We start from the raw sequence: 144179 nt of genomic DNA, 5'->3' as shown, positions 1-144179 counted from the left end.
GATATATATTTTAACTAACTTAAAATGAGATTCTTTGATTTTGAACTACTAAGGCTATTCAGCCTGCTGTGGGCTTCATTATGATATAGTTAAGTTCTCATTTAGTAGGTTTCAAAACAGGATTCATTTAACAAATCTTTAATGAGCACCTATTATGTGTCAAACACTTCTGTAGGTGCTGAAGGTAGACTGGGATGGTGGAGATTAAGAAAAGAATGAGTGGAGCTTGACAGAGAGTAAACCAATACATGGCAATGTTATTTTCCCCCTTAGCCTTGGAATTAGGGTTTCAGCTCAAAGCTGAGGACCTGAAGAACTAAGTGCACCTCCAAGTTCAAGGTGCTGCTGACCACTGCAACAGCCCTTCTGCAATAAGTCCTGAGAGGCATCAAGTAAGAATGAGCTTGGCCACTAAACCCAGTCAACATAAGAAGATGACTGAAAGGATGGGAGTCAGCATTTTGGGGAGTGCATATTCAGAGCCTGGCTATTCCCTTTTTCCTCGTGTGATGAGAAAAGTCCTTTGCCCTCCTTGGAGCCAAGTGAGTGGGACGTGAACCAATATTGGGGGTGCTGCCAGAATCATAGACTAGCATCTCATTTCCTGGAAGAATCTGTAAACCTTTCTTTGCTGCCACTGGAGTAGAGTGGCAGAGGAGAAGAATTTTGGAGAGTAGTCTTGGAGCCTAGTAGTAAAGCTTGCTGTTCTTTTCCACCCCTGATCCCTCTCTAAAGAGAAGAAAAAGTGGGTATTTGTCACACACTTCTGAAGATTAAGGGGGGGCTATGTCTAAAGATAGACTCTGGAAGTCCACTGGCAGAACCCAGGACAGGGGTGAGTGATGTGCCTGGAAAGATGGAGCAGTGTTTACTCCACCCTCGTTAGTGGTAACCTTCTAGGTGGCAGGGTGGTGGTGGTGTGTGTGCAAGAGGACTGCAGCTGTTAGGGTGGCTCCGCTTATAGTCATCTGGAGAGTAGCCAAATGCAGAAGCTGGACCATGTCTCAGGGCTCTTAACTTGGAGAAAGACAAGGTGTCAGGGCTGCTGTCTTGGAAAGGTAAAGGAGAGGGTGCTTCCCTCAAAAATATCACACCCCTTTTCAGCAGGTTCATAGATTCACCTTAAATAAGAAAAAGACACAAAACTTTTTTACCACCAGTGTGTGTTCAGACACATAAAAATATTTTGTGAAAATAGTGGGGAAAGTTGTGCATGTGTGTGGGCAGGGGCGTATGGGAACTCTCTGTTCTTTCCGCTCAATTTTGCTGTGAACCTAAAACTGCTCTAAGAAATAAAGTCTATTAAAAAATGATAGCTTATCTGACAAGGAGGCTTCCTCTCTCTCGAGGTTGTCTAGAATTGATATGATTTTAATTGTTAAACGAAAGCAGCTATAGCTGTTTCTACTGGAGCAAGGCTAGCTCCTGTATTTTTCAGAATGATAAAGATTTAGCTAAACAGAGATAACAGAGTTCGCTTCTGGCCAACTATCTTGTGGACTGTCTTTGAACAGGATATTGACTGCCAGTGAGTCATACATGACTTGCAAGAGAAAAAATAAGTAAATGTTGCAGATAAAAGAACTCCAAGAAATGCACAAACATGTGCCTCCATAGTGCCTGGCATGTACTGAGCTCCTAGTGCATGGTGGTTCATATGAATGAATGTGCAAATGACGTAGTGAACTAAAAAGGGCAGCTCTTGATCCCTAAACCAGCTCATGATGGAACTAAAACACCACACTTTAGTGGGGAGGAGGATGGAAGAAAAACATGGTCATATCCCAATAGTCAACTGGAATAGAATAAAGGAGAGAGAGAGTCTCTTTATTTGTACAGAAGCTCTTGTTCTGGGTGTAGAGGGTGAGACTGAGGTTCCAGGAGAGTCCAGTGTCTGAGGGGAGAAGGAGGGAAGAAGTGGAGAAATGTGTAAAAAGAATGGATTTCACTCTATTTTCCACTGTAAGACACTATGTCTAGCCTGTGATATGGGGAAGGGGAAGAGAGTGGCTTTGAATTAACTTTGTGGTAGATATTTGAAATGAAGAGATTTGAGTCTTAAATACTGAAATGAGACTGCTGTTAGTCACAAGTGGCTGAAAAGTGGAGTTTGAAAAGTGGCACAAGTGGAGTTTGGCTAAGATGCCATATGGTACCAGTTTCCTCTCAAGAAAGGAAGACTGACATGGTATTGTTAGGGGCAGTGTTTCATGTTTGTGTCCCAATAAGTGGTGATTTCTCCACAAATAGGTTACATAAAAATGAAGTCATAGGGAGAAGTGAAGGAAATGAAATAGAATGGGTAATAGAGTATAATGAGGGAACAATGGATGGAAAGATGGAGCTTTCTAGGGAAAGGTATGGGAGAGATTTCCCTGAGGAAGTAGTCTCTGGGCTGAAATCTTTGTGGAAACAAGGACCCAGCCCTGTGAAGACGCAAGTGGTGAGCTCTATAGACAGAGGCGCCAAGTCCCTTAGGTGGGAACAGGTTCAGCCAAGGGCAGAGAACATAAACAAGATTGGTGTGATGAGGAGGAGGGAAGACATCCCATAGAATGATATGATGGATTGGTTCCTGGGAGGCCTCGAAGGCCATAAGACGAAGTTGGACTTCTTTTCAGTGTGAAGTTAAGTCTTTGGAGGGTTCACTCAGGAGAGGGACATGGTCTGATGTATGTGGTAGATGATTTGAGTGCTGTGTGGAGAACAGAGAGAATGAGGGCAAGAGTAGAAATAGGGAGACTAATTCGACAGCCACTAGCTCTATTTTCTCAATTAAAATAGAGAAAAAAGTATTAAATCTCAATTGCTAGTGTCATCATTAATGATGAATAGAGAAGAGCCCCAGGAAAACAGTGGAAACTCCTGCTGGCTACTGATGGATAGATAATTTTCTCTGTCCCTCTGTTTAACTGTAAAATAACTGCTATTAAAATAATAACGTCTGCCACATTTTGAGTGCTTACTATGTGCCACACCTTGTGCTCGGCATGTTAATTCATCTTACCTTATTGAATCTTCATAAGAATATGCACCAGAAATGCTGTAGAGGAGGTGGCAGCTGTTAATAATCAAATATAAGACTTGACAAGCTATCAATTTAGTCAAGCAAATGATTAACCATGCAGTGATTTGAAACCAATTCCATATTTGACTAAATTCCGTCTTTTCTAAAAATGACTTTATTTACAGGCTTAGCCTTGGAGAAAAGACTTTCATATCAAAAAGAACACTTGAAATATTCTTCTCTAGATGCAGAGATATTTTGAAGTCACAGGCATTGTCAGGAATACATCTCAGAAAAATTACCAAATCATTTTCTAAAATGCCCTTCAGATGTTATGGTTTTTAATATTCTGAAATTTTGTATGTAGAAAACCCACATTGAAACTCACTATTTATAGAGGGTCTCACTTTAATGAACAAACAAGATCTCATGGAGCTGTGCAAACACTGAATGAAGGATGACCATGGATTTAAAATTGGAAATTTTTGTCAGTCAAGGAGATTTTTTTTTTTTTGGTCTGTCTCTATGAATTCAATTTTACAGTTTTTACTTGATGAAATGATCAAAGCCTTTTGCTTCTGAGCTAACATCCCTTTGAAATGTAAAATTAATAGTTTAAAACTTAAAGGAGAAATAATCATCGTTTTAGGTTTCAGAATATAGCCAGTTGTGAATATTTGGAAAAAGCAATTCCTCCTTAAAAACAAGTTTCCAGGTTTAGAAATTAACCTCTTTTCTCTACAGGTGAAAGTCTTCGTGTTTGTTCCTTTTGCATAGATCTGTGTGGTTCAACCGACAGTGTGAAGGTTGTTGGCACTAATTGATAATGAAAACTTAAGAAATACGTTATGCCATAATAAGAAACTATAAATAATGGATGAATAAATAAAATTCATAAACATTTTGATTTCATTCTAAATAAAGAACATCATGATAAAAGCATAGAAAGCCTGTTATGAAGGAAATGGCTTGGAAAGCCAATGCACTACTGAAAACATAAAGAAGTATTCCTTCTGAGTATTAGAGAGAAAACATACCCTTGAAGCAGAGGGGTGCAGTCACGTATAAATGGTAGCACATTCAAGAGCAAGGGACACAGATGCGTTTCTAGAAAGTCAGTGAGTATTTTTATATCTAATATGTTATTACCATAAATTGAGTGCCTACCTTGTGGTGGGCTTTTTTCAAGGTACTGCAAAATATGTTATCATAATATAGATATTATTATCCCCAGTGTATAGATGAAACATTAAGTGGGAGACTTAGGTTTTGAACTCAGGTCACTATACTGCACTGCTTTTTAGGTGCTGTAAAAAGCTATGAAATTTGGGTGGTTGGTGAAATAAAATGTATAGAGAGGTATAATATTCTGCTGTTAAAATCAATGGGATTTTATTAACTAATAAAAAAGATTCTTAGTCACTGATATCTTCTTTCTTTCCTGGTTTACATGCTTCCTTTTAGAAGAAATGATCTTGAAAACCAGGCTCGTTCTGTTCTTAGTTGCCTTTTTGTCAATGACTGAATCTTTTGCTCTCCCTCTATCTCTCTCACTCCACAAAGCCTCTTCATCTCTCTTCTCCTGACAAGGAAGGATGCAGGGAGAAGTCTGAGGAGATTTGGGTTGGATAGCCATGATGGTCATTAGAATTTTAAAAATTTTTGTATTTTATATTAGAAATTGACATTTGCAGTACAAACTTTATTATATACTTGACTATCCATTTTTTAATGAATTAAAGTTTGGACTGATCCCCCAAACATCTAGACAATCCTTATAATATACAGTGGAACCGTATAGTAGTTTGAAGAACTACTACTTCAAAGATTGCTTAAAATTTTGATATTTACCATGCAGTAATCCATACAGCCACAAAAAAATTTGTTGAAAAAAAAGAAATACCATCAAAACAGAGAAAGATAATAAGTGATACTGTTCCAAGAAGATCCAAACATAGTATTATCTATGAATTACTATCATGTTTGGGCTGTGAGCCAGCTAGTTCTTGGACAAAAAAAGTTGGAACTGCTAAGTACAATTTTAATATTGTTGTCACTTATTAAAGGCCTAAAGCATAGGACTTAGGTTCAGATGACATATTGTTTCACCAAAATTCAACTCAATTATAAAGCTGGTATAGAAGGAAACAAGGTATATAAAAACCAGAGAGTTTTATAAAAATTGCCCATATTTTTTTGTTGTATTTTGAAGTGTTCTTTTTAATCTGAATCTAATCTTGTAATGTATTTACAACGTCAAAATGGTCGAATTTGGTTCAACAAACTTAATAAGTAGGAATTAATGTGGCTAAATTCATCTATTTTCTAAAAATGTTTTTGTGTGACTGAGGTCCCTGTGTTATAATACCTGCAAAGTGGTAGGTTTTCTAGTGACATTATGGATGAGTATTGCCTTTTTCATTTATTTAAAAAAAATTTTTTTTTAAGTTTATTTATTTATTTTGAGAGAGAGAGCAAGAGGGAGGGGGGAAGAAAGATAGGGAGAGAAACAATCCTAAGCAGGCTCCATGCTTCAGTATAGAGCCCAGTGCAGGCTCAAACTCATGAACCATGCGATCATGACCTGAGCAGAAACCAAGAGTTGGACTCTTAACTGACTGAACCACCCAGGTGCCCCAATATTGCCTTTCTCTAAGTAAATTCTACTTAGGGATATTTAATTTTGGTGTAATTTCACAGATTTAGAAGATCTACCACTTTGACTTGTTGATTGAACTGGATTGTTAACAATTAGATTGATTCGCTTTTTTCTTTTATACCACCACTATATAGCTATAGTGACTAAATTGACCAATAGTATTTAGTTGACACTCTGGAGGTTTGCCTCACTTTGTTTTCACCTTATTAGTAGAAAAATTGCCAAGGAGAGGAAATAATTTAATAGTTTAGGTCTGAGCTTATTATATTTCTTAGAAGTTCATTTCTGTTAAAAAAAAAAAAAACAAACCAAAAACACCTAAACCTGTCTTTGTAGTACTTCTCTGCTTTCAGGTCCTTGAAGGAAGTAGTTGGTGAGGTGTGGGGCTTTTAGACTGGTGATGAGGGCAGGGTTTTGTTGGAAAACATTCCTGGCCATGGTGCTCTACAGTGTGGAAGCCAAGACTTCAGTCTCTCTGTTTCTCTTAGTCTCTGGCTTTGGCTCTGTCTCTGTCTCTCTTCTTTAAATAATAACTGCTGCATTTGCAATACTTGTGAATGTAAGTGAGGGTAAGTGGCTTTTGCCTATAGCAGCCTTTTGAAAAATATGAAGATATTATTCCTTGTAAGCATTTAGAACTGAAGTTGAAAGACTAGAAAGTGTTGGCAATTGTACATCACACAATTGCTTATCTCTTTTTCGATAATGTACTGTTCAGCACAGCATACATTCCCTTAGGAAGCTCAGTGGAATTGCCCTTTCTTCCACTTAGAAAGGGAGCTTTAATTTCCTTCCTGTATCTCCTCTGAATGGTAATTGGACACTGAGATTCTTGTTTCCTGATTTATAATGATGATTAGGGCAACAGAGGAATAATACAAATTTGGCCACTCTAACATAAAATAAAATGAAACATCCTCTGAATAATTACAAGGCGATAATGATGGTTCTCCTCTCTCTCCCTGCCACCTTCTTGGGAGAGAACCAAAGAAGCAGCACGTTTAGACTAACAAATGGATTGATGTTTTGAGACTGACCAAGGAAATGCTACCATTCATAGTTATTTCAAGAAAAAAAATTCTCAGTATCCATAAATAGTATTACTGTTTCAGCACTAGGATCCTACTTACAATTGTTTTACTCGCACTGTCCCTTATCTGCCAGATTGCCCTGAAAGGAGTGAGATAATCAGAGAGACAGCTCATCAGACTCATCAGGGAGGTGATGCTTGGTAAGGGACTCCCCTCTGGTCTCCCAGGGGAGATTTTTGCAGTGCTGGTTCAAGCAGAGGGAGACAGACAGCTGAGGGGCAGACAGCTGTGAATGTAAGGGTCACAGGAAGATGAGAGCAGGGGGATTCGTCAGGAAGTATCGATACCCTCATCCTTAGCATTCTCTGTTCAGGGCTGTGCCCAGAAATATCCTCCACCCCATGTCTATAGGACAAAGAAAGTGAGTCCTCAAATTTCTTTTCTGTGAACTGTGCTTTACGCTTTATGATTATGTAATACTAGCTTAGCCTTTTGAAAATGGGAACAGTCCTTAAAATTTTTTTTATATAGTCTGCATGATGTTCCAATAATGGCTGCGATTGATTTTTTACCATCCTCTCTATGTTTATAAGCCTTGCTTTGGAATTTAAGTAGAAACCTTCTCTTCATGTTGCACTTAATTAGGTCAGGATCTTTTCTGTAGGAACAGATTTTACTAGCTTTTGCTTCTGTTCCCTTTAATGAAAATTCCTCAAATGCAGTTCACTATAGGATGTGGGCAAAAGAGAAAGGAGGTAATGTTTGTAGAGAGCTTACAGCAGTGAAGGCCTTTGTGTACACTGTGTTTGTTTATAAAGGATCTCGCATAATACACAATGTAGGTATTCAGGAAACTAAAGCTTAGACAGATTGGGTAACTTGCTTTAGGTAATACAATTGGCATGTGATAGAGCAGGATTCAAATCCTAGACTGGACACACTTTACAGTGAATTCTGTGCTATTGTGGACAACACTGTAGAATGTGCCAGTGTAAAGATTCTTGGTCAAGCTGGCTAGAGCTAACTTCACATATGCTTCAAAGTGGGAGTGTCATGACAAATCAATGTGTATAATTAGGAAAAGGAAAATGTTCAAAACCAATCCATGCTTTAATAACTAAAAAAGCACTGGTCTTCTGCCAAATTGACATACATTTTTGGAACCAGAGACTCTAAGATCCTCCTTTATATGCTACTTATGATAAATAATGCCATTTAAATGTCCACCACCTGCTACAGCACATGGCTGAGTTGTCAGAACAACACTTCCATTACTTCCTCAGATGGTCTTGATTAAAGTACAACGATGGAAAAAAAATTTTTTTCAAGAAAATGTTATGATGTGACAACTAGATGTCTTTAAATATACCAGTTTTCTGTGGTTTACAGAAACAACTTCCAGGGGATAATTTTTACAGTTCCAAAGCATTATCCTAAATCATGCAGCACTTATTTCTTTGTATAGCTTGATTATCCCACCTATTTGTGGCAATAACAATATCCATTCTGTAAAAAGGGACTAGAAATGGTCTTATATCCCTATTTCTGTCTATGTCATCTCTACTTTGATCATCCTTGACGTTGATAACTTCCCTCTCCTCCACTCCATTCCTTTACCTATTAGGGATTACATTTGACTGCAAGTAACTGAAACTAGTCTACACTAGCTTAATCGTATGGGATGTAGCTTTCTCTCATAATACAACGCCCACAGGTAGAGGGTCTGGAATGGGTGCAGTGGCTCCAGGATGTCATTGAAGTTCCAGGCACCCTCTAGCTTTTGGTTCTGTCACCCTTAGTATGTGGCTTTCATTCTTATGGTTGCCCTACATTACAAGATGACATGGCTGCTTCACTTCCGGCCTCACAGTGCCAGTCAAGGTAGGGAAGAGAAAACCAGGTGCCCACATGAAGAAGCTGTGCTGCTAATTGGAAACCAAAACTTTCCAGAAAGCCCCAGCAGCATTCTGCTTATGTCAGAATTGTCGTAAAGTTACCCCTAGCTGCAAGGCAGGCTGGCAAAGTTAGTATTTTAGCTGGACTCATTGCTATCCTAAAAAACTTAAGGTTCTATTTAGTAAGGCAGAAGTGGTGAATGGATATTGGGTAAACCATTCATTAGCAGAGTCTCCAACCCCAAATCCCACCCTGAACTGCCTGCTTACACTTGGCTTTGGGATTCGAGTGGAAAGAGCAGGAGAGAAGGAAAGGAGTCTCCTCTCCAGATTGCCAGGGCGTCTTATTGCCCCGCACTGTGTGTCTTATTCTTCTCTTCCTTAGTGTGTGACATCTTCACTCCCTCTGACTTAGGTGATCACTTTTCTTTCTTTTTTTATTACTCATTTGCCAGGTAATGTCATTTTCTCAGGGCAACCTTCCCTAACACTTCATACAACATTACATAGCTCCTTTTTTTTTTGTATTTTCCTAGCATCTGGACCTTGTTTTTTTCTTCTTTTTGGAGCTTTATCACAATTATTTGTATTTGTGGAGTTGGAGGGGGGATGTAGGGAAAGAGAGGGTCATGCTATCTGTCCAATGTCTTGTTTTTCTCTCTACTAGACTGTAAACTCCATGAGGGCACAGGCCAAATTTATTTTGTACCTGGATACCCCCTTCCCCTCCTTCAATGTCTAGCACAGAGTAGATGCTCAATAAATATTCATTACATTAATACAATAAATTAGTAACAAATGAATAGATTTCAAGGCCCTTCTTTGACCTGCTGCTGTTCCTTTTTTTAAATGCATCTTTTTTTTGTCGTCATCCTCCAGTTCTAATTTTAAGGGTACTATAACTACTCTCATTCACATTTACCCATTCATCGATACTTCTTTTTGTCTGTCCTTGCCTCTGTCTCTGGATTCTTCTCCCTCTCTCTCAGGGATGTTCTCTTTACTCACAACTCTGCATGTGTGCCAGTCCTTTTACTCAGATCTCAGTATCCCACATCTAATTGCCTACTACTGTTTAACTGGAATGCCTCTCCGTCACCCCACACTCAACAAATTCCAAATGACACTCATCAGCTCCTCATCTCAATTTTCTACATTTGGAAAGTGATGACCCCTTCATCTAGTTACTGAAGCTTGAAATCTTGGTGTCACTTGTGGCATCATTTATTTATATCATTAAGTTGCTGTTTTCTTTACCTGGGCAAATAGCTCTAGCTGTTCTCTATTCTCATTGCTGCTGCCCTGGTGCACATTGTGTAGGCTTGTGGTTACTGGTACATGTGAGAGGGCATGTCAAAGGTGACAGGAGTCAATTGACCAAATGCTCCCCACCAAGCATGGGGCAGAGTGGAGGCTTTTGCCAGCTCACATTGCAGTGTATGCATTTAAGCACCGTGTTCTGGTGCTCATGCCTCATGGCACAAACAATTTGATAACCTGAGATTACTCTGAAATAAAATTTGAGTGGATTTAGCTACTTAAAATAGGTGGTACATTTTAGGATGATAGGTATAGATAACTTCAGCAGTATTGATGAAAGATCACAAAATGATATTAAAAAGCTGCAGAAGTGTAGTTGTGGTAAAAGGATTTTGTAAAGACAGATTAGATGTTCCCACTCAGTCAATTTCATAATGCAGAAATTAGTGGAAATTTATTGAAATTAATAGGTATGAAATTTAGAAAAGTTAGCACAATTGCTTTACAGATTATCTCATTAATCAAGATGTGCATTTTTCTTTTACAGAAAAGTAGTGAATCATGTGGATGGATTGGATGAATGAATGAATAAGGCAGTGTTTCTATGATGCCAAAATAATTGGTTCAAACGGAAGAATTTTGACAAAATTTTTATTTAGCCTTTGCAGTCTAAAACTGTGACTGTTGTTGGGGAGCAAAAATAGTATATGAAACACCAATGAGAAAACAAAGCCACAGGTTAACATGAAACTTGGGAAAGCATTTTGCTAAACTTTCATGGCTTTAGATTGATTACTCATGCAGTATTTTAGAAATTTAGTGAACACTTTCCACATTACCCTACCAATTTCCTTGAGAATGTAAGTTTCTTTAGGATTTTTTTCCAGTTTGGATTGAGAAAGAGCAATGGTTTATGATATGGTTCATTTTTTAGTTCACTGCATTTGTCAGATTGAAATTCATCTCTGTCACCATGTTGTTCTTTAGGATATGTTCTTTTGATAGATAGAGGTGTAGATATATAGGGCATGGAGGCAAAGAGGCATAGCTGGTATCAATAACAGGCTCACATCACTCTTAATTTCCCTGACTTTATACCTTTTCCCTTGCTTTGCCATTCAAGTATCCATCTGATTATAGGGATTTCATGTAGAGAAATGTATTATACATGGGATCCGTGAAATATTTGTTTTCTTTAAGATTTATTTCAGCTGATTCTGGTTCTTTTCAAGAAACTAGCATTGGAATGTACGAATTAAAACCATGCTCAGATTCCTGCCATAGTCTTACTCCCATCGGAGGAGTAGTACTTGAAAAGGAGACCAGGGACCAAGATTCTATTCCCCTTTATTGGTGAATGTATTTCATTTATTACTTTTAGAGATTTTTGTCCTCTGGACATTTTCATGTTTTTTTTTCCAATAGGATAGAGTAAATATTATTTGGAGTTTCATCCATCATAATAATAGAAAGCTACTGTCATAAGGAGAAGCTTGCTGTTTGAGAACTGGGCAGTGTTAAGTCAAAATCTAAGCTTGTTTGTATGACAAAAAACAGTGAATAAAAGCCTTGTAAGAGGTGCCTAATTTTTTTCTTTGGACCTCACCTTCATGAATGTCTCAAAACAACTGGTTATAATTCAGTCAGTCAATTCAACTACAGTCATGCAAATTGGTTGTCATTATTTGGCAATAAAATTGCTTGAATAAATTCTTCCCTTTTTAGCTTGTTGGGCTGTTTTTTTTCTTTTTTTTTTTATATTCACAGCTAACCTTCTGTACCTTGATATATGTCACCATAGGAAATCTATAAATATTCCCTATGTGAAACAGGAAAATTGGCTCTATCAAAAAAAATACAGTAGCAACCAATACTGAAGCTAGTAAAACATTCTGTTTATAAAGAGTTTTCCCTACTTTTTTTATGGAGGTGGAATATCCAAGGGTAAGAGTAAATAGCAGCCAATATGATCTTTGAAATGTAATATGGTACTTACCAGTACCAGAATTATAAGCAATCGAAATTTAAATCATGTCTATTGCTGAATAACCCATTTCTTATAGTTTGAGGTCAACAGATGAGAGGAAATTGTTTTTGAAACTATAGGGTCCATTTGTAGGTTACCCACCTAGTATCTACCTCCTTTCTTCTCACCCAGATCTCTAATTCCCCAAACATCCCAGCGCCATCCAATCAGCATATCCCAATCCTCTGGCCACAGTAATTGGTGTGAGGATGATCATGTGACTTGATAGGAGACATGATCTCTCCTCTGGTTTCTCTCTCCCTCTCTCTCCCTCTGTCCAGCTCTCCCTCTGTCCAGCTCTCCCTCTCTCCATCCATTTCCATCCTTCCTTTCCATGTTGGATGTATATGAGGTATTTAATAGCTTTCTTATACTGTTCAATGGACTTTGAATCATAAGAAGGCCAGTCATAAGGTGAAGTTGACACTTAAGTGGTCAAAAAAAAAGCATTTAGCTGATTTAAAAATCATCTTATTTAAAAACAGGTGGTAAAACTAATTTAATGGTCTATAATTTCTTTTCTTTTAATATAATTTATTCTCAGGTTAGCTAACATACAGTGTATACAGTGTGCTCTTGGCTTCAGGAATAGATTCCCATGCTTCATTGCTTACATACAATACCCAGTGCTCATCCCAACAAATGCCCTCCTCAATACCCATCACCCATTTTCTCCTTTCCCCTGTCTCCCCCATCAACCCTCAATTTGTTCTCTGTATTTAAGAGTCTCTTACAGTTTGCCTCCCTCTCTGTTTGAAACTATTTTTCCCCCATCACTTCCCCCATGGTCCTCTGTTAAATATCTCAAATTCCACATATGAGTGAAAACATATGGTATCTGTCTTCCTGTGACTGACTTATTTCACTTAGCATAATACCTTCCAGTTGCAAATGGAATGATTTCATTCTTTCTCATTGCCAAGTAGTATTCCATTGTATATATAAATCACATCTTTAGTCATTCATCAGTTGATGGGCATTTGGGTTCTTTCCATAATTTGGCTATTGTTGATAGCACTGCTATAAACATTGGGGTACATGGGCCCCTATTAATCAACACTCCTCTATCCTTTGGATAAATTCCTATTAGTGCTGTTGCTAGGTTGTAGGATAATTCTATTTTTAATTTTTTGAGGAAACTTCACACTATTTTGCAGAGTGGCTACACCAGTTTGCATTCCCACCAATAGTGCAAGAGCATTCCCATTTCTCCACATCCTCACCAACATATGTTGTTTCCTGAGTTGTTGATTTTAGCCACTCTGACCATTGTGAGGTGGCACAGCAAAGGAAACAATCAACAAAACTAAAAGGCAACCAATGAAATGGAAGAAGATATTTGCAAATGACGTATCGGATAAAGGATTAGTATCCAAAATCTATGAAGAACTTACTAAACTCAACACCCCAAAACCAAATAATCCAGTTAAGAAATGAGCAGAAGACATGAATGAACACATTTCCAAAGACATCCATATGGCCAACAGACACATGAAAAGATGCTTAACATCACTCATCATCAGGGAAATATATTTCTTTACTATATATTTAAGAAGACTTTAAAAAAATTTTTTTTAATGTTTATTTCTGAGACAGAGACAGAGCATGAGTGGGGGAGGGGCAGAGAGTGAGGGAGACACAGAATCAGAAGCAGGCTCCAGGCTCTGAGCTGTCAGCACAGAGCCCGATGCTGGGCTCGAACTTTCCGACTGCGAGATCATGACCTGAGCTGAAGTTGGATGCTCAACCAACTGAGCCACCCAGGTGCCCTTAAGACTTTTAATCCAAATTTTGAATGGAAAACTTTTCAAATTAATAATAATAACATCATCAGCTATTGAGTTATAACTACGTGCCAGGCATTGTACTAAATAGTTTATATGTTTTAATTTATTTAATCTGAAAAATCATATTATAAGTTAATATGCAGATGAGGAAACTGAGGCATGACATTTAAATTTTTTTAAAGTTTATTTATTTATTTTGAAAGAAAGAGTACAAGTCAGGGAAGGCCAGAGAGAAGGAGAGACAGAATCCTAAGCAGGCTCCACACCATCAGTGTAGAGCCCAATGCGGGGCTTGAACTTACGAACTGTGAGATCATGACCTGAGCCAAGATCAAGAGTTGGATGCTTAACCAGCTGTGTCACCCAGGCACTCCAAAGACATGAAGCATTTAAATTACTTGTATAAGGCATAGAGCTACCAAGTGTTCAAGTCAGAATTCTGTCCCAGAGGCCATACTTTTAACCTACTAAGTCATACTAGACCTTGAATTTGGGGGATCCTATTCTGAAGACCATTTAGGTCTTTGTCCTGAATATCCTAAAAACAATGCTTAGAGGATAGTTTTGCAGATGCAGCTTTTGAGACATTAGAGGAATTACAACTGTACTAATGGTTGTATAATAAATGGGATGAAAAAGGTAGTGGTGGTGTAGTAAAAAATAATTTGGCCATGTGAGCAAAATTCACTCCACTGTCTTGAGGTCAGTGGTCTCTGTTTGCTGTTCTGTCTTCTAGTATCCCTAGGCATCGTGTCTTTCCATTTTTGACCTTGTCATTATCAATTACCATGTTCTGAGAATCCAGATGTTGCCTTGTCTGATTAGCCTCACTCCACTCTATGAAGAATGATCCTTTACATTTCTGTAGAGGCCTATAACTCACCAAAAGTCTTCTCATCCATGATCTCATTTGGGCCTTTAAACCACTCTATGTGATGGCTACTATACTCATTTTCCTTATGTCTTAGGTACTTAGATGTCAATTTGCTTTAGGTTAATTTGCATTTGTAAGTGTGTTGCCCTAGGAGTGATTTTTGGTTCTATGTTGCAAAGGCTCCTGAACTTACCACACGAGTACAAGCTCCATGAAGAGAAGAGTTGATTATGAATTTTATGTGCTTGACTTTCCTTTAGCAATGTGTCCTATTGGTACAAAAAAGATAACTTTATTAAGTTAATATCTGAAACAAGGAAACATACAGTTACTTTTAGTGATGTGGAACTGGCACTGGCTTTCCAGAGGTTTTTTTTTTTGAATTTTTAGGTTTATTTATTTATTTTGAGAGAGAGAGAGCAAGTGGGAGAGGGGCAGAGAAGGAGGGAGAGAGAGAATCCCAAGCAGACTCCATGATGATTCTGCAGAGCCCAGTGCAGGGCTCGAACCCATGAACTGTGAGATCAGGACCTGAGCTGAAACCAAGAATTGGACACTTAACCAACTGAGCCACCCAGCCACCCCCTGAGTTGATTGTTAAATACTGAGGAATTTTGTTAGCCAGTTGTTAAATTGTTAGTAGTTTGAAATCTATGGTGAGATTATTTATACTATGAAAATTGGCAGACTGGGTATTAAGGCTTCCCTCCATCCACTCTCACCTGCAAGAGAGCCCATTTACCTTGAGACCTCTGTGTACAACCATTCCTTTGGTCCACAGGCAGCTGTCCCAATTTCTGCTTTGTGGATTAAGCTAATGGCCATGGCCCCTGGGGAGAAGGTAGAGGTGAAGTCACATGGAGATTGGTCTCCACGTCTTTGCTTTCCTGAGACTCTGAGCAGAAGATGACAGTTTATGTTCACTGTAGAAAATCAAACTATAGGAAACTGTCAGAGAAAACTTGGTCAGGAAGCTCAGAATAGGCTTCACCAGAGGTCTGTCTCCTTCTCTGCTCCAGCCTGTGACTCTCTCCATTCATCTTTGATTGAACCAGTAAACTGATCTAGCTGTGGTAATAGGGGTCTCAGAGACTGTAACAGAATGCTTTGCATTGTAGGTAAAAGAATTCCTGATTAAAAGTGGTCTAAACCACAGGGATTGTTATTCTTTACTTAGTAGAAAGTCTGGAAATAAGAGGCCCAGCCTTATCAATGGCCTTGATGATCTTGTTTTGTTTTCCTTCTCTGCCACCCTCAGTGTGAGTAATGTTCCCCTTTTGCCTACAAGGAGGCTTTGATAGATCTGAACAATAGGAAACTAATTAACCACCCAAACCTTCAAGAACATCCTGGATTTGTGATAGAAAGCCCCCCTTTCTTCTGCTTTTGCCTTAAATAAAGGGTTTAAGGAATAAGAAGGAAATGGCACATCTTATGGAATATTAAAAAGAGCCTAACAGTAAAAATAATTTTGAGGTATTCATTTCCAATTAGCAAGAAATTCTAGTGATTCTATGTGATGAGAAGTTAATTAAGGAAGCCAGCAACCCAAGACCATCATAGAAGCTGCAGTAAGAACTCAAGGAAATACACTGCAAGAAGAATAAGCAAAAGCTTTCATTATAACATTTGAGACAGTAAAATGCTATTTAAGTGGAATTGATGACTCAAATGGCTGCAATTATGTAATATTGCAAGTTTTTTCACATTAAAAAGGTTTTTACTTTTATGGGAAGCAAAACCAGATGAAGCTGCCACATGGGACAGGATATCTAAAATCATAGGAATTAGTGAGCACCCCTGCCCTAAGGGATTTGTTCTTTTTTGTTTTCCATTGCTAACACAGTGCCTGACATACCATTTGAGTGTTGACTGAGAAGAAAAGACAAGGAAGGATGTAGATAGTAACTATGGTACTAAGTGGGGATTGGCCATGGCAGAAGGAGAGCAGGCACTGATTATCAGAGCTGAGGTAGATAGGCTTCAGATGGAGTTGGGGGGTTGCAGTTGTTTGGACCTGTATTTGCCTCATTTGCTGCAGGAGGAGCAGGATTGGCCCCAGAATCTGGTGAAATAACCATGAAGGCAGAGGATGTCAGGGATGGATCACTATCCCCACTTCCTTTGTAGGGCCAGCTTTCTGGCTTTATCTCTTTGACACCAAATGTTACTTTTCCTCCCTTCTACTGGTGGAAATGAAGTAATGAACCAATTAAAGTTGATTCCCAGGGTCTGGGAAGCCTGGGTGGCTCAGCTGGTTGAGCACCTGGCTCTTGATTTTGGCTCAGGTCATGATCCCAGGGTTGTGGGATCAAGCCCCACATCGGGCTCCATGCTGAGCCTGGAGCCTGCTTACGACCTCCCCCACTTCTCTTTCTCTCTCTCTCTCTCCTCCTCCCTCTGCCCCTCTCCCCTGAATACGCACCCTCTCTCTAAAATAAAAATGAAAATAAAAATAAAAAAAAGAAGTTGATTCCTGGGTGACTGATATTTGTATTTCCTGGCCTGATCAGCTATTTCATAATCCTTTTGCGAAGAGGGAGCAGTCCATACAAGTGGAAGGCTGAGTTAGAGGGCTGCCATAGCGTTTATGCCCACTGTACCATCAGCTTCAAATGCATTGGGGAGGCCTCCCATGCCAAGGTGGTACAGAAAATGCCACTACATAGGATGTAGAGTACAAAGAAAGTCTTGTAATCTTTCTGTAAGATTTTTGGTTTTTTAAATGAAAAATGATATGGGATGTATGAGTACATATGGTACAAAACTTTTTTTGGAAATCAGCCTTCAGTGTATCAGAAATGAAGTGTTGAACATCAAAATCCATTTTCATATCAAGAAATGACCCTTTCGAGAGAGCCAAAGCATAAGAGACTGTTAAAAACTGAGAACAAACTGAGGGTTGATGGGGGGTGGGAGGGAGGGGAGGGTGGGTGATGGGTATTGAGGAGGGCACCTTTTGGGATGAGCACTGGGTGTTGTATGGAAACCAATTTGTCAATAAATTTCATAAAAAAAAAACTAAAAAAAAAAAATGACCCTTTCTTGGAATACAATAGATTTTGTCTTTTTCTGTAGAAGTCCTCCTAGACTTCAGTCATAGAGTAAAGAGGAAGAAGAATATAAATGCAGGTCGTTTACTAAGTATATTACAGTTTCACTACTCTACTCATCCTAAGGGAGATATACACATCTAGTAAAGATAAGAGGCACCATCTATGTGAAGGATTGCAGCTTCCTTCCAACAATTTTAATTTATATAATTAAACTTCAAGTTATGTTTTGTGTGTGGGCTTTTATATTAAATGCAAGTGTTCAAGTTAGTACTGTGGTAGTACTGTGACTTTATTTTACAGATTTGGAATTCTTTCCTTTCTGGAGCAGCATCACCTCTATCACAAAGAATATATGAGAGGCCAAGTCTGCAGAATTTTATAAACATTGCTATGGGTTTAAGGTTGTGCTGTTTTGTATTCCATGAATTTGTTATTGAGTTTCATAGAACCTGACACTCAAAGGAAATGTCTCTTAAATATTACCTCTTACTGAATAATACATTGCCTTTTCCTGAAAAGGCAATATATGAGAAAATGAAACAGTATCTAGGACTGTAAGTAAAACTCAAGGACAATATTAAGTAATAATAACCAGAGGATAATCTCCTTCAGTTCAGAATCTTTGTTTAATAATTATTTCCCTCCCTATCTTTCTCTTCCTCCTCCTATTCGTCTTCCTTTTTCTCCTTCTTCTCTTCCTTTAATTAAATCTTACACAGCAAGTGGCTTTGCATATCATAGCTACTCAAGAAATAGCTTTTGAATAATGAGTGGATACTTAGGTCTTTTTATCCTTTTCCAAATCTGGCTCACCATGGCGGATGTACAGAATGATTGATAAGCATTTGTTGAATGAAGTTTTTGAATTATGGACTTATTTTTCTCTAAGGGATTTAGTCTTATAACTTTCAGGCTTGTATTGTACTGAACAAGTAGCTGTCAAAATATTGTTGAGTTAAGTTTCGATGGAATCACCTCAATAAATAAAGAGGAGTCATTTAGAATTGACACAATGATATGCAAATAAATAGTAGGAAAGGGATTGAAACAAGTTTGTTCACCCAAGTAGATGGTTTTCCTATTATAGTTTTGTATTTAATTTTTTATGTATTGGTTTTATATATATTTACTTCCCAACACCTAGCCATTTTTACCACTGTCATGATTTTTAGACATACTTGCTTACCACCTGTACAGTTATTACTCAATATTTTCTTTAAATTGTTTCACTTTGTATTCTAAATTTACTTAAAGAGAAAACTTTATATTAGTGCTGTGAATAGAAAACCAGCATTCTCTGCTGAAAACAGAAGGCAACTATAAAAATAAATATAATGTGATGAAAATTACATTATTAAATTATGGTCAGCTCCTGTTGCCTGGAGAAAGCGCCTGTTGCTTGGGATAAATTTTCTTAAAAAGAGAGTTGTCAAATGTTAGAGAAGTGTTAGAGACATATAGGCACTGAACTGAGACTTTGTCTGTGGCCATGTTATTTATAAGGATTGAAAAACAATCCAGAGAAGAATAACTTCTCTCTACATTGGGTCAAATATAAACTTCAAGAAATAAAAAAAGTCAGATTTTTCATAATTCCAAATTAGTGGGGCTGTAATTTGTGAAATTTTAGTACAATACAACTTCTGTGATAAAGTTAAAATATTCTCTTCATTTTAAATTTCTTTTAAAACATTTGACTTAATACAAAAAAAATTAAGGGTATAATTTTATAGTGAAGCTTCCATTTTCCTTCCATGATTTTTTTCCTGGTCATATTAGTAATGTTTAGGTTTTCTATGAAGGTACCATGTGCTGAGTTAGGTTTATGCTTCCTGTATCATTGGTATTTCATAGGCAATGCCATTCTAGGTAGTGCCCATGAAATTATGATGTTTGGGAGAGTAAAATTTTATCAATACTTTAGTATCACATGGAACTCGCCCAGCAGAGAATAGGTCTAAATGACCAAAATTCCAAATTAATGCAGTCATCGGTAATGAATTTTAATATATAGGTTTTGAAATACTTTATTCTTTAGTGATTGCTTTGGACTGGTTATCTCAACATTGATAAAGATCATTTTAGGTTGTATCTAAAAAACAATCAGATTGCCCTCTGGATTGAATGAATTGATTTCTTAACAGGTAAAGTAATAGTCTGTCAATTCAGTCAACCCCCTGGTGGTCAGTCACTTTAATCAAAGTCAAAATGATTTTGTGCAGAGATGGAAAAGAAAACTTGTAAGTTCTGTGTTGTTGATCTCTCCTGTCACTTCAAGAAAAGCTATGTGGCTCAAAACTCGGCTTGGAAAATTTAAATAAGGAAGAAGGCAAATGAAAGATGTGATTTAGAAATCTCAGATATGATGGTGACATGTGTTATGTAATGCTTTCTAATGAGAGTTGCATAAATGATTTATCTGATGCATGTAGAAATATGTTTGGAATTCTGAAAAAGTCAAAAGAGTTGATTTTCAATTGCTTTTTTTTGGATGAGCGATAAAATACTCTACCTATGCTACATGAAAGATATCCTACAAATGTATGGGAAATACTCTCATGACCAATGATTGATGCTTTATAGTAACTGGTAACAGAGGCTGTTTTTAAAGTGGTCTTGGAATTTTTAAGTATTATTTTACACTATTAACAGACTGAAAACTAACAAATGAAATTTATATCAAGCACAAATGCTATTATAAGACAAAAACAAGGGTTAGGTAAATGTTTTACTTTTAAGAGTTAATCAGAGCAAACACTGAGAAATTAAATTTCAACATAAAATGTAAATAGTTTTAAATAATTTAGAGAACAGCAGCACATAGTTTTCACAAACAGGGCGCCTGGGTGGCTCAGTCAGCTACACATTTGACTTTAGCTCAGGTCATGATCCCATGGTTTGTGGGTTCGAGCCCTGCATCAGGCTCTGTGCTAACAGCTCAGACCCTGGAGCCTGGGTCAGATTCTGTGTCTCCCTTTCTTTTTCTTTTTCTTTTTTTTTTTTTTTTTTTTTGATGTTTATTCATTTTTGAGACAGAGAGAGACAAAGCATGAACGGGGGAGGGTCAGAGAGAGAGGGAGACACAGAATCCTTAGCAGGCTCCAGGCTCTGAGCTGTCAGCACAGAGCCCGACGCGGGGCTCAAACCCACGGACCACGAGATCATGACCTGAGCCAAAATCGGACGGTTAACCGACTGAGCCACCCAGGCGCCCCCTGTGTCTCCCTTTCTATCTGCCCCTCCTCTGCTCATACTCTGTCTCGCTCTTTCTCAAAAATAAATCAACATTAAAAAATTAAAAAAAATACATCACAATTTAGTACCCAGTTCCTGAGAAATGAGGGAGAATTTTAATAATGCCAAAACTGTAAGCATGAATTTGTTTTAGTATGTAGATAGTTGAAATTTTGGCCCGTTTATCTTCTTCCTTCATATCCTCATGTCCAGTGTTTCTAAGAGTTTCTAGAAGGAAGCTTATTATTTGAATCAGTCAGATGTAACGTGGAGCAAGATGAGGTTTACAGTTAAAATTCTTCTTATCTGTCATTTTAATGTTAACAGGTTATGTTTAACCCTACCTAGATATTTGTGCCTATGTGAGTAGTTCCAGAAAGAAGCCATTTACTCTTTATACCATACAATCAAATGCATCTTTAAAGCCTCTGCCTGAAAGATAAAAATGGAAAACACAGTAGAAACTGTACCTCTTAGTTTGACTTTCTTTGCTTGCTTGTCTTTCTTTGCTTCTTTGTCTTTATATTTCAGATAAAATCCAAAGAAACAATTAATCTTGACAAGCAGTGTGGGTGATCTTCAAAAATTGGGTGCCTACTATAAATTTAAAAGAATTTGGTGAAGTCACTCCTTTAGGTATAAAAACATGTTTTATGGCAACGTAGAAGCCTGGCAATGCTCTGAAAATTCTTTGTTAAATCTGCAGAAGCTACTGGAAGTTAGAAACTTTAACAATATCTCTGTTATAATGAATTCTCTATTGGGACATCTTTGACTTGAGTCCTGTATTCTTTTTGGAGTTGCTTGAGCAATAGCTATGTGTATGGATTTCTGTTAAGGAGATATTTGATAACATATTTTAAGATATAGTTTCATTTGGCATCTTTATAAAAACCATAAGAAAGCTTTTCTGAACTATGATTATAAGAAAATTATCTTGGCCTGGAACTTTCTAAGAATGCAAAAAAAGTTATTCTCCTTTATTAAGATGTTAATCCTTACCATATTACCCTGTGGTTGTCTGAAAGAATTCACTAGTGATAAAACATTGCTAGAAGTCAAAAGTTAATAGTAAAATTAATGAAAAAAGTTATTAATATAAGTAAAGCAGAGTGATGGGAGGAATCATGGATTCTTCCTTAAGGGATAAAATGTTTTCTTGTGGGAGGATTAACATTTTTTTTAAGAAATAAAGCATAAAATAGCACTAGAAACCTTCATATTTTTACCACCCATATTGAGATAAAATCTCTCTTATAGTCATGAGTGATCACTGTATTCTGTGTTTTTTAAAAAGTGTGAGCGATAATTAAAAATGGCAATCCATTCTCTTAAGTGAAAACAATTGCTATATCTACCACATAAACCCATAATTTGTATTAATTTCATATACAAATAGTTTTGAGATCATTTGGGGAAAGTGATAGTCCTTAAAATAAGAGGATAAAGAAAAAAAGAAGATAAAGAATTTACAGCTCTCCATATTTGCTAGAAAAAGGAGTTGGAATTGTTTCTGTCTGAGATAAAATCTTAGGGATCTACCTGATACCAAAGATCCTACTCTACTTGACTTAAGCTGGCCAAACACAATGAAATGGTAGATAGAGAGACATATAGGTAGATAGATTTAATGTAAGGGATTGGCTCACAAAATGATTATGGAAGCTGAGAAGTCCCAAGATTTGCAGTCTGAAGGTCTGCAAGAGAACAGCTGCAGTCTGAGAAGCATGAGAGTCTTATGGTGTAACTTCCAGCTCAAGTATGCCAGGCAGAGAGAAAATTCTCTCTTGCCCAGTCTTTTGATGCTTTCAGGCCTTCAGTGCACTGGATGAGGCTTACCCACATTGGGACGGGCAATCTGTGTTACTCAGTCTATCAATTAAAATGTCAGTTTAATTCAGAAATACCTTCACAGTCACACCCAGAATCATGTTTAACTAAATATTTAGACACCCTGTGACACAGTCAAGTTGACATGTAAATTTAACCATTGGAAATGGTGATAAATATTGGATTTGCAATATTTTGAAGGTAAAACCCATAGGACTTTCTCATAATTCAGATCAGGTTGAAGAAAAGGGATAATTAAAGCTATTTGATAATCAAAATCATAAGTAATCAAAAATTACACTTAAATTTTTGTTCTGAAAAACAGTAAATGGTACTACTTGTAACTGTGATGAGGGTGATTGGGAGACGTTCAAATTTATTGAAGATAGAAATACAGTTTTTCTTTGGCCATTAGTTTAAGAAATCTATTAGACAACTACTAGAAATATTAAATAGCCAGTAGTGGGATATCAAGAGTTATGAGCTTAGGGCACAGATGAGAGCCTGGAAATGGAATACAAAGATTAGAATATGGACTATAAAGACTATATAATATCTATATGGTTTGGGAATAATCAGCATATTGTTAATTATATAATACCATGGAACTAGGTAAGATTATCCAGGAAGAAATAAACATAAAGAAGATAGGGCAGCCAAGGACTGAACTCCAGAGAATGCTAACTTTGGGAGCAGGAGGAGTTAGCAATGGAAACTGAGAAAAAGTGCCAAAGAATTAAGAGGAAAGCCAGTAAAGTGCTCTTCACTCTGAAGTGAAGTAAGTAAAGTAATACTTACAAGTGAAGTATTTCAAGAACAAGGCTATTATTCAGTAAGTTAATACTTTTGAGAGGTTGAGTAATCTGGAGACAGATGGGGCAAGAAGAAGGTTGTGGATGATCATGATTTGAGCAGTTTCATGGGAGTGGTGGAGACAGAGCTTGATTGGAGTAAATTCAGAGTGAACAGGAACAAGTAGAGACATTCTATTCCCAAAGGAGAAGCAGAGAAGTAGGGAGAAGTTGAAGGGACAAATCAAGGAAGTTTGTTTTGTTTGTTTGCTTTTCAAGTTAAGAGACTTTTTAAATAGCATGTTTACATGCTAATGAAAATGATCCAGTTGAGAGGGTAAAACTGAGGAGGGAGTGGAAAAAGAGAAGAATTCCAGGAGCAAAATTCTGAGTGGGTAAGAAGGACAGAATCTGGTGCACTGTGGAGGGTTGGTTTAAATGGGCCAAAGAAAGGTTGGCTGTTGAATCTGGGGCAAAGACAAAGTGGATGGGCCAGATGCAGTTTGGTTAGAAGATTCAGTGATGGGAAAATGAGCACTTTTTTTTCTGATTGTTCTTAGTTTTTAGTAAAATAGAAGTCAAGGTCATCAGCCAAGACTGAGAATCAGAGGGAGGAGGGAGTTTTGAGGGTTTGAGGTGAGAGGAAAATATGTAAGGCAAAATTTTGGCAGAGTGGAAAAATGAATTTACCATGGAAAGATATAAAACTGCTCGGTGGTGATGAGATCTTTCTTGAGATTTGTGATCATAAGTTTACTTTAAGAAAATGAAGAATTTTCTTAAAATACTTCCTTAAAACGTTTACATGAGATTGGGTAACTCAGGTGAGTGTTCTTCTCCAGCCACTTTGGCTGTCAGGGTGAAGCAGGAAGTAGATAGAAACTTGGGTTTTAAACAGTTTGGGTTTTGCTAGGTGAATACAGTGGAGAAAAAGAACAAGGAGTATTTGAGTTGCTAAAAATAGTGCCTGGCGTAGTGGCTGAGAATTTTACAGTGAGCCAGTTGCTAAAATCCTAATGAAATGCAAGGGAGTGATTGAGAAGAGAGTAGATAATTGTAAGAGACTCATTGCAAATACAATTGTACTTGGCAAAGTCACTTAGATCTGCAACTTAGTGGAAATTATGTCTGGTCAAGAGAGTTCACAGCCTGGCCTTAGGGGGTTTAAAGCAATATCATTATAACCATCAATTAGCTTACAGTTTCATTGTTTATTATCAGTACTTACACCGTGCAAAGCCACACATTATCTGGAGGAAAGAGAAAGTACAGTCTATGTCTTTGGGGGATTGACATTCTACTAACAGTGTTCTGGCAGAAAAGATAATTATATGTAGAAAATGATCCACAATTGTTTTGTTGAGTAAAGTATATTTGTTGAGTAGAGTATATTTAAGTGGGAAAGCAACAGGCACACTAAGTTGTTTCCCTGCTCTTGTGGAGCAGGATGTAAATATTTATGGAATACAGACCTTTTTTAATCAGTAGCACAGTTGGGCCTCTGCAAATATGAAGTTCTCTTTCAAATACTTCAAATTAGAGACAAATATCAGGCAAAATCACTGACAGTAAAATTCCCATATATCAGGTATTAGCAAATATACTCAAGAATTCATGTATCTGATTTGTGATCAATACAAATGGATTGTGATTTTTCTCTCTCTTCTTCCTCTTCCTTCTTCTTTTGTAATGATTAGGTCACTAGGAAAATGATAAAATAGTATCTTGGCATATCCATAGTCCCTTTCTCCTTCCCTCTGTCCCTTCCTTTTTTTCTTCGTATCAATGAAGACTGTATTGCTTTTGTGAAAATAAAATGTGAGAAAATGTGTTTACCTTTTTTTATTTCATGTGCCCTTTATTTTCTTAATACAAGAGAAGTTTGTACTATATCCTTGAATACTATTTTGGTGCATTTATTGTGTTATCTACCTTTTCTAAGCCTTCTATTTATGTTACTTCTCTTATAATTGGTTTAGTTTCTGTATTTTTTTCCTCTGCATTCACTGTGATTTTCTCAAATGTTTCCTCTAGTGAGTAATTCAGTTTTCAACTTTGTCTATTCAGCTCTTTGATCTTACTAATTTATTTGTTATTTTGTTAGCCGTGTTCTTTTGACCCTCACTTTGTTTCCTTACTTCTGCAATCTTTTTGTTTCATTTTGTTGTTCCGTCGTTCGGTTCTTGAGCTTGTTTAATTGAATTCATATTAAGATAATTTATTTTATAGAATAAAGTACTCACAGTGAATTTTCTGAAAAATCTTTCTTAAAAATTAAGAGCCACTAATAAAAAGAGGTGCTCATATTGTAATTGCAATTGTTGATTGGATTCACCTAGTTTGAATACCTTTTAAATCCCTAAAAATATTTACTGAGAATGAGGAGTCATACCCTCAAAACAAATTGTTTAAACTCAACTAAATAGTTAATTAACTTTGGCATATATAGAGAGAAAAAGCTATAAATAAACATTATACAGATATAACCACAATGTATTCTGGGATTAACTGTCAATTCCACTCATTAAGGCATTGGTGAAACCCTTAATCAAGAGAAGCTAAGAGGGTATTTCTGGCTGGTTGTGGTTGACCCTCCTGTTAGTCTCCCAGTTCCCTAGCAAAGACTGATCCTTTCTTGCATCTCATGCTGACCCGTACAAACTTATGTTAGATTGGTCATTTTCAAGACCAAAACCAGATATAGTTGTGAAAAATTGTCAGTCTGTCTACCATTGTTGAACGTTTAGACTCTGATATATTACTTCTCCATCAGCTCAATTTCTGTAGTTCAGTTATCTGTTCTATTTGACACTATGCCGTTCCACACATTAGGGATTGCTCCCAAGATTTGCAGTACTCTTTCAATGTACAAGTTGCAAGATTTCTTGCCACAAAATGTCTTCCCTTTCTTTACATTGTGGAAGAGTTTTAAAGACCTTCTTTGCGTGGGTGGGAAGGGACTAATTTTCCATCTGGATGCCACCTGTAAGAGTTTACACCTTTTCTCAGAAGAAATTTAATCTATAACAGCAAACTATTTCATGTTCTTTTAAGCAATCTGAGTCTCCATTCTCCAGGAGTTAAGTGTAAAGATTCTTTATGGGTTGCTTTTCTTGGATGTTAACTGTTTATAGAATCAATGCCACTTATGTTTAAAATGTATTTAACAGAAGCAAGGTCAACAACCAGTTATAAATTGTCCCATACTCAAGAGAGACAGTTTGAAGAACGTATATAGTGACTAAGTTGAATTTGATTATGTATTTTATTATTATCAGCCTGTCTGTCAACCCACTTGAAACTAATTGGAGAACTAAAAAAAAAGTGTCTCTGGCAGAGCAATGAAACAGTGAATCCATTAGAGCAGTATTTCTCAAACCATGTTTGAAAGTTATCTGTACTGGAATCATCAGGAAGGTGTTAAAAGGCATATCCTTAGACTCTAATTCCAAGCCCATCCAGGATTTGGGCTAAGATCATGAAGTGTTTGAGAACCATAGCAAGATCATCCAAGAAAATGGACTTTATTAAGAAATTTAGAAAAGTTTTGGGATGAATTTTTATCTGCACAAAGAACAAAACATAAACCACCACTTTAGTTATGCTTTTCTATGTTTTCAAATCATTTCTGGTTAAAACCCAAGGTTTTGAACAAATTCCTAAGGGACTATCTTGGAGGGGGTTATTAAGAATTAGTACGCTGTCCTGGTTAGGGAAGCAATGCAAGTGACAAAAATACACAAACATCTTATCACCCACAGATGATAATTTATACTAAATAATGTATCTTCTGGAGAGCTGTCCATGGTATCGGCTTTCTGAGTCCTGTTTCAAGGACCACCTGCAAAGAATACCCGTCTTCTTTCAGGAGGAAGATACTGCATAGATATTCTCCTGGCTGTTGGGCTCTTTACCTGGAATACGTACACTGATGGTAGGAAAAAAATGTGAATATTTCCCAGCTGGGCATGAGGAAGAGATTGCCCCTGGTGCTGCCAGTGACTCAGAATTCTGTTTATCCTCACACTGAATTTATACCCACACTTCAGCTTACCTGTGGGTGTGCTTGGCTATGTTGCTTTGACAGTCCATTTTGTCACAGCCTTGGCAAGTACATGCTGTGGGTTTAGCAATGGTTGTAGGTATTTATTTCCACTTTTCAGACTTTTATTGAGGTGTGATTTACAATAAAATGCACCTATTCTAAGTATAGAATTAGATGGGTTTTGACAAGTGAATACATTTATGTAACTACCACCACAATCAAGACATGGAATATTTTCATTACCCAAAAAGGTTCCCTCATGCCACTTTGCAGTCACCCCCCTCTTTTACCAGCCACAGCCTTGGGCAACCACTGATCAGTTTTCTGTCATTATAGATTTTTTTCAGATTTCCATGTAAATGGAACAATACAGTATGCATATATTCTTTTGCTCAGTAAAATGTTTTTGATATTTATCCATTTAATTGCATGTATCAATGGTAAAATGGCCTATTTCTTCTTATTGCTGAGTAGTAGCCCATTGAACGGATATATCACAATTTGGTTATGTATTCCCTTATTGCTGGGTAGTTAGGTTGTTTTCCAGGGTTTTGGGCTATTATGAATAAATCAGCTATAATTATGGGATTTAATTCCTCTTGGGATTGTGGGGTAATATGACAGATACATGTTTAACTTTATAAGAATCTACCAAACTGCCTTAAAAAGCCATTACAACATTTTGCTTTCACACCAGTATGGTGTAAGATTTTCACCTGCTCTAGTATTTTTATTTTTAGTCATTCTAGTGAGTTTGTAATGATATCTTACTGTGATTTAAATTTGCATTTTCCTAAAATTCATATGGAACCACAAAAGGCCCCGAATAGCCAAAGGAATTTTGAAGAAGAAGACCAAAGCAGGAGGCATCACAATCCCAGACTTTAGCCTCTACTACAAAGCTGTAATCATCAAGACAGCATGGTATTGGCACAAAAACAGACACACAGACCAATGGAATAGAATAGAAACCCCAGAACTAGACCCACAAACGTATGGCCAACTCATCTTTGACAAAGCAGGAAAGAACATCCAATGGAAAAAAGACAGCCTCTTTAACAAATGGTGCTGGGAGAACTGGACAGCAACATGCAGAAGGTTGAAACTAGACCACTTTCTCACACCATTTACAAAAATAAACTCAAAATGGATAAAGGACCTAAATGTGAGACAGGAAACCATCAAAACCTTAGAGGAGAAAGCAGGAAAAGACCTCTCTGACCTCAGCCGTAGCAATCTCTTACTCGACACATCCCCAAAGGCAAGGGAATTAAAAGCAAAAGTGAATTCCTGGGACCTTATGAAGATAAAAAGCTTCTGCACAGCAAAGGAAACAACCAACAAAACTAAAAGGCAACCAACGGAATGGGAAAAGATATTTGCAAATGACATATCGGACAAAGGGCTAGTATCTAAAATCTATAAAGAGCTCACCAAACTCCACACCCAAAAAACAAATAACCCAGTGAAGAAATGGGCAGAAAACATGAATAGACACTTCTCTAAAGAAGACATCCAGATGGCCAACAGGCACATGAAAAGATGTTCAGCGTCGCTCCTTATCAGGGAAATACAAATCAAAACCACACTCAGGTATCACCTCACGCCAGTCAGAGTGGCCAAAATGAACAAATCAGGAGACTATAGATGCTGGAGAGGATGTGGAGAAACGGGAACCCTCTTGCACTGTTGGTGGGAATGCAAATTGGTGCAGCCGCTCTGGAAAGCAGTGTGGAGGTTCCTCAGAAAATTAAAAATAGACCTACCCTATGACCCAGCAATAGCACTGCTAGGAATTTATCCAAGGGATACAGGAGTACTGATGCATAGGGGCACTTGTACCCCAATGTTCATAGCAGCACTCTCAACAATAGCCACATTATGGAAAGAGCCTAAATGTCCATCAACTGATGAATGCATAAAGAAATTGTGGTATATATACACAATGGAATACTATGTGGCAATGAGAAAAAATGAAATATGGCCTTTTGTAGCAACGTGGATGGAACTGGAGAGTGTGATGCTAAGTGAAATAAGCCATACAGAGAAAGACAGATACCATATGGTTTCACTCTTATGTGGATCCTGAGAAACTTAACAGGAACCCATGGGGGAGGGGAAGGAAAAAAAAAAAAAAAAGAGGTTAGAGTGGGAGAGAGCCAAAGCATAAGAGACTGTTAAAAACTGAGAACAAACTGAGGGTTGATGGGGGGTGGGAGGGAGGGGAGGGTGGGTGATGGGTATTGAGGAGGGCACCTTTTGGGATGAGCACTGGGTGTTGTATGGAAACCAATTTGTCAATAAATTTCATATATAAAAAGAAAAAAAATTTGCATTTTCCTGTTGACTAGTGTAGTTTTATATTCTTTGTTGTACTTAGTGGCCATTTGTGGATCTTCTTTTACAAAGTGTGTTCAAATCACTTGACAATTTTTATGTTTTTAATTTTAGAAAAATATTTATTTTGAGAGAGAGAAAGAGAGAGAGAGTGTGAGTGAGAGAGAGAGTGCATGAAGAGGGGACAGACAGAGAGTAAGGAGAGAGAGAATCCCAAGCAGTGTCTACAGTTAACACAGAGTCTGATGCGGGGCTCAAACTCACCAACCAAGAAATCATGACCTGAGACAAAATCAAGAATCAGACGCTTAATCGACTTAGCTGCCCAGGTGCCCTTAATTTGACAATTTTTTAAAAAAGTTTATTTATTTACTTTGGGAGAGAGTAAGAGAGTGTGCACGAGTGGTGGAGGGGCAGAGAGAGGGAGAGAGAAATCTCAAGCAGGCTCTGTGTGCTGTCAGTGTGGAGCCCTACGTGGGGCTCCAACACACAAACCATGAGATCATGACCTGAGCTAAAACCAACACTCAGACGCTTAACTGACTGAGTCACCTAGGTGCCCCAACAATTTTTAAAATGAATTTTTGTCTTCTTGTTAGGTTGTAGGTTATTAAATTCTGGATACAAGTTCTTGTATCCCCACATACACATACTCCACACCACTTTATATATGTGTATGTATTCATATGTGTGTACATACGTATATTATATATATAATATGAGCTATAATAAAATAAAAATATGTATTAAATATGGATAAATTATATATGTATATATGTAAATATATAAAAATAGATAAATGTTTAATCCCAGTTCCTCCTGGTTTGTGGCTTATCTTTTCATTTTCTTAATTGTGAAGATCATATTTTAATTTATGTGTAGTTCAACTACTCAATTTTGGAGTTTTGCAAATTATTCTATTTAGGAGACTTACAGTTTTGGTTTTTACAATTTTTACAACCATAGGTCTATGATCCATTTTGAGTTAATTTTGTGTGTGATGTGAGGAAAGATCAAAGTTCATATACAGATGTTTTACACCATTCATTGAAAGATTTCTCTCCCTATTGAATTACCTTGGCACTTTGTTGAAAATTAATTGATAAAATATGACTCTATTTCTGTACACTTTGTTCTCTTCCACTGTTCCTATATCCACTCTTACAGAAATACTACACTGTCTTAACTGTTGGAGCATTATAGTGAATCTTTAGGTCAGGTAATGTAAGCTCTCCAACTTCTTCTTTTCAAAATGATTCTGGCTATTCTAGGTCTTTTTTTTTTTACATTTTTATTTATATTTTACAATCAACTTGTAGATTTCTATGGAAAAGCTTCCTAGAATTCTTTTTGGAAATAGTTTTCTTTATAGTAGTAGATATATATATAACATAAAGTTTGCCATTTTTCCCATTTAAAAAAAAATTAAGTGTTTATTTTTGAGAGAGATAGAGACACAGAGTGTGAGCAGGGGAGGGGCAGAGAGAGAGGGAGACACAGAATCTGAAGCACGCTCCAGGCTCTGAGCTGTCAGCATAGAACCCAACGCGGGGCTCAAACTCACAAACCGCGAGATCATGACCTGAGCCGAAGTCGGACACTTAACTGACTGAACCACCCAGGTGCCCCCATCTTGCCCATTTTTAAGTATTTAATTCGGTGGCATTAGTTATATTTACAGTGTCGTACAGCCACCACCAGTATTTCCAAAAATTTCCGTGACTTCAAACAAAAACTCTGTACCCATTAAGCAGTAATACCCAATACTTCCCAGCTCCTGGTAATCTCTAATCTACTTTCTGTCTCTATGAATTTGCTTACCCTAAATATTTCACATAAATGTAATCATACCATATTTGTCCTTTTGTGTCTGGTTTATTTCACTTAGTTTTCAAGATTCATTCATATTGTAGCATGTGTCAGAATTTCATTCTTTTTATGGCCGAATAGTATTCCATTGTATGTATACAGCATATTTTGTTCATCCATTCATCTGTTGAAGGACACTTAACTTGTTTCTACCTTTTGACTGTTCTTAATAATGTTGCAGTAGACATTGGCATACACATATCTGTCTGAATCCCTGTTTTCAATTATTTTAGGTCTATATCTAGGAGTGGAATTTCTGGGCCATGTGGGCCTGCTGGGATTTTAATTGAAATTATGCTGAATTTGTAGAACAATTTGGAATGAATTGATATCTTAATCTTAACAGCTTTAAGTCTTCTGATCCAGGAACATGGCATATCTCTGTCTTGGCTTGGACTGTCATAACAAAATATCATAGACTAGATGGCTTAAAAAAAGAAATGAATTTTCTTACAGTTCTGGAGGCTGGGGAGTTCAAGGCCAAGGTGCTAGCAGAGTATATTTCATGGTGAGGCTTCTTCTCTCTTGACTTGGAGGCAGCCACCGTCTTACTGTGTGCTCACATGACCTCTTCTTTGTGTATGGAGAGAAACAAGCTCTCTTATGTCCCCTCTTTTAAGGGCACCAATTTCATCAGGAGAGTCCCACATGCATGATTTCATATAACCTAATTGCCTCTCAAAGGTCACATCTTCAAATACCATTACTTTGGGAATTAGGGCTTCAACACATGAATTTTAGTGAGATACAATTCAGTCTTCAGCAATCTCTGCATCTAAATCTTGTTTAATTTTCCTCAGTAATATTTTGTAGTTTTATGTGTACTACCTATGCACACATTTTGTTAAATTTGTTTCTTAGTATGTCATGGTTTTTAGGTGCTGTTTTAAATGTATTTTTTTGTCTTATTTTTGATTGTTGTTTGTATATAAAAATACAAATCAAGTTGTCAGTTGATCTGATATGCTGCAATCTTACTGAATTAACTTACTTGTTCTGGTGGCTTTTTAAAAAATTATTATTCTTAAGATTTTCTATATAGCCAATCAGGTTGTTTGTGAATAAAGATAGCTTTGCTTTTTCCTTTCTTATCTGTTTGCTTTATATTCCTTCCCCACCCCTGTGCTTTATTGCACTGGCTGAGACCTGATGTGAGTAGATAGATATCTTTGTCTTGTCCCCAGTCTTATGGAAAAACCATGCAGTCTTTTACTATTAAGTGTTATATTAGCTGTAGGACATTGATTTGCATTTTTATATTTGTAGCTAATATGATCAGCTTATTGGCTACATAGGCCTTTTCCTTACCCAGATTCTGTAATCAGTGATTATAGTAGCTTCAGGCCCCTTAACTCAGTTTCAGTTAGAGAAATTCTTATTTATGTATTTTATATATTGAGCTGCTGTATAATATTTTATTTTCCAGGTTTCACGGCTAAAAATAATTTTAAAATTACTGGCATAATGTCATGCTATTGACTTTTATTGAAGTTCAAAGCAGCCACTGAACCTCATTGATGAAAATACTGTGTATTATGAAACTCAATTTTCCTTGAAGAAAGGCTCAAAAGATAAATTCCTACTGGAATTTAGTACTAAGACCACACTTAGTATATAAAAATATTACAGATCTGCTTTATAAAGTAATGAAAATTGCTTAATCAATTATATTTTCATTTTGCCTTAGTCTCATGGAAGCTCAGGGATAAATTTTGTGCATAATCACAGTGATTTTTATATTTGCATCATCTCTTCCAGGGCTTTGATATGTTTTGATTTTTTTAACAATCTTAATCTATTTATGTCTTTTGTTGTAGGTCAACCCAAATCCTATTAGAAAGGATTTCGAAGTATAAATAATTATCTCTTTTTGAATTAACGAAAAAGCCATTTCATAAAAGAACCTACCTTTTAAATATTTAATTAGAATAAATACCTACCTTTAAGAGGCTTAATGGAAAGCTATAAATGGAAAGTCTCTAGGCTTGGGAACACAGTCTTTTACTGGCTTGGCAAGATAAGCTTCCAAAGAAACAGTTGGAATGATGATCATGTTGAAGTGAAGCTAAAAATGCTTATGACTAAAACAAAACAAAGCAAACACCAGAGACCTGCTGTTTTCTTCAGTGATCCCAGACACATGGTTGAATGTCCTGAAAATAACCGAATAATGAGACACTAAAGATTCACAATGCCTCAGGTTTCTGGGTGATGTGGTAAGAGAAAGTTATGGGGGAACTGCAGGCCATTTCAATCTATCCTTGTCCTGAGGAAAATAGTTTACTTTTCTGTGACAAAAATTTAAATTATAATTATTATTAGTTGATATTTGTACCACTTACTTTAATCACACATGAGTATTATTTGTGCATTTTAATGCTAATTGTAGATGTCTTGACCTAAGAGATATAACAGAATGAGGATTATAAAGAATTGAATTCTCTGACTCCCTAAATATTTAATTTTTGTATGCAATTATTTGGGAGAAAACAAGCAACTTTTAAAATTTTTTAAAAAGTAATCCTACACCCAGTGTGGGGCTCAAACTCACATCCCTGAGATTGAGAGTTGCACACTCTACCAACTGAGCCAGCCAGGTGCCCCACAACTTTTATTTTAAAAACATTCCTGGGGGCTGATGGGGGGGTGGGAGGGAGGGGAGGGTGGGTGATGGGTATTGAGGAGGGCATCTGTTGGGATGAGCACTGGGTGTTGTATGGAAACCAATTTGACAATAAATTTCATATATTTAAAATAAATAAATAAATAAAAATTCCTGGGTATGTGTATTATAGTATTACAGTGTGCTTTTAATGTTTGAGAGTAAGACTGTGTGCCAAGTGCAATCCAGTTACTTTACATGCATTGTTTCATATTTTTTAAAACCATAATTCACAACAGTTCTGTGGGAGCAATTATACTTATGCCCATTTTACAGATGAGAAACTGAGCTTAGAGATACTTAGAAAATTGACAAAGGTTGTTATTAGAAAAGGGCAGAACGAGGATTTCAACCATTTCAACCACAATTGTAGTTGGAAGGCATTTAACAAAACCTTTTTACCCCCCTCACATCAAGCTATATGAAGGTAGGTGATTGCTTGCATTGGTTTAGTTGCTCAATAATGCTATTATTTATCCTCTGTTGCACTGTCCTTGGTAAGTTGACTTTTCGTGTTCATACTTTTTGCTTCACAAAATGTACCATGCAGTTCCAGGCATCATATGTTCAGGATAGGAAAAAGGGGGACGTGGCAATGCTAGCCACATTGTGTCACATGGACACCCTCGGCTCCAAGAGAGGCAGGAAAAGTAACCTTTAGTATTCCTAACTGCAGAAGAAGGTGGCTGGGGCCTGAGAATGCCTCTTTGGTTGGCCAAACAACAGTGTCTGACACAATGAATATTACATGATGCCAGTGCTGTCAGATTAGCACTAGTGGAATTTGATTATGTATACATTTTAAAGAGATAAAGAGAGTATTTCACTGGAAGTTTTAATTCAATTTTCCAGCAGAGGGCTTTGGGATACTTTTCTCTGCCTCCTGTCCCCCATTTTTACAGTACTATATTATCTCTCCTAAACATGCCCTTCCAGTAGATGTAGAAGTGGGTATCCTGCCAGGGTATGAGAGCAGCAAGAAAGGGGTGGGAACCTGGCCCCTGCTCTGGCTTATAGTTTGTTTGTTTGTTTATTTATTTATTTAAAAATTATATCACATTTTATTTTTACAGATTAGTTGAAACCTATTTAAATATAGTAAGTTCTTTTTTTTTAAAAAGTTTTTATTTTCATTCCAGTTAATTGACATATACGTGTTATATTAGTTTCAGGCATATAATACAGTGATTCAACAATTCCATATATCACCCAGTACTTATCATGACAAGTGCACTCCTTTTTTTTAAAAATTTTTTTTTTTCAACGTTTATTTATTTTTGGGACAGAGAGAGACAGAGCATGAACGGGGGAGGGGCAGAGAGAGAGGGAGACACAGAATCAGAAACAGGCTCCAGGCTCCGAGCCATCAGCCCAGAGCCTGACGCGGGGCTCGAACTCACGGACCGCAAGATCGTGACCTGGCTGAAGTCGGACGCTCAACCGACTGAGCCACCCAGGCGCCCCACAAGTGCACTCCTTAATCCCCATCACCTGTTTCACCCATTCCCCCCTACCAACTCTACTCCGGTAACCATTAGCTTGTTCCCTGTAGTTAAGAGGCTGTTTCTTGGTTTCTCTCTCTCTTTTTCCCTTTGCTCATTGGTTTATTCTTAAATTCCACAAGTGAGTGAAATCAGATGGTATTTGTCTTTCTCTGACTGTCTTATTTAGCTTAGCATTATACTTTCTAGCTGTATCCATCCATTGCAAATGGCAAGATTCTATTCTTTTTTATGGCTGAATAATATACCATTATATGTGTGTGTGTATATATATATATATGTGTGTGTGTGTATATATATATATATATATGTATACACACACACACCCACACACACACACACACACGCACACATATATATAATCTCACATCTTCTTTATCCATTCATCAAGTCAATGGACACTTGGGCTACTTCCATATCTTGGCTATTGTAAATAATGTTGCCATAAACATACTGTTTTCCAATTTGCATTCCCACCAGCAGTGCAAGAGGGTTCCTTTTTCTCTACATCCTTGCCAACACTTGTTGGTTCTTGTGTTTTTGATTTTAGCCATTCTGATGTGTGTGAGGTGGTATCTCATTGTAGTTTTGATTTGCATTTTCCTGACAATAAGTGATGATGGGCATCTTTTCATATGTTTGTTGGCTATCCGTATGTCTTCTTTGAAGAAATGTTCATGTCTTCTATCCATTTTTAAATACAATTATTTGGTTTGGGGGGGTATTGAGTTGTATCAGCTCTTTATATATTTTGGATACTAACCCTTTATTTGATATTTTGTTTAAAAATATCTTCTTCCATTCCGTAGGTTGCCTTTTAGTTTTGTGGACTGTTTCTTTCACTGTGCAGAAGCTTTTAATCTTGATTTAGTCACAATAGTTTATTTTTGCTTTTGTTTCCCTTGCCTCAGGGGATCTATCTAGAAAAAAGTTGCTATAACCGATGACAGAGAAGTTATTGCCTGTACTTTCTTCTTGGATTTTTATGGTTTCAGGTCTCACATTTAGGTCTTTAATACTGGCTTACAATATGGTTGGGAGACGAGGCAGACATGTATTATAGTAGAAAGGATACCATGCAGCATGATTGGAGGTGGAGATCTCATATTTTAATATTATCAAAGGTATAAATAGGGAATAAGCTTGAATAAGCATACATTGTTAATAGAATTTAAGATGGTAGCAAAGAAGCAGAGTTGTAATTTATCATTTTGTTAACCTCTAACTTAATCATCAGAATAGCCTACGGGCACCTGGGTGGCTCAGTTGATTAAGTGTCCAACTTTGGCTCAGGTCATGATTTCACAGTTTGTGAGTTTGAGCCCCATGTCTGGCTCTGTGCCTACAGCTAGCTCAGAGCCTGGAGACTGTCCTCAGATTCTGTGTCTCCCTCTCTCAGTGTCCCTCCCCTGCTCTTTCCCTCTCTCTCTCTCTCTCTCTCTCTCTCTCTCTCTGTCTCCCTCTCCCTCTCTCAAAAACAAATAAAAAAACATAAAAAATTAAAAAAAAATCAGAATAGCCTAAAAGATAACAAAATGTAAAAACAAAAAAACAGAATCAGTCAGAAAAGACAAATACCATATGATTTCACTCCTATGTGGAATTTAAGAAACAAAACCAATGAGCAAAAGAAAAAAAAAAGGGGTGGAGCAGGGAAGAGAGAGAGAGGAGAGAGAGAGAGAGAGAGAGAGAGAGAGAGAGAGAAAGAAACTCTTAACTATAGAGAACAAACCTCTGGTTACCAGAGGGGTGGTGGGTGGTAGGATGGGTGAAATAGGTGATGGGGATTAAAGAGTGTACTTATCATAATGAGCACTGAGTAATGTATAGAATTGTCAAATCACTATATTATATACTTGAAACTAATATAGCACTGTATGTTAACTATACTGGAATTAAAATAAAAACTTCGTAAATAAAAAATTGTTAAAAAAAGAATCAGTCAGGAAAAGTTAAGGCAGTTAAGGAAATCTCACTGAAATTAATAGCTATTAGTAAAGTTATAGCCTCTCTTGGTTAATTGATCTAGTTAGCTTTAAATTTTTTTGCCTTAAGACCCTCAATATAATCCCTTCATTTAAGAAATTCACTTAATATTATAAGGGTAGTAACCAAATGCCTATCTTCATGTCTATACCTCTGGAAATTTTTATAAATGAGATATAAGATATAGTTTTATGTGTTACAGAGAGTTACCTGGGGTCATTCATTCATCAAACAATCATATATTGATGCAAAGTCACTGCAAGGAAATATATCAGCCCCAGAGCTACAGGATTCATGGTTCTTTTATTTAGGAACTTGTAGTTTAGGAAGGAGTTGGTCTTCTAATGACTATGCAGCTTCTCATTTTATGGACCTATGGCCAGCCCTATGCCAAAGTCCATTTGACTATTTCAGTGAATTGATGCTCAAATTAGGCAAAAAATGAAAAATGAACAGTTAATCAGAACATTCATACTGCATGTTTAAAATGACATATACCTATGTATGCTCTTGCTATCCAAGCTAAGATATAGAATTATTTATGTCAACTCTAATTCTGTTCTTCCTTCCCATGCATACATTACTGCCTAATGCTGTTAAACTTGGCAAAAATATCTGGAAATTACTAACTCGATTTAAAAAATTCAGTTTTATTGCCAGAAAAAGGACTCATATAAGTATAATCAATAGAGTACCTAGCTCATAATAGGTAAATAATTAACAATTTTTCAAGTAAATGTTGCTGAATGAAAATACATCATTGTTTCTCTGTAGAACTGTATTTTCCAAGAGTAGTAGGACTTTTCTAAGAAATTCACCCACTTATAAAGAGGTAAACATTTTAGAAAAGTTATAGTTTGTGTTCATTAATAAGGCTAGTTAGGTTCAAATTATTGTACCTTGAGAACTTCTAAGGCAATTTTCCTGGAAACAAAGTGGTATGTGAAATGTTTCTCATGGTGTATCGAAATCCTGTTAAACTGACAAGGTGTTTTGAGGTCCTTTGCACAAAATGACATAACGTCATTCCTCATGGAGAGCAATGTGCTAGCTGGCAATTGTTTTCTTGCTGCCAGGTTTTGATGGAAGTGTTTTGTTATAGTAGCATGGTATATAGTCTTTGCCTTTGAGCTTGACATGCTCAGTGCAGTTGTTCTGGCAGTTGTTCAGATGAGGGACTTTAGTGTCTTTAAGTTTCAAACACCCCAAATTTTGAAAGCTCTATGCCAACATGGGGGTGAACCATCCATTAACTTATTTTTCTGCAGTATCATTCCCTTTAAATCACAAGCCAATTTCAACACACTTGGCTATTTTGAAATTGGAATGTATGCCTACTCCCATGGGTAAAGAGAAGAAATTTATTATAGGTGCCATAACTTGATAAGAAATCAATTTAACTCTTTGTCTGCTGGAGGATTTATAACAATGCTTTATCAGCTCAAGGTACATGTTGGAGCTGCAACTGTGAGCAAGACATATTCCTTGCCCTTAAAGAACTTAATATTTAACATGCAGAAATCATGGTAGGTACAGCCATAGAAGGCTCAAAGCTGGGTGGGTACACAGTAGGAAGGTACCTTCAAGCCAGGGCGTGGGGGATCAAGGAGACCTTTGGTGTTTGCGTGGGAACAGCCACAATATTTCTAGGTTCAAATTCTGACTTTGCCATTTACTAGCTCTAGGGACTTAAGCAAGACACTTAACGTCTCTTATGTTGAATTTCCCCGTTTGTAAAATGGGGATAATGGTATTACTTAATTCACAAGGTGTTTATGAGGATTAAATGAATTAGCATTTATAAAAGACTTAGAACAGTGCCTGGCATAGCAAGTGTTATATGTGTTTGTTAAATAAATACTGTCATACAGATACAGAAGCGTTTAAGCACAATTAAGGCTTTGCCTGTGACCTGTGATAGAACATACGTCTTCTTTGTTCTCCTAAGTCAATGCAATTAATTCTGGTGACCTGAAGCTCCTGTATAATGGTATTGGGAAATGGGTGAAACATTGCTTTGCTCTGATCTAGTATTGTTTAGGAAAATTGTTTATATTAATTTATATTATGTTGTATATACATGTGTGTATATTAATAATTTTGAACATTTTTCAAGGGATCTGAGTAGCAAATATGAAAGTCTATGTAGCTTCTCAGAGACTAGTACATTTATGATGACAGGAACAGTAATTGTTATGCAGAAAAAAGTAAAAAGAAAGGGTTTTAGTAACTTTATTTTTAAAATATGTTTATTTATTTATTTTGAGAGAGACTGCACATGTGGCGGGGAGGGGCAGAGAGAGGGAGAGAGAATCCCAAGCAGGCTCTGTGCTGTCTTGTGGTATATTACATGAGCCTGACACGGCACTTGATCTTGTGAGATCATGACCTGGACTGAAATCAAGAGTCAGATGCTTAACCAACTAAGCCACCCAGGTGCCCAGAGTTTTAGTAACTTTAAGCATCAGTTAGCTAGCATGGTTAACTATAGTATAGTTGTAGGGACATACTATATATAACTGTAAGAATTATTCAACTGCAATAACATATGACAGAAACATAAGATAGAAAGATTAAAAAAAACACTTCCTTTTCCTTGATTGCTAGAGCAGGTTATGATAATAATAAATGAGACTTGACTTTTCTTTTACACATTTAACCCTCATAAAAAAGGAAATAGGTATTTCTGAAAGGTGACTAGAACATTCTAATAAGGAATCTTTCTTTCTACTCAAATCCCAGTTTTGCTGTTTGGAAGTTTAAAATACATAGAAGATAAGTATTTCATTTGAGATTACAATAAAGTAGTGGGTTAAAGACTCAAATGTGAGACCTGAAACCATAAAATTCCTAGAAGAAAACATAGGAGATAAACTCCATTATATTGGTCTTGGCAGTGACTTTTTGGACCTGGCTGCAAAAGCAAAAAGAGCAAAAATAAACAAATGAAACTAACAAGCTTCTGTACAGCAAAGAAAATCATCAACAAAATAAAAAGTCAACCTATTGAATGGGAGAAAATATTTGCAAGTCAAATATCTGAAAAGGGGTTAACATCCAAAATATATAAAGAACTCATATAACTCAATAACAAAAAATCAAAGAATCCAGTTAAAAATGGCAAAGGACCTGAGTAGACCTTTTTCCAAAGTAGACCTATGGATGTCCAATAGGCACATGAAAAGATGCTGAGTATCACTAATTATAGGAAAATGCAAGTCAAAATGCAATAAGATAGCACCTCATGCTTGTTACAATGACTATCATCAAAAAGACAAATAACAGGTATTGGCAAGGATGTGGAGAAAAGGGGACTTCTGTGCACTGCTGGTAGAAATGTAAATTGAAGCAGCTACTATGAAAATGGTATGGAGGTTTCTAAAAAAAATGGAACTACCAGATGATCCAGCAATTCTACTACTAGGTATTTATCTGAAGAAAATGAAAACACTGATTTGCAAAGATATATGTACCCCTATGCTCACTGTAACATTATTTAAAATAGCCAAAATATGAAAACAACCTAAATGTCCATTGATAGATGAATGGATAAGGAAGATGTCATACTTATATACAAGGGAATGCTACTCAGCCATATAAAAGAAGGAAATCTTGCCATTTGCAACAACATGGATGGACCTTGAGGGAATTATGCTAAATGAAATAAGTCAGAGAAAGACAAATGCTGTATGATTTTACTTATATGTGGAATATAAAAAAGAAAACAAATGGACAAACAAAACAAAACAGAACTTATCTCACAGGTACAGAGAACAGAACAGAGGTTGCTAGAGGGAAGAGAGGCTGGGGAATGGTCAGGATGGGTGCAGGGGGTCTAGAGGTAAAAACTTCAAACTATAAAATAAGCAGGTTGTGGGCGTGTAATGCTAAGCACAGTAACTACAGTTAATAATAGTGTACTGCATATTTGAAAGCTGCCAAAAGAATAAATTAAAAAAAATTTTTTTAACGTTTATTCATTTTTGAGAGAGAGAGAGAGAGAGCGAGAGCAAGCAGGGCAGGGACAGAGAGAGGGAGACACAGAATCCAAAGCAGACTCCACGCTCTGAACTGTCAGCACAGAGGCTGACATGGGGCTCAAACCCATGAACTGTGAGATCATGATCTGAGCTGAAGTTGGACGCTTAACCAACTGAGGCACCCAGGTGCCCTGCAAAAGTTCTCACCATAAGAAAAAAAAATTGTAGCTTTGTATGGTGACAGATAGTAAGTAGACTTATTGTGGTGATCATTTCCCAGTGTATATAATTATTGAATCATTATGTTGTACACCTGAAATGAATATAATGTTATATGTCAATTATACCTCTTTATTATAAAGAGTTTGATCTTTCTATTTTATATCATCCTAGCTAGTGGTGAAATTACTAATCACCACTAGATCCTTTGGTTAAAAGCTGAGATGATTTTGGTTTGTGGATGTTGATCCAAAATTTGCCTGCAGAAAGTCATTCAGTGACTTAAGCTTTGAGCTTGGGACCTGATGGAAAAAGACACAGTGTAGACTTTACTTCATGTGGGTGGCAAGGATATGAGAAAGGTATATGAAATTGGCCAAAATAATGCTGAAATAGTTTGCTTGTGCTTCTTAAAATTACCATTTGTTCAGTGAACTCAGTAAATTATCTCTAAAAGCTTCCTCTGCTCCCTGCGTTGTGTGTGTGTGTGTGTGTGTGTGTGTGTGTGTGTGTGTGTGTGTGTGGTGAAAGAAGAGTTTATGGGTACTGCGAGAGGAAAATGATTAGGAAAGTTTTAAGTAGATAAAACAAAGAGACATAGGCAGGAATGTAATATGTCATAGGAGCTGAGTGGTATGTCAGCCTAAAAAACCTAATATCATTTTCAGAGATTAAACAGGTTACAATTCTTACTCCCAAATGAATCTTCAGTTTTAGCCTTATCTTTTCAAAGTAATAAGTTCATGAAAAAGAAACTTGATTCTACAGCCAATAGGGAACCAGTGTGAATTCTTAAGAGAGTTCTTTTTTTTTTTTCAACGTTTTATTTATTTTTGGGACAGAGAGAGACAGAGCATGAACGGGGGAGGGGCAGAGAGAGAGGGAGACACAGAATTGAAAACAGGCTCCAGGCTCTGAGCCATCAGCCCAGAGCCCGATGCGGGGCTGGAACTCACGGACCGCGAGATCGTGACCTGGCTGAAGTCAGATGCTTAACCGACTGCGCCACCCAGGCGCCCCATAGTGTGAATTCTTGACTGGAGTAATTACTGGTCATTATTTTTGTTACTCATATAGTATTTATTTGTCTTTCTTCTATTGAACGCTGAGCCAACCACTTTTCCTAGGCTGGTTGGGGAGGTATAGGAAAAAGAATTCACATGGCATGGGAGATGTGGAAGAAAGAAGTATGGGAGGTACAGATGGCTCCTCCAATGGCAAAGAGGATGAGAAATGCTACGAAAAGACCCTCAGGGCCTCCAGAATGGCATAGGAGAGAAACTGTTGCTTCAGAGAAGGGTTCTGGGCATAACCAATGGTGAAGCTCTCAGACACAGTCCCAATCCCAGCCCTATAATCCAGCACCTCTGACCATGGCAGCTCCAGCCCCAGTATATTTAGCTGCTGGGTCAGTGTCCCTTGAAATGGTGCCATTTTGGAAGTTGCTACTGGAACTTGGGGAAGATGGGGCTGCCAGGCTGCGGAGGCTCTCATTTGTCGTTGTTAGTTCTTTTAGCACCAGGAGTAGGTAGTCTCAGCAACTGGGAGATGATCCCAACCAGGGAGAAGAAGATGAACTTGGCATAGGCATACATTTTCAGAGGTGGGGGCCATGGCAAGAGAGCTGTTATCCAGTGCAGAGAAAACAGAGAGGGGAAATCACAGGCTATTTTATGATTAATCATGATTTAGTGTGAATGATTAATTGCAAGGAAGGGAAATTGAGACATATTTCGGCGAGGCTGTTTTAGTAATTCAGGTATGAGTAATGACAGTTTAGATTGTATGTCCCACTGGAAATAGAAGAGATACATTAGTTCAAGAGACATTCTGAAGATCTAATGACAAGATTTAGGAAGTTGGGAGTGGAGTCTTCCAAGAGGGGATGTGTAGTAGTTTGTTGTACTATTTGGGAATATAGATAGTTAAGAGCAGTCACACCAAAAATGTGATAACTGAAAGTATAAAGCCTGGAGAACCCTTGGTGAGGGAATCAAGGACATGGGCAAGAATTAAGCTGTGGGCAGAAATTCTACAGAAAAAAAGACTAAAACAAACAAACAAACCCACTAGACTTAAGTATATCCTAAAACCATCAGTGTTTGCCATCTGAAGAATGTGAAGAGAAAGGCCAACTGCTGAAGGGATGGGCTCACTTCAATGAAACAAAAGCACCTTGTTACTTTGAGGCTAAAAGAGAGATACACTAGCACTGAAATTCATAACAAATAATCTTTTCTATTTGCTGTTTACTTGTTTATTATTGGTTTTCCCACTAGAACATAAGCTCCATGAGAGCAGTACCATGTCTGTTTGTTCAGGATTATATACCAAGCAGCTAGGAAAGGAATGATAAATATTCGTTGAATGAATAAATGAGTAAACAATTACACACTCAGACCTTTAGCAGAAGATAAAGTCTGCTTAATTTGAAAACCAAGGTTTGCCTAAGAACAAAATGGGATCCTAGAGTAGCGCTGTCCAATACAGCATGATGAAAATGTTCTATACACTAACCACTGGCCACATGTGGCAGTACAATAAGGAGCTGAATTTTAAATTTTATTTAACTTTAACTTAATGTGTTAAGTGAATAGTGGCTATTGTTTTAGATAGTACAGGTGTATAGAAAGCCATATATGAACAGTGACTATTGTTTTGGACAACACAGGTGTATAGAAAGACTTTACCAGCTAGGAAAACCTGCCACCTGCCAGAACAGAGGCTTTGTCAGGGGCTAGAATCAGACTGAGACTTGGAAAAAGAATCAAGAACTAGCTGTTGGGGCTATTTTTATTAATCTGTAGCCCAAGGGACAAGAGGAGTCTTCCAAGCTCATATGAGGTCCAGGCCAGTTCACCAGGGAAGGAGACCAGGTGGGTATTTAGGGCCAAAGCCCTAGTTAATAATAAAGTTGGGTTTACTGTAACGATCTTTATGAATGCATCTGTTAGGGAACATGCTGTGCATGGTAGAGACTTCTGTATATGGCTGAAAAGAATTCAGGATTTAGGGATTTTGGTCATCTTTCTTTGTACCACAGTAAACATTAATGTCATTTGATCATTAAAATATGGGCTAGGTGTATATAATAAACTCAAAGCAAACACTCAGACATTCAAGAACTCACAGTATGGAAAGCAACATTAAAAAAATTATATTCAAGTTAGTTAACATACAGTGTAGTCTTGGCTTCAGGAGTAGAACCCAGTGATTCATCTCTTACATATGACACCCAGTACTCATTCTGGAAAGTGCCCTTCACTCGTTTAACCCAACCCTTGCCCCCTCCAGCAACCCTAATTTTGTTCTCTGTATTTAAGAGTCTCTTATGGTTTGCCTCCCCTCTCTGCTTTCATCTTGTTTTTCCTTCCTTTACTCTATGTTCATATGTTGAGTTTCTCAAATACCACATATGAGTGAAAGCACAGGATGGCTAACGGACACATGAAAAGATGCTCAACATCACTCATCATCAGGGAAATACAAATCAAAACCACAATGAGATATCACCTCTCACCTGTCAGAATGGCAAAAATTAACAACTTAGGGAAAGCAACATTTCTGAATATTAAGGTACAACAGATACTAAAAAAAATACTTATATATTTTAAAATATTTATTAAATCAGAGAAATATTTATTATACTATATCTAATTTATATTAGATTTTTGAGTGTTCTGTGGTTTTTGTTTTAGTGGATCTACCTGGTTAGTTACAGCTTGCTTAGGCAAGTATTAGAATTATTCTGATTTCCTTGAGCTTCCTGTGACTGGGCTGTGGGAGGAGGAAGGATTTGTTCAGGAATGTGTTAAATTTGCCTTGTATTCAGAATTCACCCAATAACAATACATATCAATATCATGTATTGAACTGTGTGTAGGACCAGATGTTTGGCATGTTTTCAGGCTACTTTTGGGAATAGTTTCTATTGAAGAAAGGAGAGTACACTTCAGATCCATTCACATAATTTATGAAAGTGAATAGGGATTTCTCATAAAGGAAGAATGCTGGGCATACTATTATATTTAGTAAGATAAAGTGTGCTGTGCACAAATTCCCAAAGTCAGCCAGTATCACAGAGGACAAACAGATATTAATACATTCCTGGGGAAGGAGGTTAGTTCTCTAAAGAGCAAACATGCAAAAAAAATAGAAGATTCTCTTAGGGTTTCCTGAAAACTTGGATCACCTCCTGAGGCTAACCATTTGTTTTCATTGTTTTTATAAGGGAAAATCTTTTGCAAGAACCTACTTTGCACCACAGAAAAATGTTTGAATATTGGAATCTTGAGGTTGAGAAGGACTTTCAAAGATTATCTAGTCCTATCACCTATTTATGCGTGAGTTAATTTTGTACAAGCTGCGCCAAGGTCTTCCAGTCAGGGCTTTAACATCTCCTGGAGAAGGTGGTCAGTAGCTCCATCCTTTGAGAATTGAGCCATTCCATCTCTGGGGAACTTTGACATTGAATTGCTTTTACAGAATCTATTCTGCTGCTGTGTTGCTATGTGCCTTCCCTTCATTTGTCCTACTTGTAACATTTTTCTTTTTTCTTTTCTTTTCTTTCTTTCTTTTTTTTTTTTTTAAGAGAGAGAATCTTAAGCATCTCCAAGCTCAGTGTGGAGCCCAATGTGGGGCTTGATCCCACAACCCTGGGATCATGACCTGAGCTGAAATCAAGAGTCGGACACTCAATTGACTGGGCCACACAAGTGTCCCCTATTTGTAACAAATTTTATGATGACCTCTCTATAGTCTCACCCAGGACTTTGAGTAAAATGTTAAAACAGAACGTAGGAAAGAATCTTTCTATGATGCTTAGAACTTAGAACCAGACTGATGTTGCTCCATTAGTTAGCACCCTCTCTCTGGGGATAGCAGTTGAAACTGTTTATGACTAATCTTCCTTAATATTCATGCACTCGGCTTATTTACTTACCTTCTAATATTTTTTCCCATTAAATTTCTCAGGATATTTGAACATGATTATCAGATCTCCAAGGCTAAATATACCTGATTTCTTGAAGAATTTCTTAGCTGTTACTGATTTGTTGATTTGACTGTTTGTACATCTCAGGTCACCCCAGAATGTACCCAGTTTGTCCATACTTATACTGTAGTACTTCAGAAGTGGTCTGGACTGCACAGAGGCAAGTGGGGCTTTTGCTGCTTTTCATGCAGTATGTTCCCTCTTCTGTTCCCTCTTCATGTTCCCTCTTCTTCCCCTTTCTTTTTCCCTCTCCTACCCTTCCCTACTTTCTTCTCCTTTTCCACTGATTCCGTACTACCTTTATTCATTCATTCAATAAACATTCCATCTACTGTTGATTCATATTAACCTTTCTATAGACTAAAATCTATAAGCATGGATTGCTACTAAACCATTGCTACTGTTCATTCTTTACAAAACAACTGTCCTTTTTGACTTAATCACCTCATTTAAAATTTATTTTGATTACTTTTCACCTTATTAGATTTAGTGCTTGCTTCTAACCTGTCAGCTTCTTTTTCTAGCCTATTTGAGTCATCTAATGTGGTCACTTTTGCTTCTACAAATTTTATGATGTTCTGTTTATATTCTCACCCAGGACATGCAGTAAAATGTCAAAACAGATGGAAACTAGGAAAGAATCCTATGATGCTCAAAACCTAGAACCAAATTGATGTTCCTCCATTAATTAACACCCTTCTAGGTATAGCTATTGAAAATGTTTGTGACTAATCTGCCTTTTTATTCATGCACTCATTTTACCTACTCCATTCTGTCCACAAGGATAAGTTGAAAGATCTTCTAAAAGTCTGTCTAAAGGTGATGTGTGCTAAGTGCCTACATTTTCTGTAATCCTAGAAATTACACTAAAGAAGGAAAGGCCATTTGGCTGTTATTCTTTCCTTCTGAAATTGTTGTGTTGGCCTCTTTGAAGCATATTTTTCTTAGGCTAGCAATACCCTAACAGACACAAAAGACTGAGAGAAGGATATTGGGAAAAGTTGAACATTCAGATAATTATTAGAGATGGTAATGGCATTTTATGGGAGTGTAAAACATAATATCAAAATGCTTTGACGTATCAAGTGAGATCCTCTACTTTCTAATCAGCAGAGGATTTGAAATAATTGCTGTTTTTGTTAAAACAAATCAGAACCTCCAAGCCGTTGCCAATGCTTAGTTCTTAAGACTTTTCTTATGTCTTCCAAAGAACTGAAAATATTTAAAGTCAGCAAATACACCAATGACATGAAGCTTCAGGAAGTTTATACACGTTTTGAGAAAAATAGATGAGGTGCACAAAGATTCCCTCAGTAATGATAAATCCTGTGGAAAGGTCAAATGAGTCAGTTGGATATTACAGCTGGTAGATGGAATTGAAGAATTACAAGATCAATCTTTGTTTTCTTGTATGGAAAATAGGAGTTGCATTCATTGTGCAACTAAACCTTTAAGACAGAATCAGTTAAAAAATACTGTCTTCTAGATTTATAGTAAAACAGAAACTAATCTCCTATAAGGATATTACTGCTTCCTCCCCTCTTACATTGACAGATATTCTCAATAACCAGTGTGACTTGTGTCTAAGATGTCATTATTCAGGTGGCTGAGTTTCATATTAAATTATATTTTACATGTGCAATTATTTAAATTATATAGGCATTTTTGTTGTTTCATGATATCCTATTCTGTAACTAGAAACATGAAACTTTAAGAACGTCACAGTTTTAAAAACATTATTTTGGTAAATCTTTAATGTATAACAATATGAGCCAGGGCCAACAGAGGTTTTCAAGGTACAAAAAAGTATTTTTGGAAATATAGATTTCATTGATTGTGTGTGTGTGTGTGTGTGTGTGTGTGTGTGTGTGTGTGTATGTGTGTGGTTCCAATACAGTGAGAAAATGAGAAAAATCATCCAAACTCGTGTATTTTTCAATTGCAGTTATGATTGCTGTAGTTTGTTACTGTTTGGACCTTTAAAAAATGTCCTTTGTACTCCCTGACTTATACATCTTATGTATGTTTGTGTATCTGGATTGAGTCCTAATTAGAAAATTAATAGTTTTGGTGATCCCATTCATTTAAGGAGACACTGGGTAGTCATAAGACAGGAAAGAGTTAAAATGAAATTTTCATGGTTGAAAATTTGCAAATACAGCTATGGTTTTATTTCAACATTTCATTAGAGATTTACATTCTTAGAATTTTCAGGAGCTAAATTAATACTATTTTATTTTATTGTTACAATTTACTCGTGCATGGAGACTACTAGAGACCATTTACTAAAGTTATTAGAAATTGTAAGCTCTCAGAGCACCTGGGTGGCTCAGTGGGTTGAACGTCCAACTCTTGATTTCAGCTCAGGTCATGGTCCCAGGTTTGTGAGATTGAGCCCTGCCCCGGGCTCTGTGCTGAGCATGGAGCCTGCCTAAGATTCTTTCTCTCTCTCCCTCTGCCCCTCTCCCCTGCTGTCTCTCTCTCTAAAATATATATAGAAAGAAAGAAATTGTAAGCTCCCAAATAAAAATGCCAGATTTTTCCCTGTTCTATGTTATGTTACAGTATGAATGCATTTCCTGTGGGTGAGAGCATTAGTATAAAGTTGAAGGAGGTCATATGCTACTAATTTTTCATCCTAGGTTTTTAGAGTGAAGGGAAATTGCAATTACCATAAATATGATTAAATAATCACATTATACAAAACCAGCCTCTTTTTCTCAATACTTTACAAAGTACAATTTAAAAATCAAGATGGAAAATAAAAACTTACTACAGCAAGTCCCAGTAATGTGTGGGACCTTGACCACCTTTCCTTCTCTCCCAAATGTGTGTCATGTTTTGTCTTTCTTGAAACTCTCCCCAATACTCCTTAAATCTCAGGAATGGAATTTATGTTTATGAAGAAAAGTCTCTCTTGGCCTGATACCTTCTTGCAGACTGTACTACAGTCTCTTCTGATCTGATTGGCCCTACCAATGGATTGCTTTGTTTTCATCATGTGAGTAACTGTTATTCAGTGGGAGAAGGAGGGTAATATCAAGTGGCAATATTTTTGTTTCATTAATAGCCAATGGAATTATATGATGGGTCATGATATAACTGTGTTATAGATCCAGGGCTTCCAACTGTGGGGTCTCTTAGCTTTGAGGCATCTGAATTTTGAGTTCCCTCTGCAGCTATCACATTGACTAGGTCAGTGTTTTTTTTTTTTTTTTAAAGTATTTATTTATTTATTCTTGAAAAAGAGAGAGAGAGAGCACAAGTGGGAGGGAGGGGGCAGAGAGAGAGGGGGACAGAGGATCTGAAGTGGGCTCTGCACACACAGCAGAGAGGACAATGTGGGGCTCAAACTCACGAACTGTGAGATCATGACCTGAGCCAACGGTGAACACTTAACAGACTCAGCTACCCAGGTGCCCCAACTAGGTCAGTGTGTTTTAACCATAATCGCACATCACAGTAGTCTGGGAAGCAGCCCAAATTCACATCTGTACCTAATGTATTTTATCACTTCCAGGATGTACATTTTTCACATTTTCTCATTTCCATAATATGGATGTACTTTCTATTATCTTAGTCATGGTATAATTGCAAAATTTCTTTCTTAGCAGTACATAAAATAATGGCCCATCTTACATTAGTGGTATCTTATATTCTGATATCAGAATCTCTGAGGGGGACAGTAGCTCATTGTGTGAATTTAAACAGAAATTTTACCTGTTTATCAGCTAAGTCTGATACACACTGTTAGCTATAAATACTTTGAACTAGCTCATAACATTTATCCAATAACAACAGCAATAATAATAATAATAATAATAATAATAAACTTATCATTGTCATGTATTGATTTTTCCTCCTGCCAGGCACTGGGCTAAGCACTTTCCATATTTTTATCACATTTAATTCTCACAATAAACCTATTGGATAGGTATTATTATGTCCACTAAGTGGATCAAGAAACTGAGGCTTAAAAAGATGAAATAAGCTGCCGAAGGACATAGAGATATTAGTAAGAGAGCCATGATAGGAACCCAGGAGGGTTTGACTCCAAAGCTCTAACAAATACATTGTATGAGGTTCTTAAAGTGTGGTCTGCAGACCTGCATTATGAGCATGCCCTAGGGCCATATTAGACATGCAAAGTTTGGAGCCCTATCCCAGACTTAAGGAATGAGAAACTCTGGGAGCTGGTTCAGCACTGTGTTTTAACAAGCCCTCTAGGTTATTCTGATGCATCCTAACGTTTGAGAACCACTGTTATATAGTACAGAAGTCTCATACAAAAGGAGTAGGCATTGCTAATAAAGATAGGACCTAATAAAGTTTACTGGATAGCTGACTGGCTCATATTGTAATCCTAAGATAATGCCATATTTGCAAGGTTGACTAAGCTCTTAGTTGCTTAATAACAAATAAAATTGCATTTGCTTAAATGTGCTTTAATTATAGTTCCCAGTAGGCAGAACTATGGTAACAAAATATACTAGGCTCTAATGTTTTTTGCATAATGAGCATACTCAAAGCATTTAGCACTAATGGATTACAATTCCCCATATATGATGGGAAGACTGTAGAAGGACCACATGCCTTTTCTTTGGTCTGACATCCTCATGTCCTCAATCTTAGTCTAATCCTATTATTTCTTTTCTTCAAAAGTACAGAACACAGTATCTTGTTCCAGAGAGGAAAGGAGGAACTGACAAGATTCCTCCTTGTATTATCTTGGGTTGATAGATTGGTTAAATCTAGCATTTGTAATGCAGATAGAAATAAACAGTTTCTGAACAAAAGCTGATTAAAGAATTTAGTTGAAAAACAAAGAACTTGCTTGCATAGTGAAAAAAAAATGATTGACATTAAGGAATTAAGTATCCCAAAAGGATAAATAAATTTGATTCCAAGAAGCAAAGGCAGTTTAAAAAATAATATGCCAAAGCAACAAAGTATGGAGATGCCTGGTGAATATGATTATGTATGCCCAACATCAATACAACTATTTGAAAAGCACAACATTCAAATAGTAATTTTTTTTTTTTTGCTCTGCATGATGCAAAATAAGCAATTTAATTTTTCTTTTTCCACTAAATTGACTGGCTCTTGAATGCATTGTTTGACCCATAATACTGTATTATCCATGGTATTTCCCAGATGACTGAACTAAGTAGATGTCTTACTGTTGTTGGTTTTGTTTTTTGTTGGTTTTTTTTTTTTTTGCTTTTGTATTTTTTTCCTCTAATATGGGGATGAGGATAATGATAATTGGAAAAGAGGAAAGAGAAAAGCACAGCATTTGTAACTTTGTAGTGGAGATTTTAGAAGCATGAGTGGTCCTCAGCCTAGAAGACCTGGTGTTTAGCTGCAGTGACCTGTTGCTGCCTCCACGGGCTGATATGCACTTAATTAGCACGGATTGGTGCCTTATAAGTAGGGCCAAAGGATCCAGAGCTTTGGTTCAGATTCTGAAATGTTTCCTTTTTTATATCTGTTTCTAACTTTTCTCTAATGTGAGACTTGAATCTCAACGTACACCTTGATTTAAACCCAAAAGCTGTTTCCTCCTGCTCATTGTGAGGTTCCTCCTTTTTCTGCCTTAAATCTCTAGATCCCTGCCCTGTATACCCTGATCCTGTGGCTGCCTGTGCTTCTGCTCAGTTTGGATCTCAGCACTGGCAGTCCAGAACACCTGTCCAAGCCTTGAATGTTGCCTACAACCTCCAGTTTGAGCAACCTCTTGGAAATTAGCCCTTTTCATAGACTTATGGGGGAGAGGGAGCAGTGTAGTATACTGGTTAGTGCATGTGCTACAGCTGGCCTGTAACTGAGGCTCCTATTGGCAATTTGCTAATTTTGAGATCTGGAGTAACTCCACTGTGGGCCTGTTTCCTCATCTACTTCATTGCCAGTAGTGTGTGTGTGTGTGTGTGTGTGTGTGTGTGTGTGTGTGTGTGTGTGTATATATATTCATACATATGTGTATATGAATGCATTTAGATGAATGAATGCGGATGAAAATAGAATAATGTATTTAAGACACTTAGCAAAGACTAATACATCAATTAAGAGTTCAATGCATATTTCCCATTAGTATTATGGATTTTTTTCCCTACCCCTTGGTTATTTGTTTTTAGCATTGTTACCACCCAGTTCCCATGTATATAAACTGGTTGCTGGCCATGATTTCTATCCTGTTGACTAGTCTTGGCTATCCCTATCCCACAACCTTCCACAATCTGCCATTGAGAGGCCAATGCAGATTTAGCATAGATCAAATAATTTTTTAGAAAAATTTATTGGTGGCAAGTAAGGGTTATCTGCATTGAGCCATTGAATCAAATGGTTTCCTCAGTCTGTACAATATGAAAAACACTTTAGGAGATTTTCTTCTAAAATTCTTTGAGAACCTTTGTGGGAGGAATTGCAACACAGTCCAAATGTTTAATTCCATTGTTCTGGCTTCCTGGGTTGAGTAAATAGTAGAACTCAGGAATACTAAAGCTTAACTATTTACTGTGGAGTCTTGCCTGCTTCTTAATTTGGGCAACTCTATTGATTTAATCATTGGTTTGGGTTTTCAAAGGTTGGCTTTGGCTTGATCTTGCAACAGCAGTCAGCCAATCTAAGCAATTTGTCATCATTATAAAAAGGATGCAGAGGACGACCCAAAAGTGGTAAATGGATTTGGAAGTCATTGCAACTAAAACTTAATGGAGTTGGATGATTAGATTATGATGGATACAGAACTGTTTTATTGAACATGATTTAATGGCTTCACAATTTTCTTTTTATTTCTAGAGCATTTACAAACTTCTGAGTTATCTAATAGATAAATCTTAGACAATGGTTTTATACCATGATGATGACACAATGGTAAACTCATATATTACATCTAATGGATATCAAAGTGGTAGTTTCTCCAAGACCAATATATGTCTATAAGACATTTTCATAAGCTGAAGTCATAAAACACATTTACATCTGCATATGTATCCTGTGCATTTATAGGTGCACATTTAACAGTACATGAATATTTATATATTCACACACATGAATTGGGATTTATTATGAGTGCTGAATATGAAATTGTAAAGTCATGGAGGCTTAAGGCAGTTTCTTCAAGACCTACTTTTGCTTGATTATGATTTATTAGTTTAACCTTAACCAGTTATATATTAACAGTACTGTTGTCTCTGAAGAGAAGACTATTATTTCAAAGCTTATTAGGACTATATGTGAATTTGGACCTATGTAAGACTATGCATTGGATTAAAGAAATAGTATATGAAATACTGTAAGTTTCTAAACATGAAGGTTGTTTTCTGTTTTGTGAATAAACATGTTAAGATGCCTTTAGGCATTTTTAGGGATGCATTTGTATTTGGGAAAAGAGGAAGAAATGATTTTCTAAATAAAGAGAAAATGAAGAAGGCCCATGTAGTGTGTCTGAGATTGCTATTTTTTATTTTTCCCAAGGAAGATAGATTTAAAAGGTTTGCAGATAACCTTAGCTTGTAGAGTTCTTACTCTGGCATAGGTTACTGTTATTTGTTGAATTTGTAGAATTCATGTTTTATTGAACATGAATGGTTATATATGGGTTATATATGTGTTATACGTGTGTGTATGTGTGTGTGAGAGTGTGTGTGAAATCTCAAATATCTTGAGCATTGTGAATAAATGAGGCAATACCAATACCTCCCAGACATCTATCTCACCCATGGCCCCAGTGTAAGGTATGCTTATGGTCCAGACATTCTGTGTTTCAGGATGAATCAATCCAACAGCAAATGTAGTGTGAAGGAGTATCAAGGAGCAGGGCTCCACTCTGTAAGCCGCTATTTTTTTCTGTCCTGGGGGAGATCAGGGTGGTAGGGTTGGACCGTAGAAGTGACATTAAAACATTACAATAGACACTTAACAGCTCTGGTTTGTGAACAATGGGTCCTTCACCACTACTTCCAACTCTTGTCCTTGCCCCATCACTCTTGTTCTTCAGAGCAGACCAGAGCCACACTGGCTGTCTCTCCCAAAGGCAATTTATTTCTCATCAATTTATTCTTTCTGGAGATCTAGGGAGGGCCTTGGGCAGCACATTATCATGTCTATTGGCCCAATTAGCTTGTTTTACTTAGGAAGATAAGTGTAGCGAATCAAAAGTTTCCTGGCTCGGTCAAATATATTAGTATCTCCAATTATTTTGCTATTTGAACAAAACATGTTCACTCCTAAATCCTCAGTGTAGCACTCATGATATATATGTTTCTCTCTTTCAAGGGGAGGTAATCATAATATTATTTTGTAGGAAGATTTCCAGCATACAAGCAGATACCTGCTGTTTCCCTTTCCTTTTAAGGTGAAATAATCACAGTTTTAAGAAATCTCTGTGCACCCTTACTTAATGCATAAATCTTCTTTCTTTCTTTTTTTAGTTCATTAATCTTTTCTTTTATTCTTGTGGAAATATATTTTGGCTCTTTGTTTGGTCCTACAAAGTGCCATTTCCTGTTTTAATTTAACTTGAAGATTATTTGGAGTACTTACTATGTGCCACACATTGTGCTGGGTCTGGAGAGAGGAAACCAAAAGACATGAAGCTGCCTGAAAGCAGCTCACAGTACTGCAAGAAGAAGATTACCTTTTTGTGCTTAATTGTCTATAAGAGTAAGTGTAATGAGAAACATGTCCTCAATTCACCAGGTAACACAGACAGAAGTCCCTTGGGGGATTGTCAGGAAGAGCTTCATGAAGGAGGACCATTCTGAGCTCATTTTGAGCAAATAAGGGAACGAGGATATATTGGTTAGAAAAACAACTTAAGATGGGGGGTCCTGGAGGCCTATTCTTATTTTACAACTATAGTAGGTAAGTAGGAAAAAACTCCCTCGAAAGTTTTCATACTAAGAAGTATATTCAACAGTAGAAAAACAGATTCAAGAGCATTTGTACTCATATCACAAAAAGACTCATAAACTTGGAATAAGTCTGAATTACTACGCTTTTCTCCACAAATATAATTGAATAACTAGGAAAACATTTTAATATATACAGTGCATTAAGCTAACAGATTAAGAGAACTTCACTTATGAATATGTCAGTTATTTTTATTTATTTAGACAATGTATTAAGAATTTAAAATTTTCTGTTAAAATCTTCTTTTCTTTAGTAGACTCCCCCCTATACATAGAGCAAAAGCAAATTGTGGCTCAGCATCTATTAGAAATTCTAAATTCTGAATTAGGTTCTGATTAATGAGGTTTTCATGGTATCAACTAAAATACCTTTTGCTCAGGTCACTGAAAACTGCTTAATTGCCCCCACTCAAAAAATACTCTCCAGTCTTGATCTGACGATATTTAACAACCTCTACCAGCTAGCACATGAATAGTACCTCTTTATCAGGCTACTGATTGTTGTTCTTCCCATCTCTGTTATTCTGCTGCATTTTGTTCACATTTTTATTTGAGCACTTATCACAGCATTATGCATACTTGTTGTAATGTCTCTCCCTCTCTCATACAAGTTGTGAGCTTTGCGATGTTATTTATTGTTGCATCCAACATTCAAATGAACAAATGGCAACATTTCATGTTTGTTAACATTCTCAGTACTGTTTTTGATAAGTTGTTGTCAACTTTGGCTGCTCATTGAGATCACCAGGGGGCTTTAAAAAATATTGATGTTTGGGTCTTACTCCCAGAGATTCTGAGTCATTGGTCTGGAGGTGTCCTGAGCATCCACACTTTTAAAAGCTACCTAGGTGACTCCACTGTGCAGTGAGGTTAAGAACCACTGATCTAGTCCTGTGCTGTCCAATACAGTAGCCAGTAGCCACATGTGGCATTGAAAACTTGAAATGTGGCTTGTCTGAATTGAGTGTAAGTATAAATACATACACCAGATTTTGAAGATTGAATACAAAGGTATAAGATATATCAGTTTTTATATGATGACATAATGGGATTGATAATATTTCAGATATGTTGGCTTAAATAAAATTCATTTAATTTATATTAATAATATAAATATATATATATATAAAATAAATATATAAATATATATATATATATTTTCTTGAGAGAGCATGAGCAGGGGAGAGGGGCAGAGAGAGAGAGAGAGATAATCTTTAAAAAATTTTTTTTAATGTTTATTTATTATTGAGACACAGAGGGAGACAGAGTGTGAGCAGGGGTGGGGCTGAGAGAGAGGGAGACACAGAATCTGAAGCAAGTTCCAGGCTCTGAGCTGTCAGCACAGAGCCCATCACGGGGCTCAAACTCACGAACTGCAAGATCATGACCTGAGTTGAAGTCTGATGCTTAACCGACTGAGCCACCAGGCACCCCAGAGAGATAATCTTAAACAGGCCCCATGCTCAGAGTGGAGCCCCATGCAAAGCTCAATCTCATGACCATGAGATCATCAAGAGTTGGACGCTTAACCAATAAAGCCACCCAAGGACCCCTAATTTATATTAACACTTTAATTAGTAATAATGATAACATTAATTTAATTTCACCTGTTTCTTTTACCTTTACTAGAAAATGTAAAATTACATATGTGACTTGTATCATTTTTCTATTGAGCAGTGCTGAGCTGTATGAGAAGTTTCTTTTTTTAAAAATTTTTTTAATGTTTATTTATTTTTGAGAGAGAGACAGTGTGAGCAGGGGAGGGGCAGAGAGAGAGGGAGACACAGAATCTGAAGCAGGCTCTAGGCTCTGAGCTGTCAACACAGAGCCCTACGCGGGGCTCAAACTCATGAATCTGAACTGAACTGAACTGAAGTGAACAGACCTGAACTGAAGTTGGACGCTTAACCGACTTAATCACCCAGGCACCCCTGTATGATAAGGTTTTTAAGTGGAAGGAACAGAGATGTTTAACAAAATACATAGTTAATAAATGGTTTCTGGCAAGTTAATTGATAGTGTTCATGGTTTGTACAATTTTTGGTACAACAGTTCCTCTTTCTAACTATATATATTTAAAATAATTCAGTCAATTGATAGTATTGATTGTGTGAGTTGTAGAAATTACTGTGCTGAGAAGAGAAATAATGATTGTGATTGAAATGGAAATAAACTAGGGATTCTATGGTATCATGGTGTAAAAATGAAACAGAGTTGTTGAAAATGAGATAGTCATTTGAAACTGAACAAAATTAGGGGGAATTGAGAATATAGAGTGCTATTTTTGTTATTACCATTGTGTCATTACACGTAAAACTATTCTTCCTAAACTGGAGTCTGTCTGATGTTTAAAATAAACAACAACAAAACCCTGAGTGAGTTATTTGGCTTACATACAGGAAAGATGAATAAATTATACATAAACATATGCAAACATTTATGTATGTTTACAAAGTTTTGAAAGCTGTATATGGGAAAAGAAGTTAAAGTCAGAGATGTCCAAAGTTTTCAGGAGTAGATAGATGGCTATAGAATTGAGACCTTAGACAACATAACTATCTTGAGTATTGGGCATGAAACTCAGTTTTGGGGGAGAGTACAAAGGGACAATTTGACCTATAGGGCAAACCACTGGACAGAGCAAACATGTGCGTTGTTGGAATAACGCATTTACTGCAGGCTTAGATGATCGGGTTATCATGGTGGGCAACATTTGCTCTAGCCCCAGGTATTCAGAGTAAACTATGTTAAGTGTTTTGAGCAGGCTCTTATTGAAGGGGATTGGTTAAAATTGGAAATTGCTAACTGTGAGTTATTAAGAGACACAGTATTCATAAATCAATTGTGGTGCATTATATTCTAGTCCATTGCCAGCATTCATTTAAACATAAACTACTGTATGTTCTATTCACAGTAGTACAAATCAAAAGTTTAGACTACTTTAACTTGTTCTATGGTGTTTGTATTTTGTTGAAAGAAATTAAATACTTCTTTTGGTTTGGTTTTTGATAAGCTTGAAGGGTAACAAATTTGTATTCAACAAATTCCTAGGGCTATAATCTTATTTTTGCTTTGCTTCTCACATTCTGACCTTATGGAGCAGCGTGGGGTGTTTTAAAAAGCCAGCCTTTGGCATCTAAAGTGACCTGGTTTGAATATTGTCTCTATCACTTGCTGTTTGACTTTGGTTAAATCATGGGTTGACCTACACAACCCTTAATTTCCTTGACCTTAATACCTACTTTACAGGGCCATTTAGGAGAGGTAATGTAAAATGCATCGCCTACCATATAGCAAGTCTTTATAAATACTATAGTTGTTATTGCAAGGTTGAAAACCATTTTGAGAAGGATAGTTTTTGTATAGTTAAAAATTGTAATTAAGGGGTGCCTGGGTGGTTCAGTTGGTTAAGGGCCTGCTCCGACTTCGGCTCAGGTCATGATCTTGCAGTTCGTGAGTTTGAACCCTATGTCTGGCTCTATGTTGATAACTTGGAGCCTACTTCAGATTCTGTGTCTCCCTCTCTCTCTGCCCCTCTCCTGCTTGCACTCTGTCTCTCTCTCAAAAATAGACATTTAAAAATTATAATTAAAGTTAGTATTTTATATGTCAACAACCTTATTTCTACTTCTATCCCCCAGAGTTTGGAAGGAGGAGAGGAGGGGTGTAGAGAAGGGTTGAGAAGGGAGAAAGAAGGCACCTGGCATCAGCAAGAAAACGTCTCCATTTGTAGTTGGACACTGGGGAGTTGAATATCCTCTATGGTGGATACAGAGGAATATTTAAGACCATAACAGTTGAGTGAGGAGGTAGAGCAGAGCTGGGTGATCCTCTGGTGACCAGGCAGCTGAGTCTAGCAATGCTTGATTAGCAGATGCCCAAGCAAAAAGGGCTTATAGCTGGGGGTACTTCTCCTTCCCCTCCCACCAGCCTAGGGACGAGTGTTTTCCTTCAGGTTCCTGGGATTCTATTAATGTGCTCCCTGATGGATAGTTTGTGAGCAGACATTACAAAGCATTCATCCTTGTGATTTTCAGAGTTTGAGACATGTCAGGAAGCACCTGCTGTGTGGTGTTCAGAGGCAGGGGTAAAGCCAGCACCAGCCTGCTTACCCAGAGTCTGGCACGTAGTAGGGATGCCGTAAATGTTGATAGAATCTGAATGAATGCACACATCCTGCACTTTACAGCCCTCATGAGTTCTGAAGCATGAACAATTCAAGCTAAATTCTAGACAAATGAGAATCTTGTTGTATTCCCTTACACATGGTGATGGTGTAAGAGAGGAAAAGAGAATGGAAATCAATGGTAAATTAAGCAAAGGGTATTAACTTCCAAAAGACAAGCCCTTTAAATGCCTCTCAAAATTCTGCATTTGCTTGTTTTACAAAATGCTTTGATCAATGAAATTCAGTAGGTGAGGAGTTTCACACTTAGCGATTCTTTCTCCAAAGCCTATTTAGGATGAACCAGAAAATCTTTCACTTTTTTTTTCTGAGCTTAACCTTTTTACATAGAGAAAGGATTTCTGTTATCTTCATTTAAAGCAAGACTTAGATAACTAAGATCAATTGAGTTTTGAGAGCTATATACTTTGTCCTTTAGCTATGATAATATGGTCAGAACTGTCTTTATGAAAATGAGGAAAGAATTGTTTGATGTGTGAATATTTGCAAGAGAAGAACTGGCTCCAATTCTAGGCATCACATTTGTTTATGTGTCCGTCATCCATAATAATGAAGGAGAGGTATCTCCTGGAGGTGGGAATGTTCTTTGCTGAATTTTAAGTATTGCTAAACCATTTAAGAGGGGGATTTGGAGTATCACTCAATTCATATAAAAAGTGGGAGCAGCAGGAAAAGAACAAAGTTAAATGGTACTATTTTCAAAATAAGAATAGTTTTGATTTTAAAATTTATCTGCTCAGAAGTGACATAGTCCAATGCATTTATATATTTCAATTCAATTTCTTTTTTTATATGTATCTGGGAAATATCATACACAAATAATTTTTCTGTGTCTAGAACAAAGCCAAATTTAGGTCCCAGTGTAAAGCTCTAACATTTTCTTGGGTCTTCCCAGAATATGTTAAGATGATTGCTTCTAGTCATCTTAGGATATGTAACTTCAGTAACTATAAAATAATTTCATTTTTAATTCTGAACCAGCATTCTTTTTTAAATGTTTATTTGTTTATTTTGAGAGAGAGAGAGAGAGAGCGAGCAGGATCAGGGGAGGGACAGAGAGAGAGAAGGAGAGAGAGAATTCCAAGCAGGCTCCATGCTCAGTGCAAAGCCCAACGCAGGGCTGGTTACCACCATGACCCTGAGGTCATGACCAGAGCCAAAATCAAGAGTCAGAGGCTTAACCGACTGAGCCACCCAGGTGCTCCCTAAACCAGCATTCTAAGAACAGTGTTGTCTTTGGACAAGAATACTGTTTTTAATTATTTTTTTCCACTCCTATTCTAATAAAAAATTGTTTACTTTTGATAACTTAAAGCCATGCTTTCTGGTTTATGAATGCGTTTCTTCAAAAGCTAAGGGATCTCAATTTTTTTTAGGAGGGGTTTTTCATTTATTTATTTACTTTTTGCTTGAATCCTTGAAGAAGCTGAATGAAATAGCATTGTATTAGTAGAGTTGTCTTTATTTGTAAAGACTTCTGTTAACTGTGACACCATCTCTTTTCGGAAAGCAAAGATGATGCATCCCTGCAGCAGATTTTTTTCCTCACCACCAGTTGCCAGGTTCTTGTCAGGGTAGAAAAATTGGAAGATTGATTGGTGTCCTTTTCTTATTCATTGATTTACTTGGGTTTCTGGCTGACTGATGTATGTGTAGCATCAGATACCACGGATTATCTGTGTGAGAAGAAAAAATAAAGAGCTCAGTAATAAAAATTATAAGGACTATCATTTGTTAAATGCTCCAATTTTCTAGGTACTGTGGCAAGTGCTTTAGACACATTGTCACTTTCAGTCTTCTTAACAATTGCATCTTACAGATGAGGAAGCTGAGTTTAGAAATAATTAATTTATTCAATGTCACTCAGCTAATGAGTGATGAAGTTGATTTCAACCTAGGTTTATCTGACTTTAGAACTCAGACCAGATGGCTTCTGATCAAATTATGATTTATGATCAAATTAAGCTCAAGATATTTGAGCCAAGTACTTTACTAGGCACCATGGAGTATGCAAAGACCACAAGTTTAGAGTCCCCTAGAGGAAAAAGATGTAACAATTGCAAGCAATTTTTAGGTTTTTCCCTTTTGCTGGAAATCTCTAGATCTTTCAGCCCCAGGAAATATACCTTTTCCCTCCAGAATTTGGGTTCCATGCCCATTAGTTCAGATGGAATATAATGGAAATATAAGTTTCTATGACTTTCTCCCAAGCTCAGGACAGTGTTGTCATCTTTTAAACGAGGAATTGAAAATAGTCTTTAAATGATTTCCTTTGTTCTTCAAGTTCACTTTTGTCAAATTTTGCCTGTAAACACTCCATCATTCCTTCTCTTCCAGGCCTCTGACATAGCTTTGCTTGGGAACTTTCCATCTCTGGTTTGGTCAGTTGTAGTTTTCCTTCTAGCAGCTGGCATCATTCTCTGTAGTCTGTCCTTATTGCTTCTTATCATTGTGGCATTTTTCTCTCAACTAAGATCAGATCAAGCCAGTCCTTACAGCTCTGTGGATTCACAAGACTTTGTGAATTAGAGCCTACAGTCTCCACTCTCCTTCAAAGTCTCTTCCCAGGGTTATTCCTACAAGCTCACTGCCCCCATCACCTTTCATCTTCCAGCTTTCTCCTTCCGCCTGCCCACATTAAATTTCACCGTGTTTTGGAAGCTTGTTGAGGAGTCGATAAAGTAAATTTTGAGTGTAAGTGTATTCTCCATGTAGGCCACTCCTTCACAGTTTTGATGACATTGGACAACTTTACTGAATGTACTTTGTGAAATAAACTGGGTCATATGCTAAATATTTGGTATTTTAGTGCATGGAGTTGAGGGTGGGGATAGGTAGAGAAAACCTTCAATGCTATAGACAATGGCTCTTCCCCATGTAGATTCTTCTTTAAGAGAAGAGATCCCATGGTTATCCAATTCTTTGCAGGAAGTGAAGGGGACTCTTCTATTCTAGGTTTTCTACTTTTTATTTTCAGCTCATATGTTTCAGTGCTTACTAATTTTGTTCAGCTCTCTGACTAAGAACTTCCTTACCTTCTAGGCACAAGCTCCCTCTACATCACTGCAGTAGTCTAATCCTTCTTAGGCACCAGCATCATCTGTGGAATGTTTAAAAAGTGGCCACATAGGGGCGCCTGGGTGGCTCAGTCGGTTAAGCGTCCGACTTCAGCTCAGGTCACGATCTCGCCGTCCATGAGTTCGAGCCCGCGTCGGGCTCTGGGCTGATGGCTCAGAGCCTGGAGCCTGCTTCCGATTCTGTGTCTCCCTCTCTCTCTGCCCCTCCCCTGTTCATGCTCTGTCTCTCTCTGTCTCAAAAATAAATAAAACGTTAAAAAAAAAAAAAAGTGGCCACACAATAGTTCCTCCCCTGTGCCTCTGATTCTGTGATTTGTTACCCAGGATTGAGAGAGATGCATGTCTTCATTGGATGGTCTTCTATTGCATAGGTTATTTTTCTTTTTCCAGATCTGTCATCATGATTCATTTTCACCGTGATAGTAAACTCTGCCTTGAGTGAAGAATTCCATTACAAGAGAGAGGAAAAGATAAACTTTGCAAGTTTAGTTAAGCCTAAGAATATACTTTGCTCCTAGTATATTCTATGAAGATTTCTAACATGATTCATCTCTTCTCATCAGTTATTGATCCTTCCTATGATGTGCTTGTCATTTTCCCTGTGCAGGTTCCTGTAGGGTTTAATAAAGGAATCACGATGTGGCCTCTTCAGTTATATTTTCTTTTCAAAAGGGAATGAATGCTGAAGAGCACAATGGAAATTAGCATTTATTGAACATCTACTAACTGTCAGACACTATTTTTGGTAGTGTTATATACACTATTATGTTTAATCAAATAAGAAACTCTGGGGTAAGCATCATCATTTGCCTTTTGTAAATGAAACGGAGACTCAGAGAGATAAAAAAAATAGTAGAAGAGTGGAGTCCTCTTAACTCTATAATACATTGTTTTTTCTCTCATCATAGTTCCTTTTTAGAGACTTTGAAACCTCAAAGGTGGCTGTCCATGTATCTTTCTCCTCTTTCTTCTCTAAATAAAACTAATAATACCCTAATTTTATAGTGATAAAGCTTAAATTTTATGAAGTATTTTCACATGCACATATTTGTTCCCATAGTTTTAAGGTGGCATTTTTGTTCTTAGATTATTGATAATATCACAAAATTGTCTGAACTTGCTTCTCTCTGCTGAGCAGATCACATATACATGTGCAAAGGCTGCTGTTTAATCTACTCAGCTCTCAACTTGACTGCCTCAGGTTCCTTTGAAAGATCATTATTAAAATGGGAGTGTGATGACTAGAACAGAGTTCCTATAATTACTGGGAATCTCCTACAACAGACATTAGTGTATACTTTTGAAGTTGATGAAGTTGCCAGTCTGGTCTCTTATTAAGGAAACTAGGAGGGAAAATTGAAGACCCTACAGAGAGTCACATATTTTTTAGAGGTGGCACAATTAAGCAGCAATGTAATGCAGAAGAAAAAAATCCTTAAAATGTTGGAATCTGGAGTTTATATGTTTGACTAGGGAAAAGGACCCACTGAGAGTTGGTAACGGGAAGACAGACTTGAATTGACAGGAATAATTAATCTCTGGAGGCCAGATAAAGAAAAAGAACTCATCTGAGTCTGGGAACACCCTCAAATACCTATGAATACCAGCTATAAAGACAATGAGTCATTTATGTTGATCCTGGCTCCAGGGAAAAAAGGGATGGTCTTTGGATAGTGCTGGTGTAACTGGAGACTTAAAGCCCCCTTTATTAATTTTTTTACCCATCTAGTCAGCAGAATGAGTTGATAGTGATTCAAGCAATTTTTGTTGAGAACCTTTCTGCTGTTCTGGTTTTTGTATCCAGCCAAGAGGAAAATGTTATTTTACAGCCTTTGTATTGGTGTTGATGGGTTCTTAGGAGAGACTTCTGGAGAACATGAAGGTGGAAGGGGCAGATAGGACACTTTGAAGAGAAGAGCTTAAATATTGGCTGCTGTCCAGGCACAGGTAATCTTGGAAGTGATTGTAAACCAGCCTCTAGACAGAAATATTTCACTAGAGGTCCCTGTCAATTCTTTTTTTTTTTTTTTTTAAGGACTAGTGATAAGTGTGTTCTTAATTTACATACTTTCCTTTTCCTCATTTTTGTTTGGGCTTATCTCACTTGTTTCACTCCAATTCTTTTGCCTTTTATTCTGAATTGAAATGAAAAATGAAATGTATAAAACATTGGAAGAAAATTCTGTAAGTGCTCCTCATTCTGAAACCTGACAGTAATTATTATTAAGGCATTACAGGAAAATCTTACAGTGTAATTTAGGGATTCTCAATTTATTCACAGACTGTTCTTCTCCCTCTACCTTGCTTAGCAAAGACATTTTCTATCTTTCTGATAAAACCAAACTTTGGTTTTTGACTTGTTTGCTCTTTCAACAAATACTTTACTCAATGTGAACATAATAATAAAGTATTACAATAATAAGAGTAAGCATTTATTGGATGCATAGTACTGTGCTAGGTACTGTATAGATATATTTACTCCCCACAACACCCCTATGAGAAAGTTATAATTATTATTATCCCATTTTATAGATGAGGAAACAGAATTAGAGAAATTAAATAAATTGCTTGAGCACCACAGTGAGGAAGTGGTGTATCTATGGAAAAATCCAGGCCTGGAAGTTAAATTATAGAATCATTTATTCATTTCTCAGAAGGGGGAGGGGGAGTTGGCAGATAAAATGTAGGATACACAGTTAAATTTGAATTCCAGCTAAGCAATGAATAATTTTTAGGGTAGGTGTATCTCAAATATTGCATGAGCATGGACATCCTGTATTTTTATTTGTTAAATCTGGCAACACTAGGAACACATGACTGCAAAGTCATTTTTGAGCTGGAAAGTTCATTCAAGGCCATCTAGCTCCAGTGTCTTAGTATACAGGTCAAGATTTTCATATTCCCATGCCTGGCAACAAAGTGAGGTTTAGGACTTTGCCACGCTGCCTCTCTTAATTCCTTACAAGTTATTAATTTGACTACCAAGGGAGATTTCCTCTGTTGTTTTGAAGAGTGTTTTATCTCCTGTCTTTTATTCTGAATTGTTGTCTGGAAAGCAAATCTTTGCAAACACTTTGCCAATAATAACATGAGCAAAAGTGAAGGCCAGGAAGGAGGAAGCAACAAGTAGAAGTTACTGGCTGCCCCTGTGTACCAGTAACACACAAGATTCTTTCCATATGGTATCTGCTTCAGTAGAAACAAGAGGTATGAGTATAATGGCATATATTAAATATCTACTTGTCCTAGTCAAGTTTCTTTTAAGACCTTGGCCAGGGGGGTCCAATTTGAATGACTACTAGTGTTATCAGAGAATGAATAGATAGGAATGCATTTTATAAAGTAGTCTTCCTTTTAGCAGATAGTAAATTAAAATGTTGTATAATCCACTGGAGTTCAATATTGGGTCATTTTCTTCAAAGAAGAGAGAGGTATTAATTAGTCTGTTGCTTGGAGGCTTCATTATATATGCTTCATTCCCTTTGCTGTTGTAACAAACAGTTCCTGGGCACTTGGGCCCTGACTGATTAACTTGCATAGCTGCCTCTTGATAGCTCTCCTTCTGACAGACACTGTTAAATAGGGGAGATGGGATAGAGGAGTAGAAAAAAGAAAAAAAAAAACAAAAATCAAACCTGGCTTTTTCATGATGTGAGAAAGCAAATAAGTGCAACATCTCAGCAGATGGAAGTGAAATAAGCTGCCCCTAGTTGTCCGTCTTAGCCATAAGATTCCTTTGGGCCCCAAATCAAATGTTAATAGGGGCTTTTCGTAGCTGGAGCTGTAAACAGCTAAGAGATGACAAAGAGCTTCTTGAGGTCCCATCTTTGGGAAGGGGAAAGATAACTCTGCTGAAACTGGAATATTGAGATTGATCATAGTTGAGGAATAAATCTCTTAAGCTTGTTGAATACAAGGGGCAGAATTGTTGATTAAGTTATAACTGCCAAAAAGTAGGAATTTTGGACCAAATGTAATTTTCCTGCTATTATTTTCACATTAGAGTGTCCCCCCACTCCCTGCAAATTTGGTCTTTCTCCTCAAAATAGATTTACTTCTTCAAAAGCATTTTCAATTCTGTTGGAGAAAAGACAATATCTTTTCTTGTAACTTTTGATATTGAACTGTCTTTAAACTTACAGAAAAGTTGCAAAACTAGTACAGAGTTTCCATGTATCCCTGCCCTAGCCTCCCACAAAGTTAAAACCTTCCTTAACCATAGTCAGAATCAAGGAAGTAACACTGGTGTAACACCAATAGCTAAAATAAAGACCATATTCAAGTTTACCAGGTTTTTTACTAATGTTGTTTTTCTGGGATTCCATTCAGTATCCACATTGCATTTATTGCTTTTCTTCTCTATGGTCCCCTAAAATCTGTAACAGTACTTCACCTTTCCTTGACCTTTATTTTTTGATGCGTATAGATCAGTTATTTTGCCAAATGTCCCTTGATTTGGATTTATATAGTGTTTTCCCAAGATTGGTTTGAGATTATTTTTCTCAAGAATATCGCAGAAATGATGTTGTGTCCTTCTCAGTGCATTGTATCATGGGGTTCATGATATCACTATGTCTTGTCATTGGTAGTGTTGACATTGATTACTTGGTTAAGATGGTTTCTGCTGGGTTTCTTCACTTGACAGTTACGACCTTTTCCCTTGTTATTAACAAATATCGTGGGGGAAATGCTTTGAGACTATGGAAATCCTTTTTTCTCTTCAAACTTTCACACACTGATTTTAGCATGCAATGGTGGATCTTGGTTCTGTATCGATTGTTACTATGCTATTTGCTTCATGGTTATTTTCTATTTCTCTCTTTACTTTGATATTTATTTATTCGAATTCTGTAGCAAGGAACAGCTTTCTCTCCCATCTATCTAGGTAACTGATTATTTATATACATGAATATTTCTATGGGCTATAATCCAATATTAACATGCATTTATACTGTTACCTCAGGGTTCACTTTTGTCTTCCCCCTTTATTTGTAACTTCTTTCTCCAATAGTGAGAAATCTGGTTCTTGTTTTCTATAATACATTTACTTATTTAATTCTAGTGCACACATAAAATCATTTCAAAACTGTTGAACTATACCCATGTAAGAAACACACTTACTGACTACATTATGGTATTTATTTAGTTATTTTTGTCTTTAGCCTTACAGTATCCAGCCAAGATACTGTTTTCCAGTTATTTAGATTAGTTTTATTATTCCCTACCCCTTGAGTGTGGTTTTGTGATTCATTTGTGATGGAGTACATTCATTTGTTAAGTTTTGTATTTTTGCATTGCATTTTGCTCCTCATCCAAGTTTTAATTTTTATTGCTTCAGGGTTTGTGAAAAATATGAACCATAACTATGATTCTTGGAGCCAGAGCTTTAGAAATTGATATAACCAGAGAAGTGTCACTCTATCCTTGTTCCTGCTATCCTATACCCATTCTCCCTTCTTTCCAATCCTTCATACTCCCTGTATATAACCAATCTCCTTACTTTCAGGTTAATCTTTTCCACATTTCCTTTGTACAAATGGATACTTTCACATGTATTTTCTTATAATAACTTATTTCTTTCACAAAAGGTACTATAGTAGAGATACTCTCTTGTACTTTGATTTTTCATTTAACAGTATATCCTGGAAATTGCTCCATATCAATGCATAGAGATCTTCCTTAATATTTTTTACAGCTGTGTTGTGCTTCATTGTATAGCTATATGACAATATCTTCTTCATGTACCACTTTCTGTAGGAGAAAGGAATGCCAGTTAACAGGGTTAAGGAGGCTTAATATTATAACAACAAGACATGAAAAGGGAAAGCTTAAAAAAACTTTAAAATGGAGCAAACTGGGCAAAGTTGGTAAATATAACTGCTGTATTTATATCAACCCAAGTGGGACAAAGCAGAAGTAATAATAATTTACTAGTTTAACATTATTATTAGAGGTGTCTTTGCACATGTCTGTGACTTTTTGTTTGCACCTTAGCATGATGATTAAGAACAATCTCTGCCATTTTTGTTTGGACCATCAAAAGTTTTAGACTTTTACAATTAACTAGAGACATATATTTGTTATGAAGTTTGGTAGGAAGTTTGCTATGAACTTCATTTTGTATGAAGTTATTTAATATCCTCATATCTTATCTGTAGATATGTTTCTCTTATCTGTAGAATAAGAATATAAGAATGACCACCTCCCAGAGTTAAAGTTAAACCATGGTAAACAGTACAGCATATGGAGCATGGTGAGCCAAAAACTGGAATGATAACCATTACTGTGTTGCTAATTGCTCTTATATGTTATACTGATTTATGCTCTAAGCCGAAGTTCTTAATGGTTTGGTTTATATACACAGCTGGTAACACTAGGTATCTTTTAGTAGTTAATAGCTATTTTTATGCCAAGAGAGGGCAAGAAAGAGGAGGGAAAGGAGAAGGAAAGGCAGAGAGAGAGAGAGAATACATTGGAAAAATGAAGTTATTCTTAATGCTACTAAACAGAGAAAATTACTGCTACAACCTTAGTATAAATGCCTCCAGATAATTGTCTATGCTTATGTACACAGTGTCTTTTGATAAAGATGTGTATATTTTAACCAAACTGGTATTGTACTCCATAGGAATACTTGTGTCTTTCATCATTTAAAATTTTATTGTGAATATTTTTCCGTAGTATTATTCTTCTTATCAGAAGATTTGACCAGATCATTCTGTCACTTCTTTCTAACATCTCATCAATTGAATGTGAAACAAAATAGAACAAGTAGGGGGACAAACTAACCAGAAAATAAATATATACATACATACATACATACATAAAAGCTCAGTAAATTTGGATGTCTGAAATACCTGGCCCTCAACTCAACCAAGTCTGTATTTTCATAAATGTAACATTTGCCAAATACTTACCTATAAAAGATATAGTTAAATTCAATGAATCAATCCCTTGCTTTTTAAATGTTTGTAATGTTAATTTTAGTGGTATTACATAGTGGAATTAACCTCAACTTTAAACCCACGCCTTTGATCTTAAAAGCTTGACCGAAGCCTCCAGGCTTCCTTTAAGGTTGCAGTTCTAAAAGAAGCACTTCCATCACAACTATAGTTTTTAAAAGTTGTAAGTCAAGTTTCAGAGTTTTGAGGAAGAATTATTTAGGTAAAAGTCCCTCCTTCCTTTAACTCCCCTCTGCTCTGTTCCTCTTTTCCCACCCATCCTTATTCCTGTCTCCATTATATAAGAAGTATTGCAGGTCTATGAAGATTTCCAGCAACACAGAAGATTTAGCTTTACTTTCATCTTTTTTTTTTTTTATTTATGAAGACAAGAAATGAGTGGATAAAAATTCAGCAAAGTTCCCATCTAAAGGGACATTCGTAACCCCATCTCTTAGCTCTTTCAAAACCACCATGAGGTAGGAGGAATGGTGGCAGATATATTATTTTTTCCATGTGAAATATAAGCCTGTAACATGTATTTTGATTCTAGTGTTCCTTAACATTTTAAAAGAGGGTCTACTTGGTAGAAGGAAGAAAATAATTTTTTAAAATTTTATTAGCTACTCCAAGGGTAGATCTGACCCTTTATTGAGGTTAGACTAAATCTGCTTCATAAGAATGTAAGAAATGCTGCTATGGAGCAGAGGAGAGGGCCTTTAAGTTTAATATTTTATCATTTGAAGTCTCTAAGAGGGGAAGGAAGGGGGTGAGATACCAAGAAGAATGCTTCTAGGACCATCTGTCAGGTTCCAGACTTCTTTAGCAATAGACAAGGTGCTTGATTTCATGACACTAAATGATAATAATCATAGTTATGGATTATTGAGTGCCTACCATGTGCCAGATCTGTGCTGGGTGCCTCACATGCATCATTTCATTTAATATATATCCATGACAGGAGGCAGTTACCTGAGTCTTGGAGAAGTCAAATAATCTTGTCAAAGTCACATGGCTATTAAATTAGTATAGCACTAGCTAAGATTTCACCCAGGCTTGTTGGACTCTTTACTATTTCAGTGCTACCTATGATTAGTCTTATGGGTCTCAGGGATTCCCTAGGCCATGCTTCTTTTAGGATCAGCACAGCTTTTCCTCACAGATCCAGCTGTGAGCGGCAGTGGGCTCTGGCCTTAGGCTTGGCCCTGCTGAGAACCCTGAGAATCTCCATCGCCTTCCCCACGGGGTCAGGTTTTGGATGGTAAATGGTACTTTGGAGCTTGAGGAAACAAAATCCAGCAGAGACAAGTGGAAAGAGCAGTAGACATGTGTTAGCCTCCCACTGCTCTCATTCCTTTCCTAATCAATTGTTTCTCTAACTCATTAGCTGGATCTGCTTGTCTCCTCTTCGTTAGGATCATGCTCTTGGTCGAAAGCAAGGATAACTATGTCCTTTACCTGTTTTGGTCTTTTACTGGCTCACTCCTCACCTCCTTAGGCAAAAGCCATAGCCTCTTTCCTTGGCATGATCTATTCTTGCCTATTTCTTCTCTCATGTCTCCTGACATTACTGACCAGTATCCTAGGTTCAAGCTTATCCAGCTGCTTACAGTCTCCCAAACATGTGTGTGTGTGTGTGTGTGTGTGTGTGTGTGTGTGTATGTGGTGTATGCGCATATGTGTGATGTATGTTGGTGTGTATATGTGTGTGGGTATGGGGTGTATGTGTGTGTGTGTTTAATTTTTTTAAATGTTTTTATTTATTTTGAGAGACAGAGCAGGAGTGGGAGAGGAACAGAGAGAGAGGGAGACACGGAATCAGAATCAGGCTCCAGGCTCTGAACTGTCAGAACAGAGCCTGATGCAGGACTCAAACCCACGAACTGTGAGATCATAACCCGAGCCAAAGTCAGATGCTTAGCTAACTGAGCCCTGTGCCCCTGTGTGTGTGCGTTTTAAATGCCTTTGCATATGCTTTATTCTCCGCTCTATCCTTCTCTGCTCTGTATGCCTAAACTCTTTATTTTTAAAAATGCATCTTACTTGTCTCCTCCTCCATGAAGCTTTACATGTCTCTTCAAATAGATATTATTTTCTCTGGATTCTCAGAGCATCCCACAAACACCTTTGCCTTAGCACGTGTGACAGATTCTTTCATCCTTCACTTGCACCAGATGGTGGGCCCCATGAGGGCAATGAGTTTGTCTTAGGATTCCTTGGGTCCTTAGTGCCTAGCATAGTATCTAATGAGTGTTCAATAAGTCTTTTTTGAATGGATTCATGGATAGACCAGGAATTAGAAAACATAAAATTAGAACTTAGGCTGCCTGAGAAGACTTTGTATGGCTTTTGGTAAATTATAGGAGCTTTCAGGGCCTTAGTTTCCTCATCTATGAGGTGAAGATGTTGACCATAATTACAACATCTCTTCCTTGGAGAACATACAATATTGCCAGTTTAACAATGAAGAATAAAGGAGTTTCTGATGGCAACTTCTTTTCAGTTTGCTTTTGGCTAAAATCTTCATCTCAGTCCAAATTTTTCAAATGAGTGATTTGGATTGAGAGAAAGGACACCAAAATCTATGGGGACTAAGGAGGAACAAAAAGGTTACTTTTATGATTGGAAGGCCTTGGGGTTTGTTTCACTGTCAGAGGATCATGGGACATTTAAATTGGGAGAAACCTAAAAGATAAGTCATTCAACCTCTTTATGTAGGAAGGAAGGAAGGAAAGAAGGAAGGAAGGAAGGAAGGAAGGATAGAGGAAAGGAGGAAGGAAAGAAAAAATTAAGACCTAGAGAGTTCAAATAACTTGCCCAAAGTCATAGCAGGAGTTTGTAACAGAATGTATCCCCTGGATTCTCAGGTACCCTCTGTCACACCAATCACTTGATCTATGTAGGCAAATAAGATGCAGAATAATACTGTTTGCTAAGAAGGGCTCTGTGCTGTAGTTGACTCAGTTTGGAGCAGACTTAATGACTTGATTTCTCTTTCTATTCATGTTGGCTCAGACTTTACTGCCAAAAACAGCACATGTTTATGAACAATCTGTTGTTTGCATCAGTTAGAGAAACTTCATGAAGGGCAAACGAAGGCATATAACACACTATGCTAGATGATATGCTACAAAATTCCACTTGAGGCTACATTGGTGGGGCTCCAGCTTCATGGAAGATAATGTGAACATCTTCTAAATAAGAAGCTGGATAGTTTGTGGGAAAAATAGAACAAATCCTGATGTCACACCCCAATAATGACATTAATAATATCATTGGAGTTGTTACGTGTTGTGTCTAGATATGAATCAGCAGGTTACTTTTGCTAGAATGGATGGACCTTTATTCCATTCCTAAAAATCTCATATATAGTGAATGCATGTATTCACTATTAAGGCATGCCCAAACCACTGCAAATGTCAGTGGCTTAAGAAAATAAACATTTATTATTGTTCATGAGTTTATGGGTCAGCTGGACATTTCTTCTGGTCTCAAGCTTCTGTATTCACTGTGAGTCCAGTAGGCAAATTTCTGATTTTGATTTGGTACTCTTATATGTTTGGGGAATTAACCATCTGTGGACAGGTGTAGAAAACTTTTGGTTGGGATAACTAGACTCTCCTCCACCTGGTTAATCATCCTCCAACAGTCTAGTCAAGGCTTTTTACAAGAATGCAAGCCCAACCACACAAGAGTAAGATCAAGAAGTATGACAGTCTTGGGGCGCCTGGGTAGCTCAGTCAGTTGAGCGTCTGACTTTGGCTCAGGTCATGATCTCACAGTTCGTGAGTTCGAGTCCCAAGTTGGGCTCTGTGCTGACAGCTCAGAGCCTGGAGCCTGTTTCAGATACTGTGTCTCCCTCTCTCTCTGACCCTCCCCCATTCATGCTCTGTCTCAAAAATAAATAAACGTTAAAAAAAATTAAAAAAAAAGAAATGTGACAGTCTCTTGAGACCTAATCTTGTACTTGGCACGTCATCATTTCCTTTGCATTCTATAAGCCAAAGTGAGTCGCAAGCCCAGCCAGAGTCAGGTGGAAGGAAACCTCAAAGTTATAGGAAAAGGCTATGGATGAAGAAATATCATTAACTGGGGAATCAATGCAATCAATATACTAGAACATGTGAGCACCTATTCATAAATATATGAACAGCACAAAATCCAGTAGAGTAATACAGAAAAAAAATCCCTCTTGATCCTCTTTTTCCAGTCTATTTTCTCCCCAGGGTTAACACTATTAAAAATTCTCTGTATTCTTCCAGGCTTGTATGTGTGTATATCATATATAATATACTATATATACATATGCATACAGTGTGTGTACATATACATAGTGTAACACATAGTGTATATACCCTATACAAAATTATTAAGAGTATAACTATTTTTTTATGTAATTTATTTGTTGGTCATAAGCTTGATTATGTTTTAGGGATATATATACTCCATTAACAGTATGTGTAGCTCTGAACAGACTTTATAATACACTTTTATTTAAAAGTTAATTGTAAGAGGGGCGCCTGGGTGGCTCAGCCAGTTAAGCGTCTGACTTTGGCTCAGGTCATGATCTCGTGGTTTGTGAGTTTGAGCCCCGTGTTGGGCTCTGTGCTCTTTTCTCATAAAGGGAAAGAAATAAAATACTGCAGATAGAACATGCCAACATTTATTTATTGCTTTCTCCAACATTTAGGTTTTCTGTTTTTCACTGTTCACTGTTGCAAACATTTCTGCAGGGAACATCCTAGTCACATGTCCGTGTACATGTGTCAGAGTTTCTCTAGGGTCAACACCTGGGTGTGCAATTGCTGGCTTTTAGGTCATGTTCATCTTCATCTGTATTATATATTCTTAATTTGTTCCCCAAAGGGTTGGTACCAAATTTGTCTTTCACCAGCAGTGTATTAAAATTTTCCGTATCTTAACCCACAATTGGTATCAGACTTTTTAATATTTATCATCATGATAGATGTGAAATGTCATGTTGTTAGTCATTTTACCTTTTTTAAATTATTATTGAAGTTGAGCCAATTCCAATATACTTAATGGAATTTGGGGGTCTTACTTTTGGTGAAATACAAGCACGTATCTCATTTGGCTTTTTCTTATTGATTTTGTAAGTCCTTTGTATATTCTTGATACTGTCTGTATTTTATATACATTCACTTATCCTCTTTCAGTCTGTGGTTTGTCTTTTAGCTTTGTTTGTGCTATCCTTTGGGTATCAAGATCATAAAAAGCTTGACTAATTTTTTTTTTCTGTTTGCTGGAATAGTTGGAATTTAAGATAGTAATGGCAAATGTCACTTGTGAATTTCCTTTTCTATTGTTTTAACATCTTTAATAATTTAAATCTATTTAGAGTGGAAACTAAGCTTTACTTCAGCATGCATGGGCAGGGGTGGAGTTTTTCCTGTCTTTTCTTCAAGACATGGGAAGACCTGGAGGGCCAGGTGCTCAGTTCTGGTTCCCCACTGGGTCAACATCCAAGGCCAGGACTCTAGGCCTGACCTTTCGAATCCAGGATACACTTTTCACCTTTCCAGCCACAGCTCTAGCTCACAGCCCTGAATTTGACTTCCCTATTTGTTTATGAGTCCTGAGAATCTTCTATCTTTCCTTCAAGTTCAGATGATGCTATAATATTCATTTAGGTTATGTCTGGTACAACTCTCCATGTGTTTGTAATCAGAAGGTCCATGTCAGCTTAGTCTGTCATCATGTTGCTGGGTGTTCTCTGGAGAGGCTTCATGATTTTGACGGGGGCTTTTAGTGTTTTGTGGATACAATACTAACCTAAGGACCTCAGTTTTATTGGCATGCTAATAGTATTTAGCCCAGGAAGGGGATCCACTGAGCTAACCTGGAAAGATACAGAAAGCGGTAATGTACGTTTTCAGCTTAGACGTTTAATCTTTAAACTTTTGTTAAGCTCACCATTGAAATGAGTCCTTTAGAGAGAAAAGTGCCTTCCTTAGACAAGGGAAAAGCTCCTTTGGCAGATATTTGAGTAATGTCTAAATCAATGCATATGTGCGTGTGAGTTTGTCTATTTACTCTGTTGAGCTCACAGTTGATGCACACTTGCTTGTGGCACTTCCTGTGAACATGACTCTGTAAGCCTAATTTCAGCTGCCCCACCACCTTTTATATAGAGACCTCAACTAGAGAGGGGAAAGGTGGATAAGATTTCACCTTGGATTTCCCCAAGAATGATTCCACCCTGTTAAAGTCAAATGCAGCCCAGGGCAATGGTTTAATGTATTTGAGATGGAGAAAACTGCAAAGCCATAAGTATCCAACAACTTTTGGGTAAAATGATCTGTAAGGTTTGTGCCTGACTTTGACCAATAGCTGTATAATTCTGGTCTTAGCCTTACAGCGGGGATCTGAGATTTGAGTACATTTTACTTCCTTGCCTCGTCAATACCACCACACCTTTCTGCTTAAGATCAGCGGCAGTGACTTCTCTCTGCCAGTGCCCATGAGACCAGGCTCCTGCTCTGTATCCCACAGCTTTTGGCTGCCTGCTCTAGAAGCAGAGACAGAGGAGCACCTGACTCAGAGCTTTCAGCATTTGTTGAGACTTACTTTTGACATTCCTTCTGAGTGGTTGTCAGTTGCCTGATATCTGGATTCCTGACAATTTGATGACCCTGACTGCTAGTATTTGTCAGTTTCTTCAAAACTTTCCTGACCATTTAAGTGTTCAAGGTTCAGGATTCCTATGCACATACCAACCTGAGAATCTCTCAAATCTTGCTACTTAAAGTGAGGACCAAGGACCCAGCATTGTTGACATAACTTGTGAGTTTATTGCCAATGCAGAATCTCAGGTCCCTCCCCAGACCTAGTGAATCAGAAATTGTATTTTAATGAGATCCAAAATGCATCATATACACTACTTCAGTTGACTTAATTTCAGTTCAGTACCTGGGTATCATTATCTAAGAGGGTCCTTTTTTTCAAAATATGTACCCCACAAAATGATGGGGATAGCCCCCTTCACCTGCCCAGTGAGTGTACTCTCGGTTTGATGATCAATGTCACGAGTCCGTCTTCTTGATGGAAGCATGGCTCCCACCTGAATGTGTGAAAGAAACAGAAGTGAGAACTAAAGAGTCTGATCTTCACTGTATGTGCTTCTGACCTTTACCACAATCTGATTCTTCTGAGTTTACCAATATTTGATTGTACCTCCCCAGCCCTGATTGCAACAGGGACTTGCACTAGAATATTCACATTCTCTTCGTGGTCCATACTCTTCACCCCTTCCTCCCAATATAATGGTTGAGCAACAGCACAGACCCAGGCATTTGGCTTATTGTCATAGAGCACAGCAAACATCCACCTGTGTCAGGTTCAAGACCTTGGCCTTCTTAGTACTGACCTATAAACTAAGCTTGCTATTGCAATGTTCCTCATCAAGTAATGAGTGCCTAAGCACCTACTGCTTCCAATTAAAGTGAACTATTGGCAATATGGTCTCAGCCTTTAGGCGACTTTTGCAGTCTGAAATGGGGAAAGGATATAAGGAAGGAAGGACAAAAGGCATGTAGAATGAAAAAAAAAAAGCATATAGGCCTGCAAGGTGGTTATCTTGACCACATGGTGACTATTTCATTATCAAGAAATTTTGGATTTTTAAAAATAGACATATTCTAAATAGAATAATGATGGATCTCAAGGCTATTGTCCTCAGTTGGGAATGTGGATGTTTAAAGATTTGTTTGCTCATGTAATCAAGCTATCCAGAAAGTAGTTTTCCAACATAAAAAATTTTAAAAGTCTAGAGGGATCTTAATGTCACTACCTAGAAAACAATTCGTGAAATTAACAGGCTTTACTAATTGCCTCCATTTTTTATTCCAATCCAGATGAGAAGTATTGCAGAAAGATATGACAAAGTGCATTTTAATTGTAAATCAAATTTCAGTTTTTAAAGAAAGGGAAGTTTTTCACTTATCCTATGTATTTAGGAGGAAAATCTATGTCTTATCTGATATGAGGGAAGGAACTTAATAACGGTTTTTTTTTTAAATAAATGTTTCTAGGTAGATGTAATTTTCATTTTTAATACTGATTATTTATAAATCCAACAAACTTTGGAGTTTATAACTTCTGTCACCACAGTCACATTTGAATGTTATCTTGTTGGCTACTTTTCTGGAAGTAAAAATTAATGATTTAAAAAATTATATGAATTTGTCCTGGTAATAATACAGATTCATATAAACATAAATGAGGGCCCTTTCTAGGAAGGGCTTTAATTTACTTGCTTTGGTTATAGAAAGACTGTTTTTTTAGAGACTGGAGAATTAGAATTGGTCCTGCTCAGGTTGAAGAGATCCACTGAATCCCTATTGTGTGTCCTTTGGTCCAGTGTCTCCTGAGCATATGGTGAAGGCAGTGCAGGGCCTGGGAAAGTATCACCAGTGAATCAGGCAAAGAGGTTGTGAGTGAGTAAGGGAGACGTAACATGATGTGAACCATTTTAATACGTGGTTAGAAATAACTGGCATGGGAGATATAGGGAGAAGTGCTGTGGCTTTTCAAAGAAGGAAACAGGAGTGAGGGATTGAGGGAAGGCTCAGTGGAGCAGGGACAAGTAGACTTGGTTTGGGTGGATAGGTAGAATTTGAACATGGATCACATTCCTATATAAAAATCTCCTGCGGAGATGGTGAACTAAAATGTGTGAAACTCTGCGCCTCATTATCATTGCCTTTGTTTCAAGGTAAATGCAAACAAATAGCCTGAAAACTGGCCAAGCAAGCAAATAATGATATACAAAGCCCCCTTTCAATCACATAATCTGCAATGATTACACAGTGGGCACTGGCTCTAGCCTGGGCTCCTAGCCGTGACAACCAGCCAAGCAGCAAACAATCCAACTGGACAAAGTCGAAGACATCCTCAAAGGAAGAGAGAGGGAAAAAAAAAATAAGACCCCAAATGACAATCATAGAAGACAGACAAGACTTTATAAGGGGATATTCCAGCATAGACAGAAGTCCTAGAATAAGACTGTGCCTACATAAGGCCACCCAGTAGAACACTTTAATTGAAGTTCTTCTTTGATTTCTGTTTTGATATACTGTGGATCAAGGGCTCTTGTCTGCATGGTGACAACAAAGATGATGGATTCTGGTCTTAATTTTTCTCCCACTAAGGAGTGTGACCTGGGTCCATACACTGCCCTGGGGTCTGAGTGAAGAAGGGCACCAGTATGGACCATTTCATGAAGTGCCCACCACATGCAGCCAAGGTGGTTCTAGGGACAATGGCATTAGGAAACGGAAGCAGATGAACTGTGAAGCCACTCAGCAAGCAGCTCCACAGAGGAGCAAAATCAGCTTAGAAAATTGGGTCAGACTGAGTGGTGGCTATAATCAGAAACCTGCAAGAAGAAACACTATAAACATGTTTCCCTGGGCAAGATTGATTGTTTTAAAAATAAAGATGAAACAATGGATGAAAAGAAGCGATGCTAAATATCTTCTGTGCTGATGGAAATGGGATGAGGAATTGGAATTATAGGTGGGTGAAGAAAGGTTCTATTTTAATCCAGAAAAGAAAAATCTCATTTTTTTCTTCAAACATGCTTTGTAATTTTAGGTTTATCTCCATGTTATGGGTGGAAGATAAGGACCCCACTCCACCCTGGATGTTGGGTTGGCCGATGACACTAATTGTCCTATTCGGCTCTCTGAAGGCTAAGAGGCCATTTTCTCTGCAAACTTAATTTTAGTTTTGTGAAATCATTACGTCTTGGAGGCTGCTGGGTGACACAGACTGCTGTAATTACTACTTAGCCAAACTTGGAGTGGTCAGCTATAGACTGTGGCACTAATAAGAAACAACATTGCAGATACAGTTTCATGTGAGGCATTTAGCTTTGCAGAGGGGAGTATCTGTGTTTCACAAATGCATCCCATCCCTGGACAAGAGACTTGCAAAAAAATGTTTTGGCATTGATGGAGATTGGGAGGGAACGTGCTTGGGTGATCAGTGTGACCCATTAACATGATAAAAACATAGCACGAAATGTGTGCCCCATAATCAGTGGGTCTCAAACTCATGTGAGGGTGCCATTGTTTTATGATATGGAAAGTATTTTTCTATTTTGTATATTGTAGCAATATGTAAACCAATAATAAAGTTTGCATTGTCTATGCTTCCTCTATGCTAGGCATTGTAGTGAACATCTTATGATTATTATCTCATTTAATACTCATAGCAATCCATGAGGTAGAAATTACTGTCTCCAGGTTACAGGTGGGAAAACCTAGACTCAAAGATGTCTGGGGACTTAGCCAATATCACACAAATAGGAAACAACAGTTCAAAGACCTGATGTTTCTTATTTAGGTGGTTGCAAACATAGAGAAATGAGAGTTTGCTTCTCAAACCTAGAAGCTGTTTTTAAGAAAACCTGTGAACCTGATTTTTTATCAGTATATTTTAATACATTGATCATACATGCCATGCTAAGGTATAAAAACACTTGGTAAATAAATATAAGTAAAATATAATACAAATAAATTACTGATTGAATTACTGCTTTTCCTTGAAACCTAAGGCACATTTGTGGCTTGCCAACCTGAAAAGGAAGTCAGTCTCACAGAAGACCGAAGGTTAAGATGCCTGGCTTGTAATTGTGACCTTTTCACAATCAGGTGGTAATTAATTTAGACCATGTCTATTGCAGTCTTACAATGAACTGGGTATAAATACAAGTGCTTTGTGCATTGTTTCTTTTTATTCACAGGAAACTGAGACACAGGCAGCTGAGGCTTGGGGAGTCTAGGTTAGAGCTCAAGGTCAGAGAGCTAGCTATTGGGGAGTTAGGATGCATAACTGATCTTTTTATCTTCAGGAGCAGACCTCTTAACTATAAAGGTTACTGCCTTCCTGGTATGTGATTTTCCTTTCTGATATTTTGTGCCAAATATTGGGACAAAATTCATTTTTTAAGTAAGTTACCTCCCCCTTTTTTTTTGAATGGAATTTCTTCTTGAATAGATCAAATGGCCTTCTATTATTACCTTTAACTTATTGAAATAAAAACGAATGACTTAATTTTATAATTCCTTTTATTTCTGTAGGTAGAGTATTGTCAAACCGTGGTTTCACTTATTCACATGGATTTTGTTAGTTGTACTCTGATGAAGGCTACTAGGTTTCAGTATACTCCCTACTTCATCTTAGGACCTCCTCTTTTTAAAATAACAGTTACTATTTCTTCGCTCTTAGCTCATGCATATGGATACACAGTTTATACTTTGTACTCAAATCACTCTGATTCCCAATTTTCCACTAGATTAATTAGGATACAGGCTTTGCTGCTATAAAAACAAGACTATTATTTTAACAGTGCCTCAACAGTATAGACATTGTTTAGGAAGGCAGTACAGAAAGAGTAGAAGGCTCCACATGGTTCCAAAAAGTCACCCAGAGACCCAGATTCTTTCTGTCTTGCTGCTCTGCACCTCCAGGGCACTGCACTCCATTGGTCACAAGTCACATCCCATTAGCTGAAATCTAGTCATGTGGCCATGCCTTGTCAGCTACAAGAAGGTCTGGGGCAGTGTAGGCTCAGGCTGAGAGAGTTCACAGCTCTCTGGGAGTTCCCAACCTAAAAGGACAAGAAAAGAAGGGACACTGGAGGTAATTAATGGTCTCTGCCATAGTTTGCCTGCTAGCATCCAGGTACCCCTTCTCACTCTTCTTACCATTGGAAGACATACTTACTTCCTTCCCAAAGGAGACAAACCAAAGTCCATCCAATTACTGTACTCAGCTGAGAATCCAGGAACTCTGGGATAGGTTCAGCCTCCCTGTCAGTTCAGATGTGGATCTGGTGAGCCCTGCATTAAAAGATGAGTTATCTGCTACACAATCCTCAGTTGGAAAGGACAGAATGAGAAGTACCTAGCTGAGTCTAGTTCATAGCAAGTACCACATTTAGCTTGGCAGTCCTTGTTAGGCCTTCTTGGCCACCCGCATCTTGCTCTTTGGGAGCAGCCCCTCTGTCCTTTGTTTTTGGTGGCCCTGTCTTTTGTGGCCACATCTGTGGTGAGTGTTGGAGAGTATCCCCTCATTGGGAGATGTTCTCGTTTTACAGCCTGCTTTCTATGGGTGCAGATTTGGGGACCTGAGATTTGATATAGTAAACAATCACTGGCTTTGTCAGGTAAGCTTTTGTTTTCTTTGGCAGTGCAGTTTCCTCAAATATTCCAGTCATTTGCTTCCAGTCTGTTCCATGTGAAAGCAACCTTTGGCTGTAGCTCTTAAGCTTACAGATTCTACCTTTTTATTTACTGGCTCCAGTGCACAGCCCATTTTAGCTCTCCCCCTCAGTTTGGGGCTGCTGCTGTGAGATCATCTGATGCAATGGGCTTGAGTTGGAAAGCTACACCTACACCATTTGAATCTTTGTGGCTGGGTCAGCTCCCATTGTGTGGAGTTTCTTGAAGTAGACTTTGAATGACAATCTTATCTTCTACTACTTGGAGAAGAGAAGCAGTTGACTTTACTATCAGGGGTCGGTCACTAGCTTTTCAGCTTTCAGTATCTGTGTCCACACTACCTGCTACCTGGTCACTAAGCCGCTGCCAGTTATTTTCAGTTTTGTTATGATAGTACCCCGTGTCTAGGTAGCAACTCTCTATTAGGGTACAAGCTAAGATACTATAATAAAGAGACCCAAAATATAGACAAGATACAAGTTTATTTCATTTTCACTTAATGGTCTCAAGGTTGGCAGGTAGTCCAGGATGGGTCAGTACTTCTGCTCTACAACATGGATTAGACACCTAGGTCATTCTGTTTGTTTCTCTGCCCTGTCCCAAGGGGTTGCTCTCAGCTACCACACTGAAGCTGGCACACACCATTCATCCCCATTTCAGACTTCAGGAGGTGGGAGAGTGGGACATAAAATGGAGGTAAACAGTGTTCTTATGGAAACATGTACTGGAGTTACATGATCCTTCCCAGTTACAACTCATTGGCCAAAAACTTAGTCCTGTGGCCATACCTAGATGCAAAGGAGGCTGGGGAGAGCAGGGTAGGGTGATAGTTTCTAGCAAGGGAGCTACTATTTTTTTTATTTTTGGATTTTTTTAAAAGATTCTGCCTTTTGAATACAAATACATAATATGTATAAAATGAAATATACTTTTTAAAATTTCTTTATTGAGGTATAATTGACAAAGTTATAAGAGATTTAAAGTGTACATTGTGGTAAATATATATATGTATATGTATATATATATATGTACATATATATATCTGTATATGGATTCTTCCCATTAATTAGTATATCCCTCACCTCAAATATTTATCTTTATAAAAATCCTTATGTGAGAGCATTTAAGTTCTACTCTTTTAACAAATTTCAGTTATATAGTGCAGTGTTATCAACTGTGTAAAATGAAATACACTTTAAGCCCCTGTGTTGGTGCTGCTAGCCAGAATTAAAGTTCTACTCCTTTAAAATACGAGATGAGTTGAAATTTACTTTATGTTTTAAATGCATGCCTCTAGGATATGTAAAAATGGGAGAGGATTTGGAAACCTGGGCTAAGGAGGATGGGAAAAAAGATTCCCCTAAATAAAATTCAGAGGATTCTATAATGAGCAGGATAAGGAAAGAATGGATCCCAGAGAGTCAAAGAATCTCTACTAGGATCCTGGTAAATATGAAACAAAAATAAAATGTGGCCAAATTTCTGGCATGCTCTTAGATACTTTCTCCTTCATGAGGAATCTATCCATTGTGGAAAATGATAGGAAAGAAAAATGTCCTCCTGGTCTTCTTATTCATTCATATCTCTCTCTGTGTTTTTACAAATATTATGTGAATTGAGTGTTAAGGAAAAAATACCATAGGGTAGGTAATCAACTGTTTTCAGTTCAAATATCCATCATTTGTTGAATTCCTTCCAGCCAACCACATTATAATTCCATCACTGAAACTTATTCATGTGTCATAGTAGCATGATTTAGGTGTGTGTGTGTGTGTGTGTGTGTGTGTGTGTGTGTGTGTGTGTGTTTATGTTTTTTTCATCTTTTTTTAATGCTGACATTGTTGCCAACCCCCAAGGAGTGATTCAGACTTGGTAGTAGTCATATGTGCATGAAAGCAAACATGCTTATATTCTGTTGCATGAAGATGTAAAAATAATGAGCTAGGTGGCCAGCTTACTCAGTCTGAATCTCTGTTGCCCCTGAAAACACTGAACCTATAGATAAAACTGCTTTCTAAGTTTATATTGGGGAACAAGATTTATTTAAGCTCAGAGGAAAAGGAAAGCACAGAAGACTCGTAGTACCTAGAAAGTTGTAAGTTATACACATGTATTGTTTTCTGATATGGTAAATCCATCTAGATGCCTGTAAGCAATTTTCTCTTTACCCTAGTGGAATTCTGTTTTCCTCCCCTACACACACAATTGTCAAGATTTGTTTCTGGATCTTTATGAGTGTGCATATATGAGCCTTTGCTTTCCTCTCTTCATTCACTGAGTCAACAAGTAATTGCACTTCTGATGCTCTGGCCCTTGTCCCACCCCAACCTGGAAATTAATCTCTTCTCTATTCCCACACCACATCTCCTTGGCTCTGATGATATACTTTGCTAATTTTTTGTCAGTTTTAGTTACTGTCTTCCTGCTTGGGTGTTGAGGATTCCTTGTTCCAGTATGTCTGGATTTCCGAGATTCCCTTGATTGTGAACTGTGCCTTTATGACCCCTCTTCCCTTTCCTCTTCTTTCTGAATCTTTCCCAGTCAAGTGTTCCTCTCCAGCACAAACTCCTGTGTGGTTTAAGATGATCTGCCATGAGCACAATACTTCTTTGTTGTTAAATGTTTTGTTTTTAACATGCATGCAAATCTTGCATTCTACATCTCAGTTTATCCATTTGTTTAAGTAAACAAATAATTTAAATTACTACCAGTTAAAACATTTGTCTCCCTCTGCCTCAAATGTTCAAGTAGAACTTAATTTGCAGGAAAATAAGCCATATTTATCCTATGGCTTTGCACAGTCTTTTGTCACATGGCTCCAAACCTCCATGGAATCAAAAAGTATTATAGTTTGAGGAGCACATATTTTCTTCATCAAAGAAATTTGATATGAGTTCAGGGATATAAGTTCAGATATATATTTTTTTTATTATATCTTATTTTTTATTTTTTCAGCTTTACTGATGTATGATCGATAAGTAAAAATTAAGTATAAATTAAAAATGAAAACTGTATATATTCAAGGTATATGTTTTGATTATACACATACATTGTGAAATAGTTAACACAATCAAGCTAATTAACATATCATCTCACAGTTACTATTTTCTTTTTCTTTCTTTCTATTTATTTATTTATGTTTTTGTTGTGAGAACATTTGAGATCTATCCTCTTAGCAAATTCCAAGTATATAGTATAGTATTATTACCTATACTCACATTGCTGTACATTAGATTTCCAGAACTTGCATAACTGAAACTTTGTACCCTTTGACCAACTTCTCCCTGTTTCCCCCTCCTCTCAGCCCCTGGCAACCACTGTTCTACTCTCTGTTTCTATGAGTTTGATGATTTTAGGTTCCATACATAAGTGAGATCATTCAGTATTTGTCTTTCTGTAACTGGCTTATACCACTTAACATGATGTTCTTCCGGTTCATTCATGTATTCACAAATGGAAGGATTTATTCCTTTTATAAGGTTGAATAATATTCCATTGTGTATGTGTGTGTGTGTGTGTGTGTATCTTTATTCCTACTTGACAGATATTTAGGTCGCTTCCATATCTTGCCTATTGTGAAGGTCAAGGCTCTTTCAGAAGCCTAGGAATCATACCACAGAAAAGATGTCTCAGATTCAGTTCAACCAATTCTAGTCTCTTCCCATGTCTTGTGTGGCCCATGTAAGTGTAATTGCCTCCTTCCTGACCCTAACTACAGACACAAGGGACCTGAGATCTCTTTGTCTAAGTCCCAAGAATAACCTCATATTATTTAGTGGTCTGTTGACTTTAATATATCCTGTCAATAGAAGATATATTTTATTTATTTACTTTTCAAAATTTTTGGTATTGCTACTTTCTCTGGCCTAGAAATTACTTGCACGTTCATTTTTAACTCAGTGGTTTAACCTCTGTGTATACCATTATAAAAATCAATTTTAAAAAGTCACAAGCATGCTGTGGAGACCCATCACTAAATATTTTTTATGAATGATTTAGAGAAGGGCTAAATAATTACATTTTGTGGCCCAAAGACCCTCAGTTGATTAGATAGAGGGATTGAACATTTCTATGCCTTTCTTAAATTATGAATTTGTTATACATTTATAATGTAAAAGCATTTTGATAGCATAGTTGAGACCTCTGGGGGATTTTGCCTCCACCCACAGTTCTCTAAATTTGGCTTCTTAAGTATTGGGAAGGTACCTGGTTAAGTGTAAGTATGATCATCAAACAAAGGGAATATGTCTTTCTCCTAGTACTTGAGAACAAGGGGACAGAATGAGAATGTGTTGACATATATATCAAGGGCTTAATGAGTAACAAGGGTTAGAGTGACTTTTTTTACTCATTCACTCCACATATATTCACCAAGCTCCTCCTATATCTCAAACACTGTGCAGTGACCAGAAAAATGATAATGGATAAAATAGACAAGGTCCCTGCTCTCATGAACCTGGTGGGGGTTACTCCATATTTATCAAAGAGTTATTCCATGCCAGACATTGCTCTGCCACCTTCACATATACTAAGTATTAATCTTTTTTCTTTTAGGAATGTCTGTTATTTTTATTTATTAATATTTGTTTATTAATATAATTTATTGTCAAATTGGTTTCCATACAACACCCAGTGCTCATCCCAACAGGTGCCCTCCTCAATGCCCATCACCCAGTTTCCCCTCTCCCCCACCCCCCATTACCCCTCAGTTTGTTCTCAGTATTTAAGAGTCTCTTATGGTTTGCCTCTCTCCCTCTCTGTAACTTTTTTTTCCCCTTCCCCTGCCCCATGGTCTTCTGTTAAGTTTCTCAAGGTCCACCTATGAGTGAAAACATATGGTATTTATCTTTCTCTGACTGACTTATTTCACTTAGCGTAATGCCCTCCAGTTCCATCCATGTTGCTGCAAATGGCCAGATTTAATTCTTTCTTATCTTTACGGTAACCTTTGTGAGGAATAGAATATATTTATTTATAACTATTTAGTGTTGGAACCAAGGTTTGAGCCATAGCAACTATCTCCATAGAGCAATGTCTTGGCTTCACACTGTCCTCTTACATAATCAGCCAGTATGGACAATGTTATCAGCCTATAAACTATGATAAGTGTTAAGAAAGAAGAGCACCAAATGCTAACTGGGAGTAGTAAGGGATGTGGATTTAGAGAAGAATACATGAAGAATGGTTAAAAGTTGCCACTGAGGTATGAATGGAAGAGAGACTGGCCAGGTAAGAGTATGGTGTGTTCAGCTGTGCTCTCACCACTAGGGTCGTTCTCCAGATAACCTTGATCCAATCATTAATCTCTATGCTTTTAATTATTTTCAGGAGGCACTACAGACAGTCCCTGACTTACAACAGTTTGACTTATAATTTTTGACTTTATGATGGTGCAAAAGCAATACACATTCAGTGGAAACCATGCTTTGAATCTTGAATTTTGAGATTTTCCTGGACTGGCGATATGCCGTACTATACTCTCTCAAGATGCTGGGCAGTGGCAGTGAGCCACAACTCCCAGTAAGCAATGCAGTCATGAGGATAAACAACCAGTACCCTTATAATCATTCTGCTTCCAAACTGTTGTTTTTCATTTTCAGTACAGTATTCGATAAATTACATGAGATATTCAACACATTATTATAAAACAGGCGTTGTATTAGATGAGTTTGCTCAACTGTAGACTAATGTAAGTGTTCTCAGCATGTTTAAGGTAGGCCTGGCTAAGCTACAGTGTTCAGTAGGTTAGGTCTATTAAATGCCTTTTTGACTTAGGATGTTTTCTTTTTTTTTTTTTTTTTTAATTTTTTAATGTTTATTTATTTTCGAGAGAGGGAGAGAAAGAGAGCACAAGCAGGGGAGGGGCAGAGAGAGAGGAGGACAAAGAATCTAAGGCAGGCTCCAGGCTCTGAGCTGTCAGCACAGAGCCCAACGTGGGGCGTGAACTCACGAGCTGTGAGATCATGACCTGAGCCCAAGTCAGATGCTTAACCAACTGAGCCACCCAGGTACCCCAGGATATTTTCAATATTTGATGTGTTTATTGAGATATAACTTTATTGTAAGTGAAGATGATCTGTACTTTCTTACATTGCCCTTAACACATATGATTACAACTCAACTGAGCCCACTACTTTCTTTCATTTAAAAGCTTTGCTGGGGTGCCTGGGTGGCTCAGTTGGTTAAGTGGCCAACTTCAACTCAGGTCATGGTCTCACGGTTTGCGAGTTCGAGCCCCATGTTGGGCTCTGTGCTGACAGCTCAGAGCCTGGTGCCTGCTTCATATTCTGTGTTTCTGTCTCTCTCTGCTCCTCCCCTGTTCACGCTATGTCTCTCTCTCTCTCTCTCAAAACAAACAAACAAAACAAAAACCAAAAAAACCCCAGAAAAACACACAAAAAAACACCCCCCCAAAAAAAACCACATTAAAAGCTTTTGAAGCCTGACTCCTTTACAGTGTTTTCTTGGGAAGAGGTAGAGAAGTATGTTTTCATTACTTGCATCCTGCTGGGAGTTAATCCATGTTGCAGCTGTACTGGTGTCCAACTTGCCGTCCAGGTTTGATTCTGAGGTTCTCATCCCTGTAACTGTGAGAGAATGGGTCTTTCTAAAGAGGTCACAGGACCTAGTTCCTTAGGGAAAGAACCTTGGGTTTTTCATGATCAGAACTGTCTTCACCCTGGTGGCAAACTCTTTTCTGGAGAGAAAAAGGGGTTCCCACAATTGTGACAGACCTCTTCATTTATTGTTTTTTACTATTATACAACTCCAGTACCTGGACTCTTTCTTTAATTCATTTCATAGCAAATCTAGTTTTAGTCAAATATTCGTAGCATCCATCTCTTCCTCTTCTTGCCTCTCCAATCTCAATTGTAGGAATTCATTTTTGATAGTCCTTTTGAATTTTTCTCCATTATATGACCTTACAATATTCCTTCCTTTCTGGACACAGGGCATTGTCATTCTTTTAAAAAATATGTCCTAATATTTAAGGCTTATACGTCTTCAAGAAAATCTTCTTTGATTAACCCAATTCATTAAACTTCATTATGTCTCTAGGCACTCTTGTATGCTATTTACATAATATCCTTTGAACTCAGTAATCTACCTTTATACACATGCCTGTTATGCTCCCTAGCTGGATTATGTACTCTTCAAGGGTGAGAACTATGCCTTTTCTTTATAATTCTTCCACAGAGTACTGTGTGTTGACCAACTGTGAATACTGAAAAAGATTTCCTAACAACAGATATTATATTAATTCTTTATCAGTTGTCTGTGATTTGCTCTGCATGGTGCCAACCTCGACTTTAGTTTGTCAGCTAAAAATCACCCTTGATTTGGTATTAACTAAGAATAAGCAGTTTATTCATTGATTGATTTTCTTACCTTCCAGTCTGTGGTGTTGGCATTGAAGAGTGTTAACCTTTACATACTTTGGATTTGCACTGCCTTTAGAAGTCCAAATGCTGCCATGAACAGAACAGATCCTTAAGAAAAGACTCACAATAAAGCTCAACCAAATAGCTGACCTAGTGCATCAGAGATGCTGAGGAAAATAGAAAAATCATTTATAGCTCTCTGTTGGAGATGTTAAAGAGATTCCTACATTGGGGGTTGACCCTAAATAACCCTGAAGTTTATTTCCAACTAAGATGCTATTTTAAAATTTAGAAGAGAAATTAAAGAAGAGGGTTAAAAGGAATGTTAACTAAGTGAGTATAAAAATGAGGTCTTTGGAATTTGTTGTGAGGAGGTCAATAGTTATTTTCTGTTGTGTTAGATGCTAAGTGCTGTATGATGCTTTCAAAGCAACCATGATAAATTATTAAGTATCTGTAATTTATTACCCACATCAGGGAATAATATATTGCATTGTGAGCTGATGTCACTAAACAGTGCTGGCAGAAGCATTTGGCTACATATTGCACAAGATTGTCTGAAAAGCAATGGACTCATTAGTATCTCAGATTGTTGCAGGAGTCTGTGTTTTCCTTTTTAAGGGTTTTTCAATTTCAAACCGGAAAATGAAGAATTGTAAAGACATATTATTCAAGTATCCTGGTGAGACTTCTGCCCTCTGAAATTATTGGGATAATCACCAGTGTTTTCCAAGTGTAAAAAAAGAAGGACAGAACATGGCTCCTATTTAAGACAAATGTTTTATGAACTCTTGATAAATATATATTTGGGCTTTTGACTTTTCGGTTATCTATGGCTGACATGAAATGCTATTAATCTATTGTTTGTTAACCTAGTTACAAGCTGCATTTTCTATTCTCCTCAATATAATTTTACAAAGAATAATTCACACGGAGCATGCAAAAGCATGCCTCAGGTAAGGATTAATTCATAAAGCCCCTGGAGATGACCATTTTTCATAGCATCTTCACAACCTGAGTGTTTTCTTCTGCTGATTCAAAGCACATCATTGAATTTGTTATTTGGAGGAGAATAAAAAATATTCTTGCATTTTCCTTCCTAGCAATTATATAGGAACCCTTGTCATCTTCTGTGGCTTGTTACCTCTGTAATAACTTGGAAAATCTTTAATTTATTTCATATCACTCCCCAAAATTGTATGTATGTATGTATGTATGTATGTATGTATTTATTTATTTATTTTTAATTTATTTATATTATTCTCCAGTTTAATGCTTTTCTTCCTATGTATTCTAAATTTCACCAGCATTGTAATGTGTTCAACATCAGCTCTACTTACAGACAAATTATTCTCTTGCTCTGGAGAGCTTTCCAGAAAACTTTAAAAGCTTCTAACAACCTCTCCAAGCAATGAGCTGGCAGGAGAGATGAGGAAGGAGAGGTGAGGGGTATATGAGTGACAGATAGAAGGGGACCGTGGAGGCTTAGAAGGGCAGAGAAGTTCAGAAACGGGCCAGAGTGTCACCAAGAGCAAGATTAGGAGTTTAAGACAAAGCCCAGTTGCCAGTTGAAAAGTAGGAGACCTTTAGGAATTCTGACTATGAATATCATTTATAATGCTCTGTTCACATGAAAACATTCAATAATTGTTAGTGACCAGCTCAGAGTCTTTTTTTAAAAAAAATGTTTATTCATTTTGGAGGGGGGGGGGGGGGAGAGAGAGAGAGAGAGAGAGAGAGAGAGAGAGAGAGAGAGAGAGAGAGAATGAGCACATACACACGTTGAGGGGGGCAGGGGCAGAGAGAGGAGGAGAGAGAGAATCCCAAGCCGACTCTGTGCTGTCAACACAGAGCCCTACACAGGGCCTCGATCTCACGAACTGTAAGATCATGACCTGAGCAGAAATCAAGCTGGATGCTCAGCTGACTGAGCCACTCAGGCACCTCTCAGCTCATAATCTCAACTATAGTTTGTAACCTGTTAGAATTTTGAAGGGAAAGTAGCCATGCAAACAAGATAGAATAACAATTAGGATGATAGGGTGATGGAATTGGCTTATCAGGATGGAGTGAGAACTTGGTTGAAGACCATCTATTATCATTTAATATTGCACTTTCCTAGTCTGGGACCTCATCTGAGACCTCATCTGGTACTCATGAGGCAAAGACATACATCACAGTGATAAGAAGGACTGGTCAATACTAGAGCAGTGTGTCCTTTCAAAAGAGATTTCTCCATGTACTTGGAGACTGCTGATCCCTGGGTGAATTGCTAACCCATTATGAGCAAATTATTTTCTATATATGCCAGGCATTGTTCTAAATGTTTTGCCTATGTTAACTTGTATGAATTCTATGAGGTCAATACTATAAGTTCCCATTAAGTTGAGAAGGAAAAATGAGACACAGAGAAGTTAAGTAATTTGACTAAGGTCAAATAGCCAGTAAATCATAACTGGGCAATTGGGCTGCAGAATCTGTATTCCTAATCACTGTTTTCTCCTGTCTGTCCAACATGGCCCAGTAGGGTCTTTGCTCCACACGAGTCACGTTCTAAGTAGGTGAGAACACAGGGCCCTGATTCCTTTCGTACTGCTTCTGTCAACAGAGAGTCCACATTCATCTTTAGCTTTTATACTCTTGTTAAAATATATAAAAGTGTGTTATAAATTGTGAAGAACAATGACAGTATTATTTCATTATCTCCCAAACAGGTAAACTTGCTCCTTAAGTCCTCTTCCTCCTTAAATTTAAGTTTTATTTTTTTAAAGCTGTAGGGGTATAGAATCTGCCCAGCCCTGAAGGGCGCTAGCCACATGTGGCTATTGAAATTGAAATTATACACAATGAAAAATGGGGATTCTCAGTCACACTAGCCACATCTCACATACTCAGTTACACACGTTGCTAGTGGCAGCGCAGCAATAGAACGTGTCCATCAGTGAAGAAAGTTCTACTGGGTGGCACTAGACAGATTACAAAAGGTAGTGTTTCCTTTTCTAATGAAGCAACAGAGTACTTCTATCACTTTAATATTGGACCATCTTATTTTTTAATCGTTGTCTTCATGCTTATAGAATAAAGAGGATATGATATCTCTTCCCTTCACTTCTCTTGCTTACTTCTTCCCTTAAATAAATACACTTGGTCACTTTCCTCTTTTTCTCTGTGTCTCTTGTTTCAACTCATTCTTCCATTGTGAATATGTGTGAAAACAAGTGCCAGAGCCCATTAAGTGTGTCAACACCTTTGCCTCTGGGCAGCCTCCTTGCAGACTTGCTTCCTTCAGACAGCCTTTCCTGACCGCAGGAGGACCCTCTGAGATGGGAAGATTGGACCTGAGGCTCTGCACCACCCTCAAATTCAATTTTTCCTCGAAGGCATTCACACTTTTTTTTTCTTTCTTTTTCTTGTTTTTTTATCTGCTATGTATTTGTCTATTATTAGAATGGACCTCACATTTAATGTACACGACAGAGATAGTATCCAGTATTCTATTTAGTAAATCACTCAAAATCACCAGTTTCATGGATGTTTCAGGCCACCAAATACTTTAGCAGTATCTTAGATATTTAATAGGCCCTTTGCCCAGTCGTATGCAGCAGAAATTTCATAATAGCTCTCTAGCTTTTAAAGGTCACAACAAACAGAATGGACTTTTTGATAGGTACTATCACTGGAAGACACTGAGCACAGACTGGACCATTCATTCATTTGTTTATTTGTCCAACAGACACAAATTCACCATCACTAACAACTCCCTGTTGCAGGGCCCTGAGGATCACTTAAAGGCACATCTTTTTTTTTTTTTTTTAACGTTTATTTATTTTTGAGACAGAGAGAGACAGAGCACGAATGGGGGAGGGTCAGAGAGAGAGAGGGAGACACAGAATCTGAAACAGGCTCCAGGCTCCGCGCTGTCAGCACAGAGCCCGACGCGGGGCTCGATCTCACGGACTGTGAGATCACGACCTGAGCCGAAGTCGGACACTCAACCGACTGAGCCACCCAGGCGCCCCTTAAAGGCACATCTTAACCTTAAGGAGTCAATAGGCTACTTGGGAAAATCAGTAGCTAAATAGGTAATCATAATACAGTGGAATAAATGCTCTGACTTGAGGTTTCCAATCTGTTAATGAGATTATGAATGACCAACCAATACTGACAGGATGTGGGGTTAGGGAAGTGGTCCCCTTACATGAGTCTTACAAGATGGTAGATATCTAGGTAAAGACCTTCAACCGAATGACATTTGGGTGTTGAATGGGTGTGGGGTTAGTGGTGAGACAGGAGACTAAAGGTTGAGCTAGATTGTGAAGAGCCTTGTATGTATGCTATGTCACCAAGTTCAAATTTTGTCTTGGAAAAAAAAATGGCACACTATTGGAGTATGTAGGCAGAGGAGTAACATCCATCATCAGATTGATATTTTAGACATACACAATGCCAACCATTGAACTAGAGGCAGAGATACTGGAGAAGAAGTTATTGTTGTCATCCAGGTAAGGTCTACGGCGGGCTTGAACTAAGGCCATGCAGGGGAGACAGAGAAGAGTGGGCAGACTTAAGAAGGATTTGGGGTTTGAAGGACTTAGTAAAACATTGAATGAGGGCAATTAAGCACAATGAGGAGTTGAGGATAATCAAAGATTTTGCAAAAAGTTCTTCATGGATGAAAGAAGAGGTGAAATTATATCGATAGTCCTTTTAGGACTATTGGTCATAATTTAAAATTTTATTAACTTTCAGGACTCTGACAACTCTTACTAGTTATCATAAAATATAAATATAACACTTCAGTAGTATGGTAAGATATTCTTTTTCAGGTATTTTGCTAGCAAAACATTAAATATAATATTTAATATTGGCAAGGCTGCTGTGCAATCATACGTTGCTGGTAACAGTATATGTTGGTATAAATCTTTTGGAAAACAACTTAGCCATATATACCAAAAGGTATAAAGTGTATATGAATATATCCACTTTGCCATGAAGTCATATCAAGAATATTCTTCAAAAGATGAAAAGAGCTATATCAAAGTAGCGTGTATTGCAGTGGTATTTAGACTGTGAAATATTGGTCATGACCTAAATGTCCAGGAACAAGAAGAGTGAGTAAAATTGGTTTTGTCAATCCATGGGGAATTGGATAACTAAGAAAATAATGACTATCCTGACCACCCAAGAAACTAATGTGTGCTAACACCGAAACCACATCTTCTTGCTCAAAAACTGGTGTTCTTGCTGCCACTGTTCTTAAAATAGCCTGCAGGAATACTCACAGTACAATGCTCCATGGGAAACCAAACACAAGAAGTATAGGCACATTTGTAAAAAATGATGATTATGGATTTATGTGGATTAAGACTGAAATAAATCATGAGTTTTTATAATGCTAGGATGGTAAGGTGATGGGCAGTATTCCCTTGCATTTTTTTTCCTGTAAACTTTGCTCTTTTGGTTTTCATGCTATGATGCCACAATGATACTAGAACAGTAAAGAAAAATAACAAAACAGTTTTATTTTGTTTCAGAATTGTACTGTTTAGGTCTTCAGCTTTTCCACAAGATTGCTTGTTATTATCCTTCCCAATTTAGAAGAGTTGGGTATTTAATAATAGAACACATGTGCAGCAATTCTAGTACCGCATTCTGCTTTCTAAAAATTCATTCAGCACAAACTTCACAGAAGCCCACCTACACTTTTTGAGCTATTTAGTTTTTCACAGTTTTATGCCCATGTTGTGCTCTAGCACCCATGCAAAATTAAATGGAATGCTAACTGTTCTGCAGAAAAATAGACAAAATGTGTGCGATGAGCTCCAAAAATGACAAACCAAGTGTTATTTTTGGATATTTTTCATGCTTGTTAATAAATGTAAAACAGAAAGAAAACTATTCCTGTATTTGAGGTCTTGCTGTTGTCCTATGTCGCATACCACCTATGTCGCAGAAAGCAGTTATTAAGAACAATCTCCTTTTCCTTCAGATGCTTCCATGCCTCTTTTCTTTCCTTCTCTCTTCTTTGCCCACTTTTTCCCATTTCTCACATAAATTGTGATCTTGCCTGAGTCCAAAGACATTTGCTGGAGACTTATTTTCCTGGAGCACTGTGAAGTAGTATTTATTTGGATATGGATTTGGTCCTCATGAAAGGCATTGACCTCTTTTTCCTCATTAAACTTCTCACATAAATTGTAAGCTTTGAGAGGCTCCCGTGTTCATTAATTTCCTTTGCACAATGCTGTGTCCAATTAGAGCCTGATAAGAACCTGGTTCTACTAACACTATCAGTGTCTAAGAAGATTAGTGATTTTTTTTCTTAAAAAAAAAAAAAAAAGATACACAGATTCAATTCAATGGGACAAAAAGGAAGGAGGGAGGGAGAGAGGGAGGGAAGGAAGGAAGAAAAGAGGGAAGGAAGGAAGAGAGGGAGGGAGGGAGGAAGTAGTATGTGAGGGTTATGGATATTCCTTGGTAGAGTGAGAAAAGCCTGTTACTAGAAAACAGTGTAACAACCTGATTACACTAAATTACTGTATCTGGGACACCCAGGAGACCTGTAAGGATTCCATAGAATAATCCCCATTGTACAGTGACACAATGCAGGGAAAGAATTTCACATTTTTGAGTTACATGATGTTCCCAATTTTATGCCCAAGTCAGTTGGTACAAAATCCATGAGATTTAAAATGAATATTTATTATTTGATATTAAAATGAAAGAATGACTGATGAATCCAGTTCTTTTTATTTATTTCACCCCTTAGGTCTCAAATTCTCTGAAAATCAGGGTCTGGTTTCCCATGCCCCATTCCTGGTGCACAGTACTCAACACCAGACGTTTCTCCCCATTGCTGATGTTTGATCTGCCTTCTTCCAGTGTGAGTGCTAGAGCGAGGGGCCTCTTCATGCACATGTAGTCTAAAGGTAGGCAACCCATTGCTGTTGGAAAAGAAATCACTGCAAATCTTTTCTGAAGAACTGAGATACAAATTAATTCCCAGTGCTTCAATGCCTAACATATATTTTAAAGACACACATACATGTATTTGAGTCACAGATTATTGAAATCTGTGACTTATTTCCCACATAGGATTCATAAAATTTCAATTCTGGATAGATTAGCTAAAATTTTGCCAGGAAGCTCCTTCATACCTTCTCATCTCTTCCCGAAAGCAACTTTTTGAGGGCTTCAAACCCTATTAGAGGAGTTTGGAGGACAGCCACTGGTATGATTTTTATTCCTACTCTCCTCTCTTATGAAATACTATTGAACAGCCACCAAAGTTATTATAAACCCATGTACCTGATAGCTGGAATACTAGTGGAACCCCCACCAATGCCCACAGCTACAAATAACAACCTTTCGGTCTTCCTGTGTTCCCCTCTACACTGTGGCCACTTTGCCCGTAGAGTTTAATTCCTTTGTAGTCCTTGAAATAGTCAAATAAGATTACCTGAGTGATAATTATGTCCTTATTTGAGAGAATTCATTTTCTTTATCATAACAACAAACATATTAAATTGCTAATAGGATCCAGATAAAGTGTTAGTTGTGGTTTTGTTTATTTTTTTTAAAAATGTCTTATTTATTTTTTTGGGGTGGGGGGAGAAAGAGAGAGATCATGAGTGGGGGAGGGGCAGAGAAAGAGGGAGTCAGAATCCCAAGCACAGAACCTGACGCGCGGCTCAAACTCAACAAACCATGAGATCATGACCTGAGCTGAAACCAAGAGTCAGACCCTTAACTGACTGAGCCACCCAGGCACCCCAGTTGTGGTTTTGTTTAAATGATAGGTCCTTTATGTCATTAAAAACAGCTAGTGCTGTATCTGAGAAGAATCTTTGGAATTTGGGTAGGAAACAGAACTTACGGACACGTTAGCTCTGACTGAGATGGAGGCTGATGCTTTAAACCCTGGCAGCGTGGCTTGTCATGTTCTCATTAGCTATTATTTTTGTCAATGTGCATTATTGCGTAAGTTTTGGTCCTAAGAAGAGGAAACAAGCATCTGTTATTTCACCAAAAGCAAACAAAACAGACAAACCCAACTCCAAGTAAGTAAGATGATGCAGGCATACGTAATAAAGATGCAGAAACATTTTGAAGAGAAACCCAGTTACAGAAGATGCTTCCTTTAACAGGTATGATTGAAATCATCTTGCCATCTTCAACCGTTTTTTCTTCCTACTTGATGACCTTAAAAAGCAGAGCCCCAAGCATGTATTTTATCTAAGTGATATCATATGTAGTGCAGCTAGGCTTAACAAAAATCAACAGCTACTCCCCTCCCACTTTTGAATCTTGATCTTGTAGAAGATTTGTTTTCGACTCCTTTGGTTGTTTCTCTTGTATTTGTCTCCATATTTCCATATGCTACTATCTTGATTTTTTAGTTTTCATTTTATTGTCTCCCTACTATGGAAGATGCTGACTTAACGCCCAGCCCCAACACATAGATTGCATGTGAATGTGCATGTAGACATACATACACTTCTCCAATTCTTCCAGTAGGATTGTGTCATAATTTTGGTCCAATTAATATTCAGTGTTTATGCCATTATGACTGTACACAAGATGTCACAATTGATCTAGATAGGGTACTAAAATAACATGTCTCTTTTTCCACGTATGTTGTTTTTCCTGGAATTAATAATTCTTTGCTTTGCCATAAACTTGGTTTTTTATATATTTATTATGAATCCACCCTCAAACTCTAGCAGAGCTGTACATATTCTTTCTGTACAGTCAAACACATCTAACAGTCCATCAATTATTTCTTTTTTCTTGGAGATACTTCTGGAGTCTTCCATCTTTCTGCTCTAATCTGGACTGGATGATCTATAGACCAGTTGATCTGAACAACTTCTTCATAACTTTGAGAAATCCTTTTAACTTTCCTGTGTTCGAGTACCTGTTACCTGGATTTGGAATCATCCTCTTTCTTGTTTCTTCCTTGTTTGGCTAGTGTACATCCTCCAGAAGCTTCCTTGAAAGGGTACACAGGAAGTAAATTTTTTTTGAGGTTTCTCCATGTCCAAAATAAGGTTTGTTTTACCAAAATATGGTTTCATTTATAGCTTGGGTCATTCTATGTTCATCTTGAATAAAACTCATCTTCCTCATGATTCTGACAGTGTTGCTTTGTTTTCTTCTGACAAGTAGTACTGCCACAGGGAATCCAGAAGCCATTCTGAGCCTTAATCCTTTTTCTGCACTGTGTTTTTACTCATAAGTGCTTTAAAATTTGTGCTAATGTTCCTTTACGTAGGTTTTCTCCCTTTATCTTTCTTCTTTTTTCTTTTGGTTAGGTAGTTGGTATTTTTAATTAAAAAACTCCTGTTCTTTAATTCTCAGAAACATTCTTTTATTTTTTTGGTAATGGCTTCCCTTTATTTCCTTTTTGAGACTTCAACATTTGAATGTTAAATCTTCTAAATGAATTCTCTTATGTCATGATTATTTTTTTCATTTGTTTTACTTTCTAAATATTTCCTCAACTTTCTCTTACATCTCATTTATTAAAATATTTCTATCTCACTTATCCTTTTAATTGCTAGGAGCTCCTTCTGACAACATTAATGTTCTTTTTTTTTAATGTTTTTAACGTTTTTATTTATTATTGAGAGACAGAGAGACACAGAGCGTGAGCAGGCGACAGGTAGAGAGAGGGGGAGACATAGAATCTGAAGTAGGCTCCAAGCTCTGAGCTGTCAGCACAGAGCCCAACGCGGGGCTTGAACTCACCAACCGTGAGATCATGACCTGAGCCGAAGTCGGTCGCTTAACCAACTGAGCCACCCAGGCACCCCTGACGACATTAATATTCTTGAAGTCATCTTCTGCTTGTGTTTTGTTTCTGTGTTCTCCGAGTTCTTCTGTTCTGTTTGGTGAGATGTTAAGAATGTGGTGCTGCCTTGCTGTTTGGAAGCTTAGGAAGTGTGGCAAGTTTTGCTGACTGGTGGTCTTACTGTAAAGTAAGCTGCTCGACATGGTTATTTGGTGGGAAGACACCCAAATGAGTGTCAGTGTGTTGCTACCTTTTGGCCAGTTTCACCAGAGAAGATTCCTCCAATTTTCTGCCTGGAGATGAACATTAAGCTTCTGAAGTCTGAGTGCCCAGCAGGGACAGAGGCCCAGGGGCTCCCCATTCAGCCTGCAGGCTTTCACTTTATAGCAACTTGCTCAGTCCTCAGCTGTGTCTGGTGTCCCTGAGTTCATCCTCTATAGAAAGTGACACTCTTATCTTCTGTGCAGAGGGACTGGAATTTAAAAAAAGGGTCTTACAACTATTTCACCTGATTTGACTTTCAACCCCACCTCTGGAGTCTCTGGACCCTCCATTTTCAGGGCCTTTCTCATGTTGGGTAGAGTGACAGCTTTGTTTCTGTTGGCATCGGTCCCATCCCCACGCATTGTGGGCTTTTGTTTCATTTTTTCTGCTTTGGTAAGTCAATTATGACTTGGCCATCATCTACTTCTTACTTTCATAACACTGATGACATTTGTTTTCCTCATTTTATACTCAAAAACTTAGTTGGATATTTGGAGTTGGAGGAAGTGGAGCTCAAACGAACATGTTCTGTGTTCATACTTAACCAGATGCCAGGCCACACAACAGTTCTGTGCTGCTACTGCTGTCCTTTAGTGAGTCGGGTTAGCAACAGTGGAAGGGCATGTATCCACTGATCTGGCACAATTTTCTGGTTTTTGAAAGGGGAGAGGGTGGAGTAAGAGAAGAGAAAAGGAGAGAAAGGAAAGGAAAGTGGAGTATGGTAAAGAAATACGAGAGGAGAATGAAAACATGAGAGAAGAGTTAGCTATCACTAAATAGTGATAGGTGAATGGACAAATCGGCAGGAAGATGTCTCCATCTTCTTCATGACTAGGCCTAACCCCCACTCTGATTTCATTCTTATTGAACTGACAAGGAATTGTAGTGCTTCCATGAATGGCCTACAGACCCCAAGCACCTGACTAAGGCTCTAATACTTTTGTAAAATACTCAGTGTTTTGTTTTGTTTTGTTTTTTTTTTGGCTTAGCATCTCTCTCTCTTTTTTTTTAATATGAAATTCATCGTCAAATTGGTTTCCATGCAACACCCGGTGCTCATCCCAACAGGTGCCCTCCTCAATACCCATTACCCACCCTCTCCTCCCTCCCACCCCCATCAACCCTCAGTTTGTTCTCAGTTTTTAGGAGTTTCTTATGGTTTGGTTCCCTCCCTCTCCAACTTTTTTTTTTTCTGCTTCCCCTCCCCCATGGTCTTCTGTTAAGTTTCTCTGGATCCACATAAGAGTGAAAACATATGGTATCTGTCTTTCTCTGTGTGACTTATTTCACTTAGCATAACACTCTCCAGTTCCATCCATGTTAAGTTACCCAGTCATGCCCTGACTCATAACGCTAGGCTTCATAGTTTTTATTTGAACAAGTTTTGTGTATCCTCTAGTCTTTCTCTTGTAGGCTTTTAACAAAGTGATTTATTGTATTTTACATGATGTTCTATTCCTGTATTGGAACTTACATAATTCACAGTACTCAGGAGAGGCAGTGTATGTGGTATATTCATAGAAACACAAAATATCAAAATTCAAAGGAATCTCGAGATCATCCTGTTGAGCACCTTTCTTTTTATGAATGAGGAAACTGATAGCCAGAGGGGCTAAGTGACTGCCCAGGGTCAACTACAGAGGGAATGTAGGCACGGTCCAATATAGGGATGGGAAAACTATATCACGTCATGAGTGAACTTGTTATTATGATAGAATCAGGTCTTCTGTCATACTGTTCATATATCAGGACTTTCTGTTCACAAGTCAAACTGCTTTTCATTTTATAGATTTCACATGCTATATATGGTTGAAAAATAATGCATTTGTAAGGAGCATGAGTTTTAGCTGGGAGTCATTGCCTGAACAGAAATTGTAGAAATTATATCACAGAAATTTATGAGGGAACAAATTGTTATCCTTTTGTCATTTATGGTTCTGATTGGTTTTCATTTTTGTGCTTGGAAGATGTTGGGACTATTGAAGGCTTAATGTTCTTTTCTAAGAACCCCCATAGATAAATGATATAATTTAATGCAAAATGTTATAACACCCCTGCCAAATTTTCTTTATAAGACTGAGGATATAGAAGTTTTTTAGTTTCAGTGAAAGACTGTTAGTGAATCCCTAAACGATATAACTTTGCCCTGGCTTGTACATTTTCATAGTTTGCAATAATAAGAATAAAATGTTTAGAAAACTATTCTCACAAGTTCTGACATGTTTTGACATTGAAATAAATAATGCCATGTATTTAGCAATTTGATTAGTTTTGATTAAAATTTATTGAACCCAGCTGAAATCCTTTGTTCTTAGGGTTGAGGCTTTGCTATTTCCCCTTCAAGGGGCCATTTTAATTGTTATTTATTTATTTTTTGCTGTATTCTTTCCACGATTGAGGCTTTGCTATTTCCCCTTCAAGGGGCCATTTTAATTGTTATTTATTTATTTTTTGCTGTATTCTTTCCACCCCAAGATGAGTTGTCTGTTTCTTATTGTGGAAAAGTGAAATTAAATCCCCTTTTGTACATAAATATGGGGTGTTTATCACATCATATTTAAATTATTAATGACAATCACATTTTCATGGGAAATACCAAACTTTTCTGCTGATAGGTAGTGTTCATTAGAAATAGATTTTACTGGTTTCTGGGGAGCTAAATCAATCATAAGCTCACTTCTGAAATGTTTTCTGACTTGCTGATCCCGGTGTGTATCGATGTGCTATACAGCTACTCTTTACACTTCTCTGACCGTCTATTCCCATGGTCACTTGAAGGAGCCAGTGAATCTTATTCAGAGTTACTAGATTCCATTCTCTTGGTCCTGTGTCCCGAGGTTACCCTGTATTTATTTATATATATATATATATATTATATATATTTTTATATAATTTATATATATAATTATATATAATATATATGTTTATATATAATATATTTATATATATTATAGATTATATATTTATATTTTATAAATACATATTATATATTTAATATTTACATATTATATATATTTATATAATTATTTAAACATATATAAATATATATACACACACCCTGTATTTCTCAAATCAAATTGTAATTTTTGTTTTTATATTGTGTTATTTACTGTAAGTATGTTAAGACAAGGGACCATGTCTTATTCATTTTTGTAACTCCAGATTCCAACAGATCACTCAGTATGTAGTAAGGGCTCAGTTAATTCTCTGTGAATGACAGCAGACATGGCTGGGTTTGTGGGGAATAGATGCATGAAGGATACTTTTTTGAGAGGGTGTTAGTGAATGAAATTTCTGCCTGACCTAAACCAGACCAAATTCTAAATTACTCAGTCCTGATAGTATCAAACATTGGAATTTTCATTTTGATTATACTACCTTACCTATTGATGCTGTGTTTAGTTATATATATTGAGATTTAATGACCAAGAAGACAATTATTGAGAGACAATTGCAAAGTACAGTAAGTATACTTAGCTATTAGAATTAGGTTTATGAGGTCTTCACTCGAGCTTCCTAGCTGTGTGATCTTAGGGACAGTTCCTTCAATATAAAAAGAAGTTTCTAATGTTTACCTTATTCAATAGCACTGGGATATTATGAGGGTGAAATGAAATATTAAAACATGGTGAACTAGTGTTCAGTGAGTCATTATTATTATTTTCTATACTAAAACGGATTTTTTGGGGCACCTGGGTGACTCAGTCAGTTAAGCATCTGACTCTTGATTTTGGTTCAGGTTATGATCTCATGGTTCCTGAGTTTGAGCCCCACATAGAGCTCTGTGCTGACAGCATGGAGCCTGCTTGGGATTCTGTCTCTCCCTCTCTCTGCCCCTCTCCCACTTGTGTACATGTGCATGTGTACTCTCTCTCTCAAAATAAATAAACTTAAAAAATAAATAAAATGTATTTTTCATTAAGGAAAAAGTAGTAATTGATTTCATTTGTGTATGGGGGAATCTTGCATCGCAAGTTACTAATTGTCCTCTATTTTAGGAAAATCTAGTCCAAAATTTAACAAAAGTGCTTTAAGCTTTAACAACTCAATAGCAAAAAAACCCAAATAACCCAATTTAAAGTCAAATAACTTGAATAGATATTCCTCCCAAGAAAACATACAAATGGCTACTGTGTATATGAAAAGATGCTCAACATCACTGATTATCAGAAAAATGCAAATCACTACTACAATGAAATATTAATTCACACCTGTTAGCATGGCAATTATCACAAAACAAAACAAAAAAACAAACAAACAACAAAGTATAGCAAATGTTGGCAAGGATTTGGAGAAATTGGGAACTTGTACATTGTTAGTGGGAATGTAAAGTGGTACAGCCATTATTTAAAACTGTGTGTAGCTTCCTCAAAAATATTAAAACTAGAACTACCATATAATTGAGGAGCGTCATTTCTGGGTATTTATCCAAGAGTTGAAATTAGGATCTCAGAGAGATGTCTGTCCCATGTTCATTGCAGCATTATTCACAATAGCCAAGGTATGGAAACAACCTGAATGCCTATTGACAGATAAGTGAATCATCAAAATGTGTAATATACATGCAGTGGAATATTACTCAGTCTTAAAACAGAAGGAAATTCTACTGTTTGTGACAACAGGGACTAACCTGGAGAATACCATGTTCAATGAAATAAGCCAGTCTCCGAAGGACAAATCCTATATGATTCTGCTTAAACGAAGTGTCTAAAATAGTCAAACTTGTAGAAGCAGAGAGTGGAATGGTGATTTCCAGGGGCTGGGTAGAAGAAGAAATAGGGAATTGTTCAATGGGTATAAAGTTTCAGTTATAAAAGATGAATACATTCTAGAGACCTGCTACACAATATCGTGCCTATAGTTAACAACACAGTATTGTGCACTTAAAACTTTGTTGAGACAGTAGATCTCATGTTACTTAAGTGTTCTAACTACAAAAAAAGGTGTGTGGGGGGGAACAAAAGGAAACATTTGAAGATAATGGATAAGTATTATTATCCTGATTTTGGTGATAGTATCACAGTTATATACTTATGTCTAGACTTATCAAATTGTGTGCATTAAACATATACAGTTCTTCTGTATACTGTGTATCAACTATACTTCAGTGATGCTGTTAAACTTTTTAAAAGAGAGTCCTTTAAAAAATTAAAATGTAAATGGCTTGCTATCAAGAATATGCATATTCCTTCTCTTTGTAGTCCTATTTGAATCCAGGAAGTTAAATATATAACTATATTTTTAACCTTTTTATAACTCAAACACATAGATCAAATCCTGCTCTGGAAAATAATCTTCTATTACCTAGAGAAACAATACAAGTTCTTGCATCTGCTTAAAGAGTGAGTTTCTAAATGCTTTTGGTGCTTATTTTTGTTCTCAGAAGGCCATTTCTTAGTTTAGTCACTACTGTACATTGGTTGTGGTAAAACTCTTGCTCTAAGGAGTTATTTAGCTAAAATAATGACAATAGAGCTTTCAGTTCCTTCTTCCTTAAATAGAGAATGTTATCCCCCTTTGAATCTTTGTTGAAATTGCTGCTTTGAGTAAAGACCACTGATTAAAAGCCAATACCAGGGATGCCTGGGTGGCTCAGTCAGTTAAGTGTCTGACTCTTGGTTTTGGCTCAGATCATGATTTCGTGGTTTCATGAGTTCGAAACTCGTGCACTAACAGCATGGACCCTGCTTGGGATTCTCTCTTTGCCCCTCCTCTACTCGTGCTGTCTCTGTCTCTCAAAATAAATAAATAAACGTAAAAAAAAAGCCAATACATAATACAATTCAAGTATGCTAATAAGTAGAATAGGATATTACTTGGGTACTTGATAGAAGAATGCTCATGGTTTGCAAGTTCTGATAGCTGCTCTTGAGATACTTTTGAGAGTGTACTATTGGCAGAAGCTATTTGGAAATGACTTTATGCTATATACACATATAGATGCAGAGATGTTTTGCAAATGATGGTATTTTTAATAAATATGATTATCTCTTTATTAGATCACTCCACTACCTTATGAAATAGGAGCTTCTTGTTCACTCACTTATTCGATCACGCATCCAATGAATGCCCACACATTTCAGGCTTTACTGGACCTTAGAGATATAATGAAATGTAAGCTCTGTGAAGTCAGGGGCCTTCTCTGTCTTGTTTACTACTGTGTACTCTATGTGTAAAAAGCATCTGACAAGTAACAAGTGTTCAATAAATATTTGTTGAATAATTGAAGAGTGGATACCACTGATGTTCCTCCTCCCCCCTCAGTAATTAAATTTAATAGCTGTAATTCTGTAATGAATTCCTAATCTATAACTGAATGACTAGTTTCTAATTTAACTGTAATGGGCTTAATTCACAGTCCAATACTATTGGACAGTAATTTTGGCCTAAATGTTTTTCCAGGAAATGGCCTGGAAAATATGAAATTCTCTTCTCTCATAGAGTCTGTTCGTATTGTACCTTTGAGCATTTACAGGGAGGTAGTTTTATCTTTTGAAACCTTCTTGTCATATTGTTGGCCCCAATATCTGGTCATCTACTTTAAAAAGCGAAAACAGATAAAACAAAATAAAAATGCCCAAACACTCCAAAAATAGTACTAAGAAAATAATCCAAAGAAATACAAATGTGTACAACTCATTAGTAAAACTTATTTAAAACTAGTCAAGTCCTCCTTCTTCAACTGTTTCTAACCCTACATTTGCTTTTTTGACCCTACAAAAAATCCTTTTTTTGCCTAGCTCCAGAGATCCTTCCATCCTGGAGGGTGTGCTCTCTGGTCTCCCTGGGTTCTTCTCCTGTTCTCTCTCTTCTTCCCTTCCCCCTCACCCCCCATGTCATTTCTCTTCTAACTGCCTCTACTTCCTGGTTCCTTCCTTCTTTCTTTCTTTCTTTCTTTCTTTCTTTCTTTCTTTCTTTCTTTCTTTCTTTCTTTCTTTCTCTCTCTCTCTCTCTCTCTCTCTCTCTCTCTCTTTCTTTCTTTCTTTCTTTCTTTCTTTCTTTCTTTCTCTGAATGTTTCCCACATACTGTACCTATATTGCCTTAGATATTTACAGCTTTTAGGAGTAAGAAAAGAACACATAAGAAGTTTAGGTCTAGCTTGTGATGGGCATGAGTTTCCTTTCTGACTGTAAGACTTTCTACAGTTCACAGCCCATCAACTAGAATCTCAGGTAAGAGTTATTATTCTGTGTACATTTGGGGAGTGAAGTTTGAGGTGTTTTGGAATAATGTTATAGGTAAATATTGCTTGATGAAAATGAGTTACCATTTCTGTTTGGGGTTTGTCAATTTTGATTTAAAAAATATAAAACTGATGTGTTTTCTGTGACAAAAATTAATCTGTTGAGTGCTTATTCAATTCCTTATTTACTCATAGTAATGCATTTGGAAGATAGTAGCATCCCCACGATGTTCAGGTGAGGGACAGAGGCACAGAAATGTTACATAACTTACCCAGAATCACTAGTCAGTAAGAGATGTGCCAGGATTTAGAGCCAGGAAATCTAGCCCCAGAGAAGAGATTCATAACCACTATACCACTGTGTTCCTTTGAGCAAATATTGGGATCTGTGATGAGTCGTGGCTGAGTTAGAAAGCCAAGTATGTATGGTCACTGACCGTGTGAGACTCTCTCAGCCCAGTCCTCCTGAGCATCAGTGTCTCTGAGATACCATAGACAGGCAGGAGGTGGGCAGGAGATGGCTATCTGTGCCAGTCTTTTTCAGAGTGGCTTGTCCCTGTTGCTAACCTCGATGGGACACATAGGAAGTAGTATTTGGCTCATGCCTTTTTTGTACCAGAAGTTTCATTCCCTTATTTCATTGCTTCTCAGAGTCCCTTTAAGAGTCTACATGGCATTTGATATAGGAAAAGGGATAAAATGTTTTACAGAGAGAAAGAGAAGGAGAAAAAGATAGAATGAGCACAGATTTAAGTACAGTTTTGCTGTTTTAATCCATGTTGTTAAAAATAACACTTTTTCTTTACTGTGATGTGTGAGATAAATCTTCTCTTTCCCAAAGTGCACTTTAAGCTGACAAACGTACACACTCGGATCATACTGTGCACTTTTCTGCGAAGTCCCAGTTGTGCACCACATATGGAGGTGAAAATATTGTTACAAAAAGTGTGATTACACTTATTTGAACCTCAGAACAAATTTTAGCCAACTATCACTAAAGGACCAATTACATTAGACCAAGTTGCTATTTTACTTATATCTCCAGAAAGATGGAAAGAAATGATACCAAGGGTAATTAGGGTGGAGACTTGTGATAGTATGATTTATAATAAATATGTATTTGGTTTTTCTCCTATTTTGGGGACAGAACTCCTAAGAATCATGGAATCTTCTAAGTGATGAAAGTAATAGAGGTGTCTTTCATTATGTTAATGAGGTAACTCTGGGAAAGCCCTTAGGTCACCTGAGGACTGGGGCTGGTTTCTGGGAGAACTAACAGTGTGATTAGTGGGTTGGAACTTTTAGTCACATTCCCCCACCTCCAGGAAAGAGAGAGGGGCTGGAGATAGAATTCAATCACCAATGGCCAATGACTTAACCAATCAGGCCTATGTAATGAAGCCTCCAGAAAAACCCAAAAGGGCAGGATTTGGAGAGCTTCTGGGTTGCTGAACACCTGCAGATTGGGAGAGTGGCACAGTCAGAGAGGGCATGGAAGCTTCGTGCTCTTTTTCCATATCTTGCCCTATGCATCTCCTTCATCTGGCTATAGTCTTATAAAACTGGTGATCTAGTAAGTGCAATGATTCTCTGAGTTCTGTAAATTGCTCAAGCAAATTAACTGAACCCAAGGAGGGTTCTTAGGGACCTCTGATTTATAGCCAGTTGGTCTGAAGTAGAAGTAACAATCCAGATTGTGACTGGTGCCTAAAGCGAGGTGGGAGAGCAGTCTTAGAGGACTGGATCTACACCTGTGGGATCTGATGCTGTCTCTGGGTAGATAGCATCAGAATGGGGTTGAACTGTCAGATAACCAGTTGGCTTCCAGAGAATGGATTCCAGAGAATGGAGACTCCTCCCCTCTCAGGAATTGAAACTGGGATCTGGACACTTTGGAGAGTTTATGTGTTTTTATTGTCTTTAAGGAAAAAACAAAAATTGGTTATTTGGTTTTGTTCATTGCCATTATCTGGAGGCACATTCATAAGAAATAATTATGTAATAGTTTACTATGTCACATTTTTATTTGACCCAAAATGGTCAATTACAGGCAATTTTTTATGCTCAATCAAAAATTTTGACCAGTCAATTTTTACCAAGAGTCTAGTCATTCTCTCTGACAGTTAATAAAATGGTAATTTTGTTGATTTGTTTATGCGCCAAACTGAAGTCTGTCATGCAGATCTAACAGGTTAGACAACCAGAGACTTGACCTAATTTGCTTAGAACTTAACTTGACAGAAATTGTGAACCAACCAACACTGGTAATAATCATGTTGTTTAAAAGAAATCACATTTTATATTCTGTACACAGCTTAGTAAGTAATTTCATTCCTAATAATTTAATCCTCCTCGATTTTCATCACAGTTGGAACTTAGTGCTGTGACATTGTTTCTTGTTTTATTTTTCTCCTTCCACATTATTAATAGAGATTTTGTTCTTAAAAATAAGCAACAACTGAAAATGTGATACTTTATCCTTTCAGATTGCTTTCACAAAACTTCTCTATTGAAATACCAGGGAGTTTTATGATCCTAGTTCTGTTGTCTAAGTTGGCCTATAATTCCAGTTTTGTGCTATTTATATAGATTGCCTTTGTGCAGTACATTTCTTTGTGCAATACAGTCTCTTTGAAGAGGAGTTTTGAAATTAAACAATAACATTTATTAATTATTTGACATATACTATCATTTTAGAGATGCAATATCTTCATTTCTCTGTAAATTTTAATTTGTATAAATGGTGAATGCCCCTTCAAATCCCCACTTAGCAAAGGCCTGCTGACCTTGCCATTGGGAGGGCTATACTGGCCCTTGAAGATTGCCTGGCTGTAGAGAGCTGCCCTGCCCAATTTTATAACCCTACCCCTACCTCCACCACTTCAGGACAGGGCCCACATTCAACAACTGATTCATGTGAAAGTATAATGCCTTGGCCTTCCTGCTCTAATTTAAAACAACCCTGGGAGCCATTCTAGCCTCGGAACTCCCTGTGATGTTGGGAGCTTGTCACTGGGCCATCGCCAGCTGGACTTCTCTGCTCAGTGCTGCTTCCTTGTTGGGCCCTCCATAGAGTGGAGGCCGAGAGCAAATATGCATTTCAAGCTCCTTCTAAGGGTCTGCTTCCTGGGGAACCCAACCTGTGAAAACACTGTCTCAGACACTTTAGATTCCAGCCTCTCAACAATCTATAGGCAAATGTTAAGTGAAAAATGTGGTTGTTTCCATAGCAACCTTTGCTTCTTAATAGTTGCTACCACTAATAGTTACATAGTTTTTACTACTGTGTTATTCTTTTAAAGAGTTAAACTCTAATTTTCAACCCAGGTCTTCAAAATACTTATAGACTCTCTTTGAAAAGAGACTTGGATCAATAGGGTGGGAACTGGGGGTTTGAAAAGGAAAATGTGAGTAACTTCTCCCATTCTCTCACGTTGAAATTGCCCCAGTCACATTGTGTTGACCAATAATAGGTGAAAGGTGAAATGTAGCCGTCTTATCTATTGGCATAGACAAATGGACAAGTATCATTTCTCAGAATTTAGGATAGCTGATAATATTATACAAAGAGTGGAGAGGATTCAAGAATGTGATTGGTTGACAATCCCATATTTTAAGCCTGAATATCAACTGTCTCCACTGTCAGGTTCAGTGATGGTGCTTATCTGGTCATGATGATGAGGATTATTAACAACACTAATAATGTACCACATCTGTATAGACCCTTGTTAGATTGCCTTTTTAAATTTGGTTCTCTTGATATCTCTGGGAGATGGTTTTTATGAACCTTATTACAGAAATGAGGGAACTGAGAGATGAGAGCTTTGTCTCAGGTCACACAGAATCCACTCTTAGGCCTTCTGATGCTGTCTGTTTTCTTCCTCACTCCAATATCTTTCTGCACTGGTGAATCAACTCATGAACATACCTTTCATCTCTCAGACCTGAGACATCAAGCTACTCACCCATGAAATAAAGAGATAAAACTTATGAAATGGAATTATTTACAAACTTGCCCTTGAATCAAGGAGAGCAAATTATTGTGCCACCCTACAGATGAATACACTAAAGTTAACATGGTATTCTAATTCTTGGAACCCTCATAAAAATGGTTTTGGGAAACAGACCCATTTCAGTGGCAACTTGCTCTGAATTATCATGGTCCACGTTTTTAACTTCTTTTATGTCACTTATTTTTAAACATATATTTACATGCATCCTTTTGTTTCCTGACTTGGCTGAGAGATGTTTGCAGGCAGAACTATTTCATTGTCTTTCTCTATACCATCAGTGCCTATTACAAATCTTCCATCTATTCATTGAACAAATATTTGTTGAAGTCTGTATGTACCAAACATAGTGATAGGTGATAAGGATATGGTGGTAAATGTGAAAGACAAGGTTCAGTATGCATGGAGTTTATAGTCTAAGATGAGAAAAAATAACAAAATAAAAGAATACAATTACTGCAATGCAAAGGAGAAATGGAATACAAAGGACATCAGCAAAGTCTTTCTGAAGACAGGCATTTGCAGGGATAATTGGAAGGTTTTGAGGGTGGACTGGTTATATACTGAAGAAGATTAAGTCAGTTCTAAGAAATCTGTATAGATTCTAAGTATCTTAAGTTCTATTTTTTTTTTAATTTTTTTTTTAATGTTTATTATTGAAAGACAGAGAGAGACAGAGCGTGACCAGGGGAGGGGCAGAGAGAGAGGGAGACACAGAATCTGAAGCAGGCTCCAGGCTCTGAGCTGTCAGCACAGAGCCCGATGCGGAGCTCGAGCTCACAAACCACGAGATCATGACCTGAGCCCAAGTCGGGTGCTTAACCGACTGAGCCACTCAGGCACCCCAGTATCTTAAGTTCTTAATACTCAATAGAAGTACTGTATTTGTGTAGCTATAAATTGACTTATAAGGGGCAACCTGCTGGGTTTCTGGGTTTCTTAATGAGTCTTTAAATTTGCTTTATTTTATTCATCAATCATTTGTATCTACTAAACCATTAAGCAACATGTATAGTTAATTCTGGATAAGCAAGATGATGGGAAAAGTCTAGACTCGGAGTCAGACAGACCAGGATCTGAACCTGCGTTCCAGCCTCTTACTGGCTGTTTACACCCCTGTTTCTCATTGTCCTCGTCAAAAATATGGTGATAATACCAACCTTAGAGTGCTGCCATTAGGATTAGTGAGGTATCAGTGAATGAGACTGAGAAAGAACGGTTGTGTATGTTACAAAGTGTATGTAAAGCGTTCAGTTCTACAAATGATCTTCCAATTATTATTATTAATCAAAAGAAAAAATTACACAAGCAAGGAAATCAAACAGCAAATTCCAGAAAACAACCAATTATAAATTCCTCCATGCAGCATTATTTTCCTACACTTCAGGAAAGTGCTAAGCTTTAGAAATTATTTCATGCAGAACTGGGCACACCTGCAGAACAGGAAAGTTGGTGTCCCTTGAATTGCATGCAGTCAGAATTCTCTCAGGGTAAGATATGGAAAAATAGATGTAATAGACATGTTCTTTGATGGAGGGCAACTCCTCTTCCTCCTGCTCATGCCAGGAGTCTAAATCAAGTCTGAGAGTCTCTTTAAATATTAAAACATTAGATAATGTAGGAAAGGTATTGTAGGTATTATAGGTACAGGTATTGATTGTAGGAAAACATATCTTTCACTAAGCCTGAATGTTTGACTAAATTTCACTGGTATTTGACCAAACTCTCAACAGTATATAATGACTTCTCATGAAATCATGGGCCTGTTTTGAGGGGTGACGATAATTACTACTGCCTTTTGATATAACCTATGCAATTGTTTTTCATCATTAGATAATTTTATATTCTTATCTGGCTTTTCTTATGTGTACATCTTGTCATTCAATTATATTACAAGATGCTGAAGACAGACAATCTTTGAATGTCTGTAGCTCATGAAACATAGTAGACCTTGAGTGCTTATGAATGGATTAACTGTCGGGCTTTTTGACTGATGTGAAGATAGAAAGTGTGAATGAGTTTCAGAGCTAAGAAAAGAATCCCAATCTTCTAAATGCAATCACTTGGGAAGTAATACAGTCCACAATTTAATAAAATATCCATAAGGCATCAAACAGCAAAATGCCATGTGGAGCAGTTTCCTTATAAGTATTTGTTCAGCTGAAATAAATTAATTGTGTGGTCCCTCTTTCCAGGAAAACAAATTGACCAGGCTGACAAATACGAGGCAGAGACATAAAAAAATATGAAATGAATTTAGACTATGTAAGAATCCAACCTAACTCAGCTTTTTACGAACAAAAAGTTTAATAGATCCTTAGTGAATGAATAAATCAATGAACTCAGACTAAACTATGTCTGGATTGCCTGTTTGTCTCATCTGAAATAGTCATAATAAAATTTTTTTCAGTCTTCATTTCTTCCGGCTATGGAGTCAGTAGTAATCTCAAATGATACTTAGGGTACGACATGTCTTTAATGGGATGCTTAAGTAATCACAGCAATTTAATTAAAAGGGCAGTCATGTTTTAAAACAGCTATTGTTCCCTAGAGTGTTACAGTTTTGTTTTCACATTCCTACAGCTACCTAATCCTTCCATTCATCATAGTTTTTTGTTTATTTGTTTTTTTTATTTTTGAAAACATTATGCAGTCTTCAACTTACCACTAGACTTTGTCCTAAAAGTTTTCTCCTCCAAATATGTGGTCACTCCTTTCCATTCACATTTGCTAGTTCCCTCTCCAGTGCTAGTGGTTTTTCAGAGCTCCATCATTCACCTTTTCACCTGTTGTTGATTTAAATATTCCTTCTGGGGGCGCCTGGGTGGCGCAGTCGGTTAAGCGTCCGACTTCAGCCAGGTCACGATCTCGCGGTCCGTGAGTTCGAGCCCCGCGTCAGGCTCTGGGCTGATGGCTCGGAGCCTGGAGCCTGCTTCCGATTCTGTGTCTCCCTCTCTCTCTGCCCCTCCCCCGTTCATGCTCTGTCTCTCTCTGTCCCAAAAATAAATAAACGTTGAAAAAAAAAATTTAAATATTCCTTCTGAGTGACCTGTTCATTCCTGACACTTCAACTACCTACTGCATCAGCACCTGACAAAACTGTAATTACATTTTCCATCTCTCTTTAGTTCCAGACCAACGTCTTCAATTTGATGTTCCATGGGTACTTCAAAGACAACCTGTCCTGAATCAGAATCATTCTTTTCTCCTCTATGTACCTTCTCACCCTCCTGTATTGCCTGCTTGTTTAATGGTGGCATCACACAAACTGGTCACAAAGGCCAAAACCTTAGTGTCATGCTTAGTGGTTTCCCACAACCTCACTGCTTAGATAAAATCAGTACAGTCTAAATATATGCAATTTTTATTTGTAAATCCTCCCTCAATAAAGCTGGAAAAAATAGTGTGAAGCTTCATTGATTCTAACTCAGATTCTAACATCTCTGTCTACTCCTCCTTGGCACCAGTAGCATTGTCTCAGGCATCATTCTCTGTGGCCTCTTCCAGTAACTTCTTAATGGGGCTCAATACCTCCTGTTCTTTCCACTCCGGTTTGTCCTCTGCATAAGTGACCCTCATCCATTTTTCCTCCATGAAAGGCAGTGTTCACAGATGAGACCTATTTCTATGGGCTTCTTAAGAGGTGAAGAAAGAGAAACATTAAGTGAGGTAGTTAATCACTTTAATTATTCATAATCTTCCACAGGACCTGCACAAACTATGCATGACGTGGCCCCTGTCTACCTCTCATCTTTGTCACATTTCTCTCTCTCTCTGTCATTCATTAGCTCGGATGGCTCTTTCCTGCCCTTTCACATGCTGTTCTCACCCATTGTGTCTTCTTTCTGACTTCAACAACACTTTAGAGAGACTTTTCCTGAACACTCCTCCATGTAAATTAAATGCCCTTGGTCTTTCTCATAGAACTCACCATAATTTATAATTATATACTTACTTTTGTTGTTGTTGTTGTTTGCATTGTTTTACCCACAATGTTTCTACCCACAATGTTACCTACATTGTTTTACCCACAATGTTTCTACACTCTGAAGGCATAAACTGTGTCTATTATATTCACCATTGCATCCACAGCCCCTGTGCAGTAGGGGCGTGCAATGAATATTTAATGAAACAATGAATCAATCACCACAACTATTAATGGCATACTAGTAGGCTAGCTATCTACAGGCTCTGTCTGTGGATTATGGGCAATTCCTACTCCTGAAGAGTTTAGTAAGAACATTGCTATCATAGGGATAACTTAGACCATGCTCTAACTTATAAGAAATATAACCTTCAGTACTCTAACACTGTTAGCATACATTATTGCTACACATGGTAAGTCTGTCCACAATGGCCGTTGTCTGGATACCAGACATTTCTTCTTTGTTTGGCTACCTGAGGTTTCTTCCCAAGGCATACAACTCATCATGTAATTCTCCTGCTTCTGAATATTCAGTGGGTTCCCATTGTTTTCAAGATAAAGTCCAAATTATTTGGCATGTCTAACAAAGTCATTCTCAAGCTGGGCCTGGCCATTCTTTCCAACCTCAGCGCCAGCCAGTCTTGACCATAGGCCATGATCAAACAAGGTTCTTTCATACTTTTGCCTATACCAGAAATGTCCCACTTTTGTTCCTAGATGGATGTATATTTGCTCTTTAAAATCTCTTAAGCACTTTAATTACCTCTTCCTCTGTGTTCCCATTATGTAAGTATATCCTCTTAATTGTAAAATTTACCTCATATTCTATGATAATTTATTGGAATGACTATTTCCCAGACTAGATGGTATAACTCCTGGATTAGATTGTGTATCCCCAGTGTCCAGCCCAATACATAACCATATAGTGGAACATAATAATGTTTGGGTGACTGAATGTATTGGCAATTGTTTGGAAGTAAAAATGTCATTACCTACTGAAGCAATGTTATAAATGGTGCTTTCTCATCTGACTCAAAAAAAGCCTATGTAAGCCATAATGCAACTGAACCATATTGCTAATATTCATTTTTCTTCTAATATTAGAATATGTTCACTTTCTACTCTACTGTAATTGAGGAACCCTGACAGGTGGCAGAGGTCATTTCTAAACTTTTCTCTTTGGTTTCTCATTGCCTTAGAAGGAGAGACCAAAGGAAGAACTCTTTTTTTCTTCCTTCCTCCCTCCCTTCCTCCCTCCCTTCCTTCCTTCCTTCCTTCCTTCCTTCCTTCCTTCCTTCCTTCCTTCCTTCCTTCCTTCCTTCTGTGATAGAGGGATGGGATTGCTGCCATTTTGATTTTCTTGGTGGAGACATAATGTCAACTGAGGGTCTGCATCTTTGGAACTTGCCTGTGTCTCAAATAGTTTTGAAGACTGCTTGTTTCATAACATATCATTTTGCTGATACATAAAACTTTCGCTGTAATACTATGAGCTGTAAAATGAAATTAACTTTAAAGCAGGTCTACAAATAGATAAAATAGCAAAAGGATCCTTTTACTTAATAGGTGGTCTCACCTATAAGACATACTCACACTTTTTATTAATCCAGGCACTTGTTTTTCAACTTAACATCAAATGAATCAAAACAGCCATTCTTCTTTGCACTCCTTGACTGTCATTACACATTTTGTACACTTTAGCTTTATTATAGACATCCACAAAAATAATCTTTAAGCTTGGAAAATAAAGCAATAACCCTGATGTATGATTAAATAATTGATGTCATTTATTTGATATATATATTGTAATGCAACAAACATGATTGCTTTTAATAGGTGAGAATGAAAGTTTTGAAAAACATACTGCATTGAATCATTCGTTTTTATAAAATAGCTAACCTCATTAAATTGGTTAATTAAATAAGTGCCATTTCTGAGTCACTCTCTCTTTTTAAAATAGGTGGTGTTTGCATTGCTCAATCACAGAAAATCCCACGTGAACCAAGACCTGGAGAATTTGAAAAAATTATCAAACGCCTGCTAGAAACACCTAATGCTCGGGCAGTGATTATGTTTGCCAATGAAGATGACATCAGGTGCGGATTAATTTTCTTCTTGATGTTGGATCAGATGTGCAATCCACATCCTTTTTTTTTTTTTTAACATATTTCATGTTCAGTGTAAAATCTTGTGAGATTTCACAGGAATTGCAGCGTTCTCATGCAATTACAGATTGCCTTCTGCTGCACAGAGACACAACAGCCTTCTAGTTCCTAAGTCTGAAATGTCTATAAAGTAAAACTTGGGGGCTGAAAGAAATGAGACAAGTAAGGATGATAGACAGAATAATGTGAATGAGGTTAAAGATAAGGCTAACTAGCAGGTGTCAATATGTTTCCTTTAGAAATGATAAGACTCAGGCAGTTAGTGATTGACTAATTGTTTAACAGTGACCTACTGAGTGTATATAATTCAATATATCTGGTCTTATAACATTCATAAGTGTAGTGTTTCTTGAGAAATATGGTATGTTTTATTTCTTTTTATTCCTGTAGGAGGATATTGGAAGCAGCGAAAAAATTAAACCAAAGTGGTCATTTTCTCTGGATTGGCTCAGATAGTTGGGGATCCAAAATAGCACCTGTTTATCAGCAGGAGGAGATTGCAGAAGGAGCGGTGACAATTCTGCCCAAAAGGGCATCAATTGATGGTAAGGACAAGCCATAGAAAATTTGTTTCATTCCAATTGAATCAAAACTCCAAGGCAAAACCAGAATATCAGCATATGATGAAATGTACCCATGGTTGATGATTCTGGATAGAATTTGTAATTCTGATGGTAGAAATGCCAAGGCAGTAACTATTTAACTCAATATATATTTTTCATTAGAAAAGAATACCCATTAGATTTTTTCTTTAAAAAAGGGAGTTATAGTTGGCCTTAGATATTTCTATGATGTTAGCCCTTTCCATGATGTTGCCCTCTAAGCTTGCGCATTTCCATGGCATAGATGATGGTTACAGCATTGTCATGGGGAGAGTATTTGCTTTCTATAAAATGGAGATGTGAGACTGGGCTGACCCTATAGATAAGTAAATGCAACAACAAAGATATGGAGCTTCCCTGAGAGGAAGTTTGTCTCCAAGATATCATTTCCAATCATCTTAGCAGTGACTGAAATTCCTACCTTCCCCATTATCTTTTGGAGTAAAACATTAGTTCCAGGTGATCTCTCTTTTATGAGGTGTCACCCGAGCAGGCTAACACATTAGCCCATTACCCATGACTGCATAAGACTACATCAGAGCTGGTTAGTTTATTGGATTAGCTGAAAAATGGAACATCTAGGACAGATACATTTTGAGTCAGGAAGAAGCATAGCAACCTGGAACATTGACTCCTGTTAGGAGAGAGAGAGAAGAATGAGAAAAGTCTGAGATGGTTCTGAATATATAGCAGAATGTCGCTGGTCACTGTGATGTAGAGGAGAGGGGGAGGTTGTGATGATGATATTAACAGGCCCTCCTGTTATGTTCATGTATACAGCCAGGTGACTCAATGGTGAAGAGTGAGGGTGATGATATTATCTGTTGATTACCCTAGGCTTTTACCATATGGGAAGACTAATTTCTGGGCTATTGGTTCTTCCCCATTTGTTAATATGTTTTGGGTTTTTTTTTCATGCAATAATCACAACATATTCATTCAAATGTCTGACATAATAGCCATTCAAAAGCTCTGACAGTATTTGGTTTTGATTTTGAAAGAATATTAAAATCATACCTTTTCTCTCTAAAATAGGGTTTGATCGCTACTTTAGAAGCCGAACTCTTGCCAATAATCGAAGAAATGTGTGGTTCGCAGAATTTTGGGAGGAGAATTTTGGATGCAAGTTAGGATCACATGGAAAAAGGAACACTCATATAAAGAAATGCACAGGTAACCAGTGAAATGTTTCCCTTCGTGCATTTGTTTTATCATTAACTGAAAAATGAAGTTTTTCTATATGGACAATGATCAGAGTATCTCCTATTTCTTCAAGTTTCTTATCAGTTTCTCAGCAGGATTGAGCATACACTGATCATTCAACAAACTTATGTGTGTTCATTGGTTCTTACAGTCAACAAGTATTTCTTGATCACATGCAACGTGTCCAACACTGGTGTGTTTGAATTCTATTTAGAAACATTTATTGAGTTTCTACTATGGGCAAAGCACTTTAATAGGCTTGGTGGGATATAGACAAAAAAATCAAGAAACAATAGTGGTCTCCAGGAACTTAACATGTAGTTAAGATGAAGATCATAATACATTGCTCTAAGACAGCGGTTTTCTTGCACTATTTCAATGCATGTCCCCTGTAATACGATTGTCCCCCATATCCTGCATAGCTCTTGCAGCTATGATTTTTTTTATGCTTTACCTTCTGTATCTTGTGCTTAAAAATAATAGTGATATTAAATGCGCATATTTTGAATGTAAGAACGAAACATTTTTTTAAATTTTTAGATAACATGATTGTGTACATAGAACCACCTATGGAATTTTAAAAATTACTTAGAACTTAGTCAATTTAACCAAACCACAGATACAAGGTCAATATAAAAAACCTTTTTCTATATCTATATCTATATCTATATCTATATCTATATCTATATCTATATCTATATCTATCTAGCTGTCTATAGTTTTTTTATAGAAACTAATATGTGGAAAATGAAATTTAAATAATACTGTTAATAGCAGGATCAAAAACCATAAAAGATTAGGGATAATTTTAACAACGATGCATAAATCTTCTGCACTGAATACTACAAAACTTTAATGAGCATTTTATAACTATATACCCCTCCCTCACCTACTCCTTGTTCTCATGTTTTGATATATCCTCCTTTCCCTCTGATTATTTCATTTGGCAATAGCTGCTGAGTAGAAGACGTAATATGATAAGTGCTAGAGCAGACATAGAATGAGGCTGGGGATGTGAAAAGTAGGTGGCATGCTGTGGAGAGTCTGACTTTAGGTTTCCTGTGTGCCAGGCCCCCTTCCAGGATCTGCAAACAGAGATGAGGTCTGTGCTCATGGGGCTTACATTCCAGTGTGAGGAGACAGACAGTAAAGAAGCAAACATAGAAATGAAGAGATACTTCCAGATGCTGAGATGTGCTTATGGGAAATACAAGGGGGGTAAATGCGAAGGGCTGACCAGGTGGTGTCGGCAGGGAGGGTGGCCATTAGGCTGTGCAGTCAGAGAATGCTTCTCTAAGGAGGTGACATTGAGATGAGACCTGAATGGCAAGATGTTGTCAGCCATGTGAAGATATGATGGCAAGCCATTCCAGGATCTAGGGCAAGGCTCTTGTTCAAGCCATAGCGGGGGATAAAAATCCCCCACTGGAGGGGGGGCTGGAGTGAGTGAGGCGGCTGGAGTGATTGAGGGAGGATAGTAAGTAAGAGGGAGAGTGGCTGGGGTTGTGTCATGCAAGTTCTTCAAGTTCTTTCCAGAAACCCCAGAGCTGGGGATTTTGGGTTTTATTCTACCTATAGAATAGAATTATTCGAGGCTTTTTGTCTAGGGCGTTGCTCAGATACCTGTTTCAAACAGATTTTTCTGGCATAAGTATGAGGAGGATTGCAGATCAGGAGAGAGGAAGGTGAAAGATTAGTCAGGGCCCTTCCAGTAGTCCTGGTGATAGGCAGTCACAGCCTAAACAAGGATGTGCAAATCAGGGCAGAACACAGAGGAAAAAAGTCCTGGAAAGTAGTATTTACAGCAAGTATATGGTGAGTGACTAACAGTGGGGTGGGGGTAAGCAATGGAGATTCTGAATGTAAAATCTCTACCAGCTAGGACTAGGAAAAAGGTAATGTAATTAGTTCGCAGAGAAGACAATGAATGGTAGGTTGGGGAGGGGACAAACTTGAATTTGTTTTTGAGATAGCCCCATGGAACTGCCCAGCAGGTGGCAGCATAAGGTCTGAGACCCCACGGAGAATTCAGCACTAATAATACAGGTTCGTGTGTGGCAGATGGAGACTTGGAAGTTAAAGGCAAGGGCAGGGATGCAGTTGCCAGAACTTTTTGGAGCAGAGCTGAGGGATGATAACTGAAGATTCTAGGAGAAGAATCAGGAAGGGCAGCAGAACATGATGGGTTTGGGGAAGGACATGCCCTCCCAGCGTGCAGGAGAAAAGATGGGGTGCGTGCAGTTTCAGTGCTGCTGAGAGGTATGGCTGAGGAATCAGGAGGGTGACAGACTCAGATCGTGAGGTTCTGAGATAGAGCTGGAATAGAGGAAGGGGAGGAAAGAAGGATTTTTTTAAAAAAGTTTGGCAAGGAAAGAAAGGTATGGTAAAACCCTTCAGAAAGAAAGAAGTGGGGTTACACATGTTTCGTTTAGGATAGGGCACATTTGAGCATCTTGTCAGATAAAAATAGCAATCAGAAGGAGTAAAAATTAGCTGTGGGATAGGATCTTGACAGAAACTTTAGGAGAGGTATCAAGAGGGAGGTGTTACCTTTAAATAATGTGATTTAGTTAGGGGGAAAAAAAGGTACATGTAAAATCGTATATGAGCAGAGGAGGAAAAATCCCATCATTAAAAGCTAAATTTGGACATAGATATTGTGGAACTTCAGAAGATGTATGACTGTAAGTTCAGGTTGGAAAATTCAAAACTTCACGGAAGAGGTGAGAGTTTGATAAGAAAGATTTAAGAGAGAACATCAAGATGAGGGAGAAGATGGGCCAGCAGCAGGGCAAAGACACAGAGTAGCACAGGCCATGGAGATGTGTACGAAGGGCAGTGAAGAGGTCCAGCTTACTGGAAAGAAGGGTGCATGTTAAGGAATAATGGGAAATAAAGAAGGTCCAGTTTATAGAAGGATTTGAAAGGGGAGTTTATGGAGTACCTTCTGTGTTTTCATTCAGGTATATTTTACATTGTGCTTAATTCTGACTTCTGAATGTTACTGTCTGTGTGCAGTCACATCCTATCATTTAGATCATACTAATGAAAGTCTGCCATTCAATGAAGTAATGAAGTGGATGAACTTCGTTTTATGTATTTATAACTAATAACTAGGAAATTAGTTATAAAGTAATCATAACTTCTTAATAGACTTGTTTTCAGAATAACAAGTTTCTCTAAACTCTTATTAGGGGTTTGAGGGGTACCTGGGTGGCTCAGCCAGTTAAGCGTCCAACTTTGGCTCAGGTCATGATCTCAGTCTGTGGGTCCCAGCCCCACGTCCGTCTCTGTGCTCAGAGCCGGGAGCCTGCTTTGGATTCTGTGTCTCCCTCTCTCTGCCCCTCCCCTGTTCTCTCTCTCTCTTAAAAATAAATAAACATTAAAAAAATAAAAATAAATAAAAAACAAAGTTGATGTATGTTGACATCCTTTTAGCATCTGTAGATGGTGTATATCTGATACTTATTTCAGGCATAATACTGACTGAGGTTGTGGTATAGTCCACACTTGATGGCATGTCTGCTTCATATTCCTTTTATTTATTTGGCTAAAATTGTAAAAGTCTGTCAGTAAGACCTATGTCCAGTTCCTTTAAAATGGTGTTTACTCCAAGTGCTAGGGCAAGTGCACTCTTAGGAAACAGGATCAGTAAACAGATTTTCCTGCAAATTCCATTGTGAGTGATACTGAAATAACTTGTCTCTGGGTGGGAAAGAAATAAATTATGCAATGTTCTAAGTTAATTTTCTTGAAGTGGTAACACGTGAATATTTCCAGATGTTGAGAGAAGATGTTTGTGCCCCAAATTACCATCAAAACGCAGTTTTCATCTCTGTTTTGGGGGAGGAAAGATGATCTAACACGTCAGTGGTCAAATTAAGAAGGAAAATCTATGGGTATTCACGGAGTAGAGGTGTCCAGGGTTCGAAAATTATTTATATTTCCATTTTTCCAGTCCCACCAAATTCAGAAATGAATGTATACAGATATCTGTGTTTCAAAATTTGGCCTTTACAGAGTTCGTGTTTAACCATCCTCAGTGAGTCAAAAAGTTAGAGAACTGTGTGAAAGAGGATATCTATGAGGGACTTTTTGCTGCATTTAGGGTATCATTTGTGGGTTATATTCTGAGTAAAATTTTACATTAGGCCTTGATAATCCGTGAACGTAATTATTCGCTTCCATTGGGGGTGATACTGGCAATGTATTTACATGGATAAAAGAGTGCTTCCCAGCAGGGTAGGGCTTCTGTCTTATCAATTTTCAGGAGATAGAATGTCTTCAAGCAGTGAGGAGCATCCTCTTCCTAAAATTAACTTGGTGCAAACAGTTTTCTGAGATGATTTTCCCCCCTAGAATCTCAGGAAAGCTTTCAGAAAGATGTGATATTACTGTTAACTTTGATATGCTGGCCAGATTCCAAAGTGAAGCGATTCCTACCATCCACTTAGCTATTTATGTGGTTATTATTGCTTCTGAGAGCTGCTGAGTTCGGAAAGCTACTACTACTTAATCCTACTTAAAATTCCCTTTGTCTTTCTCAAGAAGAAAAAAAGGATTCTTTTGTACTTGTTCTCAGTGGTGATGGGTGTTGTTTTATAGACGTTTATCTGACCTCTCTCTCCTTTTCCTCCTCCCTCTCTTCTTCTACTCTCAGCTTTAATGCCTCTTCACTCCTCACAACCCAGATGCCCACAGCCTCCCTGCAAAAATGTGGGTCTTCATCATCTCTGCCTGTCCTTGCACTGGGTTTCACATCCCCGTTACCCCACTCTGGCCTCTGCCTAAGCTCCTCTTCCACTTTCCCCTCCAACACCTCACTTTTTTCTTTTTCCTATCTTCTCTCTGCCTTAGTCCCCAATCTACCTTTTTTTGGTCCAGCAAGAATTTCATGGGCAGTGGGGAGTTTTTCTTTTGAGGTCTTGCTTGACTTTTTTTTATGGCTGTCATTCTGATTTCTCATCTTCATAGTGAGGCCTGACAGTGAATATTGCAGGGACCGGGGTACGTACAGTCAAGCTGCTCCCCAAAGGCAGGCTCCCTCTTGGCTCATACTGTGTTCTGGCCTTGTGGATAGCTCTCTCTGCCCTGATCAAAACAACATCCGTGACCAGGCCAATAAATCCAGTGGGCTCCATGTAGCATCTTCAAACCTTCTTTTGCCTCACTCACCCCTTCATTCACTTGTTTATTCATTTTGGATGACCTGTCTTGTGCCAGACACTGTGCTACAGATACAGAGACAAAGAAAGGACCGCTTTTGCCCTCAAATTGCTCGCACAGACATTCACACTGTCTCCCGGCATTTGAAGTGCTTTCCTTGTCTGTTGGGTTTTAATCCTTAGCCAGGAGGTTGGGGCACTGCTGCCTAGCCTGCATATGGCTGACACTCCAATGCTAAATGGTGGTGAACATATGCTGCTTGAAATGGCCTATTGATTCTTATTTATGATGATAGAAATAGTGGTAATGGAAAAAGCAATGCATAAATATGTTTCTTCCCACAAACAAGCAGTTCTATCAGTGAACCAAATAGCAGGCTCAATAATTAGCTCCCTGAAAGGCCTGTCAATTTCTTTTCCTTTTTTTTTTCAATTTATTTTCTAGTGCCAGAATTACTAACTAGGTAGCTTTTCAGGTGTAACTACCTCTCCACAGTCCTGTATTTGCTTTGAGAGGCTATAGAAGGTGGAAGCTTTTACCCATTCACCCAGGACTCATGGAGACCATGTGAGTAAGTTGGGTAGTTAAGACGAAGGATGGATTTAGACAATTTGATTTGGTGACCCAGAGTGAAGGGAAACTAAGATAACTTTCCCTGTGTCAAAATATGTTCTGCCACCCTTGTATGCCCCTTGCTTAGAGGAAAACTCTTTGGGTGGCAATGTCTTTACATTAGCACCATGAGGTGGCTGTTGGCCCATATGCTCTTGTTCTTACTGAGTAAAATAGCAGAAATCCCAGAATGACTTATTTATACCACTTCTGAGCTTCCATATTAGAAGTGTGTGTGTGTGTGTGTGTGTGTGTGTGTGTGTGTGTGTGTGTCCTCATTAGGAAATTTGAAAGTGGGAAGCTTAATTACTAAATTTAAAGAAATGTACACAGATGCACCTGTATCTCCAAAATCTGTAGTGTAGATTGCAAAGTTTGCCAAATCAGGAACCAAAAATACTCTGAAAACTTAAAGAAATTATACTGTCAGTTATAAATGCACATAGAGTAAAGGAGTTGGAAAGGTCCATACAGATCATTTTGCCCAATTATTTTTTTTTCAGAAAAGAGAAGGAAATTGAGGCCCATCTGGTCTAAGTGAGTTGTCCAAAGCCCTGTAGCTACCTGTAGGTGATGGTAGGACTTAAATCCATTTGACACTTGTTTCTTTCCTCAATCCTCTCCTGCTCAGAACGCCTTTCCTAATGAGGGTCTGGGTTGTACAGATCCAGTCCACTATTTTTCCTGGTATAGTAGCCTAAATGTTTCCCCAGTGATCACTGAAGCTTAAGTATTTCCTCTTTGTGAAGCTCCTTGACTACTAAGGAGCTCAGACTGATGCTCTTGGTCTGAGAAGCACCAATACTACTGGAATTTCTATACTTCTATAAAAGTGTAACAAGTACCCTCTGATTAGAGTAAACTTCAAGGGCACATCAACTCTCACATTTTTCAGGTAATAACTTAAGACAGAGAAACACCCATTCTACAGAGCCAAAATGAATTTAGAAGTCTAGGAAACCCTTTCTGCAAAGCATACAATGGACTCTGACCTTAGCTTGATCAGTTGAGAGTCACACAAATCTGGATGAACGTGATCTCTGGAATACTGCCCTGAAGGACTCAGAAATGGAAAAGAAAATATAAACAATCAAGGGACAGTTAAGCGCTTTTGAGAACCAATTATTTGAAACATTACAGTAAGACTTAGGTCAGTGAAGCTGAGGGAGGGGGAGAAAAACACAGAAAACATTAGAAGAAATGATCTTTCCCTCAATGATTATTAAACTTCAATTGAGGGTCACTTAGGTGGCTCAGTTGGTTAAGCATCTGACTTCAGCTCAGGCCATGATCTCATGGTTTGTGGGTTCAAGCCCCGCATTGGGCTCTGTGCTGACAGCTCAGAGTCTGGAGCCTGCTTTGGATTTTGTCACCTTCTCTCCCTGCCCCTCTCCCACTCACCTCTGTCTCTGTCTCTGTCTCTGTCTCTGTCTCTGTCTCTCTCTCTCTCAAAAACAAACCTAACATAAAAAAAAAAAGAAACTTCAGTTGAGGGAAACAATTCATTACAACAAAACAAAAAAAGAAAGGATATATAGATGGCTCAACATTAAGAGAATTTAATATCTTTCCCCCTGCTCCCTGAAAAGAGTACAAAACAGTTACATGAAAGGGGCTAATTATTTGTATTATAAAAGGAATATTTTCCAAGAAGCTTTACCTTGGGATTCCTTTAAACCCATGGGATTTGAGGGAATCACATGGCTTTATGACTTGATGAGATAGAAGAGATTTACCATAAACTCCTAGGAACACATCCAATCAAGAAGAACTATCTAGCTGAATAATAAATTGGATACATTAAGACAAAAGAGACATAAAATGAGGTGTGATCAGAGTTTACTAAGGCTCATTGAGAAGACTTCCTGGAGAGTCTTATTTTTGGTTAGTTGTGGCATTTATTAAAACTGTCTCATACTAAAAATCTCCCTCCCTCTCCTCAAAGAGTTTATATCTTATAAAAAGATAATGAAAATATTCAGTGATTAATCTATAAATTTTTAGTAGACAGGGCCTGTATCCTCAGGACTAAGAATATGCTTAGCATTAAACATTTGTTAAATTAGTTTAATGGTCAGAAATGATGGTCAAATTGTTCTCTTGCTCTACATTCATGTAGACATGTTGCTGAGGCCTAATTTGGCATACATTTGGCTGGCAAATATTTTAATTGTTGGAATTAATTTTTGTGTATTTTTAATGAAACAAAAAATTCAATTCAAATGGATATATTAAAAGGGTCTTTACCATAATTTAAGAATAAAATTAACTCTCCATTCATGAGTTTGGGACCTATGTCTCAAAGAGCCTGCTTGGGATTCCCTGTCTTCCTCTCTGCCCCTCTTTCTCTCTCTCTCAAAAATAAATAATAAATAAATATGTTTAAAAACTACATTTATATTATGTGGGGGGAAATATTGTGTATGTGTATTACTTCCGATAAGGTAACAGAAAAAAGATAATTTGGAAAACATGATAGAGAATGTCAGTTGAGAATACATTTGTTTATTCAGTGTAATCATATTTATTAGTTTATTAGTGTGTTGTTGGTTTTCTTTCTCCACAAGAACACAGGCTTCATGAAAGCAAGGACTTTGTTTTTTCTCTGTTGCATCCCAGTGCATAGGATGGCATCTGGAAAAAATAGGGCTTCCTTAGGGTATTTGTTGAATGAAGAATGAATTCAATTCAGCTTATGTATTATCTACTCTTTGTCAGACACTGTCTAGTAGATGTCCAGGGCAGTTGGTGAACAACACAGAAATGGTCTTTGCCCTCATGGGGCTTACAATTTAATTGAGAAAGTAAATAATTGAGTCATGTCCCTGCAATGACATGTGTTGTGGTTGGTGAATGGAGTGGATATATCAGGGAGACCTAATGTAGTGTAGAGAAGATGGTGTCATTTTTTTTTTAAATTTTTTTTTTCAACGTTTATTTATTTTTGGGACAGAGAGAGACAGAGCATGAACGGGGGAGGGGCAGAGAGAGAGGGAGACACAGAATCGGAAACAGGCTCCAGGCTCTGAGCCATCAGCCCAGAGCCCGACGCGGGGCTCGAACTCACGGACCGCGAGATCGTGACCTGGCTGAAGTCGGACGCTTAACCGACTGCGCCACCCAGGCGCCCCGAAGATGGTGTCATTTAAGTTGAGAGTAGAACATGAGCAGAATTTAGACAAGATGAAGAGGTGATCAATAAGATTGTTGTTTCAAATAGAGGGAAGCACAAAGGTCAGCACACAAGAGAAAGGAGAGTAGTCTGAGGAAATGACAAGTTCAGTATGGCTGTGGTAGAAAGTAGGGTGGGAAAATAGTAAGAGAGAAGGATAGGGACCTAGCCAAGGGACTGGTCAGGTAAGATTTTATATGCCTCATGAGGGAGTTGAGGTTTGTTTTGAGAAGCAATGAGTAGGCACTAAAAGTTTTTTTTTTTAATTTTTTAAAGTTTATTTGTTTATTTTGATAGAGAGCAAGAGTGGGACAGGGGCAGAGAGAAAGGGAGACAGAGAATCCCAAGCAGGCTCTGCACTATCAGTGTGGAGCCTGATGCAGGGCTTGAAGTCGCAAACCATGAGATCAGGACCTGAGCCAAACTTGGACACTTAACCAACTGAGCCATCCAGGTTCCCCATGACACTAAAAGATTTAAATCATATCAGTGAAATAATCAGATTCCCACTTTATAAAGATTATTCTGGTTTTAGCCTAATGCTGGTGAGGCATAGCACTGAGCAAAGGAAACCAGTTAGATATTATAGTACTTCCTCTAGAGATGAGAATGGCCCAGGTTATGATGGCCACACTGCACTGGGGATGGAGAGAAGTGGATGGACATAAAAGATATCTAATTAGTTGGTTATGTGAGGCTGAAGCTGAGAAAAGAGGTCTTGTTGTAATGAGAAAGTTGGGACTATTAGCCTTTAAATAAGACTGGGTGAAACAGACCCAGCAAGTATCTGGAGAGCAAATTGTAGAAGGCTGGAGTTGGAAGTCAAAGGACTCGGCCTTTAGAGATGTGTTGAAGAAATGACCCTAAAATTCCAGGTTTTCTGGTAATTGTTCTCAGACTCTATAGGTAGACCCCCTTAGGACATATCTCTGATCTACAACACTAATTCCTTCCCCAGTGTCTCTGTAGCTACAATTGATTGGTTTAAGGTTGGATGCCTGACTCAATCTGGACCATCAGAGTCCTTCCAAGGGTTATTTAAAACTGGAACTGAAGGAAGCTCAGTGCCTCTTGAGAGAATGGTAGGAGGCAGTGCTCTGAGATATGAAGCTGGGGAGATTGTCACCTTGAGGAGAAAGTTGCTCTGGGAGAATGATACTGGCACGTAGACAGAACAGAGATGACAAATGGAAAGAGTTCTGACTGTGATCAAGACTTTAACTGTGCCCTTCCTGCAGGTATGTGAGCTAGTTCAAGATGCCTCTAATTGAGTTTCCCCATCCTTACTTAGCAAAACCAGCATGCAGACTAGCATATGATAATAATATGGGGGAAGATATGAGGAGATCGTATGCATAAAGTTCACTACCTACTACATAGCGAGTGCAGCAGGTACTGTTGCTTACTTATCCAAGAGCAGTTTCCCTTTCTCCTAGGATAGCACCATCCAGTAGACCTTTCTGTGATGAGAGCAGTTTTCTATATCTGTGTTGTCCAAAGGAGTAGCCACTAGCCACATGTGACTACTGGTTACTTGAAATATGGCTAGTGCAACTAAAAAAATGAATTTTACACTTTATTTAATTTTATTTGATTTACATTTAAATGTCAATAGCCACCTGTGGCTAGTCTCTGTCATATCAGACAGTAGAGGTTTAGATTGACAGACGTATAGAGCCACAATTTTGTTTTAGTGTAACTCCATGTAGCTCAGTTAATTCTGACTGGCCTGGTCTAATTATGATGGTCCTATCTTGCTTGCCAGTGCTTGCTTGAAAGAGTAACTTGTAATATGATTTTGGTCAAGGAAATAGAAGGGGAAGTCTTCCAGGACCCTTCAGGGAGTAGGAGCAGAGAAGTCCTTTTGTTCTGGTTATTGTTATAACCAATTGGTGCCTGGGCGTGCAGAAGGAAAATCATGTTGATGATAGCACAGTAGGAAAATAGAGCCTCATCACTGCTGACATCTTTGAACATCTGAATTGGCCAGCCCTGGAATGCCCTTCCATTCTTGTGATAGGAGATAATAATAAATCCTTTCAATTTTAAAGCTATTTTGCATTGCATTTTCTATTATTTGCATCTGAAAGCATCCTAACAAATATAATGTATTATCAATAAGTGAAAATGATTTATTTAACATGACATGAACATCCCTCATTTGAAGAAGATATGAAAAAAATTAAAATGCTAAAATCAGGAGGTTAATATTTGTAATACAGACAAATTGTTTATATTAAGTGGATTCACCACAGGTTTCTTAAATACTAACTTCCCAGTCAGTGACTTGTGATTTGATTTATTAAAATTAAAATGATACACAGCTTTTCAGCGATATTTCACCAACATATTTCTATGAGAATGCTCCTTAATTTATCAAAATAATTCGCCTCTGAGTTCCTTTAAGCAACATGCTCTCTAGTCTACAAAAATATTATCTTACAGATGGTGGTGGTGTGCTACTTGCCATCCAGGCAGACAGTACTTTAGCAAAGATTTTTCTTTGCAGTGTAAGTGAAAACCTGTTCAAAGGGCTTGCAACTTTATCAACTAAATCATAAGACCTAAGAGGAAGTAGATGTTCTATTATGTTTTCTGTGTCCAGTAAAATTCTCAGCCCCATTGGTAGACACTCAAGCACTGCATCTTAGCTGCGTGATCTTGGGCAAGTAATTTAACCTCTAAAAATTCTTGCTGAATGCTAATTTTTCCTGTCTCTAGATAGGAATTTTACCGTCTCTAGTGGTGGTTGTTATCAGTGGACCTTTTATGAAGTCCATTCCTATGGCTCTGGTTCTCTCTTACGTTACCAAAATGCTTTATAGCTAAAACATTGAGCTTACATGTAGAACTTGTATTGTTTTTAGAAAATTCTTTTCTTTATACACCTCTCCACTGTGTCCCAACAGTGAGCTGACTTGGCTGTTTGCTGGGAAGGAGGTAGTATTCTAACCAACAGTGATGTCATTTCACCCCTGTATTACTTTCCATTAAACCATTGACCCATACAGAACCTTTCAGCTATGGGTTCATTTGCTTACATCACTGATCAATGGTTAGAATTGTAGATTTTCATTTGGGAAAATGATTAATGTCTTTCATTAAGGGCATTAAAATGTTGGTTTGAATTTCCCTTTTGTTCATGGTTCATGAAACACCAAAGCTTTCCCTAGCTTTCTTTGCTATGGGAGGTTTTTTTATTTTTTTTTTCCTTAAAAAAGTAGCTCTACATCTGTTTCTTACCCAGATCTTTTTCAGAAAGAATATATGCAATATTAGCTAAGCAGTGAGACAGGAGCAATATTCAGTTCTTTGCCAAGAGAGATCCAGGATTCCAAACATGCCGATTCAGCAGACCACAGTGAGATTATCTAAAACAGAAGAAAGGCTCAGGAATCCATCAGAGTATGTGATAATTTAAATAAAATTCAAATCCCACCAGCCAACAGAGAATCAGGGGACCTTAGAGAAGGAAGGAAACTTAGAGGTCATTGTATCCAACATTTTGCTGAGCTTCACCTCTCATAGTGATGTAAAATGAGGACAGGGAGTGCATAGAAACACTTGGGTTTTACTGATTCAGTAGAACTCATGAAGGCTTTTATTGGTGCAAAATGAGGCTTTCTCAATGACTCTAAATAGGCTTATTAGCAGCACATAGAAGGATTTCCATCGTGATCTTCTCTTTGTCCCTAGTCAGAGTGAGGGTGCAGGTCTGAAGCAGCCTGATAGCTGTGAAAGTGAAATGTACCAGCAGATCGGAGTGCGGAGAATGGGCTGGTTGCCAGCTTTGGGTTCAGCACACTGAAGAGTGTCATTTGTCTGAGCTACTTTTATGGAAACAAAAGCCGTCTTTTGTGTATTTGTACCTATGAAAGGGAGCAGTGGTGTAGCTGATTCGCAGTAGCAGAAAAACAAATAATTCATATTGGTTTAGGATGTCCACCTACCCCCCCTCTTTCTTCAGGAGCATTAGTGTACATTTCAATACATGGCCAGCATTCTGGGAATTTAGGCTGCTTGCTTCCCAGAGGATTTTTATTAATTGGTATGAAGGTTTTATTCAGTGCAGTCCAGAAAACTGTTTAGCTTTTTCTCCTGGGCCTCCTGACAGAAAATGTCCCTGCTACCGATTTTTTTTTTTTTTTTTTTTTTTGTGGGATCAGGCTACATCATCCCTAAGACTGACACAAAGCCCACTACAGCCCGCTATGCTGGCTGCATGACTCACATCCTTTCCTGAAGGGCCTCAGGTTTGATTAAATGTTTAAATGACCTTTTAGGACAGATGATTATGAGGAAGGGCAAACAATTTGTTCTTCCAACTCTTAATAACTTTACTATGTATTTGGGGTAAGTATAGACAGAGTTAGGAAGTGTGTGAATACTCAGGTATCATTGTAGATGAGGGTCACGATGATGATAATACTTTTTATTTGTTTATTTTTAATTTTTTTTACATTTATTCATTTTGAGAGATAGAGACAGAGTGCGAGCAGGGAAGAGGCAGAGAGAGAGGGAGACACAGAATCTGAAGCAGGCTCCAGGATCTGAGCTGTCAGCACAGAGCCCGACGTGGGGCTTGAACCCACGAACAGCAAGATCACGATCTGAGCCAAAGTCAGACACTTAACTGACTGAGCCATCCAGGCACTCCAATGATGATAATAGTTTTGATATATCAGCAGAGACAAAGATTTGTCAAAAGAGAGGCAAACTCAGCATAGTTTCTCATCGCCACCCCCTCCTCTCCCTCTCAAAGATGGACACACGGAGTGTGTTCTGTCATTGGTGACTTTCTACCCACACAAGAACTCCAGTGTTCCTCAAGGACCACAACCCTGTGGCCAGGGAACTTTGCCCCCTGAGGGTTCTCTGGGAAGCTCAGTACTTATTATCTTTCACATGGTGAGTGTAAGTCTAGAGTCAGTTTACCTCAAGGAGATCTCCAGGCAAACACTGTATACGTTTGTAAAGTACACATAATCCCATTATTCAGTCTGTCCTTATAGAATAAGTTGTAAGGCTACAGGTTTTACTTCCTAAGTTTTAGGTATCTATCTCCAGTTGATTTTTTTTTTCCTTAAAAAAATAGTCTCTCTTGGATTGATTTTCAGGTATATCCCATCCTCATTTCAGGGTCCAGATTGAAAGCTTCTTTTTGGAGACACCCAAATAGTCTTAATCCACTAGGCTCTTAGCATCCAGATCTCTTGAATGTCTTTGGCCCTTTTCTCTACTTCTCTGGGACACTCATTCATTGCCACTCAGAATAAATGCCAGGCAAACATCAAAGTTTAACTTCACATTTTATGTATTTTATTACCTAGGAAACTGGCAGCATACAAACTGTAGTAACCTAGAGATGGGAGGGTGTTACTCAAGAAAGTCTCCATATGTAATGTATATGTATTTTTGGATAACAAACTTTTGACTCTATAAGACAAACTATGAAGTGTTTTTAGAAAAATAAATATTCAGTGACTTTGCACTTATGTTACCATGCTATCATTCTGTAGGCATTAATGAATTCATGTGGACTACTCAGAAATTAGTGAAATCTGTTTATACTACATATTTTTCTCTAAGAAGTATAAAATTATACTTCTCTGAGAAGTATAATCTGGCATTTTACTGCTCTGTTTTCTTCATTTGTTGGTGTGAGTACTTAACTGATCTTAGGAGGAACTAATGGGTATCACAAAGGGTATATGTAATTCTTGTCAATAATGTGGAGAAGCTCAGATTTAATTTTACAATTTATGTTAACATGCAGCATGACCCTATCATCAATGTCTCTGTGTTACAACATCTGCTGTGGCTTCATGATAGATAGAGACCCTGTTTTGGAATGATACAACTTACGTAAAGCAGAACATCATTGTATCTGAACAGGGTTACTTGTGGTTATAGAGAGTAGGATGAAGACTGTACCATTATAATCACCCCATGCTATTTATAAGGCACCTTGAGAGAAATGATATTGTGCCAAGTGCCACAAAGGATAAGAAAACGCAGCCCCCTGCCCTTCAAAAGCTTACATTTCCAAGGGAAAAAAAACAAGCTTGCCTTTGGTTTCATATAAGAACCTTTATTATTATTACAAATTAGGTTTCCTCATTGTGTTTCAGAAAAGCTATATTTGAAGATAGATGATAGCTAGAAATGCCCCCACACCCCATGCCACTCCTAATCCCTGAGGGTTTAAACCCATTCTTGAATTAGTAAATGTATTCTATAATTAAAAATTAAATCCAATTTGCTTATGAAATCATCACCTAATTTCTCTATTAAGGCTAAGTTTGCTCTCTGTTTCTTATGCTTAAATGTCCCATGATTTCCTGCTATGGAAGACAGCAACAGATTCCCCTGCTTATCTTGAAAGAGTTGGGCTCTTTTTCTAGCTCTTTATCTCCTGGATCTGTGAAAGATATTTAAGTGCTGATTAAGACAGTTAGGGCTAGGGTACTTGCTCCTCTGGATATTCTAAGGGTACAGAGGACAGGAAGGAGCTGGGTGGGATTGGGAGGTAATCTAGGACTTATTTTGTACTCCTTTCCATGTTGATGGCTACCTCTTGTTAGGAACTTTTATTTTTATTTTAAATATTTTTAAAGTTTATTAATTTATTTTGAGAGAGAGAGAGAGAGAGAGAGAGAGAGAGAGAATGAATGAATATCCCAAGCAGGCTCTGCACTGTCAGCACAGAGCCCAAAGCAGGGTTCAAACTCACAAACTGTGAGATCATGACCTGAGCCAAAGTCAAGAGTCAGAAGTGTAACTGACTGAGTCACCCAGGCACCCTAATTTTAATTTTTTTTAAGTTTGTTTATTTTTGAGAGAAAGCAAACATGAGTGGGTGAGGGGCAGAGAGACAGGGAGAGAGAGAATCCCAAGCAGGGTCTGTACTGTCAGCACAGAGTGTGATGCAGGGCTCAGTCTCAGGAACTGCAAGATCATGACCTGAGCTGAAATCAAGAGTTGGACAACTGGCCAACTGAGCCACCCAGGTGCCCCCATTTTCCTTTAAAATGATGAAGAAAGACAAAAGAAAAAGTGAAACATTTATTTAGCTACTGATATCCAGTGGTTGGTTGAAAAAGTATTTAGGTTGCTTAGTTTTTATTTATTTATGAATTTCCTATATAAGTATTTCTATCTTTGACCTATCAATCTGCCTATTCAGTTTTTTTTTCTTTAATTTTCTTTATTTAATCCACTGATGAGTGGCATTCAGGGTTGGTTGTGCAAAGTGTTCCCACGTATCCATCTTTTAAGGACATATTCCTATATGACTCAGTCAATTTAGATACAGTTTTTGTGTATGTGCATTTTGTTCTTAATATATTGCATTAGTAAATGACTGCTTCCATATTGTTAACCAGTGCTTATGAGGATGATGATTTTTAACCAAATTCTAGGGAGTGGAGTATAAAAATCATAGCTTATTTTCTTGCTGTGTAGGATCTTATGACAGACACACTTGATCTTTCTTGCTAAACTGTCTATATTGTCTTTAATCTGATTTTTATTTTTTAATTAGATATACATATTTTCATACAATTGGATTTTTAGAATATATGGTTGAAAAATGTCTTACCTTTCCATATCTCTATTGATTCTCTCTCTCTCTCTCTCTCTCTCTCTCTCTTTCTCTCTCTCTCAACCAAGTTTTTGGACATATATCCAACAGATAGGTGTGGAATACATCAACAATATAATTTCAGACATGATTTATTTTTTGTCAAAGAATTTCTTTTGTCTCTCTGAGTTGGCTTCTTCGACTTGGCATGATTCTGGCTGAGTCCTTCTTTTATCTGGTGTTAGAATTTTTGTGTACTCATTTGGCTGCTGCAAATCCACCTGAAATGCAGCCTCATCAGAATATAGGTCTGCAATTATCCTTCTTGGTACATAAAACACTAACTTTTTTGTAGATTTGGAAGAAATATAACAGATTATTTATCCAGTATCCATTTTTTACAGGTTAGGAAACTGGAATCAGTTGGAATAAGTAATTTGTCTAAGGGCCAGAGAAAGGAACCAGGACCAGAAATCCCATATATCTCCTTATCTTACTGTATATTGCTGTTAATGTGGTCTACTAGTCTGAATGATGTAGGCATACCATTCTATTTGTCTTTCTGCCTTCAAAATAAAAGAAGACCCAGTTTGTTTACTTTCTTTTATCCATTCCACGGTTGAAGTGAGGCTCAATATTCTATTGTAAATTCAGAATATTTATCTTGGTTAGAATAATCACATCTAAGAAGATGAAGGGGACTTTGAATCATTTATCTAATCCAAACACCTAAATTAGCTGTGTAATTATTTGTCTATGAAGCTTCTTGAATTTTGTTGTGGTGTTTTGGATTCAGGCCAATCAGAAATGACCCTTGGGTTCTGATTCTATCTAGTCAGTCCCTTCTTGACCAAGGAGAACATTTGGGCATGACATGTAGTTTTTATTGCCCTGTGACTGACTCTCATTAGAAATGCTACCTGAGGCCAGCCTTTGGGTCTATTTTGATCTAATTATCTTATGGACATAGCCTTTAGTGTTCTCTTTGACCTTTGAAGACTGCCCCAGGGCATAGAGAAACTACAAATACCATTGAGATTGGACAGTGTCTCAGTAATGAGGATACTGTTTTATATTCTTAAGGATAGATGCTTTTTCTCTGTGGGATGCCTGAGTAGGAAATTTTTATTCCCAAACGTAGCCACAACATTCAAACATCAGTAAAGTCTCCTATTACAGAAATTCTCCTGAAATTGAACTCAGAAGGATCAAATTGTTCCCAGTACAGATACTTGACCTTCTAAAAATAAAACCTTTTCTTTCCTTCCTTCCTTCCTTCCTTCCTTCCTTCCTTCCTTCCTTCCTTCCTTCCTTCCTCCCTTCCATCTTCCCTTCCTTCCTCCCTCCTTCTCTCCCTTCCTGCCTTCCTGCATTCTTCCTTCCCTCCTTCCCTCCCTCCTTCTCTCCGTGTTTCTTTCTCTTTCCTTCTTTCCTAACTTCCTTTCTCCTTCCTTCCCTCTCTCTTTCTCTCTTTTCCTATTTATTTATTTATTTATTTATTTGTTTGTTTGTTTGTTTGTTTATTAATACTTCTTATAGCAGAGATCAGTGTAGATTCTTGTTCCTTTCTACTAAATATAACATACAATCTTTATAAATGTTCTCCTCTCAGCTTTTAAGTTCCTTTTTCTAGTGGAGTCAAATTGCCCATAGATTTTTATAGGCTATTCCTAGTATTCTTATATCTTATTATTTAAAATATTCAAATGCTAACAATTTGTAATCAGAAGAAGTTCAAAAAGCAGAATGGCTTCTTCCTAACATGTTTAGTGATACAGAAATGACAGCCAGAATACTTTTGCACATTTTCTTGTGCCTTTTTTTTTTTTTTAAATCAAGGAGGTTGAATTAGAGACATAAAGCAAAATAAGCAAAAACCTAGAGCTGTAAATTTCTGGGTTAATCCAAATACATAAAGCATTAAAAATGTCAGATACAAAGCTAGATGCAAACTGACAGGGAGGAAAAAAAATCTGTTTGTGTACTTAAAGCCCCAAACCAAAAACAAAATTAAAATTTGTGCTGACCCTTCTCCCTTGGGGCTGCAGATGTCACTGCTGTCTTCTGTCCAGGGCACCGTCTGTTACTGAGAGGAGGAAAAGAAATGGCATCCAAGTCACTAGTGTAAAATAAAATAGTCTGCTTGCCAAGTTCTAAAGATGTCCTGCCATATTTTTTAAGGCAAGATAATGCAGGGTGGAGGTGAGCTACAAATGTGACCACTAACATGCATTGATTCTTATCTTTGATGGTTCATTCTTTTATTATGAGAGGTTTTATGAGTCAGTTTTATTATACTGACTAGTTTTCATTTAGTCAGTAATAGTAGTTACCATTTATTTAGTGCTTATTGTACTCTGTATTTTTTATACATTTTTATTTTAATATTCAGAATAAGTCTATAAATGGAGTATTATTCTCATATTAGAGATAAGGAAGCTGAACCTCTAAGTAAATGAAATTGCTCAAAGCAACACATAGCTGCAATTTCAATGAGGTTTGTAGCTGTTTCCTCACTCTGGATGCTGGTGATCTCAGAAATTGCCACCCTTCAGCAGGCGACAGCTTAGCTGGAGAGCGTGCAAGTTCTCCACCTGAATTGTTCCCACCCATTTGCCACCTTTCTGTGTCCTCTCTGAGTCCTGGGAAGCTGACCTTTGAAGACTGCATGACCAAGATTCTCTTTCCTTTGTCTTTATCTTGGGTTTGGCCAATGGAAGGCACTAGAAGGATATTGGAAGGTGAAAGGAGATAGATGTGGGATGTTTCCTATCTATGTCCTGCTTTGACCCTGTGCCCTGGCTGTGGTGGTGCCCTTTCAGGCTATCATTCTCTCTAGGCCACCCTTTTCCATGCTTCCTGCTTCCCCAGCTCCTGGGGAAATGCTACCTCCTTTCCTTGTCTCTCACCCCTGTCAGTAGTATTGTCATCTCACTGTTGCTGGTCTCTGGATGCTTCACCATCTTGTTTGTTCCTTAACTCTGTCTACAATTTGGTAAACAGCTCCTTCATTAATATCTCTTCATTTGAACCATCTGGGATGAATTTTGGCTCCTTCTGGGACCCTGACTAATACACAGACTGATAGTATACCCAGATGAAAATATGTCAAAGATAATTTGCAAAGCAGGTTTAGCAGCTCTAAATTAGGATCACTACCGTGCCAAAAGGCACAGATAAGAAATTTGATTTTTTTCTTTTATTAACTAATGTAGAATCCACCCCAAGGAGACATGAGAGACTAGGGTGGTGAGAGGAGGAAGACTTTAAGAGTCTGTTTATATACCAGGCTTTAGGGAATTGTGATAGGTTTTGAACTTGTGATAAAAGCTGTCTTTGGGGAAGATTTTTCTAGCAGCCATTTGCAGGAAGAGTGGAAGTGGGAAGAAAAGTTGATGGCAGGGAGAAGAGTTACAAGGCTTTTAAAATAAGCCAGTGGTAAAGTGACTGGAGCTAGATTTGCATTGTGGCTGCAGGTATGGGAAACAAGGAACGAAAAATAGCAAAAGAAATATCACTAGTATTTGAGTTTGCATTCTTGTCCATATGATGCATTTGCTTTAAGTTAGTGTAAGCTCTTCACATGTGGAGGGCCCATATGCCTTGATGTAAAATTAGATCAAATTGCAGAAGTTAAATTTGGAGTTAAGGTAATATTTTGTTGTAGTGAACATCATTCTTCTTTCTATCTCTTGGATTTTATGTGGAAGCACTTAAAGTCCTCAGAGGCTAATTTCAGTTCAATCTATTTATTTAACAATATTTTAGATACTTAATTTTCTGTTTCCAGATAATCAGCCTCCTCAACTTGAAATCCAAGGGCACTATAGGCTTCAAGCAAATCGCTTCTGCATTAAGACTATTGAACTTGGGAGAGTAATCCTATAAAAGCCCTATCATTGCTGAAATGTTTTTCTAATCGTGTATTCCTTCTGAATGTTTATTTGAAACTGTTCTCTTTTGGGGGGGGGTGGTAAATGAGCTAATATGTGTTAAATTCTAGCCATTCATTCATTCACTTAATAAAAATTTTAGTGAATAGATATCAGGCACATTTATGTTTTACACAAGAGGACTTTCATTTAATATTCATCCATTCAGTCATTTGGTCATTTATACTGAAAAGGTTATAGACCTTGGAATTAGGCAGGCCTGGATTTGAAACTGACCTTTGCCATTTTCTGGCAGGGTTGTCTTGGACAAATTATTTTTAAGACTCCTTTTTGGGTTATGTAAGATAATTTTTATAAAGAATCTGCATCATGACAAAGAAAAGGCATTCAAAATAGGTGAATGTAATCCTTCTATATCTTACCCCTAATTTAACTTTATATATACACAAAAATACATGAGGCTCCAAGATAGATAAATTAATAAATAAATGGAAGTATGATACTCACTCTTAAGTGTAATTGCAAACACAAGACAAGATGGAAAACTGTTTAAGTATATTAGAAAATTAATATAATAAAGAAAATACAATGTAACTTTTTCTTCTGTTGTCTAACTGGTATAAAATTAATTCCTTGAATCTCACATTTTGTCAACAAATATGATACTGTATGTTGTGATATATTGCTTTGCCTTGAGAAGGAAAAAATAATTATAGCCATAAAACATTTAAGAAAATTCTGGAAAATAAGAGTAATAGAATTAATTTTTCAAACATTTCCCAGATGCACTTTAAATGGCTTTCCTGAAGGAAAGAGAGGGGGGAAAAAAGAACATGCAGATATAATTACAGATAAGACCCATGCATATTATTAGTGGACTTAAAAATAATCATGCATATTCATAGCTAAATTGCTAATTAACATTCCCAGAATTTTTGTTTAATACAAGCAAGTTATTTTAATGGGGTTAGGGCAAAAACAATATGATAAATATCTAAATATGTGGCTATTTAACCAACACTGAAAACTTAACTAAACTGCCTCTCCCCCTCTCATAGACATAAACAATTAAGCCTCATTATCATGTTTTTTAAAGAATAAAAAGGGCAAGTAGAAAATAGTAGATTGAGATCTGACGCTTTGAATCTTTGGTGATTATTGATGAGTTTTGAAACCTCAGGGGGTTCGAAAGAAAGGTTGATAGAACTTGGAGGCAGAAGGGTTCCAGATAGGGCTGAGGTCCTATCCCTATCACTAAATAGCAATGTGAACTTTAGGAAGTCTCTGAACTCTTTCAGCCTCTGTGAAATGGAGCTAATGTTTCCTGTAGAGCAGCCTCAGAGCTGTTGGGGGAAATCAGATGGAAATGAATTATGCCTATCAACAAGTTTTATGAACTATAAATTACCTTATACACTTAAGGCATTTATTCATGTATTCACTCACTCACCAATGGAGCTATGCCTAATATTAAGCATATGGGGTGGGCATTGATATGGTGAATGAGATGGAGGAAGCAGTGTGTCCCAGTGATCAAGGGTATGGACTTTGAAGTTAGACAGCATGGACATGGAGTGATTCAGAGCTCATCACCCTGTGACCTCCCGTCTCAAACTTTCATTTGGCCAATGACATCATCATTTTAAATCCAATTCCTTAACGTTAATATGGTAAACACTATCTATTTCACAGGGGAGTTGTAAGGATCTGAGAAACATCAAGCACTTAGCTTTAGTACATGGAAAGTACTCAGTGACAGTTGGCAAATATCAACTCTTCAGACATTTTAATCTTTAATCAGGGAGAGCAGACATTCACACCAATAACAATAGAACAAAGCAACATGGGCAAGAGTGGTGCAAAGAACGTTTGTAATAGAGCTGTAGCACCTTCAGCTGGAGTGATTGGTAAAGATTTTGGAGACAGGCAAATATTTAGCGTGAATCTTAAAGAAGGGGTCTTATTTGACTAGGAAGTGATAGAGTGGGTGGACAGCATTCCAGGTAGAGGGAGAGGAATGAACTAAAACTTAGAGGTGAGAGAGACAAGTAGTCCAGCTGCCTAAATTAGCATTGCTAGATAGAACTTCTTGTCAAAATGCAGATGTTCTATAAATGTGTCGTACAATATGGTAGCCACTGGCTATATATGGTTATTGAACACTTGACATGTGGATCATGTGGCTGAGGAGTTGAATTTCTAATTTCTTTCAATATTTATTAATTTAAAATCTGCATGGAACTAGTGCTCATCTAGACCATAGGACACATGGAGAGGAATATTGTGTGGGAAGATCCAAACAGCTTGCAAATTTGGAAGAACTTCCAGACAAACAAGTTTAGATTCTAAAATGGAATCAAACATTTAGAAGCAGGAGAAACAATGAATGAATGAATGAATGAATGAATGAATAAATAAATAAATAAATAAATAAAAATTAGCAAAGCAGACCCAAAAGTAGCTGAGTGGGAAAACCAGGAATGAATGTTGAAGAAAGACTTGCCTTGCACTGTTAGTTCAGAGGCAAACTGGTACTGCTAAGTTTGTTAGATTTGACAATTCAGAGATTATTAGTGATCTTTAAAAGAACAGTTTCTTTTCAGTGGTGGAGGTGAAAAGATTATTGCAAGGATTAAGGAGTTAAGTATGCTGAGTAGGTGACAATATGGAGCATAGTCTTCTCTTTGAACAAGTTTATGTTCCTAGTGTTAAAGAGTAAAACATTGCACACTAAGTTAGTTTCAGCAAGTACTGTATAATCATCAAGTAAGTGGAGTTCATGCAGGCAAACTAGGTAGTTTCAATGCCAGGTGTGAAATTACAGTGGTTTAGATAAAATTTTAAAGCAATTCTACAAATAACTACTCTAAGTCATGACATTTTTAGGCCACATTGAAAACACTGGCTGAAAGAATACAAACAGTGTTGAAATCATAACCAAGCCCCTTGCTGAGCTTATAGTTTGAACTAAGGATAGATTATTCTCATGCCCTTAATTTTGTATGATGAAAAACTTATTTTTTCAACTTGCCCAACACAGATAGGTACCAGGTAAATGGGGAGGTATGTTCCCATGGATATTTCAAAAAGAGGCAAACCAAGGACAGATCTATTTTGTGAAAGACATAGATTTTCTTATTTCTCATGATTAAATGACTACAATAATTCTCTCATTTCCTCATTTATCCTCATGAAAATCACTTGGAATACTTGATAAACATTCAAAATCTTTTGCCCCATTCCAAACTGATCAATATGAATCTCTAAGGGATTAGTTTAGGGATCTGCATTTTTAATTAGGACCCAAGTGATTCTTAAGTTCAGGCACTTTGGGGAAGTACTAATGTATTTCATTTATTCACCATTTCAACAAACATTGATTGAGCATTTTCCATGTGTCAGGCATTGAGCCAGATACTGGGACATAAAGATGAATAAGACAGTCTCTGGCCTTATGAAATTGTCCTGTTGGGGAGATAGCAAATGCTATTATAGACTAAGTGGTTTGGTAGTATTGCAAAGGGAGCACAGAGGAGGAGCAACTCAGCCTGGGGAAGGAAGGTCATGGAAAGTTTTACTTGGGGGGGGAGGGTAGATAAAGTATGAGTAGAGTGTCAAAGGAGAAGTCCTCCAAATGGAGGAGGAAAGAGGAGCATTCTGTTCAGGGGAAACATCACACAAAAAGGGAGGAGCGTGTGTTGGATCTGGGAGCATTCAATTCACACGGCTGGAAAGTAGGCCTCCCATGAGAGAGTGGCCAACGTAACTGGAGATGGAGGCAATGGCCAAGCACAGAAAGGAGTTTCTAGTTATTCTCAAGGTGATGAAAAGTCATTAAAGTGTAATGTGGGGTTGATGAGATTGGAGATAGGGAGACCCATTAAAATACAATAATTGAGGTGAGAGGTGGCATTGTCTGACCTAGGGCAATATCCACAGAGGAAAAGATGGAGACATTTTTGAGAAATAGTTGATAATTTATTATGCATGATATAACCAGACAATAGTTGACCTAATTCTTTATTAATGCTGTCTTATTGAGATGAATTGGATTGCTGAACAATTGATTGTGTAGATGGCCCACATGATGCATTTTGGCCATGATGAGGAACATATAATTGTTTGTTCATAGCTATAGTCACTGCTTAAATTGGAGTGCTCTTGGGAAAGGTTTCTAATATTAGGGCTACATCAACATGGAGGAACTATTGAGGTTTACACAGCTGCCTCTGTGGTTATCTCAAATTCTTTGATTTTACGTAGGTGAGGAAGTTCATATTGCTTACTACCTTTAAGTTCTTCCTAGTATTCTGGCCCTTTAATGCTTTTTCCTGTTGGTTTTACCCTCTGTGGTTACTTATAGTTGTAATACTATTCTATTTTAAAACTTACTTTACAGCTCTTTTTAACCCATCACTAATTTAAATTAATATACAGAACATGCAGATTTCCAAAATAAAAATGAAATAAATGAATTATTTTTGAGATTTTTTTGACAGCTACTAAAATATTTGAAACAAATTTTGAAAGATGCTGGTTTATAGTGATAATATCTGTGGTGATTCAGGAAAAGAGGCACCGGACAACTTAATAAACAGTTTGATAGAATCCAAATACATGGAATCCAATTACTGACACATAGAACACAAAACATAACAAAGTGCATGGCTACCTTATGATTTGTAGATATAGTTTACAAGTTGGAACTATTTAAGGATTCAAAGCATTTCTGCAAAGTATGTGGTTGTTAAACATTTTAATACATTAATTCTGTTGTGGAAAACACTATAACATGAAGTATTTAATAGTTAAAATGGTC

General features: G+C 37.5%; 1 protein-coding gene across 1 annotated transcript; it reads left to right on the top strand.

Moving 5' to 3' along the window:
* Nucleotides 1–77637: 77637 nt before the first annotated feature.
* LOC116737956 (metabotropic glutamate receptor 8-like) lies at nucleotides 77638–141332 on the top strand. Its single transcript, XM_032592504.1, has 6 exons — nucleotides 77638–77707; nucleotides 116926–117061; nucleotides 117521–117675; nucleotides 118768–118905; nucleotides 139258–139343; nucleotides 141162–141332. The coding sequence occupies exons 1-6, from the start codon at nucleotides 77638–77640 to the stop codon at nucleotides 141330–141332; spliced, it is 756 nt and encodes a 251-aa protein (XP_032448395.1).
* Nucleotides 141333–144179: the final 2847 nt, after the last annotated feature.

The sequence above is a fragment of the Lynx canadensis genome, chromosome A2 (genome assembly GCF_007474595.2).
Source record: "Lynx canadensis isolate LIC74 chromosome A2, mLynCan4.pri.v2, whole genome shotgun sequence".
NCBI classification, from domain to species: Eukaryota; Metazoa; Chordata; class Mammalia; order Carnivora; family Felidae; genus Lynx; species Lynx canadensis.
This window is presented reverse-complemented; position numbering and strand designations above follow the sequence as displayed.

What these genes read in the sequence shown, in the direction of transcription:
- LOC116737956 (XM_032592504.1), top strand. Translation starts at nt 77,638, where the DNA reads ATGGTCTCAGCCTTTAGGCGACTTTTGCAGTCTGAAATGGGGAAAGGA. An exon ending in GCCAATGAAGATGACATCAG is followed by an intron (nt 117,062 to 117,520) that starts GTGCGGATTAAT and finishes TTATTCCTGTAG; the next exon opens with GAGGATATTGGAAGCAGCGA. An exon ending in TCATATAAAGAAATGCACAG is followed by an intron (nt 118,906 to 139,257) that starts GTAACCAGTGAA and finishes TTCTGTTTCCAG; the next exon opens with ATAATCAGCCTCCTCAACTT.